Source organism: Schistosoma haematobium, chromosome 3, assembly GCF_000699445.3.
Source record: "Schistosoma haematobium chromosome 3, whole genome shotgun sequence".
Taxonomy (NCBI): Eukaryota; Metazoa; Platyhelminthes; class Trematoda; order Strigeidida; family Schistosomatidae; genus Schistosoma; species Schistosoma haematobium.
The window spans coordinates 30,007,037-30,130,902 of NC_067198.1; the positions used below are offsets into that span (position 1 = coordinate 30,007,037).

At 32.5% G+C, this 123,866-nt stretch overlaps 2 protein-coding genes across 2 annotated transcripts; one reads left to right on the forward strand and one right to left on the reverse strand.

Moving 5' to 3' along the window:
• Window positions 1-52,149: 52,149 nt before the first annotated feature.
• On the forward strand, window positions 52,150-90,360 carry MS3_00005481 (uncharacterized protein). Its single transcript, XM_051213552.1, has 8 exons — window positions 52,150-52,413; window positions 66,481-66,863; window positions 68,056-68,185; window positions 69,762-69,845; window positions 71,648-71,971; window positions 75,855-78,208; window positions 88,007-88,509; window positions 89,779-90,360. Exons 1-8 carry the CDS (start codon window positions 52,290-52,292, stop codon window positions 89,981-89,983), a joined length of 4,107 nt encoding a protein of 1,368 aa, XP_051069542.1. The 5' UTR covers window positions 52,150-52,289; the 3' UTR covers window positions 89,984-90,360.
• A 2,221-nt stretch (window positions 90,361-92,581) lies between these two features.
• Window positions 92,582-121,087, reverse strand: CNOT10 (CCR4-NOT transcription complex subunit 10). The gene is made up of 12 exons (XM_051213553.1): window positions 120,963-121,087; window positions 120,365-120,495; window positions 117,901-118,090; window positions 116,264-116,804; window positions 114,730-115,190; window positions 109,240-109,527; window positions 107,500-107,681; window positions 106,265-106,373; window positions 104,775-104,960; window positions 101,249-101,541; window positions 96,973-97,231; window positions 92,582-95,305 (listed from the first exon to the last, which is right to left on the reverse strand). The coding sequence occupies exons 3-12, from the start codon at window positions 118,027-118,029 to the stop codon at window positions 94,550-94,552; spliced, it is 3,204 nt and encodes a 1,067-aa protein (XP_051069543.1). The 5' UTR covers window positions 118,030-118,090; window positions 120,365-120,495; window positions 120,963-121,087; the 3' UTR covers window positions 92,582-94,549.
• Window positions 121,088-123,866: the final 2,779 nt, after the last annotated feature.

Genomic DNA, 123,866 nt, shown 5'->3' on the forward strand with positions numbered 1-123,866 from the left:
GAGTTCTGGGTAGTTTTAGAAAAAAATTAATCATTGAATTTTAATCATATTTTTTTTGTAAATTTTTATGAATTCAAAGCAGCTATAATGACATTAAATCTGTTGAATATATAAATATATATCTTATATATAAGGTTCATTAGTACCTTCTTAACTGTACTTAACAATTTACAGATTATCTTTACATTTTTAAAAGTTTCCTTTAGAGTTACAATTTTCTATGTCGGTATATTGTAATTTATTCAATATTTTTAAAAGTTTCACAAGTTTAATTGAAGATTATTTATTAAATAAATTAGATTGAAAAAGTTTGTTTTTTCTTTTTTAATTCAATTACATTGGTTATCATTTTTTAAAATCAATTTGTGAAATACTACTATTATTTTATTATAATTTAAAAGTAGAATTTTAATGTTTATTGTCTTTATTATTAGATAAATGAAAAAGGTTTTGAAATGATTTTGATTATCTTAATTAAAAGTGTCATAGCAACATTGTTGAATTTAAATAATGTACTTGTAAATAACTTTGAAAATTTCTGCTTGTAACATTTAAAGTTGACAAAATGAAGAAAATTTTACTTATTTGTTTTATACTAGCACCAGTTCATTGAGAGATGTTTTCATAGACAATATATATATATATATATATATATATATATATATATATATATATATATAGACGGCCTGCTTGAGCATCTGGGCTACCTGTTCCTGCCATCTAGATATTTCAACAAGTTACAGATTTTTGTTTGTTTTAATATATCATTATGTCTATTAATCGCATAACCTATCCTGATGCATTTCTGAAAAGTGTACAACCTTTCGTTGTCAAAGTTACAAAAAGCCCAATAAGAGATAATGTGGTCGTTGGCAATATGCAGAGAAAAGAATATACATTATTCAGATGTTCATTTACTGGACTGCTAACATCTAACTGGCGATCACTCAATATTTATCGTCAGGATCGACCAAGAAGTAAGAAACGGAAACTTGTTGAAATACTTTGTGCTGAGAATTCTATATTGTACCAAAAATATAATAGTGAATAAAGCTTATATATATATATATATATATATATATATATATATATATATACTTTAAATTGAAGATAAGCTGACATATTCCTGTAATATCTTTTTGTTATCATCCATATGGCCTCATTAAGAATGGGTACTGATTTTTTTAAATGATGAAGGACGACTACCATAAATTTGAGCTGTTCACTGCTATCTCAAGCCTAGTTTTTTAACAATGAAATCCAAATGAAATATATAACTTTAAAAACAGATATATTATCCCTATCGGATGGGACAAGTTTAATAGGGTTAATTAATTTGTTGGATGCTTTATTAAAGTAAACTTATGTTCCATATTATTTCACTGAAAATATGACAAAAGTGTCTCATTTTTAGAGGCAGACAATAATTCAGAGTGAAAAATCAATTTATTTTATACATAAATGATGAAAAGATTTATAAGTTTAACTATTGCTCAAATCTTAATATGAATTAGTACTTTTCTTGTAAGATTCTTAGTTTCATATACCGTACATAAAGATTTTTTATTTATTGAATCATGTAGCATAGGCTGTCAAACTGTTATTTTAATGAAATTGAAATTATATCCTTTGTTATTTGATGTTTATTTATTCTTAAGAGATACTGCGTCAAACAACTCCCTATTATTTTCTATTTGTTTATAAATAAATTTTGAAAATTTTTTAATATATTACTATGTAATCTGTTAATATTAACTGAGTTTATAACTTGGAATGTACCTGAGGGCAATAATTACGTTTTGCAAAAGATTTACTTACAAAATCAAATACTGTGCAAATAACATATTATATAACTAGTAACGTACTTTAATTTATATAATGTCATACAACGATACCTCATCCCCAGAGAAACATATTCTCGGGTTAAATTCTTTGAATTTTGCAATTAATTTAGATTTTGACGAATCTATGTTTAATTTGACTCTCGCAACTTTCTTAACGTTATTTGATTTGTCGTCTCAGTCTACGATGCCTGCATTCTTTTGTGAAGGTTTTCACTTGGGCTGTTTATGCTACTCACAAGTAGTACAAGTGGCACAAAGAGAATAAATCCAGATGTAGGTCACTTTATGTTTAACAACAATTCATGCTTACTTAATGTCCCTAAATAGTTTGAGAACAAGAAACATTGCAAGATAAAATGAGTTTACTTTACGTCTCATACATAAGCTTCAACTTAAGATTATATATCCTCGACAAAATCACTTTATTTGACCTGTTAACTATGTAGTAGTGTTCGTTAATAATAATCATGCTAGAGTCATGTCTATCACTTGTATTATTGAGATTTATGGCCATTTTTATTTCCTAAAACATGCTTTGGGACGGGGTATTAGTGAAGTATAATGCTAAAAAGCGGGTGATCTTTGATACGACGTAATAATTTAATGCCTCGGTGATTAGGTATATTACTTTTACAACCTATTCGATTTATAGTCGCACAAAAAATAATGTATCCTTTATACTTCGTATATGTCTTACTAAAGGGTGCAATCAATAAAAAAGACAATTTTCAACCGCGAGTATTGAGTTGGAAAGTAATAGTCTTCAACGATCTAGAAAGTTACATCTTTAAAATTGTAAAATTAACTGTCATTTGATAAGTCTGCAATGTTCTATGAAAAGGTTGACAGGCAAGTGTCAACCACCTCGTCTTGTCTACGATTTTTAAACTCACCAAGCTTCAAGTTGTTAACATTATGAATATCATCAACACCTATAGGTAACGCGAGTCAGCAAATGAACATTTATATTCTGTGAAAAAAATGAGATGTATTGGTTAATGGCTCGTTACTAGATTTTAGATGGATTTCACACATTTTTACGAAAAGCCGTATACAGAGGAGTCTACAAAGTCAGTAGTTTGGTGGTAACTCATTGACGCCATTGGACGGTGGTCGTACTGCATCAGCATCTGACTAAATGTGGAAATATGTAGTGCTCAATATCTAGTCATTGACTAGTCGGTATCGTTGCCTCAGAAAAACTTGAGAGCTTCTCGTTCGGCTATTAATGTGTGTATCTAATAAGTCTTGATATAGAAAAGACATATTTAATGGTTCTTTGTGGAAATTATTCTCAAGTTGTATATCTATTTGATGACTTACCATCTTAGGTTACTAACTTGGGTTCAGTCTACGAGACTCATCTTAAACTGCTACTATATAAATGAAAAGTAGTCTACTTTCATTCTCGTCAAATTGGAAAAATTAAATTTGAAAGACAAGATCAAACAAAACTTCTATTCTTAGTTTTGAGGCATCTCGGAGAATGATTTTTTTCAAGTTATTAAACCATTTTTGTTCATTTTTGAAATATCACTCAAATCCGATCAAATTCAACAAGTTCTAATCTAAATTGTAATGGTTGAAATAATCACGTAACCACGTGGATGCGCACTGCTGAGTCCCACAATAGAACGAAACGGCCGTCCAGTGCTTCCAGGTTTTCCATGGTGGTCTAGCTTCAACTGACTCATGATCTTAACCATTGAAGTCACGTATTCAACAGATTACCAAGAAATAATTTTATTTTGAAACTAACTGACAAATTGCCTTGAATCTAATTCCTGTTTACAATTTTGTTTATTATCATATTATATGAATAAAATTTAACACATTGTTTAATGTAGTTGTTAAAGACATTAAGAGTTAGGTATTCTGATTAGTGAGAACTGTGATTACCAGGATAACTTATCAATACGAATAGATTATAATGAACTGGGCAATAGTTCTGCATTTTGATGTTTTAATAGTGATTGAAATATGTTAGTAAAATTGGTTAAACACCGATCTATATTCTAAATAGGCTTACTGTATATATATATATATATATATATATATATATATATATATATATATACATATATATATATATATATATATATATAGTAGTACATTAAATCCTAGCTGTATCAAGTTGACAAATAGTTAATAGTAAGGAAAATGTATAGTTACTGTGGAATGAAGAAAATATCATTATATAATATTCAACTATCATGTTGTAAAATGCATCTTCAAATGTAACTGCTTACAATAAACCTATGTATAATCTAGATCGGTGTTTAAACGATATATATAAACAAGGAATGTATTATCCATTAGCAGTTTAAAATTCTTTATATCTACTCTTGATACGTGAGGTGACCAAATAAGGAATAGTAAAATTAAATCAGATAAATTCTTAACGAACTACTAAAAATAGAAAATTAATGAATAGGCCAAGAGCTACTACGTGCATCATATATATACATATCTCTTTATCCATCTTTACAATGATTTAATTCGATGCGTGTGATAATTCATTTTTCTCAGGAATTTAATAGAGTTAATGAACGAAGTATGAAAAAAAACTTTTCATTATTATTTACCTATGTTCATTATTAACAGATTTAAGAATTATGCGAAAATTATTCGACTGTAATTTTTCTTTAATAAGTCAAGAACATCTGATTTATTGGTAAAAGTTATTAAGTAGTGTATGTTTGTTTCATTCTGTTTTAAGAATATTCAACAAATATATTCTATCTACTGCTTAGGATACAGGGTTCGAGTCATTATGTGGATATCAACACTAGAATATAGGTATATTCAAATGACAAGTTCCAAGTAAGGCAAAACGAGTGTCTTTGATTCCACTATTGACCACGGTCTATCGATTCTAGATATCTACTACTCGTTTTTTGTTTGCATTTAAAAAGCTTTTTTATCTTACAAACAATCAGTCGAATTCGACTGAATGCAATCAACTCACAATATATAACTCAAATGATTGGCAACTTATCTTCAAATGCTTTAAGTACTGTGTTTCTTTCCTGATAAGATGTTTATATCTAGTCCTGTTAGGCTAATATTCTAGTAAACTTAATAGCCTTTTCAGTATATTTAATTCGTTTTAACTTTCACCATTCTTATTATTGCTGATAAATTTTATATTTACTAATCATCAGCCTTTTATAATTATTTATAATGAATTGGCTCATCGGTATATTCACTGAACTTCGAATCATCAGGTAAATGGCTCGAATCTCAATGAATTCACTTCATTTTGGTTATTCATTGTGTATAGCTGAAAATCAACCATATAATTCTGTAGTTACTCATTGATTTGAGCTGATACATTATCAATAGTTAATTATTTTTAATTTACGTAGGAGTAAATTAGTTTTGATTGCTGTCATTCGTTATTCATAAATAGATTAGGAAACAACTTTTTTTCTGTTTTTCTATTGTACAATGAACCGTTGTTCTTGGTAGCTTATGCTATACAATTTGTCATCTAATTAATGTAATAACTGGCATCGCGAAACAATGCTTTGATCACAACCCCGTGTAATCATGCCAAAATGTATTGAACGATTAAATAGATTCAAGATTTTATTGAGATCCATATATTCTTCACAAATAATGGAAGTGTCATCCATGTATCTTTTATATAAATGGAATTTCTGAATTATTGGTTGATGTACCGTATTTTCCAGATTGGCCATGTAATAATCAGGTAAGAGGGGGCCCAGTAATGAACCCATTGCAGAAACATCAGTTTGTCTACAGAAATTATTATTTAGTTTGAATCACACATTGAAAGTACATCATAGAAGTAGTTCTTTTAGATAATGTTTTGGGATATTTTATTTTCAATAGTCACATAAAAATACATGCAGTTTCTGTGAGTGGAATGCTTGTAAAGAGGGAAGTGACATTCAATTAGATCATTGTTCTACCATTTACGCTGGTATTTCTAATTGAATAGACAGTGAATTAAGAGAGTTGTATCCATTGATGGGATATCTGACAGATTTTAGAGTTTCAGATAACCACTTAGTAATCAAATGATACAGAGAATTATTCATATTAAGTACAGGATGTATGGGGACATTCTTCTCATGAACTTTTTAGCGTCTATTTAGTTTCAATATAAATAAACACGATGGTCTAACATGTTCATAGAAGTCACAGTTAACAACAGACTCATCTTTCATCTTCCTCAAGATTTTAGTTAACATCTGTCCCGTTTTCTCAGTTGCATCTTCTTGTGTGGATTCTTAAGAAGATTTGGCAGCACCCGATAATACCGAGGATAGTTTGATAACATATCCATGATTATCAATAAGGATAATACCCACACCCTTATCCGGGTAATACGTTAAATTATTACTTCTCAGAAGATCAAATAATTATGATTTATTTTCTTTTGTAATTAATTGTCTAGTTGTAGGTATTATGTTTACATATTTATTACAACAGTCTACAGGAAATATCTTGAATTGCTCATAATCCTTATTAGATGCGGCGGTAAGATCACTTGTCCAACGGATGAGGCTTTGAATTAATTAATATTAGTTGATGTGTTACGAAGTTTAGGATCAACTGATAATGCTTGTAGCTGAGTAGTCGATACTGTCAAAATAGAGTTATTGAATACATATTCCCCTGGTGTTTCCGGGAAAGAAGCAGGGATCTCCTTCAGTTTTAAACTTTCCATTGGTTTCACTTTCGAGTCTGTGCTATTTCTAGCCACTATTTCTTGTTTTAGTTTCATCGATATCATTCAACGTAAGACGGTTGAAAGAACAATAGTTTGGATGGATGTAGTTTCGGTGTAATTTTTTGAAAAATGGCATTGGATATTCACGTCCATCTATACAGCTTTTCAGAAAATTGATTCTGGCATTCGCTATAGCAAACTTGATAGAAAAACGAAAAAACCCATTTAGTTCCTTTATTATCACAGGATCCTTTCAAGTCTTCAAATAATTTTCTTCGCTGAATGCTCTGTATTTTTATTCAGTAACACAATGAGCTGCTTTAATTATTTGAAGACTTGTATAGAAAAATTTTGGTGTTCAATCGTTTGCGTCATAGTATTTGTTGTTTTTGGATGAACCTTGTGGTTTCGAATTAATAATGTAATATCAAATCCCAGAAAATTATTCAGGGCCTTATTAATTTCTCTCATGCTGAAAAGTGTTATCGACTAAATTATCTTGTATTCTTTCGAATAAGATTTATCACATCACTGGGATAAGCCTGTCTTTGGTTAACATGAAGTGGTTCAGTATATTTTAACAAATTCTACAAATTTCACCAAATAAACTCTTCGATTGATTTTCGTTCTAACGTCGAAAATTTTTTTATTTAATACTTTGAACCGAGAAAATTTGATTAGAATAAGCGGAATGCATAATAAGTTGGTTGTAACAACAGATTACAATCGGTATAACATAAATCGAAGAACTCCAAATAGAAATTGGATCGTTAGCGTTCAGTTGACTAAATGCAGTCATATAGCTATATACTTTCATTTATCATAAATGTATAAAACTTACTCCTGTTACTCCAAATGGAGCATAGGCCGCCGACCAGCATTCTCCAACCCACTCTGTCCTGGGCCTTCTTTTCTAGTTCCATCCAATTCTTGTTCATTTTTCTCATGTCTATCTCCATTTCTCGACGTAATGTGTTCTTTGGTCTTCCTCTTCTCCTTTGGCCTTGAGGATTCCACGTGGGGGCTTGTCTTGTGACGCAGTTGGATGCTTTCCTCAATGTGTGTCCTATCCACTTCCAGCGCTTCTTCCTGATTTCTTCCTCCACTGGGATCTGGTTTGTTCTTTCCCACAGTTGGTTGTTGCTAATAGTGTCCGGCCAACGGATCTGAAATATTTTGCGTAGATAACTGTCAATAAACACTTGTATCTTCTGGATGATGGCTTTCGTAGTTCTCCAAATTTCCGCCCCATATAGTAGAACTGTTTTGACATTTGTATTGAAAATTCTGACCTTGGTGAACTCCACCTGGAGTCCCTCCGGGGACTACCGCCGTTCCCAAGCCCGGATAAACGAGGAGGGTTGGGCATGAGGTTAGCGACCACATCCCGTAGAAAACTAACTCGCTAAACAAACGCTAACCAGATGTGTAAAACTTAGTTTATCTCATTAGAAAAGTATCCAACTGTCAGACGTTTCACTTATTTATTTCATTTGTTCATTCCATATTCTCAAGAAAATGACAATATTATTACTGTTAGTTAATTAATCTACTTTTTCTTTCTTTATAGTTAATTAGGTAATAGGAAAATGAATAAGAATCTAATTTTCTTAAGCGTATAAAAATAACATTTTATTCTATGAATATTGAAGAAATTAATCGTTATCTTAGAAAATCAACTTTCCTGATTTTGATGGAGATTTGTTCTCAGAGAACAAAACTCCATCGAAATTATCTACTTGAGTTACAAATCTTCTCCTCCATCTCATAATTAACTCTTTTTTAAATCTCCTTCATTCACTATCACACATCTAAACAAAACAGAAAAAATATAAATAAACAAGTAAATCTCTAATCTAAAGAATATTTAAAAGAAACAGGGTATACATTATATATCAGCTTTATTTTTTTTATTTTTATTATCATTATTTAATAAACAATTAAATAATTATAAGAAATAAATAACCAAATAAGGATATAATAATAATCATAATAGTAATGTTAAAAACATATACAAACTTACGTAAGTTTTATTAAGTAAACTGATCTCAGACTATTCGTTATCTGATACAACGTTTTTTTCCAATATTTCTTTGCCAAATTATAGATACAAGATAAAACTGATTACATTATTAGTTTACCTAACTCTCTATTCATGCATATGTGAACATATATATATGTATATATTATTTCCTGTAATATGTTATTACACTGGTTATTCTATTGTTATATACTGATGTCTTTTTGAAAGAAAACACAGCCAGATGAATAGATAGATATCAGAAAGTAGATGAATGAATAATTGAAATGATGGACATGAAGAGATTGAGATAAATCTATATGTTTTTAATACACTGAAGAAAATTTTATCTGATATTATCGAATTTTGCGGTTAATGTTGTTTTTCTAAGGTTTGTATTTTTCGAGTTAGTCTGTAGTTTTGGTTGACGCACTAAGTTATTTTCAGTTTTCTTATATTAATCATTATAATATCAGTCTATTTTGATTCATTAATTTTATTATGGAACAATAGTTATCTACGGTATTGAAAAAAACCTTAGACAAACCTTTTATTAGAAGGGGTCTTGTGGAGATTTCAGTTGTTGAGGTCATGAGTCACTTGAAGCTAGACCACTATGGAAAACCTGGAAGCACTAGATGACCGTTTCGTCCTAGTATGGGACCCCTCAGCAGTGCGCATCCACAATCCCGCACCCCGCGAGATTCGAACCCAGGATCTATCAGTCTCGCTGATTATAATCATCATATGCTCACTAGTGACTGTCCCCAAGAGTTATTTTCTGGAGTTCTAGTGAGAGGCCGTGACTAGTGGAGTTCAATTAGGTCTGTTGTGAGATATCAGCTTACTGAAAACAATGGTGTACGGTGGCGCAATTCCGTGGATTGGTTGAAGTTAGAAATTAACACCGTTGGGTGCCGACCAGCTCAGTGGTTTAGAGGTTAAGCGTTAGCACGCAAGACTGATAGGTCCTATGTTCGAATCTCGCGGAGAGAGGGATCGTGGATGCGCACTGCTGAGGAGTTCCATACTAGGACGAAACAGCCGTCTAGTGCTTTCAGATTTTCCATGATGGTCTAGCTTCAATTGGCTCATGAGTTCAACTATTGAAATGTTTTTTTAAATTATTGTTCAAGGTATCTCCCAGATAAAACAAAATATATTTATTGTATTTAGCTTGATGCTAATAAAATGACTTCAGATTCTAACAATTTTAGGAAGATGTTTGAACAATCGGCTTAGTTGACAATTCTATTCTACTTTAGATATTTGTTATTTCACAAATTTAAAAAGATCTCTCATATACTTTAGGATCGAAAACTTTCTGTTTTACATTCTCATCCTGTTGCTCCAACAAGGCTTGTTAATTAGTCACAATCGGAGAAAAGTCTGGTATAGATATGTGTTGGACCAAGTTTCCATATCATATTTGCACTACGAGGTAAAACCGACAAAATGAATGGCAAATAAGTAAGAATAACTTGGTAGAAATGATACTGAGCACTAAGCATTGGGAATATACTTCAAAAACATAGAAATAGTAGGCATGTATGGAGGAATGCTGGAGTTCCACATATGGGGTAAGATAAAGAGTGAATGAACACGTAATTATGACCAACTATGCGACGCGTCACTTAGCATTTCTAACCACTGATCGTAGTTACTTCACAGCCCTAGTCAGTCTGTATCGACGAACATGACTCAAAACAACAGCCAATGAATTCATAGAATAATGCTGCTTTTGATTTCGCCACCGCTAGCTTTCTTTTAACTTTTGCACCAGTAAACACTACTAGTCTAGTTAAGGGGTTGTTAGGGATGCTCAACGGATGTCTAAACTATCCGAACAGGTACAAATATGGATTGTTAAACACAAATAAATCACGATCTCAAAACAGAACGATTTCTACACTTTATATGGTTTTCCAGAGAGAATTTTTTCTGTTCAACTGAAATATTTTATAATTACTCTTCGTAACATTTTATCATCTTCAAGAGATGAGACGGTTTTGATTATTAACTATTATGTTATTGGATGGGGAGATTTTTCAACGGAATCAACTAATCAATAATTTTCGTAATATTTTGTTGAAAAAATTATCTTCAGTCTTTTTCAGTATGGGGTTGTGATGGCTCAGTGTTCTAGAAGTTAAGCGTTCGCGTGCAAGACTGAAGGCCCTGGGTTCGAATCTCGCAAGCAGGATCGTGGATGCGCACTGCCGAGGAGTCACACAACAGGACGAAACGGCCGTCCAGTGCTTCCAGGTTTTCAATGGTGGTCTAAAATGAATCGGTTCATGATCTGATTCAGTCTTTTTTTATATAGAAATTATTAAGGATGTGGTGTTTGAATGAACTAATGATTCCATTGTACTTGTTGAATGCTTGATTTCGAATTCTAAATACAGTAAATTCGTTTGTGGTTATCTAGTACTTCTTGATACGATTACGTTATTTCTGGGATTCCTAGTTCATACTATAATTCAAATATTCCTTATTATCACATTGGCGTCGAGATGGAGCCTGTGATGGAATTGTTGGATATACATTCAGATTTTGATGCTTTTGAGGATTACTTTGAAAGGTTCGAAATTTGGGCTATGACCAAGGAAGATGATTAGGATGTTAATATTGTGGCACATTTCCTCATATTCATCGGAAAAGAAGCATATGGCTTATTAAAAACTCTGGCTTTACAGGAAAAGCCCATTACGCTTTCTTATACAACTCTGAAGGATCTACTGCTAGACTATGTTAAGTATACAAACTTCGAATGTGGTGAAGGGAGATTTCGTGAAATGATTCACTAGGATATAAAAAATTTCACTACATTACGTCATCCCAACTCAGTGCATACTAAAGGTTATGCAGATAATTCATTGAGGAGTTGCGATACAGTTCACGAAGATGGGCGCAAGTTTGGTCAATGTTTGTCCTGTGGCAGGTTCCACTCTTTTAATCCATGTAAATTTCGTAATTGTAAGTACTTTAAATGTGATGATATTGGACATATTCAGTCAGTTTGTAATGCTACTGTTCATCTTGCTGCAACGAATATTAAGTCTTGTAATTCTGATTCTATTAAGTCCAGTGTGGCTAATGATCATTTGTCCTGATCGATGATTTCAAAAGACAGTGTAGAGTCATATAGCAGTTCAGAGTTAAGTGAAACTCAGAATCTTTGTGAGACAACAGATTCTAATCAATCAACTAATCAGATTGCTCATGTTATTGTACCAGATATGGTTTTTTCTAATGATTCACATATTTCTGACGAAATTCCTTGAAAATCTGAGGAAAGTATGTTGAGTGAACCTAATCATGATCGAAAACCCGACTTAGTTTTGATAGATGCTGATTTTTCTAATGATCCTTTACTCTGCAATGACATTCATAGTAAATTTGAGGAAACTATTTCAGAAGAATCAAATCTTGACGTTCTATCAAATATTATTTGTCCTCATAATGCATTTGTTTCTTGTGGGAAACTTGTTCAATGCGAAGCACAAGTACTAAATGAGCTCGAGTTTGATTACAATTGAGATGATTTCATATCAACTGCTGTTCATCCTTATCAAAAATCTACTTCCAATGTATGCTCTAATCAATGTGAGAAATATGTTTTAAATGAAGCCACATCATTCATAAATTGGGGATATAAATCTCCAACATTATTTCGTGGGAGAGGATATTGTTGGGAAATCTGTGCTTAAAATTCTAGTTAGTGGTTTCAGTACACAACCGGCATGCTGATTACACAATCCGAGGAGGCAGATAATATCGAGTTTTTGTCCAATACAATGTCGTACAGACACAGGATTAACCTAAGAAGAAGACGTACAATCGATTATAGACACTTATACTCCAATTTAAGCTGTGACGGATGTGGTGTTTGAATGAACTAATGATTCCATTGTACTTGTTGAATGATTGATTTCGAATTCCAAATACAGTACATTCGTTTATGGTTATCTAGTACTTCTTGATACGATTACGTTATTTCTGGGATTCCTAGTTCATACTATAATTCAAATACTTCTGATTATCACAAAGGAATATGTATTTTCAGTGGAGGTTAAACATTTTAATGATAGTTCGAATTAAAAAGTATATCATATGCGTTGATTTACTGTATAGTTTGTCTTTTATTTCGTACAGTAATTTTTCACTTAATAAAGACATTCACAAATTTTGGGATCTTGTTAATTATTTACCTTTATGTATACTTATTAAGATTAAGGAGTTTTTCAATTTTATTAGCTAAAGGACAACTGAAGAGTTTTTCGAAAACATATACTATGATATACATATATCTAATAACGATAACACGCTTAAACTTTGGGAAGTACAAATTATTATTCAGTAAGATTGTTTGACATGATCTATAAACCGATTCAGTCACTAACTCTTAATACACTTAATTTTTTGAAAAGAACAGATTGACTATATAAGAAATTGTACTTGTCAAGTTCTAAATAAATTATACGTACAACTAATGTGTATTTATAGGTATCATTAGTAAATTGAACAGTGAACATGTGGGTGAAGACATCAGTTAGATGAATAATGAACTTATTCGTGACAACCTACCCACCCTAATCCAGCATATTAAACCTTTATTTGGAGATCGTGTAACTTAATAATCTTATAGACATTAGTGCTTTTCTAGAAACATACTGATAAACTCCCTTATTTTTTTGTTGAATTGACAGTTAGTAACAACATTGAACTCACTGATACTAAAAGTAATAGTAATTATTAATAAACCTATCGATAATTATCTTTATTGTTAGTATGATAACTCATGTAGATAGTTTATCAATCATCAATTTATTGTATAAGCTCTATGTTTAGATGTGTAATGAATAAGTCCTCTTCATATTAAAGTAATCGTTTAATAATCTATATCATTATAAGTACTGTGGTGTTTTATTTATTTAGCAAAAAGATAGGTACCTAACATCTGTAACAATGTTTTAATCATTTTTCAGAAATTATCCTTATCTTACAACTTGGCTAGTCAATGTATTTATCAAAAGAGATACTTATTAACTTAACAATAAATTAGTGACATTTTATATCTTATCAGTGTAATCGATAATGAAATACAGAGGTATAAATACTGAATAGTTGTTTCTTAATAGATATTCATATAGCCTATTTTAGTAGTGATAATGAACAATATTTATTAGAGTAAACTTGTTAAAACGATTATCAAAATTTTCATATTTAGATAATACTTGAACACTGCTGTAGTCTAATTTACTAATATTATTGTTAATGTATACTTAAGATTTTGAAAACATGCTATTGATAGAGTAGTCAAATGAATGACCTGTGATTATATTTTATTAGATTTTTTACTAATATGAGAAATTTGTATAGATTGTACAGTTTGTAGATAGTTTACATTGCCCAATTAAAATGCATTAAGAAGTTTAATCCTAGTATAATGCTTCTTAAAGATATACAATCACGAATCTACCAGAGGTTGAATCTAGAACATTCAGATCTTGAGTAGAGAATATTGCTTTAAGAGCACTAGGTTGACATTCATTAGTACTTACATATTCTTTTTTACTATTTGTGATGGCAGAACGTTTGATAAGACAATATAGTAAAATAAATAATTTAATCTATTGACTTTACGTTAATGATTTCGTTTCGTTTTGACATCAAGCTGATAATAAGTCATTAGAAAGAATGCACATTGTGCTTTTTGAAATTCATTCATTTTATAAACTATTTACTTGCTTAGTGCGTATGCTAAGATTTGATTCTGTCTTTGGCACTTTGAGTGTACGTTGTGATATATCTAAAATTTCTTCTCCAACAATTTTCTCTAAAAGTTAGCTTGAATTGCATTCAAGAGTCATAGAATAATGATATGATATATGTTTGTTAATACAAAGTATTAACTAGTAGATTCTATCTAATTCAAATTTCATTCACTTTGATTATTTAGGCTAAATGCCAGAAAATGTTATTTCGAATTAATAGTTTCAGCAAAATTAAATACTGAAAATTCATTCACACAAAATATTTAAAATAAATATTATGGGTACTTTCGCATATAGTGTTGTATATTTTAACTATATGGTGTTTTCGACACGGACGTAATGATTGTTTAACAGGGTCATGTTCCTTGAGCTAAAAACACACCGGTTGATAATGGAAAAGAGTAGAAATAGAAAATAAAGGTAAAAAGCTTACATAATCTCTTCATCATTCCCTTATAAACTACCTGATTAAGTCTCTAATTAGTTTAACTTTCCAGTTTCACATTTTTTTAACAGCATTTTGTTTGTAGTCTATAAAGTGATCATATCATTTATCACACGTTTGTTTGACTTTATTCGGTTTTTGCAAACCTTACTTCACCTTACGTTTTCAGACTGAAAATTTATAGTAATTAGATTTTACAAATTACCAGCAAATTAGTAATTAATTCCATCAGATGGAGTTTGTTTCAAATTTGAAATGTCACTGGAAGCTTACACTAAAATACATTAATGAAAAATTGTAGTTTTAGTCATCGCAAACAGTCACACATATTATAAGGAAAGATAAATAGTGGCTAGCAGTGGAATGCAGGACGCGTGTTTCGTTCTACTTGGGACTCGTCAGCTTGATGTACCTGCATCTCAGAGTTCATATTCACTCCGGGACTCGAACCCAATGGAAAGATTCAAGTAAACAGCACCAAGTGAATTTAAACTTCACCCCATCGCATAAGCAAGTGGCTATCAGGGCTCAGTAGGTAACACGATGGTGTTTTAAGCGAACGGTAGTGCGTTTGAGTCCCAGAGTGAACAACTCTGAGATTCAGTTACATCTAGTTGACGAGTTTCAAAGGGAACGAAACTCGAGTCCTGGATTCCAGTGCTAGCCACTATCCATCTTCGCCTATAACGCTTGTGACTTAAGCCCATATCGAAGCAATACTCGCAGTATGCACATATGACAATAAGTGACTAATAAATTGTAGCCCCAAACAAAAATTGTAAAATTCAATTGAATCACACTTATTGTCTAGACACCTTAAATAAATTATTTTTAACGATAAATGAGGTTATTCATTTTTTTGTTTGCTTTACAGCCAAACATGTTACTTTAAAACGATCATGCATTGTGAAACTTAATATATGTAAATACAGAAAGAATACAAAATTGAAACATAAAACTGAAAATCCAAATTGTCTACAGTAAGTAATTGAACATTGAAAAAAATGAGTAAATTTAAGATCAGTACAACTTTGCAAAGTAAACACAAAAATCATATAATTTTAAATTCGGATGTAAAATTAAAAATCACTTTTTTAAGTTATATTTCAGTGTTTATGTATAAATATTTTCGAACGAAATCAGTTCAGATTCATGTATATTAATTCTCATAGATAGTTGAATTTCTATGATAAAATTAAACGATATTAGGCTTTACCTTATAGTTCAGGAAAGTATGCTTAATTTCAAGAAAACTGAGTAGAAAATTAACAATCGTTAATCATCAGATTGTATACTTAAACCTTTTTCAGAATTTGACTTTGTGTTAACTTTAATAGTTGAGATCATGAGTCAATTGAAGCTAGACCACCATAGAAAATCTGGAAGCACTGGACGGCCGTTTCGTCGTAGTATGAGACCTCTTGGCGGTGTGCTTTCATGATCTCGTCTCGCGTGATTCGAAACCAGAACCTATCAGTCCTGCGTGCGAACGCTTAACCTCTAAACCACTGAGCTGGTCGACATCCAACAGTGGTAATGTCTAACTTCAACTAATCCACGAAATTGTCCAACACATCCACCGTTGTTTTCAGTGAGTTCGAAAAAAGTTATTTTCATGCGATAATCATTACAAAACAAAACTGATATATTTTAAATTTAATTCCCTTAGAGTGATATATTCAAAACGATACAGCAATAAACACTTTTTCTCATTGATTTTATTTAGATTACACGGTAGATCTATAAAATTGGTTTGTTAAGACAACTTAACAAAATACTTATTCATTTCATAAAATAACATGTGTTGAGGAAGTAATACTTAAAGTGTTAATTCACTCTTTATTAATCTTTTAACTGTTTTAAACAAGAGGCTTTGTGGAGATTTTAGTAATTTTGTAGTTGAATTAATGAGTTAATTGAAGCTAGACCACCATGGAAAACCTGGAAACAGTAGATGGCCGTTTCGTCCTAGTATGGGACTCCTCAGCAGTGCGCATCCATTTACAATTTCTTACTGACAATAGCACTTGATTGTTAAGACAGTTGAATGACATGAACTTGTCTCCACAAAACCCGCTTCTGATAACAATCATCATCTGCTCACTAGTGACTGGCTTCAAAAGTTATTTCCTGGAATTCTAGTGAGAAGCAGTGACCAGCGGAGCTCAACCGGGTCTGTTGTAAGATAGTAACTCACGGAAGACAATGGTGTACGGTGGCCTAATTTCGTGAATTGGTTGAAGTTAGACATTAGCACCGTTGGATGCCGACCAGCTCAGTGGTTTAGAGCTTAAACATTTGCGCGCCGGACCGATATTTCCCGTGTTCGAATCTCGCAAGGGGGGGCGGGATCGTGGATGCGCACTGCTGGGAGGTCTCACACTACGACGAAACGGCCGTCCAGTGATTCTAGGTTTTCCATGATGGTCTAGCCTCAATTGACTCGTGAATTCAGCTATAAAATATACAATATTTTATAAACATAAATGTCATTACCTTCACACTTCCAACAATTACACGCAAAGTGTAAATATTTTCTGTGTATCCAGTACATTATTTAGTAAATAAGAAATTAAATTCGGAATGTCAATAAGTTGAATAGGTGAATAAAGTCAAGGAACCTCACTTCTGAATGAACTTATTTTCGTTCAGTTGAGTTCACAAATCCTGAATTTAACATTAGTTGATCTAACCAGTTGTAACAGTTGAAGTTCACACTTATACATCAAAGTTTATTAGAAATAGTTCATCACTTATGTATCATTTTAGTTTAAATATAAAAACAGAATGACAGCAACATCAGGATTATATAGTTGATTGTTCAGACGTTTTTGTTTATCTTTTTATTAAACTATTGTTTATTAAATTGTCACAAGTAGGCTAAATAATATAACTACTAATTTTTCAAGCTGGGTCAAACGAAAGATAAAATTTATTTTAGTCAGTCTTATGAATAAGACTGGGTCAATATACTTCAAAATAGCCCATTAATAAATGTTTAGAGAATATATTGCTAATTTATACCGTATTGTAATGATTTTATTCATGATTGAGTTTCTACGTTCTTTGGCAACATCGTATAATAAAAGTTGTGATCACTATTCAATTTACCGTTCTGCTCTTTTCAATGTTTAGACTAATTGATAAATTTCTTATCATACTAGTAACTGGAATTTTAGTAGACATGACCCCAGCTTTAAGGCTAGCTAATACCATAAAAAACACTGTTAAACCTAGTGTTGTGTCAGATCAATTGGCTGATTATCTTTGAATCTTTTAATTCATTGATGATAGATTATATCTTTGACTAGATCCTCACTTTTTATCCATTTCATTGCGAATGGATGAAGAATTCTGTTACTTATGCATTAATAGCAAATTGTTTACACGTATATTCTGAAACATTACCCATTTATTTAATAAAATGATTTTATTCTGATTTATACAAATTAACCGTAGTGAAGGAAGAATTTCTCATTTCTAGATAAGAATATCACTAATATAATTAAACTTGATTGATTACATGTTCACTTCAATCACATTTACTAAAATTGAGTTTTCAATTTAAGTGTAATTGCTTGTCATTTATAGTTTGAATCAATTAAATGATGTAGCCTAGCTTTAAGGAGTTTTGTTTACAATATCATTGATAATTTAATGGTGTCGAATTTCAACTACCTTTATATTATCATTCATAAGACGTTTAAATTTGTATTATTTAACCCTTAATTGATTTTCACCTTGTTTTTCTTTAATTATTGACATTAATCTTTTTTCGTATAACATTCATGACAGTGAGTCCGGTAACAGTCACACTATCAGCATAACTTGTAGAATGTTATTTTATGATCAATCGATATATTTTAATATCTCAGTCATCAGAACACCTAAATCTCTATTATTCAGTAGATGATTAAATCAATATTTTATCCAGAAAGATAATAAGTACTATTTGATTTAAGTATTCAATACAAACAGCTTCGAAAAAAAACCATAATTATTTTGACTGAGGAGCAAATCTCTAATATTATTTTCAAATTTTTTTCTATTACATAACATAAACAACATAGGGGCCTGATGCAAGTATGGATTAGCCTAAATTACTACATAATACATCCTCGTAGTCAGAAAGAAAATTAATAAAATGTAAAGTTGAAATAGTAATATTAATAGCAGTGGAAAATAATACATAAGATATATAATAAGAAAAGGACGAAGTAATAGTAGGACTCATAATTTAGTGGACAATAATAAATGAGTACATCTGATCTACCAAACACTATTTCCATACATATCTATTGTCTTAAATTTCCAACAATAGATTTTGCATATTACCAGTTAATACAGGTTAACTGAACTGTCTGTCAATTAGTCAATTTTCTTTTTGATAGACTTTTATACTTTTCCATAACTTATTCCTATCAGTATAGGGGTTGTGATGGTTATTAAGTTTTTGATTGAGATCATGAACCGATTGGGTTCGAATCCTGCGAACGGGATCGGGGATGTTCATTGCTGAGGAGTCCCGTAGTAGAACGAAACGGCCATTCAGTGCTTCCAGGTTTTCAATGATGGTCTAACATCAATCGGTTCATGATCTCAATCAAAAACTTATTCCTATATTGTGCAGTACAACGAATAAAAAGAGTTCAAGATGAGCATTCGTAACACATTTTCCAAAACAAAGAATTATTCACTTATTTTCATTAATATAACTTGATAATATTAACCTGTATAATTAATTAGGGTCCTTTATATATTATCTATGAAAACTGATAATAATTACCTATTTTTTTAACTTAATCTTTTTTTGGCTCATCAACTGAACTTCCATGTTTGTAGTTGAGTAAAAGTATGCAATTAATTTTCTATTCGATTGATCTCATCAGTTTTTATGCATCTAAATTTATTGTTCTGATCAATGTAATATTGATAACAGTGATAATGATGACATTATTTGTTTATTCATTTTATTTATTTACTTATTCAATAAACTTTTTTAAACGTATACTTAACAGATATACTACTCTTTTCTTTTATTATAAGTAATCAGTATTGTATTATCCTTTCATGCTTTAGATATATGAATGATTTACTTTTCTCTTCTTCTTTTTATTTTATTAATTTCAGTTTTATCATTAGATAAATCTGTTTCACAGTATATTTGACACCGAAATCAAGCGCAAATTATTATTTTTAATTAGACTGTAACTTTCATATCAACTTGTATTAGTGTCAATGTGTATGTATGTATGTATGTATGTATGTATGTATGTATGTATGTATGTATGTATGCATGTATGTATGTATGTATGTATGTATGTATGTATGTGTGTGCATATCCAACTCTTACGATCATTCTCATTTTTCTGAAAGTGTAAAATAACACTCAGTCGATAATATCTGTCTATTCGTGGTACACAATGTGTGTATATGTTTGTACATTCATTTCTCATTACCGTTCTGATTACAATGATTATTAATTTGATTAATGTTGGTCATGAATATCATCATGATCGTCATTTCTGGTAAATATACACATCTAACAAACATAGTATTATCAAATTATTTTCTAGGCTAAAAGTTTAATGCCGGCTGTCTATCTATGATAAATCTTTCCACAATGTCTGATTGTGATTATGTAAAATGGTAATGATAATTTAGAAATGATCGTTAATATGTAGTTCTCTGTTGTTGTTTTTTGCAATTTGCACATAATTCTTTATTATCTCACTTCCACCTCTCCTATTTTACACATTATGAGCTATCATAGTATTAGTAGTAGTAATAACAGTAATATTGCATGGGCATAAACAAGTACAACAATATATAGATCAGAAACACAAATAAAGTATTTTCTGCCCTAAATAATATTTTGTCTACAATCCCCATAATCCTAATCATATGTATCACTATTTGTTAAACTCTCTGACTGGCTGACTGACTGACTAGTTGATAATACTAGAAAAAAAATCATAACGAAAAACACTTAACAGGATAGATACTAAAAAATTTGTTTGTTGTTTGTACATCACAAGTAGTATCTATCGTTTATTTATCAGGTTATAGATTTTGACGCCATCAGTTAACTTATCAGATTGATACAATCTAAACTTACTATCTGGCCATAAACTTTATCATTCATTCACTAGCTCACTCATACTGTTTAGTTCACCAAATATATTTTTTGTTCTCCGTATAATTTGAGGCGGTAATGACTGTTGTTGCTTTCTTTTTAAAAAAAAACAATTTCTCTAACCTCTACCTTTTATCTTGATTAAATAGTTTTCGTCAGTTTTATTTCATACTTCTTTCGAAGGATAAAATGTGTAGATGTGTGTATATTTGTTGGTTAATGGGAATGATGATTATGATAGGACTGTGAACGCATACTATGTATATATGTATATGTATATAGCCACATATAATCATGATTAGGGATTCTTTGCAAATATACACAAATGTAATTCGTGTAAGTGAGTAATGCTACTACTTTTACTTATCAGAACATCATTTGTATTAATGTTAAACATTACAGAAATAAATGAATAAATAAAATTACTTCTATTCTAATTCAATCTATGAAATACTGTTAAACTTTGATCGAATGCTGATGCTAAATTACTGATAAGCTGAAATACACTGATATATATATATATATATATATATATATATATATATCACAGTCATTGTAGCTGGTTATATATCTCTTTCAGTTTGTGTCTGTATGTGTGTATTTATTTAGCATCTTTTAAAAACCGGATAATCTAATAGTGCTTAGCTTAAGTTATTACAATTTTAGATATGTTCAACAACAGTCGACAGAAAGAACAAAAAAATAGACGATAATAACGATGGGTGGAAATTTTTCGATTTATTCTCACCTTTAAAAATAACTAAACATTTTGTTAAGCAATAGATGATTATCATCACTGCTGCTCTGTGACAATACAGTCACAGTGATCACAGAATAGAAACAATCACCTAAAAGATTTTAATTTCATCGAATATATGTAGTTGATAAAAAGCTCTGAATTGAATTTCCGAATGGGTATTTAATGGTCAGTAAGATAGGTTGGGGATTTTAATCTTCATCAATTGCTATTAGTCACGTTATCAATAAATTCTTAAAAACGTTGGGTATATGCATATAAAATGTTATCAGTAACTGGTTACTGCATCGCAGTCAATGGTGTTATATTTGTCTTTAGTGTTGGCTGGATTCTGTTGATTAAGGTTCTAGTTTGGTTTGTCAGTAACTTTCCTATAGATTCCATTAATCCAATTTAACGAAGTGATTATCAGTATGGGGTTGTGGAGATTATTACGTTTTTGACTGAAATCATGAATCGATTGATGTTAGACCACCAATGAAAACCTGGAAGCACTGAACGGTCTTTTAGTTCTATTATGGGACTTCTCAGCAGTGCGCATCCACGATCCCACAGACGGGATTCGAACCCAGGACCTTCGGTCTCTCACATGAACTGGGGACTATTACCAGTAAGACTGATACAATTGTTAAATGAGTGCTAATCAGTTTAAAAGTCATTTAGAGCGTTTTTCTTTTGATTTATTTTAACTACTAAATGCAAAAATATGCATCAAGATGTTCATTTAGCTTTCCTGTTGACTACAGTGTGGCTTGATCTATGAAAATGAATTATCACCAGGGAAAAGATGTAATGTGAAATTGATTATTACCCTGTGAAATTAATGGCGGTAACATGTTTGACGGAAATACTAGGTGGCGAGGATATCAATTCCTCAAATTAGCTTAATCTCCCTTAAGATTACAGACTTACCTTCTTGATGAGTGTTGAAATGTACGAAACGTAAGTACACAGTATCTCGGCTATTATTTCAAACTATCTAATAAATGAGAGGATAATGAATGACAGGATTTGGAAAATGAAATAAATCACTTGTACTTCTAGGCTTCTTATTAACTGCAAACAGTTCAAATTACAGTGCTTTACTGAATTTCAATTAATTTTAGCATACAACACTAACACTTATTGAAACATTCGAAAATAAATTTATATTTTCCCGACGTAACCTCCAGTTGTATTTACGGATATGCATATGAGTGTTTATACAAAAGACTTGGAAAGTGGTTTGCACTTTGTTTTCTGATCATATTTCTAAAAACAAATGTCTACAAAACAGTAAAGTTTTCACTTAATAAGTAGTAAACATAATGTAGACCTCTCTAAAGCATTTAAAATAATTGAAAAAAAATAACTAATGGTAATTTCCTGAAGCCTTAAAGATGTAACTAAGACGAAACATTTTCAACCTGATCTATGTATATCGTACAAAAGCATCATAAATCTTCCTCTACCATTGCATTTTGTAATTTAAAGCTGTTTCTAGTCAATAAGTAGTTATGAAATAGAAAAAAATCATTTTATTCTGCATTTCTTGTTCTTATTCTGTTCAAGTTGATGAAGAAATACATAACCATTATGATTACTTTTTAAATTCATATCCGTTAGTTGTTTGGATCTTCATATTGATGTTTATGACTACAACTGATCAGTCTATTTTTGGTATATCTACATCTTAAGCGCATTGATAACGAGTCCCAAATACGACGATACCTATATCCTGAATTCCATTGCAAGCTATCATCCATCTTTGCATCACTATTATTTCACCAATTGAAATCATGAGTCAACTGAAGCTAGAGCACCATGGAAAACCTTGAAGCACTGGACAGCCGTTTCGTCCAAGTATGGGACACTTCAGCAGTGCGCCTGGCGCGAGACTGATAGGTTCTGGGTTCGAATCTCGCGGGGTGAAGGATCGTGGATGTCCACTACTGAGGAGTTCCATGCTAGGACGAAACGGCTGTCCAGTGCTTCCAGATTTTCCATGGTGGTCTAGCTTCGATTGACCCATGATTTCAATCAGTGAAATTTCTAAAATCTCCACAAAACCCTTTCTGATTACTATTATTGTTTAGGATTACAATCAGAATGAGAATCAAATCGTTTTTTTTCAAAAAAAGTTAAAATTTACTTTACATTGATCTTTTGATAACTAATTCATAGATCGTATATATATAAAAACGAACTAACCCAAAAATTGAATACACGTAAACGCTTTTAAACAATTAAAGAAAATAGTTATTTTACACATGCAATACATACAATATAACCTGTGATTATTTTATCAAATCCTGTTTACTTGTTTACAATACAAATTGTTAATATATATATATATATATATATATATATATATATATTAGGGAGTGGATGATTAGTATGAAGAATATACAAACTTTTTCGAAAACTTAACGTATCACGCTAGAATGTAGATAAACTAAATTAAATTAAGCTAAATATAATGACAACATTAAACAACCTGTTTGTTATATGTGATCATGACGGATATGATTATTCATTGTGATTATATATATATCTTTTATTAAAAATAATAATAATGATAAAAGGAAATTACATAAATAAAAGCGAGATAATTTATGTAATAGTTATTATCTAATCAAAATCGAAGCATCTTCAACACTAATCTCATTTAGTACCATGTAATAAAAACTATTGAAAAAAAAACGATGTGTTCATTTTAATTTATTAAATCGATTGTAAGTAGATGATATTTTTTTTGTATAATTTAAAGATAAGTTTGTGTTATATCCCGGTGAGAATAATAGATAGTAACTGTTGGAATCTGTTTCTGGACAAATACTATACATATATTTTTGTTGTATAATTGTTAAGTAGCTAAACTATGTATATTCATGACACATCGACTATTATTATACAATTTATCTTTCTTGAGTTCTGCTCAGTCTATTATATACAGTTTCCAACATCCGCAGCCACTTTTGGCTAGATCTTGTACAAATGTTATTTTCTATTTTATGGTCCGATGTGGTCTGTTTGGTTTGTATACAAACCCAGTATGCTAGAAATACATGATTTATATCGCAGAGACTGAGATTGATGTTCTGGACTCAATAGGCAGTGATAATCAGGATGAAGGAACGATAAATACTGTAGACTGCTCGTTCGGGTTTTATGTGTCAATGGACCGGTCGATGAATCACTATTCTCTAATTGGCAGTATCATTACGTTATAGACTGATAGGCGCACAAGACCATAAGTTATAACAGTTTGATCAAGAATAAGTAGAAATCAATTGAAGATTCATTGATAATCAAGAAGCATTGAATAAGTGTTTAGTCGAAATTTAGAACATTCTGTATTTTAATAAAACTTTTAATTAAGGTCAAAGATCATGATAAGAGCTTTGTATATATTAATTTATTAATAAAACTATTTGATAAAATAATAACTTATTGCTTACTAGTGAATAATTTCTAGATAGATTTCTGGAAGTTCATTTTTTACTTTATTGGGTTTTGATGACTCGACGCTCGATGTCAATTTACAATGAAAATCCTCAATTGAGCATTTAAATCAGTAAACGATCTCTTTTTCTTGAAATTATGATTAGGTTTTAAAACTTCAATTAAAAATTGACACAGCATTGACCACAGAACTATCAGATCTCGTCGCAACCACTATATCATCCACTCACTAAGTCAAAATCTTCCAATTTCAATGAATTCTTGGTATATTGTGACTACATTGGTTGGTAAATACATCACTTCTGCTTTTGAACAACTTCATAGATTACAGCTTCTTACTAGCGAATTAACAAAAGCATTGCAAAAATATTCCTTAGTGAAAGTGTTGACAATATTTAGTTAGTTCGTTAGTCGAGATTTTTTTCAAATTCATATGACCTTTGTATTTTTGATTGTTATTGAACTCCACACTTTGGACATAATATTCATTCACGACTTTCTGTTTTCGTTTTATTGTTCAGTTGATATGAACCTATAATGAAGTATTTTAGAGTTTGAACAAATAACTACCTCGCCAAATGGTTATTAGATATTCAGTAATATCTTTTAATGTTTATATATATACGATAGGTGTTGATAACTTGTATTATCATAATTTAATAAATCAGTTAAACCTGTACTTTTGTATTATCTAAACTAATTTATTCATTTTGAACTGGTTTAGAATAAAGCAAAAAAAAGAAATATAACTGTATTTGAACGAGAGCACAAGTGGGGACAATCGAATGTATCTGAACACAAAATTACAAAACCTCATAGTAAAATCTGAGAACCATACAGTAAATACTTCATTTGCAAAATATCATTTAATCGTCTAAGAACTCATTGTTACTTCGTTTTCATACCAATAATTCTCTGTTCTCGTTCACTTTTATTCGATCTTCTTCACCTTCTGCTGCCAAGTATTTCACTTTCAATTGGTGATACATACTACTTATATCTATCAATATCAGTAGGACACACCACATAACTATTGGAAATTCTCTTCGAATGTTTTCTGTTTAACTTTATAGTTTGAACACTTTCTTTCTTTTTTTTAAAAAAAATTAACAATAATTGTCTTTTTTTTAAAACAAAAATGTGTTTTACACTTTTCTAGGGGTTCATATTTTGTCCACTATTTTTTTCATTATGATGATAATCATGGTGATTGTTGGTTGGATTCATTTTTTAACACTATCACTTTATACTCATCAATGGAAAGTAAAGAACAGAGAAAAGATAACAAGGAAGAAAAAAAGTTCTATTTGCTTGAAAAATGATAATGATAATAATAATAGCAATAAATAAGAAAGAATGGATAATAATAATAATCTGTTTACTTTATCTTATCAACATTTCGTCCCATTTCTCTTTTCGTTTTTTGTTTATCAAGTTCAATCAAGCAGTGAATGTTGTGGATACACATTTCTCTTTATTTGTGTTTTCTTTTTTACTCTCTCTCTCTCTCTCTCTCTCTCGGAATTTATGAGTTTATGTGCATGTAATGAATGTTGTGATGTACATTAATTTGTGTGTATATGTGTAGTATGAATGTATGTATGTATGCGTGTGTGTGTTTACATTCAGTGCACACATTATAACATATTTTAAAATTATCTTTTCATCGGCTTTAAAGAAGCATGTAAAAAAATAAGCGAAAGTAATAATGAAGAAACTGGATTTTCCTTTTGCTTCGATGAGAAATTTTCACATCCAATTTTTCTCTTGTAATTTCTCGTTGTTGTTTTTTCTTTTCTCAATGCTACTCCTTATTTAACATTAGTTAATATTTTCTAATATACTATTTGTATTAGCGTTTATAATGAATGGAAATATGATTGCAGTAATGAGAAAGTATTTCAACTAGTCGAATACTCTTATTTATTAGAGCTGGATGTGTTTTTTTTATCAACTCTATTCTTTTATTTCATTACGTAACATTACGGATAAGTCCTAGTGTTAAAACAAATTATCTATTGACTAAATGAATTTTAAAATATAATTATCATACAAAAAAATAATACCAAGTGTTAACATTTCAACCGAATTACAGACTTAGCAAATAGATTATTTGAAATTGACCAGGTAATAGATTTGTTCTTGATGATAAGGATGACAATGGATATCAAAATGAAACATGAGTTGAGGCAATAATACAATTTATAGACTGTGAATAAAATAGCCCCCCAAAACCCTGGTACGGCAGAGAGTGGAGAGAGTCCGCTCTCCCTCTCGAAATTCTCTCACATCGCCACGCGTATATAGCCTCTGCTAGGGAAGTCCTACTCAGTACCTTCTCGTGGCAGGGCGTTGTTTATGAAATTGAGAGGACGAAAAGTGAATGTCCGGTGCTTTAACCGGGTTGGTGGACATGGAGAGTCCACCTAGGGCAGTTGGAAAACCCTGATTCCAAACCAATGGTGCACATGTACTCCAGTATCCTGCGAGAACAAATAGAGTATGAACTAATCGTTGGTCACCATGGGACTGCATCTCCTCACGATGCTCCACTGCCTTGTGGATCAGACCTTCAGGTCGAAGGCTCCGGGTGTGGCTCCTTAAGAAAACCACCTACTTCTGTTTGGGCACTCGGGCAGTATCACAGCCCTCACACATGTCGAATGAGATTTGTGTGGCGCATATGTATTTGGTGCCTCCTTGTACCAATATCTATGTGTTAAAATAAATAAATAAAACTGAATACTAAATTTACTGGATTAAACAGAAGCTTGAACTGGTATATTGAACAAGATATTGTCTGTATAATTAAAATATTTTAAAGTCTAATGAATGATCTGTTAAACTCATATTGTACAGTCATTTATTTTTTTTAAAGTGATATTTATATTAATATTTTAATTTTGCCAGCCATTTTGTCTCATAAAATGACTCACATTATTGGCTATTTGTTATGTCTTTTTGAATTAATTCATTTATGACTTAGCTTAGATTATTTCAGTTCTCTTTATTAATTATTATTTGACCAAATTATTTGCATCAATGCAAGTAATTAGTCATATACTGATGTAATGTTTTACAACTTTTATTCCCTATAATAGAAGGTAGGTTAAGTGGATAACAAACAAAGTTGATTGCTCTCTTTTCTTTGGTCATTCATTCATCTATGAGAAAACCTCACTTCGTTTCTAAAGTTCTGATTTAATATAAATGTTGGAGAATTTGTTTAATTTATCAGTCTTCGTTCTTATTTGCACTCCTTTTAAATTATATTTATTTACTACCAGTTATCAAGTCTACATGATCATCGTTTAAAAAAATGCTTTGATTGGTTCCTTTTTTTGACTTTACCTGTACACTAAAAACATTATATTAGTGTAAATAGTGGAGTGAATTTATTAAAAATAAATTTATATATATCTATGGTTTTATTTAACAAACCATAGAGACTATTGGAGAACAGCTGAATCTAGATCTTTCTTTTGTATTCTCAGTATTTTCTTCTTTCGGTATTCATTTAATCTATACTTTGTCAGTGAGAGCATATATGTATATATATATAGCTGAAACTAGTTTCTCGTTCAGATTTTCTTAGGTGACAATTCCACTTATTTGAATCTTTAATATAAATAATATTTATTTTTTACTTCATCCTAATTATAACGTCAATATATAAAAAATTTCTAGACCAGTTGAATGTATTAGTAATTATCAAAGTTATAGTAATATTGTACGTTAAATATGAAGTAAGTATAGAATAATACAGACTAATAACAATTTAAACTATAGAATAAAATATTTATACCTGTGTATTTTTCTACTTATAAGTAGTTGGATGTATTAGATAAAATTATATACATTACACTGTTTTATCTGTCAACTTAATGGACTAAAATTGATGAGATTTGTATAATTCATGGATAAAAAGGAATTGACATGAAAGGAAGTGAAATAGAGGAGAAAAACAACAACAAAGAAGCATTACAAATTTATAAAATGTTGAGAAACCTGTAGTCAACTTTGTTTTTTTTAATATTTGGCCATTTATCAGAAAAAGATAAAATCAAGTCGAGAAGAAAAAGAAAGAAAAATATTTTTCCATTCTAATTTCTCTTCCTTTTTTTCAGTATTAGTAGTGAATGAGACGAAGATTTATCTAGGAAATCTTTACTTAATAATGATTAAAGTAATATATTATTACCGACATGGGCCTTTATACATACACTGGACACATAATTGTGTTCAACGATTTAAGAATAGTTATGTTTGTGTGTGTATGTGTGTTTATCTGTATGCCTGTTAAAGATGGCTACTAGCTTAGAACTAGAAGTGTAGTATTCGTTTATCTTCTTTTTTTGATAATCATAGACTTCTAATAGTAACACCGATAACGAGATAAATGTAGAATTAGTAGTAGACGAAAATTAAGGCACTTTTTGTGTGTGCTTTTTTTTACTTGAAAGCATTAATTCTTATGAGAAGGGAAAAAATTACAGCCGACCATTATTACACAATTCTGTTTTGAAAGTAACTATTTATTTTTTTAACAGTCTTCTTTTGTAAGAATTTTGAATTTATAATGTAGAAAATGGAATTTACTTTAACATCAGTTAAATATATGTAAGATAAGCATCAGTGTTTAATTAATCATTATTATTGTTGCCCAGCCTACCGTAAATAAAATGCTTAATTTCTATTAGTTAAGTATTACCTTAATATTTATTTTTTTTCAAAAAAATAGTCATCAAATCGGTAGCCATGGTAAATACTCACTTTAAATTTTTAATAATTAACAGTGTATTATAGTATATAATTTAAGGGTGATAAACGATTTTCTTCTTCGAGGTTCCATACTAGTAGTTGGTTAACTTGATTGAGGAAGCTCCTTTACCTTATTAGACAATAATATTTCACTAAGGAAAACTATATATAATTTCATAAAATTCTACTGGGACTACTAAAAATGACCATAGATCAAGGTAATGACAAAGTTTCGAGTTTAAGTTGAATTGAAATTATTCCAAGGAAATTAAGAGAATTATTTGTTCATTGAATAATGTATTGATAACTAAGAAAATAAACGGAAATCAGTACGATACTAAGTATGATACTGAGTTATAGCTCTATATATGCTTTTATATCCTTGTTGTCAACTTACTGTCTGATTTCAGATCAAATTGATTATTGTGTTTTTTTCGCTTTATTTGTAGATTGATGACTATTACTGTTGAGAGAAATATATATCAAGTTATTTCAACATTAGTTTAATTAATCATTGACTTATTATCATACGATGTACTAAATTTAGGTTTAAGTAATATTGTATTAGAATTAAATATACAATTTGAAGTGTATTTCACAGTAAATTAAATTTTAATGGATAATGACATATATATATATATATATATATATTATTTTTAGATGGTTAAGATTTGTAGCTCAGATAGATGATTTTGATGGAGTTTTATTCTATGAGCTGAATAGTTTGGTTGTGGAGCTTTCATTGTTCTTCTGGACGACATCATCAGCACAAACTTTAGGTAAAAGTGAAGTGTCTACAGGAAAAGCTGTGAACCATATGTGGAAAAATTTGAACACTTCACTTCTACCTGAAGTTTGTGCTGATGTTGTCTTTCAGAAGAATGATGAAAGCTCCACGACCAAATCATTCAGCTCAGAGAACAAATTTCCATAAATATCTGATTTTTATCATTATATTATTAATTTTGTGATTCATATTTAGTTATCATCTATTTCACAAGTTGAAATCATGAGTCAATTGAAGCTTGACCACCATGGAAAACCTGGAAGCACTGGACGGTCGTTTCATCCTGGTATGGGACTCCTCAGCAGTGCACATCCACGATCCCTCCCCCTGCGAGACTCGAACACAGGACCTATCAGTCTTGCGTGCGAACGCTTAACCTCTAAACCAACTGTGTTGATTTCTGACTTCAACCAATCCACGAAATTGCGACAGCGTACACCATTGTTTTCAGTAAGCTAATATCTCACAACAGACCTAATTGAACTCCACTAGTCACGGCCTCTCACTAGAACTCCAGGAAATAACTCTTGGGGACAGTCACTAGTGAGCATATGATGATTATAATCAGCGAGACTGATAGATCGTGGGTTCGAATCTCGCGGGGTGCGGGATTGTGGATGCGCACTGCTGAGGAGTCCCATACTGGAACGAAACGGTCATCTAGTGCTTCCATATTTTGCATAGTGGCATAGCTTCAATTGACTCATGATTTCAACAATTGAAATTACTAAAATCTCCACATACCCCTTCTGATAATATTGTTGATTGTTGAAATGTATTTGTTGCATCAATACTGATAAGCTTGTTGTTGACAAATTTTTGAAATACGAAGGAAAGAACTGTTTAGTACTAGCCATTCTACTCTCTGATTATGTCATATGTAAGATGTCTGAATGCTTGAGAAAAATCAAGTATACCGCACACTAACCTATTTTAACATACTTTGAAGCTCTTAATGATTGAGATGTAAAGTAATGTGTATGAGAGAACTAAAGAGAATTGCTAATATGTATCTATATAACATTAGTTTTGTGTGGTATAACGACCAAATGATTTTGGTGTTGAAGTCTTTAGGGACAAAGGCGAGTTAAGTGATAAGGTTATGAATTTCTACCAACTAAATGTTGTGTTGAGCATACCGTTAGATAGAAGAAACTTGTGCTCAGATTGTTAAATAGAATTAACAGCTAACGCCGTCAGTTCTGTATCTCAAGGCAATTTTTTACAAGATGTCGATAGGTGCAGATTCTACATAACATTACTTATAATTGAAAATAACAGCCCGGATTTGTAGGCGTTTAGTACTTGCCTAAATAGAGGTTAACATGTTGATCTATGCCCAGTTGATAACTAGTATTAAGCTCATATACTTAACTATTCATTCATTAATAAATTAATCAACTTATATGCTAGTTTCTAATGAAATGTAATTTAACATTACAATCTTTAGGCATAAAGTGATTTAGATATGATAAATCTTAATGTATAGATTTTATGAGTAATTTAATAAAATTACAACTTGGTTTTGTATAATTTTACAAAAAACAATTAGGACTATCATAGTTGAATTTTTGTTAAACAGCGTACATTTCTAAATCAAGTGACTAAATACAATATGTTGGGTAATTTTGTAGTGTATGCTAGTTATACTGACAGATATAAGTAGTATGTAGAAGTAGATCTTAAGTTGACTGCCTAGTAGCAGAAGATCGAATCGAAAAGAACAGACTAGGAATCTGAAAGCAATCGAAATAACGACAGAATAAGAGGAAAAAAAGAGTATGGAAAGGTCAAAGTAAAGAAAATGTGCAAATAGTGTATTCACTGTATGTTTTTCATATTTTATGAAAGCACTCTAATTTTGTATTAAATAATAAATTGGTCTTTCTACCAAGTCTTCGTTCACTACGTTTTAAAGACCTTTAATTCATAAGTTTGCTGACTAATGACATATGAATATCAAATGTTTTGTATTCTTGCGACTTTTTATCCAATTTAACGTTAATGTGAATAGCTTGTTCTATTATCTACATTCTTTTTTTTCTAGAATACAAAACAATGTATAACATGAAGGATTCCTGTTGATCAAAGTGAAGAAGCATTTTAAGATTTATAGCTATTAAATTTATTTACCATACTGTACATGTAAAGTTGATTATTTTTAGGACCTATGTGTAATTTATATAAGCTATAAACCTTAAGGTGAGTTTCATTGAAATAGATTAATAATGGTAAACAACACTTTGAAGACTTCTTGCAGTCAATAAATTTACTTATTTGTTACTCAAAGCAAATGTTTGATAACCTATACTAATGTAACAAAATAGAAAACATAATCTAAACTACATCAAATTTCCAGAAGATTATCTTATTTAATCAAGGTCGTATATTCACCACTAATGAACTCCGAATTAGATTTCCTTGATTTTTAGTTGGAAATGATAACCTGTAAAATTACCCAGTTCAAGAGTAAAACAGCTTGTCGTTTATAATTTTAGGAGAAAATCTTTCTATATCAAAAGCATTTGCTAAACTCTGAAACTAATCGATTAATATTTTGGATATTTATATTTACAACAGCTATAGTTCTTAAAAATGTTAGACTACTGATATTCGAACTTCATCTTCGTATAACTAAGTACGAATGTACAAAAAACTTAATCATGATATTATAAAAGCCGTTGCGTTAGAAACTGATTTGATTGTTCAGTTACTGAGTTTTAATCCAAGCTTTTTAGATTTTAAGCTACTTTTCATCAGCGAAGGATATCAACTACAGAATCACTGAAAAACGAATTGTGCTTGCCAGCTGTTTCGTTTTAGTTTAGGACTTACCAAAAATATACATCTGTAACCACACAGGAGTGCTCACTCAACAACTTGGGGTTTATCAACGATTGCGATCCTTCCAAACTATGGATTCAACGATAAAGTATTCTCATTTTCAGCTTCAATGAGTTTGCAGTATTGTGTGATCAAAAAGTAATACGATCGGTGATGCCTGTTTCATCATGCCCTACAGTGTTAAACTGAAGCAATCACTATTTTTCAATAAGACATCAAGAATTATCCTCTCAGTTAATCTTTGGTACCCGTATGGTTATTATCAAGACTGCAAACTTGTAGAGATTGTTTTCTTAAATGCACATTGATAGGAAGTTTTAGACTAGGATTTGGGTTTCTGTGTAAGTGCTTGCAGTGATGAAATCGATTTGCACAAAGTAAAAGCCAGAGAAACTTATGCTAATCTGGGCTATCTTTTTCACCCTCGTTATGTTATTCTGGCTATAAGGGGTCGGATCTACACCACGTCAGTGGCCTCTCTGAGTTGAGAATTTTGTACTAATCGATGTATTTGGTCGTCATTGTCTCCGAAAGTTTGCTGATATCTAGTGGCAACATGTTAGTAATGCAGAGGTTCAAGAATGTGTGTTCGAGTATAGTGACAATAGTTCAACTGGTGTCAACATTTTGAATCACCGACTTCAGTGACTTGGACATATACTTCGAATTTCGTCTCACCGAATTTCACGTCATGAATTATTTTTTGACACTGGGATAGGTTTGAAAAAGCAAATGGGTGGTTAGTGTACGACATGATGTCGTGGTATGACAGAACGCTGTAAACGACTGGCTTCTATTGGTCTTTCACAACTCGCTGGTTGGGTTTTTAGAGATAGTGCAACACAGTGGCTTGAAACATCATCAGAGAGCGCTCAGACTGTAAGCCAGCGACGACTCCGCTGCGACTTTTTTTACTTTCTTCAAATGGGTGGAAGGAACTCCTTTAACCGAGAGTTCTTTCTGGTTGCATTCTTTCCTAACTGAACTGCTTCTCTCATCATTACTATTATAATTACTGTTTCTTTTTCATGCACTGGTTTATGTTCATCTTTGTTCTTTTTTTTATTGTGTGGAACATATATAATTTGGTGCCTCTTTGTACCAATTTCTTGTTAAATTTAAATAATAAATAGGACTAGGACAAAGTTACTGTTAAGTACTCTCTTATATTCAGCAACTATTTATGGGATTTCAGCCTTTGCTGAAAATCAACTTTGAACCAGTAAGTAGCTTTTTGCTAGACAATTTTTGTTAATTTTAAAGCAAGTTTTGAATGATCTTCACTATGAAGAATAAAATTTTCTTAAACCTAATAAAATATAATGATTAGCATGCTCCAACTTACAATCCAGTATGCATTCGTCTTTATTGCGAACTCTTTGTCCTATGTAAACTACAAATTTATTTTACAAGACTACACTTCTAGAAAACAGTGAAATCAAGTTATTTGGCAAAAGCAATAGAAGGGACATCTGTAACAATGACCACCTAATATTATTTCTAAGATAAGATAGTAAAAATGTTTTAGTGTATCAACACTATTATGTATATTGAACAAATAATTTATATCAGTTTAGGGGTTGTGGAGATTGTTAATTTTTTGATTGACATCATGAACTGATTGATCTTAGACCACCATTGAAAACCTGGAAGCACTGGACGGCCGTTCTGTCCTATTGTAGGACTCCTCAGCAGTGCTCATCTACGATCCTGCTCGCAGGATTCGAACCCAGGACCTTCAGTCTCGCACGCGAACGCTTAACCTACTGGACCACTGAGCTGGTCGGCATCCAATGGTGTTAATGTCTAACCTCATCCAATCCACAAAGTTGCTCGACCATCTTCCATTGTACCGAGGTAGACATCTGTTTCTACCCGACACGGATTAGCTCCACTGGTGCTTTCAAGTTTTCAATGGTGGTCTAACATCAATCAGTTCATGATCTCAATCAAAAAATGAATAATAGTTAAAGAGGAAGATTCTTTCATCAAATCAAATTATAATTATTTATACTATTCTAATTCTACTGAGTTCATCTACGCCGTAACTTATGTATTTATCCGATAATCATCAATTTTGAGAAATCTATAAAACGTAAAAGTAATAAATTACTTCGTTGTTGTTGTTTGTTTGTTTTTATTATTGGTCAAATAATATCTACCATCTAAGATCTGTATGTAAATCGCGCAAATTTTAATTAAAGTATAGTCTAAATACATCATTCACTACTTCAAAAAAGAAAATTATTCCATTTTCATAATGCTATAAGAGACAATTACGTTTACATTTCGTCATTCGAATAATAATAAATTATTCCTTTGAAATCTCTATTAAATATAATCTGTAAATTTTTTTTTCCAAGTTTTTTTACTCACAGACGTTCTCAGATACACTTTTAATAATAACTACGTAAATGTAAAGAAAGATACGTAATTGATTTTACTTTCCTAATTTCTATTTCTTGATTAATGTTCTTTTTTGTTGTTGAAAAGAATTACCTTGATTATCAAAAATTCAATGTTCACTAGTTGCGCGTAGGCAGTTGTGTATATGTTCAATTTAAACAACAACAAAAATAATAATAAGATATTTTCTTATCATATGTCTAGTTAATTTTGTGATATGAATACTTGATAATAAGCATCATAAATTTATATATAAAAGAAAGAGATATGGTATGACACATAATTTTATTTTGTGTTCTTATGGTTAGTCTTCATATATTATATTGTATTGTTTTTTATTATTACCAGTATTAACATTACCATTAGTGAAATTCTCACACGTGTTTGACAGTTGACTTGTTTTGCCTGTCAAATTCTTTTCATCTTTATTCTTCTCGTAGCTACTGACTCTTTCTTCCTCTCTCTCTCTCTCTCTGTCGATATCCGCCATTTGATATTTCGATTTTGGCGCCCCGATTTGATTAAATCTTTAAATTTTTGAACTGGCGCCACATTTGAAATGGCTTTATTTTACATTTATATAAAAGAGAATGATAAAAATTCTCTTAAAAATTTGAATACTATGGTTTGTATTGTTGTTATAATTTTTAGTATTCTGTATGATATGATAACTACTTTTAATACGACTATTATTATTCTTTATGGTTTCCATCTATGAAATTAATCAAATTGACAATAGATAAAAATTTATTTAAAGAAAGGGGGAATGAAGCAATGAGTTAATTTATCTTTTTTTTGTTCTAAAAATTCACATACATAGATTACTTAGCCTGGGAAAATTAGTTAATGATAAGTAGAATAGAATTTTCATCTTTCAGTTAAACCGCTTTTTTTTTAATTATTTGAAATTTTTATTTCAGCTTGAATAGTACAGTGTAATGCACGAAAATATACTTTAATTTTACACTGTCTCTTGAATTTCCTTTTACTTCTCTTTTCTTGGTCCATAAGTAGTTCTAGTAATGAAGATCTTTTCATTGTGATATGAATGATTTCTATTGAAATAATTCTTATAAAAGGCAATATTACAGAGTGTAGAATAATAATAATGGAAAGAATTTTCTTAAAACATTAGTGTTGTTAACAAAGAAGACAAAAAAATCATCAGTTGAATAGATGATTGAAGAAGCTACGGTAGCAATGAAAGCAACAGTACGAGTTACTATTAAGGTGTGTCACTGAATATAAGTAGTAGTAGTAGGGTGATTGACAAATTTTTTGAGGAGTATATTATTTAAACTGATATTTCTAAGAATTGTGTAAAAATTTGCGTGTCACAAAAAGCAGATGAAAGATTCTTAAGAATCTCTTATATGTAAATAAACATTCAGTAAAATATTACAATTACTTGTTGTTCTATCTAGTTTTACATGCAGTTCTACTAAATTTTTTTATATTATTCAGGTATTAATGTCAATCTACTTGAAAATAAATAAAGTAATATGTCTGTCATTTTTCAATGAAAATCTAAGACTTTGTATGTTATCAAAATAATAGCATTTTTTAAAGAAAACAATTCAGTTACTTCAAAGATATGAATATCTTCAGTTTGTAAACGTAGAAGTTAGATGAAGATGACGGGTAAAAAAAAAATTACAATTGAATTCATGAGTCAATTGAAGCTAGACCACCATAGAAAACCTGGAAGCGCTGGATAACCGTTTCGTGGATCGGTTGAAGTTAGACATTGACACCGGTGGATGCTGACCAGCTCAGTGGATTAGAGGTTAAGCGTTGACACGCAAGGCTGACAAGTCCTGAGTTCGAATCTCGTGAGGCGGGATCGTGGATGCACACTGCTGAAGAGTTTCATACTAAGACGAAACGGCCATCCAGTGCTTCCAGATTCTTTTAGTGGTCTAGCTTCAATTGATTCGTGAATTCGACTATAAAATTACTAAAATCTCCACTAAGCCCCTTCTGATAAAAAATAAATTATCTCTTTATTAGAAATTTAAAGTAATGACTACATTTGATGTAATGATATATTAAACTAACTTTTGATCCTGATTAATTCTTTGCATTTTAACTGTCCTGACTGTCATCTCTGATAAACTTTAGTTGCCAATGTCGATTTTAAAAAAACTACAGTATTCAGTAGAAATTAGTCTTAATCCATTATTACGATTTCTGAACTCTATTTTTCTTTAATGAGAAACTGATGGTAATATTATTATCTTGTGTGAAACATTAACTGCACTTAAGTGTATTTTTGCATGGATTAGCGGTTAGCTGATAATAATTGAAAATCAAAAAGCTATGGTTGTTTTTTTCACCGAAATTCGTAGTATATAAGCTGGTCGTAAATGAGTCTGGTTATTTTATGTGATAAGATCAAGTTCCAGAAGTCACATATTCAACAAGTAGGACGTTTAGTCAATCTTTAGAATCTACTGCAAAATTACTTCAGTAAATAATATTTACGTATAAACTGTTGAATGGTCAAGGATTACTGCAATGTGTTGTCTACCTTGTAATGTTTAGCTGGGGATCCTATTGATAGACGTTATTCATTTCTGTTTAAAAAGAACTTCAGTATTTTCGTTTGAGTTTTCCAATACTTATTATCATAAAAATTTGTAGTCTTTTTAAAATAACATGTAAGTGCATTCACAATTATTCGTTGAAATCATGGATTAGTTTAAGTTAGAACACTATTGAAAACCTGGAAGCACTGGATAGCCGTTTCTTCCTACGGGACACCTTAGCAGTGCATATCCATAATCATTTCAAACAAACCTGAACAGATCGTTTAATTGCAATAATTTTACATTTGCAAAATAGGTGGTCCGAAAATTTGAGTAGGCTGCTGGCTAAACTTACTAATTAAATTGTTTATATACTTCACTAACTGCTCTCCTAGAGCTATGTAGGTCAATTATTTTTTATAAAATATGTTCGGATTTTTTGCATAGGATCTCATAATAAGGTTTGGTAAAAGATAACCAAGAACTATAAATCTTTCTTGTTTACAACATGAAGTTGATAGTATCTATATCAAATGAAATTTCCTAAGATAATATTATTAGATCATGCTTAATCTTCGGAAGGTTTTACGCTTAAATATCCTTTGTAATGTGGAAGTTTTAGTTATAGACAATCTAAATAATGTCAATTTATCTATTCATTAACTCTTAATGGGATCACTTTCGCATTCCTATAGCCATAGTTTCTGTCATACGTTTTATCTTGATTTTTACCTATTACTTCATCATATTCGAGTATTTTCAGCTTAAGTCCATTAAAATTAATACTATTATAAATGTGGTTTTATTACATTGAATGAATTGTGCCCTCACCAACAATTAACTTCATGCGCCTACTTGAAAAATCACACCAAAATAGACCACTCTGTAGCTGTGACTTTGGCCTTAAGTATTTTATACTCTATATACCTTCTAGCCAGTGCGATGGTTCATATGTTGGTTTATTTGACATGTACTCCATGAATTCTGCTCACAAGATATAAACTATAAGATATATACTAACATCTGAACTCGTTACCATTTTGGTTACCACATATAACTACAACTATTGGATATTAGACATTTACGAAGCAAATAATCTTGCCTGAATTATTTAGTTTTCTATGGAACTATTGTAGTATTTTTCGTAAATTCCTAAAACATAATCATTATATTATTCGCACTCTTAAAATCAATATTTCCAGTGATTTTTCTAATAACATCATAGAAATAAACATTGAGTGTCATACCTTAAATATGCAATAACCATAAACATAAAGTTCTAAACTTCAAATAAAAATCTGAGAAACTGCATATTCATTTGAATATATAGAAAGTCTTATATAGATTGACTGTTTCAGAACAGAAGAAATGAAACTGATGTGTTAAAGCTATATGTACTATCAACTATTTATATAAATCGGTAGCTCAAGCACTAAGAGCTGTAATTTGAATTAAACTATCTTAAGATTAGCTTGAGTATGTAAACTGTCACTGTTATGGATTATGTGTACTAAACTAGTTATTATCAGCTTCTTGAAAGGTTTCCTGAATCAAAGCATCTTAATTACTAGAAGTAACAATATTTCATAGTTCATTTGTACAGTTAATTTTAGGTGAATTTAACTTTGTTTATATGTAGAGGTTTGTATATTCCTCCCGTTGATCTTAAGAACTAGAGTAAATCAGTTTCTACCAACATAAGTACACTCTAAGATGCCACAATATCCCCAGTAAATTATAAATCTATGCAAGCAACATATTAGTGGTTATACAGTTTCCATAACCGAGCTGATAACGCCTGAAAGTTTTAAAGTACAAATAGTGGGTTCAATTCTCATCGTGATCATCATTACTTGAATGTAGGCATATCCGGCCAATCAAACTTAAATATAATAAAATGTACATCTCATTATTCCATTGCTAATCTTAATTCAGATGTATTCTAAAAAACCTTAACTATAAGTTTAAAGATTTAAATTATTTCCCATTATTATTATTATTATTATTATTATCTGCTTTACTCAATATTATATTTTTGGTACAATATAGAATTCTCAGCGCAAAGTATTTCAACGAGTTTCCGTTTCTTTCTTCTTGGTCGGTCCTGACGATAAATATTGAGTGATCGCCAGTTAGATGTTAGCACTTCAGTGAATGAACATCTGAATAATGTGCATTCTTTTCTCTGTATATTGCCAGCAACCACATTGGCTCTTATTGAGTTTTTTGTAACTTTGGCAACGAAAGGTTGTACACTTTTCAGAAACGCAGCAGGATAGGTTATGCGATTCATAAACATAATGATGTATTAAAACAAACAAAAATCTGTAACTTGTTGAAATATCTAGATGGCAGGAACAGGTAGCCCAGATGCTCAAGCAGGCCGCATTCATCTTGAACTCCAAAAAACAGAGAAAAAGTCATAGTGAGATGCTGGAAAAGATTTGTAGCTCAGGTGGATGATTTTGATTTCTCCGTATGAGTATGGAGAAATTCGAACACTTCACTTCTATCTGAAGTTTGTAATGATGTCGTTCAGAAGACCGATGAAAGCTCCACGACCAAACCATCCAGCTCAGAGAACAAAACCCAATCAAAAAAGTCATAATTACTAAAAAAATTATATTTGCTTTAAATTAGTGTGAATAAACAGATCTTAAAGAAGTTTCTACTATAGAAATAAATTAGGTTCGTTTGAAAGAAATAAATGCCTTGTAATTCAATTCACAACTCTATTTAACAATTTTTAACCATTTTAGTAATATAGTTTTTCTAGGATTTTAGGTTTATATTTAACATTTTATGGTGAGATTGAACTTACTAAGGTTATTCATCAAACTACACGAAATTTCATCAGTCAGCTGATCACTCATATGATAATTTTAAAGCAACAATTAAACTCAAGATAACCTAATCACAAAACAAAAAAAGAGTTTTGACAGAAGAAAAATCACTTGTATAGACAACCGATTCCATATTTTAGACTGACGGAAGAGAAAACATCATCTCATTTCAACAATTATACACTTATAGTATGATTTCACTTAGTAATTATTAATTAATTCATATACTTTGTTTCTGATATTTATACTGTGGAGCCTAGATTATTTCTTTTTTTCTATCTCATATTTGTTTTCTATCTACTGTATGTTCTACTTTATGTGAATAGTTTTATACAAAATTTTATTTTATTTATTTATTTAAACACACATTAATATTGGTACAAGGAGGCACCAAATACATATGCGCCACACAAATCTCATTTGATATGTGTGAGGGCTGTGATACTGCCTAGGTGCCCAAATTGAAACAGGTGGTTTTCATAGGGGGCCACACACGGAGCCTTCGACCTGAAGGTCTAATCCACAAGGCAGTGGGGCAATGTCATGAGATGCGGTCCCATGGTAGTCGGTGACCAGCAATAGGTTCATACACCACTTGTTCCTTCAGTATACTGAAGCCTATGTACACCATTGGTTTGGAATCAGGATTTTCCAACTCCCCTAGGTAGACTTTCCGTGTCTATACAAAATTAGATTAATAATACTATCTAAATGATCAAAAGACTTCATAATGTTATGTATATGAACTAAAAGATAATAACAATATTCAACAGATCCTAAAAGAGTACTTTGTAAATACCTAATCCTTAACTTTGAGTAATGAAGAATGTGTCATTCAAATAAAAATCTATTAATACCTAGTTGATGGATATGTAGATTTAACATGATTATAAGAAAAATAGAGCATAATATTATACCATAGATATTGTCAACTAGTTAGTACTGTTATAATATCAGATGATCATTTATTGTCTAATTTAATGAAGCAAATCGATGAAAATGAATAACGTAGTTACAATACTTATACATTGATTTTATCCTTCAGATAATATTCAGTTTATCAGTATTATATTATTTCCTGATTATTATTTTATTACTATTATTATTATTTTCATTAAACATAAGTAACTACAGATGATTTAGACTGATATACATCATTTCAGAATAGTTTTTTTGTTGTTGTTGCTTTTGGATTCATTGATAATCAAGATTATACAATGTATATACTACTTATTTTAAAGAAAGAAATAATAAAAAAAATATGACAGACAATAATCATAACTAAGTCATACATTTCTGTTAATCAATCCCATTTATTTGATAATGTTATTTAGATATTTAGATGATAATTAAATGTCAGAAATTTTCACTTATGGAAAGAATTATATATGTATATTTTCTTTTCTTTTCTTTTCTTTTCTTTTTTTAGGATGATTAAAGTATGAATAATTCAGATCAAGACATAATATAAGAAATGTAGAAACTAGGCATAATTGTTGAATTGAATTATTAGAGAAGGAGAATTACGTGTACATTTTGTGTTTGTTAATATGCAAAAATGAAGTTCATTTGTTCTCATGTTTATTATGTACTCCTTGGATTAATTTTAATTTGGTTATTTATTCTCTGAAGAAGTGATTTATACTAAATCACGAAACGTTAGAAAATCTACTTTTTTTTACTCAATGGGATATTACAAATATATTATTTATTTATGTACTTTTAACTTTAGTGGCCCTATATCTGACTCCGGTTATATTGTATGAATGATTGCAGTCGATATATACAATCTTAACTATTCTTGTATAAAATTATCAACTAAACTCGAATAAGAGAATCAAATAAGTTAAATACGAGAATGAATTTTTCTGTACAAATATTTTTTACACTCACTGATCTGGACAGATAATCAGAGGGACGAAGAGAAGAAAATAAAGCGAAAAGAGATGGTGCACAATGGAGAAAGCGTGTGAGCCAACTCCATTTAATCAATATTTATAGCCAGATAAAAATAAGTTACAGACATCTAATGAATAGGATACAAAGTGTACACACATACGCTCACATAAAAACAGTCAAGGTTGGTAAATGAATAATTAAGAAGGTCAGAACGTCACTCAAAAAGAATGGATAAATTGGCCTGTCCAGAAGCTAGAATAAGGTATATGGGCATAACTTAGCAACTAGCACTACATAAAAATTCTTAGAATTATTCATATTTTTTAAAAAGTAAATTCATGATTACAATAAAATCATGATATGAAGATAAATCTGCATTTAAAAAAAGGATTATTGAAGTAGTTACATTAGATTTTATGTTATTTTACTCTCCTATAATCATTTCAAGTAACTAAACTCATATTTTGATCCGATATTTTGATTATGTAGTAAATTGGGGAAATACAGTTATTTACTTAATTAACTTGACAGAATGTAGTTAATTTCATTAATGTTGTCCACTACAAAAAGCTGATTACTATCAATTATAGTAACAGAAAACTAGCTGGTTTTTCAACAAGACGATCTCAAAACACCATAGTTATGGATTAAAACTTATAATGACTTATGAAGTTAAACGGTGGTTAGGAAGCTGAATATTTTGAAAGTGATTTTCCTTAAAAATTATTGTCAACCAGAGAACCATGGACCACTGAATGACTGTCGAGTTATAATAGGAGATCTTACGAAAATCTAAAGTAACTATCTAATCCATGAGAAACCATCTTAATAAATTAGAAACAAGTCATTTTATCATTGTCTGCTAATCCAAAAACTGATGGACCTAAAAGTTTTAAACTTTCAGATAACGTAAAAACAAATAATCACTAAAATACGATCAGTGCGCTTACATATAACCCAGTTTTAACATGTCTAACTGCATAACTGAAGTACATACACAGAGGAAGATGGAATGCATGTTACTGTGAAGATATTAAACTCGCAAAATTGTACCATCTATTTTGTTTCATGGCTCGTTTAAGATCTCGATGGAAATATATTGTCAGAAGAATTCATATGAAGTAATGGGTATATTCGAAAACACGCTGTGGTACCAAATTACTTAATATTTTTAGATTCGATGCACCTGAATAATCTTGTTAAAGCACATATTTTTCGCATTAAATTCAATATTATCAACTCTTTATGAACTTGAATACAGATTTTCTCATTGACATGAAAGAATTGATAAATCGTGGAAAAGACGTTTTGTGTACCAGGTGTGGATAATTATTGTTTGGGTGATGTGAGGCTTTCTTTGTTTATATGATTTAAAGAAACAAAGAGCTGAATTTTTGTTTTACTATAATAGCACCCTTACATCAATTACTATAAAAGGTGTGAATAATGACTAACATCAATCTTGTTGATTGAACAATTATTAACCTACTTTTCACCTAACTACAAACATTTTATGACCATTGTCGAGATAGTTTCGGTGTCAAACCATGACGTGGGGTGTTAATAAAGTCAAAAGTGAGTTGATGACTAGTAACATTGGGTAAGGATCTGACTATATCACAAATTAATACAGTTAATGCAGAATTAGATTCTCACAGAGTGGTGTACCAGTATTGTGGTAGTCATAAGATCTGGAGATTTTTAAATCTATCTACGTTATAGTCACGAGTGTGTAGTGTTGATGAGTGTTAAACTAGTATGAAGCACTTGATTAGATCAATCTCGATTGCTAATGGCTCTTCAGTTGACATCAATAAATGACTAAAACCACCTTCAGGTTTTCATGGTCCACTCAATTTAATCGATATTTCGGTACTCATAGTTATATATATATATTCTGTACCGAATGAACAGCGCACTTCATGGAATGTTTTGATGACCATTTAGCTACAGTTTCCCTCATATTCCACCTCGTATTTTTATTGTTCTGGCTACCTTGGTAGTGTAACAAAAACCAATTGATTCAGGAATCTTTTAATAGATAGTGTACTTGACTTTTATATAATTTGCAACAAAAGTTCAAATCACTAGTCCTATGCTGTAGTATTGTAATATAGGTTGATAAGGACTTCGAGTTTTTTGGGATGGTGAGCTTCCAATGTGAACATATCAGCGCATAACTCATTTCAAACACTGCTTCTATATTCATTTGATCGGTACATGGAAAGCTATATAAGATAGATTACGCCATGGACTAAATGGACAGCTGTTTTGTCTTGTTTGAGACTTCTTCCTGATTTTCATCTATTCTTCAGATGGTGATCTTCTACTCGTTGGTGACTAGACGTATGGCTAGTTACCACTGTTTTAGCAGGGAAATCGTGACTGACGGTGTTCATCTATGTTTTTAGTAAAACAATTACTACGGATATCATTGAATGTTACTCTTTTCGTATCGCTTATTTGGTTCAAATTAAAAATATGGAACATTGAATTTTGAATAAGTGGTATAAAATTAAAGAGCTTACAGCAAGCACTGAAGACTACATGTTCAGTTAAGTGAAGAATTATGCAGCCATATTACAGAGAATTCGTTAAACCAAAACGAAACTATCATCTAATCCTTACCAGTTTTTAGTTCACTTACCAACGAATGTCACTCTTAGATGAAAAGTAGTCTTAACTGATAATACTTATCAAGCTTACTAACAAAACAAGATAGGGTTTTCTTATTTATTCAAACATTAATAGCTGTTTTCAGTCGTTAAAATCATAGGATATTAGAATGAATTGAATGTAAATTATGTTTATCAGTGTGTCTTTCTTATTCACATAATAAAAATTGTACTAAATGAAATGAATTAGAAATAACTCAAACGCTAAAAACACAAAATGTTATACTTATAAATGGTTATTCATCACTCTTTACTACACACTAACTTTAATGTCATATTTTTGTAAAATAAACTATTTTTGATTATTGACACTATCAATATAAGACAAAATATCAAAGTTATAAAACTTTATTAAACAGATATTAGATCAAATTTTCGCAAAACTTACATTTTTACTAAGAAATTGAGGTGGACTTCAGTGTATGTTAGTATTAATTAGTTTTCAATAAGAACTAATAGCAACTGGTGAACTACTAGAAACCAAGAAACACTCACAATTGGTTGATCACTAGGTGGTGATCAATGTCATGCGTGTCAAGTCCTTATTTAGTGCAGATCGAATGCTATCGACCATGTTGCAATGTGGCCACCAGTCTAGGTGACTTGACACTGCGTGCACTATATACTGAGATAAGATGGTGGTTGGAGGTAGTCGACAGGAAACCCTGGACCCGGGTTTCGTGCTACTTGGCACTCGTCAGCAAGGTGTACCTGTAATCTTGAGGAAACTAATGCTCCCTGACGGATTCGATCTCGTGTCACCCAGCTTCACAGTCAGAGACGTTACCACTGAGCTATCCAAGAGCACCAGTTCCCTCAAGATTACAGGTACACCTTGCTGACGAGTGCCAAGTAGCACGAAACCCGGGTTCAGGGTTTCCTGTCGATTACCTCCAACCTCCATCTAACCAGGATACACTAGACAATTCATTTACCAAATCGATGATAAAAATTATTTTTAAATTTTCAAAATCTCTACTTAAACAAATAAAGTAGCGTTCAATAATCATATTTGAACTAACAACTCCGAAATCAGTCACATAGATGGGGCTAATATCCATTTATGACAAAGGATGGTGGTTATCCTACATTGTAAATGGACTGAATTTGCATATATAGAAAATTGAATATTGACATAGTTACTGAACAATATTTTATTTACTGAGAGACCTAAATATCCTAAGTTCGTTTTCATGTGCGAATAGTTCTATGTTAGCCAATTTTCTTTGTAATTTTTAAAACTTGTTAAAAGTAAGTACTGAAACGCAGCAACGGATGTAACAATTCATTCTCAATTTTAGAAGTAAATATATATTATTAACATGACTGTAATATTCATCATCATTTATCAATGTTTAGAAGTATTATTTATTTTCAGTACGGTTAAAACTAAAATATACATTGAAAGGCTTCAGTTAGCAATTTTATCTTAAGAATACTAAAAAGTCAGTTATTCAGTGACTTTGAATATTAATATACGTAACTGATATTTGATACTTCCTCCTTGACTATGCTTGCTATTTAAATAATTGAATGTTACCATTAATTAGATCTCTATGATGATCTCAGCGATATAAGACCTTTCAGATTAGAACCTTTATAATAACTTAATGTTTTGTTGAGTTATTGGAAATGTTATACCTCATTTAGTTTTTTTATAATTCAGAATGAAAGGTATATTGTTTAATGGTGAACAGAGACTTTTTAGTCGAATGGTATTCTTAGGGGATCAAATGATCTACTTCAGATATGTGATAATAATCATGTGTAAACTAGTGACTAGTTTTAAAATAATTCCTAAATTTCTATTGAGAGTTTTTAATTGGTGGAGCTTATTCATGTTATGATTTAGACATGGGAACTTGTCAGTGATCAAACTATATTGTGAAATCAATGAAATTGAAAAATATAGACTATCAGATTTCTCAGCAATAGTTTAGTAATATTATGCTGACAGTGGAATTAGAAGTTTCTTGGTTCGAGTTTGTCTAAAATCCTTTTTTTCCTCAGCTTTAAAATAAGAAAAAAATAATTGTCTGGTGATTTCCAGGATTTTTAAGGGTTCTCTAGCCATGATTAGAACTATTATAAATTGATGATTACTCGTTTTTTTCTAAAATTCAATCCTTCATAAAACTTGGGAACGAATACGTTGAAAAGAATTGTCATTGGCAGATTACTTTAGACTTCCAGTCACGCATCAAATAAGACGAACTTATCTATAGAAGGAGAAAGAAGGCTGGTTTGTACTCACCATACTTGAAAACTGTCTGAAATTTTAATTACTATTCAAAAAAGAATTAACATAACCTTATTCCTCTGTTCGGCTTCACAACTTGTTATGATTTAAGTAAGTGATAACGTGTTTATCTTATCAGTTGATCTGTGCAATAATGAACTGAATACACATATTAGTTGACCTTTATATTTTGACCTCTAATACACGCAGATTGTTTTAACTGATAAACACGTTGATTTATTAAACAGTAACCATTGTCATATGAAACGTCTAGGGGGAATATAACAAATACTAGGATGAATTGAACAGTTCGTTGTATATGTTTCGAACCGTGGGTCATTGGTTCGTTCTAATTTACTTATACGATTTAAAGAAGGGTTACTGAATTGATTTCAACCTCATTTCAGTGCAAAGCGGAGTATACAAAGGACAATTTACACACTGAAATATTTTAAACCCAAGATAAAGTTGACAACTTCGTATAAAAACTGTTATCTCCATCATTAAAATTATATATGTTATAAACTACATTGAAGAATAGATATGATAAATTAATGCATATAATAATGATTTTAAAGTACACATATAAAACACTTTAAACTAATGGAGTGAACATCAACTCTGGGATGCAAGTATATCCAGGTGACGAGTGCCAAATAGGACGAAACGCGCGTCCTGAATTCCACTGCTAGCCATTATTCATCTTTGCTTATAAAGCTTGTGACTTAAGGCTATATCAAAGCAATCTGCACAGGATGCACATGCACCAACAAGAGACTGACCGATTGCGGTCCTAAACACAAATAAGGAGATACAAGCAAACAACACCAACTGAATTTAAGTAGCAAACATAATGTACTTTACTGTACTCCATTTGAAAGTCGACAAACGTAATCTTGAATCATAAAGGCAGAGAATTTTAATTGGGTAAATGAAAAAATCAAATGACCAGAGAGAATGTCAATAATGTTTTTCAGTAGAAAGTTATTCTACATTTGAATTCAGTGAAGTTATTTGTTATGTTTTATATTCTAGATAGATAGATGGATGGATAGATAGATAGATAGATAGATAGATAGATAGATAGATAGATAGATAGATAGATAGATAGATAGATAGATAGATAGATAGATAGATAGATAGATAGATAGATAGATAGATAGATAGATAGATAGATAGATAGATAGATAGATAGATAGATAGATAGATAGATAGATAGATAGATAGATAGATAGATAGATAGATAGATAGATAGATAGATAACATGCGCGTTCATCAAAATAATCTGTAGTTTTTATCATTTATGTTGCATTAATACAGGAAAGATAGTTAGTTAGCATTTATTAATGTGATTGTATTTGCTGATAACTGCGACGATGAATATAGATAAGATCTATATATCTATCTATCTATCTAACTGTTTGCTTATTTATTGTTTAACATTATTTTTTTATACGTTTTTTCCATCTACTTTCAATGTTTGATTTAATTTCAAAATACTTTTTTACCTATTGATTTTAATTTACTTTCAATGAATAGTTAGATAATGTTTACTGTTGCTTTGATGGCTAACAATATTATTGAATTGAATAAATACTTAGGAGGTAAATTCTTGTTGTTTGATTTTTCCTGTATTCAATATTGTAACTTTAGTAAGCTTATTTTAGCCCACTCGTCCATTTAAATGATTTAATTTTGAGCCTAAATGATATACTATGAAACTGTAGTAATTTCATTAATCATTTCTGAAGCATATAGTTGCATTCAGTGAATAGTTTCTAGAAATTAATGCTACTTATTCATGTTATCGATATAAAGAAGTTGTCATAATTCATTTATCTTCGGTGATATCATATTCTCTTACTTTAATCGTTCAATCATGAAATTTTCGTTGTCTTTATAACTCATTTTATACATTTAAACGATAAATGTGACTGGATAATTAAATATGAAAATTTCTAGAAATGAATGAAAGCTCTTTGAAGTCATATACGTTATGGATCATAGAAAAGAAATGCTTTGATAAGGAATAAACTTTCACTAAGATCGCTTGAATATTTTTGAATCCCACTATCGCAAGTTATTTTGTGACTTTTTAAATTTTGTTTCCTTCTTCATTGCATAAAAAGAATAATTTAATATCACTGAATTTTCATTACGATTATGTAACCATACACAATTTCTTCTGTGTTGACGATATACAGAAAATGAAACAACATCAAATAAGGGATAGGTTTAACACTAGTTGATCAGTCTCTTATTGGCATATGTGCATACTGTGTGTATTGCTTCGATATTATCTTAAGTCACAAGCTTTATAAGCAAAGATGGATAGTGGCTAGTAGTAAAATCCAAGACGCACGTTTCATCCTGTTTGGCACTCGTCACCTGGATATACCTGCATCTCAGATTTTATATTCATCCCTGTACTCCAACCCAGGACCATTCGCTTCGAACGCTATGCTGTGATTCACTTAGCTACTGAGTTTATCATTGTTTAGAATGCTTGTGAACTAAGGCAATGTCAAGGCTATGCTAACAGTATGCACATATGCCAATAAGAGACTAATCAATTGCAATCCTAAACATCAATGGAAAGATTCAAAAAAACAACACCTAGTGTATTTAAACTTCACCCCATTGCACAAGCAAGTAGTTATTAGGAATCAGTAGCTAAGTGGATAATGCAATGGCGTTTGAAGCGAACGGTACTGGGTTGGAGTACCGCGGTGGACATCGAATCTAAGATGCAGGTACATCCAGCTGACGAGTCCCAAATAGGACGGAACGTGAGTCCTGGATTCCACAGCTAGCCACTATCCATCTTTGCTTAAAAAAAACCTAGCCTAAATCTAACATTTGATCCATTATTTAATCAAAATGAATAGATTGATGTAGTTGTCGTTAACGGACACTTCTTTTGTGAAATAGGATTGAATATTCGAAACTAATGATTGAAAGTCAAGTGATTCAAGCATCAAATTTTATTTAGTGTTGAAATTCACAGATAAGTAAAGTAAATTGTTAAGAGTCAATAATTAGTGTATTTTTTCGATATAGTACACTGGTTTTTAGATTAATTAAATTGTAAATGAATTAGACCAATTCAAAAAAGTATCTTCATTACAATCATCATGAATTTTATTACACTAAATGGCAAGAAGTAAAACTTATATTATAAATACAGTATATAAACTTAAAACAGTACTTTGTTTTACTTGGTAGATGTTTACCAAAACCTATAGTACTTAAAAATGAAAGTTAAACATTCTGTCTGGATTTAGTATTTGTTATTACAGGTGATCTATTATGATATATACATCCCTACATTTTTGATTAGATAAAAAGATGGTTTTTTAAATAGATCGTAGGTTTTCAATCAGTCTATTCACTAATTCACTTAAGTGTTGAGTAAGCTCTAAGTATTTTATTCTTCAAAATATATTGCAGTGCTTGAATAGTCAGTTTAATGAATGAAATTGACTTTTTTTCAAATTAGTTAATTTGTTTCTCATGCAACCATGACCTTTGTCCTTTAAATGTCATAAACAAAATAACCATTATCGTTGAATTATTAACTGGAAAATGAAAAAATTGTATTTTGGTGGAGTTTCGTTCTCTGAGCTGGATGGTAGATAGACTTCTATCTGAAGTTTGTGCTGATGTCGTTCAGAAGAACGATGAAAGCTTCACGACCAAACCATCCAGCTCAGAGAACAAAACTCTACCAAAATCATCCACCTGAGCTACAAATCTTCTCCACCATCTCGAAAAGTTTGTATAAGTTTTCTCCATCTTATTATCTTTTCAAAGGAATTTATCTGCGAATACAACTTATCAACTACTCTTGAGTTGGGTACACATATCGAATCTCAGCTTTATCTGACACATAAAATTAGTTGTAGTATCGAAATTCAGTTGTAAGTAATTGGTTAACAATTTAACAGCACAATTTCACATTATTCGAAACCCAATGATTCTTATTTACATATTCTAATAACAGATGAAATTTTTACTTAATTCATTTATCTATAGTATGATTGGCTCAAAATACTATCCGTTGATTGGCTGAAAGGAACAACTAATTGTTCATTGGTTTTCAGGATTAACTTATTTTAGGAAACAATTTATTATTAAAATCACACTTGATGAGTACATTTCAGTTGTCTGTGCATACGTATGACTACTACAAGCCCTATTGGACTTACAAATAACGAATTGACTGTTAAATTAGTAAATAGTGATTATATTGTCAGCGAACCAATTACTGTGGATACGTCATCTATGGATGTGGATTCAAATGGTAAGTCAATTTTTAAATATCTACTTTCCGATATAAACATTCTTTTCCTTTACACTTATGGATACAACTGAAAATGACAAATAATTTCAGATAAATTGGACATTTCGTGAACTGGTAATGATAAATTTAGTGAAATATGTGTAATATCCCTAGTAGAACATTGAAATTCTAACGTTTTATGATTGTATAAACCACTTCTTCACGATGGATATGCCTTTGGGTTATCAAACACATATAGTAATCAGTCTAAATAACTTCTTGGTAATGAATGTATTGGATTTCTGACAAATAAATATAGTTGGAATCATGAGTCAATTGAAGCTAGACCACCATGGAAAACCTGGAAGCACTAGACGGTCGTTACGTCCTAGTATGGGACTCAGCCTCTGGAAATAAATATAGGCTTTGTTAACTTAGTTCATTATCTTCTTAAAATATATTGATAACTATCAAACAATTTCATCAATTTTAGGTTTATTTGGTTGATACCTGTCAGTACACAACACAGCTTTCAGAGTTACACATAGAATCCCACTGAACATAGTTTTTGTATACAGAAAATTTTTTGACCAGACCTCTAAATTTAACCTGACCTTCTAAATAAATACTCTTAAGTTTGTTAAAAACCATTTTTCACTTATGTTCAATCTTAATTTATAATCTACATATCTTAGTAGTTAAGTTACTTCGTCTCTTTTCATCCGTTTACTTAATTACATACTATTAATTTCATAAATAGTATTAAACATTTTTATCCCAATGATTAATCCAAAACTCAGTCCTTACTCCTGTTTTTACATGACGAGTTTTTACGACTAACCATTTATACAATCTTGTCTTTAACTGTCCATCAGTCGGGTAACTAACTGATTAGTGTCTTTAGGGAAAATATTAAGAAATCCGTTAAGTTGGATCTCCACTTTATTTCTTATTTACATTTTTCTAAATTGTAAGAACTATATGTTAGTGGAGATCCATGATGATGAACTAATTGGAAAGACATACTTCTTCGCTCAATTTGTGTTCTAATGTCATAATAGAAACACTTGGTATGCTATGACTTATTATCCTTAACAAAGTTTCACGTGTCTGCAACCACTATGCTATATATAGAGTCTCGGTTTCCGGTTTTAATTTGACAGCTCGTTTACGAAGTATGAATCTATATACGTAACTTCAAACTACACTGGTTTAATGAATCTCAAAGATAACACCCAGGTGTTCAGACTGAAGTAGGCGGAGTCCACTCATGAAACATTCAGTTTCCATTGAACATTGAATAATATATTGGGTTTATTCAAGTCCAGCTTATTACAATACACAATATTGAAATAATATGTTCAATTTTATCGATATTGCGTAAATAATACTAACTTAGTGAGAGGTTAAATATTTAAGTCGATAACAATATCTACATACGGAGTTTTGTAGCATAATATAGGACATTCATTTTGTGATGGCTAAAGACATTGTTGATTGCATAAAGTCCAGTAACTAAAGTGTTTCCAATTATCACTTTACTAGACCAAAATGTTAAACTACGTTATAAAAACATGTGTATCTTTCATCTACTGAGCAGTAATATATATATATATTTCAGGCTCAGTTTCTAACTTGAAATAATCATAAAGTGTTCACTCAATTGAAGATTTAATAAAAACGCAACAAAAAATAAGATGGACAGTGCCAAATTTCTATGACATTATTTTTCTAAACTCAATTAACTACATAAATGTAAGACCACTGGGTAAAACTAATTATAAATCATACAGCCGATACGTTTGTATAATTGAAGTGAATAGTTGTTAATTTATGCATATCTGGTTATTAATTTTTTTACCGGTGAAATATATATATATATATTAATAGTTCAACCAAAAGAAAGCTTATTTTAATGATCATATAGTTAGGTTCAAATCTTGTTAAAGTACATTAAATGATCAAGTTTCATATTTCTCACTTTCAGTTGCATCAAGTCATATTCTTTAACAATCCAAATCCACTATACTTCAATTACATAACAAATGTTGTCAATATATATATAGTGTATGTGTATATGTATATATATATACATTGCTTTTATCATAAAAATGACGAACGATCATATCTTAGCGTATTCATTTTGGATATGATTACTGATAAACCTTATATGATTTCTCGATGTAGCATTAAATGTAGTGTTACTACTGGTCATTATTATTATTATCGATATATATATTTATGTGTTCCCGTCTACTATTCCGTTTATCTTAATAGTTTATCTTATCTGATCGATACATTGCCATTCAAAAAAGTTGATTAACGCCATAGATAGTAATAATCATAACACTAATAATAATAATACAATAATTTGTTGTGATTTTTGTTCCACATGTCTACGTATACAAACATTACTTACCTTATTACAGATTCGGAATTGAAATGAATTGTTTATTTTGTTTACAACCAGTAGTTCACTAATTTAGTCCCCCCCCAAAGTTTTCATTTTATCTAATACTTCAATATAAACATATGCATGTTATCAAAATACACAGTTATATATATTTATACACATACACACAGGTCAGTCAAACAGGTAAGATATATCTATCAGTATTTTTGAGGTCTATGTAACCTAGGAAACCTGATTCAATTCACTATCTTATCTAATGGGAAATTTTAGTTTCAGAAAAAGAACATTTGAATAGTTATTTTAAAAAAATCATTTTGAGGTCAATTTACCACCTTTATTCGTATAATGAATAAAATAAATACAAAGCGTTTATCAGATTATTTTAGTTCATTATATAGGTTTATTACAGTGTGTTGATATTATCCATCCGTTCAGTCTTTTTAGAGAGAAAAAAACACTGTATGAGGTAACAAACGATTCAAGAGTTATCTTTCTCTACATATATGGGTGCATATTTCATTACTTCTTTATGTGATTATTAACGATAAAAATCATTAATCTGAATAACAATTCCCTTTACCTGTTTAAGCATAACTAGGTTACAATGCAGTCAGTTATACGAATCTCAGTCGCAACTGATTAACTGATCATACAGTCATTCCTGTATTACTCTGCAGACAAACGATTGATAATTACTATTATAACCATCATTGACTTCATCAGTAACAGAAGCACTGAACGTAACGCATAAATTAATGTTATTTGTTCATTGTATCACATTCCTTTATTAATGATCGCAAATACGAACATAAGCAATAGTAAAAATATACAAAATAACGTTTCATTTATTAAAATTTTTTTTTGTAAACAGAAAAAGTGACTAAACTTAGACGCCCAAGTTAGCAGTTAGATGAAGAGTTATGCATATATTTGTATCATCAATTCAAATCAGTCCATATGGTTGGAGACATACTTGTTGAAGTGTTTTTTTCCATCTATTCTTATCAGTTTATTTATTTATCATAGTAATACAGAAACTGAATAAAAATAATTCGTATATCTGTATAACTATTGAATAATGATAATAATTAGTAGTAAATTTTAATATGATCTTTATGAAAAAGAGTTTTACTGTGGTGGAGAAGATTTGTAGCTCAGGTAGATGATTTTGATGGAGTTTTGTTCTCTGAGCTGGATGGTTTGTTCGTGGAGCTTTCGTTGTTTTTCTGAACGACATCATCAGCACAAACTTCAGGTAGAAGTGAAGTGTTCTGTATTTAGACAGTAGAATAAAACAGATATACACGTTTTCAGTACTCTAAATAATAGGTCCTGGGTTCAAACCCCACTTGCGGGATCGTGAGTGCGCACTGCCGAGGAGTCCCATACTAAGACGAAACGGCCGTCCAGTGCTTCCAGATTTTCCATGGTGGTCTAGCTTTAATTGATTCATGATCTCAACTATTAAAATTACTACAATATCCACAAAACCCATTCTGATAGTAATTATATGTTCAAAACAGACTCTTAATCAATTTGTTGACCTTGGAAGTGTGAATTTTACTTCACTTAATTAAATGTAAATCGGTAGTGATTTAAAAAGGAGTTGTTGTTTGGTTTAAATATCTTAACAAAAAAGAGTCAATGATTTGTATTGACTGGGTTAATACTAGTTGATGGATTGGTTTATTTTTATATAAACAAGCTATTTTTGTTGAAAAGTATATTTACAATGTTATATTGTAAAAATTATCATACTTTGTTTTGTTAGTCACAAGTTATAGATTAAAATATATACTGTTTCATAACTAGGATTACACTATCAGTCGTAAATGGGATAAATTGTGAAGATCCTAACATTTGACTGGTAAGACTATAATTTTATAGACGAACCAATCAGATTTAGGATAATAGGCCTTAAATTTTGGCGCGAAATTCACTCACCCATTTGGCAAAATAACATCTTAGCATTTTAGCTAATGTTAGTTCGTGATGAAAAAACTGTAAATCTAATTCCTAACCCTAACCATCAGCTGTGAATCATAATCCTTATTCTTCAAACTACTTTAAAACCCTCATTTAGCCCTAGTAAGTAGGTAAACACTCCCAAGGTTACTTTGACATCATTCAAAGGTCATCCTTAAATTATAATCTCACTAGTCTATAATTTATTTTATTAATAATTACCAATTGTTTGTATAGATAGTTCTTAACAATAACTCGTGAAATCATGACTTTGACAAAGTATTCTGAATAAGATAGTTCTTTTAGATTACACTAGACATAATGTTTTCTATAACTATGGTTTCATTTAAAAAGATTTATATATTGCTTGGTTATTAATGTGATAGACTGGTGATGAGAAGTCAGTATGTTAAATATATCATCTAGTCACTATTTATTATCTTCGCTCATTATGATACATATGTTTTAAACGATAACCAGGGTTACAGCAATTCATTTTTTCTGTTATCAATATCAGAGGAATTTCAGTGATCAATTAGTACAAATTTGGTGACAATAAATATTCATCAATTTTATGTACTCTTTCATAGCATGAAATGAGTTACAAAACTTTAACAGAGATTAATTATTAAATTTTGATTTCAAAAACTCAACTATTACGAAATGTACTGTCACTGTCATTATTGAATATTATCAATCTAAACAAATCAATAAGATATACGGATGTCTGTAGAACACCACCCAAATACTAATGTTTAACCAATACCAATTTTGCAAAGGAAAGGGAAACATGATTTTCACACTGATACTAATATTTTATTCAAATTTTTTAATAAACAGGAATTCTATTTAATTTTATACATTCATTTATCGAACAGAACATCGGTAATTGAAATTGTATTATCATATCAACTCATCTATCTGAAATTGTCCTCCAGCTTATCGGTTCATCAGTTAATTTTCACCCTCATTCAAAAATTTTGCTTTTCTCTATTTTTCTATTCAGTAATATTAATGATTTTCATTTTCCTAATTAATTTAACACAATTTATTGTCGTATGATATCATCGATTTTATTTGTTCAGGGTAACATTATCTATTTTTCTTGATAGAATTATGCTGTATACAATTACTTAAAAATTTTGAATTGCAATGAAAGCAAATTACATACTCAGATGTGAAACAACATGAGATTATAAAGTGATTTATTCATAAAGGTATATCCAAGACGCGCGTTTCGTCCTATTCGGGACCCGTCAACTTGATGTACCTGCATCTCAGAGTTGATTTTCACTCAGGGACTCGAACTCATTACCGTTCGCTTCAAACGCCATTGCATTATCCACTTAGCTACTGAGTCCAGATAGCTACTAAATTATGCAAGGAGGATGTTTGTTGTTTAGTAAATGATCCATATACATGAACTTTAATGAAGAACGAACATGCTGGCTTGAATCAGTTTCTAGACTATATTCTTTAAAAATAGTTTGTGGCTTATTTCTGTTGTTTTGAGTAATTTACTGTGTACATTTCGGACGATTTTACTTATGAACGGTGAGATTTTCTGCACTGACGTTTCCGCATTATTCGTAGACCTGTTCGTTGTGAAAACCTTAGTGTTATATGATTATTCCTTGACATTTAAACATTCTCAAAATACTGTTTCAGTTATGTGGAGAGCATCAGATATATAGTTACTTTTGTTATGATCTCATCTGCTAGAATTTAAATGGTTCTTACAAATGATATATTATTAATAACCAACTGGAAACTGTGATTCATAATTTATACATCGAAATGGTCTTATTGTCTAATTACTGAAACGGAAATACCTCACAATATGTTACTTTCTTACCCTTGAATAATCGTTTTTATTCTTGTAAGACACTTTTACAATATAAAATAATAATCTTATTACATGTAAGTTAGCTATTCCCCTTTCAAATTATTCGTAACATAGACACTGAATGATAATTTCGTTTGAATAGTTATATAATTTAAGGAAAATACATGGTGATTATAAGAATTATTTGTGTCTAGTGACTCAAGATATACAAAGCATCACGTCAAAGGAAGTATATATATAGTTGAGGGGGGATTGTTTAGGGTGAACTGAGTGCTTTAGTTATTTTAGATCGTTTTACAAGATTATAAACAGCTCAGGGGAAACCATGAGATAAAATGAAGTCGTATTACTCCTCCTCAATTGTCATTGTAACTTTATCTAAATCCAGAAAGAGAAGTAATTGCATAAAAAACTAAATTTCATCCTGCCTACCAATTTAATCACCGAATTATTCCGCACTAGATCCAACCTAATGCCTCCTTCTGAGATCGCAGGCATTGTGGGGCTAAAACCATACGGACTAACTTGGGCGGTCGACTGAGACTGAACTAATTCACCATTTGGTCGTAATCTGGATTCTTCTGGGCTCTCTTTCAGGCACTTAATGAAAGTGATATTAAACTTTGAGCACATTGTCGAAGCAATTTTATCACTGACTGATGTTAACTAAAGGACTGCTGATTATTAAAAAGTACTAGATGGTAGATGTTTATCTTTTTTAAAGTACGTCAGTGTTAAATGTGCACCATTTTCCTGTATCGTAGATACCATTCTACCTTCAACTTACAAGTTGAAAGTTTAATGGTTCAATTTTTCTAATGAAATCAAAAACAATTCATTTACAAATATGCAAATAGTAATTCTAAATCTATTTAATAAACTATGAATAACTTATCCATTGAGATTATTAACAAATCTTAATTGAATAGTAATAATTTTTGAGATGGTGGAGAAGATTTGTAGCTCATGTGGATGATTTCATTAATAAAAACTCCACGACTAAACCATCCAGCTCAGACTAAAAAACTCCATCAAAATACTGATAAGTTCTTTTAATAAAAGTTATTATTATTATTATTTAATTATAATTAATTAAAACTATGTTGCATTGTGTATACATAAACCCATAAATTATAAAACTATCATAATTTAAAACCTTAGTACATAACTAACGTGACAGAATTAAATGTAACTCAATTTGATTTTATACTGATAATTCACCAAAAAAGATTGATTTCATTGTAATTTTACTGATAGATTATATGTATGTGATAGTATAAACATTTAGAATTAAAAGTTTCCTACAGTTCTAATGAGGATAAAGTTAGTTAATCACTAAGAGTTCCATAGATATTCTTCTATATTATATATACATACATATCTATCTATATCTTAAAACATTGTTTCATATTATCTATATGTTTATCTATATTTATCTATCTATTTATTTATTTATTTATTAAAAGTGGTTTTTATTCTTATTTATGCCTAAATATAATCATCATTTTAACTTGACGTCATTTATTCAGTTTAATCTTATCATTTTGTATGACATTTTAGTTTGTATTGTTTATCAAATTTAAGTAGTGTATAGATAAGAAAGCTATAACAATTTGATTGTGTCTTATTATTTTTTTTTTATGTATCCATTAGTGATATTCTTTAATCAAAAATTAGTTTGTTATCTGATGATAAGACAGTAAGTTTAAAAATCGATTTAGATAGATTCATCATTATCATTTAAAGAATTAGTTACATAGATACTTGAGTTTTCTTTGAAAAGAAGTCATAAGTTTGAATTGATGATGATTCCGAAGTTAAGATAAAATGATCTCCATGTGTTATAAGTGAAGATGGATAGTGGCTAGCAGTGGAATCTAGAACGTGCGTTTCGTCCTATTTGGGAAGATATACGTAAACAACACCAAATGAATATGATCTTCACGTAGTCCGTATCTTTTTATACATATATACTTATCAGAATAAACTGTTACTATCATAGATAGATGGCAACAGAAAATATTAGGCATATACAATATTATTCGAGAGGTGAGAATAGATTCGTGGAATAAAAAGCGAGGTAATTTTGGAACTTAAGATCTAAGGAAAGACAAAGAATGAATGAATTTACGCCATCGCAAATGGTTTTGAACCATGTCACTTAACATTTCCAAACACTGGCTATCACAATCGTACGGAACTCATATAAGCAGCATGGATCTACCTACATAGTAGCTCAGACCAACAATAAATGATTGGATAGACTGATACCACGTTTTGGTTTGGGCGCCCCTAAATGTCTTTCAGTCTATTGTTAGACTAACTAACATTGAGCGTCACGGTAAAGAGTAGTTTGACGTATGTTTTGTGTTGTGGGAGTAGGTTGGAAGAAAGCTAGAGGCGGTCAGACCAAAAGATGGCACAAATCCATGAAGTCACTGACAAGTGGACTGAAGCATGTTGGTAGGTGTAGACTAACTGGTTGGGATCCGCGAGACGATAGCACCCGATGGTTCTACGTTGTTACTGACTGACTACTAAAACCTATCAATCGGTTTGTTATTTGAACTCATGTTATTCTTACTTTTCAATTTGAGTATAAAATTTACCGTATGTTATAAAAGTGACATATTTCTATGTAGAAATTCTAATTTCTATATTTATTCTGTGTATGAAAATGATCGTTCAAAAAGTTAGATCCACGATAAAGGTCAATAACTGTGTGATTAATATAGGAGAATGAAAAAGCCATGGTCACTTATTTGCTCATTATTGCTTATTCATACTATCTATCTATTCAAACTAGTCCTATAAATCAATAAAATTATTATTATATCATGACAATGTTTTAAAAGGGTATTTAATTTCTACCTAATTATTTTACCGTTTCCATTAATTTACTAGATTAATTTGCTTTTTATACTTTTCGGTCTAGTTTTCTTTGAGATTTTCAGTCATTATTCTTTACATACATAACAATACTGTAACTTACTTTGATACTACTACATGTAGTTTTATTAATATCATTTGAACTTTTTCTGAATCTTTTATTTCATCTACTTAGTGGATTTTCATATACGTGAAAGTGCTATTGGAGTTGAGAAGATTTACAACCCAGTCCTAAGATTTTACTAGATTCGAATGCTTTGAGATGAATGCTTAAATTGTAGATCCATTTCAAAAGATGGAATAGTACCATTATGTTGGAATTTTGCTTAGTTATTGTAGGAATTAAGTTATACTGTGTATAACGATTTACTGTGGTTTATTTTAAGTATTGATATAAGAAGTACCAAATCGAACTATTTGCAAGTTAAGATTGTAAGAATAAATAGATATGTTCTTATAGTGTGTAATTCTGTTAAGTCATCAGATGTAGTTTAAATCTTACTATTTAGCTTTTATTAATCTTCAAACTATTCACTTCCAATCTTAATTGATTTATCATAGTCATAATTATGATAGTGTAATGGTACAGTGAAATTTATCATTACAAGATTAATTAGCATAAATATTTACTTCTGAAGTGACATACATATTTGTATTGTAGTCGTAACTAGTCTAGTTCTATGTTAAGTTCTTTCATAACGTTACCGTTATTTTTAGACTTAAGCTTGAAAGGAGTTTTAAAAAGATCAAGTAATTTGCCTAATCTTAATTTCTGTGGATTTTCTGAACAGAAATGATTACAAACTTTCCTTTCAATCCTTAATAGTTTTAGTTTTTACTACGAGACTTTATATTTTTATGAACTATCAAATATCAATTCATTACAGTTTATCAAATTGATCTTGATCATTTTGATTTACATAGATTTTCTTTGAATTTCTCAAAAGATGTATAAAACCATAAAACCTTTACTAGTGTTAGTAGATAACTCATAGTCATAATTGTCAATATAGGTGTGTGCAAATATGTGGATTCTCAAAAGTTTATATATATATATATATATATATATATATATATATATATATATATATATATATATATGAGAGTTGAAAGCAGTTTAGACTATATAGTTGGCCCATTATATAAAATCATGTATACGCTTATGAAATTTGCGGTAACCAAGGAAGAAAAATTCGGACAGTCTTTAACAGTATGTTGCCACCCAGCAAGACAAGTAAACCTAGAAACGAGTATCGGATGGTCACTCGCAGCTTCTAGGTAGGCGAAAGGGTACTTGTCAAGTATCAAGGCAATATAGAGCGGGAACCAGGTGTTACAGAGTGTAGGATTGGAAATGTACTGTACTTAGTTCGAAGAAATGTCGGGGTGTGTATATGACAAATCAAATTCAAAGGGATGGTAGAACATTGATCACACAAAGCTGACTCCCGTTTCAAATGCTCGTGGATTCATCTTAAAAAAGCCCAAAGGGGAGAAAAAATGTAGAAGACATAAAAAACGTAAGGACAAAGCGGCATAACCTTCAAGAATGATGGACAGCAAGAGGAATGCAGTAACCAAGTTTCAGGTTGACCCAAGGAAAACGTTTTACACAAAAGACTTTAAAGAGGGGAGGTGTGTGAACGGCCCACGGGTTAACTTGGGGAAGCTCTAGGAAGCTCAGAAAGAGCCGAAGATACTTCGTTAATTATCTTTGGAAGGACATTCTAGAATATCTACGTGTAGCTTCCCTATTGGACAAATGCTAAAAACCACTGTACGCGGATCGGATGACTATAATGATGATTTCGTTTTTACGAAAAATTAAATACCTGAAAGTTTTGTACCATATTTGACACTGTTTTGGAACAGTATTCCTTCTCACTCATCTTCTCTCTTCTCCTTTGCGACTTGGAGGGTTCTAGCGTACGAGTGCTCAAGTTGTAAGCGGTAATATCAAAGAATCTAAGTTCTAGATATAACAGAATTGAAGGTTGTATGAATATTTTATCCTTTGTATTCCTTGTTACTGTCAAACTTGAGATTTGTTTTTTATGCAAGTGTGAAATAACTCTAAACTCAATAAAAATTTTTGTTCGTCATCTGGTTGAAACATAGAATTGTTAGTAGGTTGATTAGTGATTTGTAGTTTCATCACGTTACGAAATTTTTGTGTAACAAACTTAAACTGCTAGTCTGAAACTCATTAAAACTACAGGTGACACCATTATTAGCGACCCTGAGTGATTCTAAAAGTGACCTTAAAAGTTTTCAACAATTTATCAGTTTCAAGACGGGTTTGGGAATTGGGATTAGTGGTTGGAATGAGAAATTAAGGTGAAAGTTTTCATCATGAAACAATATGAGCTACAGTACAAGAATCCTTTGTAGCAACATGAAAGAATGAAGTTCGCACAAAAACTCAAAAGACCCTATCCTAAATTTGATTGGTTCGTCCATATAATACCATCAAACTAAAAATTAACCACCGTAGGGATTTGCTGGGATTTCAATTCCACAACGTAATGATCACAGTTAAACAACTAATGACAACCAGGAAGCACTATACAGCTGTTTCGTCCAAGTATGGAATAGCGTGAGGTATTTATCCATTTAGCACATCCGAAGATGGTTGTGCGATATTACTAATTGGTTGGAATACATAAACCGTTGAGTGTTGTAGGTATCATTACCAAGGTCTGACTTGATAATTTCAAATAAATTGAGTACTGGGTAGATTGTTATAAATAAACCTGGGTCAATTTTCACTTGGTTATTTATCCTCTGAAAACGTGTCCTACACTGAATCACAAAACGTCAGAAAGTCGAATTTTTCTACTCAGTGAGTGTTGGCTTAATGGTCTAAATGTTAAGTCTTCACGTGAGACCGAGGGTCTTAGGTTCGATCCGTGGTGGCGATGTCGTGGATGTGCACTGCTGAGAAGTTCCAAAATAGGATAGAGCAGCTATTCAGTATCCACGGTTTTCAGTGGTTGTTTAACCCAGAATATCCCGTAATGTTAATTAATGGCTTATACCAATTAGCACCCATATTTTTTAGTTTTTTAGTCTGTACCCCAATGGTAAAAATATTCGATGTTGAAGTAATAGGTTGGTTCCCTTTTTTGGCTTAGACAATGGTCCAATATCCTAGTACAAAAGATATGTCCAAAAGCCAAATGTGATGATCTATACTGAGTCACCAAGTAGCAAGGACATTTTGTCATCGTGATATAAGATTATCCCAGCTATCCTTTTTAATGCTTATAAAAATGATATACGAGACTTCGTTAGTGATTTGCATGAAATCGTAATTTATTAATCAAACTAACTTCAGTCCTGAATGTTTATTAGTGACTCTACAATAAATTATCTAAGCATTTCAACTGCAATTTGAACATATCAGACCATAATACTTAACAACACCCATTCAGATCATGCAGTTAATATAATTTCCCCGGAGAATTCCAGTTATAACAAACTGAGAAATGTCAACTAGCATAGAATATCGTTTGAAGGATTCCAACTGATTTCTATCAGCTACCCCAATAGTTTACTACCACTAGTATATAAAACATAAACGTGAACATTTTATTTTTAAAAATTTTTATATCCCAATAAATAAATACAATGGTTCTCGTATCATTACTATCAGTAAAATAATTTCGGGTATATTTGATAGAAATGAAAAAAAACTCCCCTGGCTTTTATCAAAATCTTGATAATTGATTAACCCTAATTGTTTTCCTTTTTTTTCAACATTTTGATCATTCACTCTTATTTGTTTGATGTGTTTGCCTGTATATTTATACATATGAAAAGAGATTTATAAATCGGTAACGATTTGACCTTTATAGATTGACCTAAAGATAAAAATTGGAAAAAAAGAAACTAATTCATGTTTTAAATGAATTTTAATTTTGCAATATCCCATTAATTAATAACATCAACTAAAGTTTTGGATTAGGATACATGAGACAGTGAAAAGAAAAAAACACAACAAAAATTGACTAGCTAACAAACGATGGACAATATGAAATAGATCATTTTAAAAGATAATCATTTGGCGTTAACCTTAAAACAAAATGAATTTTTTAAAAAAAAAATGTTCCGTATAATTTTATCTTACGTTAAGAGACTAATAGTTAAGCACTTGTGCACGGAACTAATGGGTCCTGGATTCGAATCTCGAGAGGCGGGATTGTAGAGGCGAACTGCTGAGAAGTCCCACAATAGGACGAAACGGCTGTCTAGTGCTTCTAGAATTTCCATGGTGGTCTAGCTTCAATTGACTCATGATCTCAACTATTAAAATTTAATTTAAATTGTAAAAATAATTATCATTAGAATTGTTAAGTTACATTTATTCTGTAGTTTCTGGAAGTGAATATTAGTGGTTAAAATATTTTATTTTCAATTGTAGTGTTTCGTGATTAATGTATACATTAATTCCGTTTATTTTACTAGTCAGTTATTATCTTTAACCATTAAACATTAGATATATCTTTAAAATGAGCGAGACACACTGGTATTCGGTAATCCAATTACTATAGGTGTATAATGATAACTATTTCTAATTAAAGATCAATTAATACTTTAATAGTATTGAGTTTTTGAAGATATTTTTGATAAATTATGCAACTCAGTCTATAGTACTTTGATCCTATTCTTATACCATGTTTACAAATAACTTTAAAGGAAATATATAGTTAGAAAGGTAATGGGACAGTGTGTCATTTCACACATAATATTTACGTCACATCCTCTTGTATTTACTGAGTTATTACTGGTAATCATATATAAAAAAAACCCATAGATATTTTATTAATCGCCTAACTGTTATTTGATTACATTAAATTAGTAGATTAAAGATGTGCAAAGATAATGGTGATGGTGATAATGATATATTTACAGCTTCTAACATTAAGTATTTTGTCAAGGAATAATTGTTTTGTTTTTTTTAATTTCATTACAGGAACAACTCCATGGGATACAGGATCTATTTTAAATAATGATGAAATAACAATGAAAAGAAATGATTTAGAATTAGTCACATCACATCAAATTGATTCTACTAATCTGACTCCAGTTAGTAATTCTACTAATAATAACAATAATAATAATAGTAATAACATTTCAAATACTACTTGCAAAATGAATACATTATCTTATATACCGCCAGGATTAATATCTGTTATGAATGAATCTAAGTGTTTGACAGTATGTGCTATTGGACATTTTTCAGTCGGTCATACATGGGGACCTTATCTTATTCACATTGGTTCAGAACTTCGACAAAAGCTTATAGCTTTCTCAACAGAAGTTGATCCTGATTTTTTAGTTACATTAACTGTAAAGGTAAATCGAATACTTATCTATATTTATCTTTTTTCAAATTCATTTGTGAAACTTACCACTAAGGGTAAATATACTGATTAGTAACTGAATGAACATTTAATGATTTCCTGTCAGTCTATTTATCTGACTTAGACGTCTTGAGAATAAACAGTCCATGTCACTGTATGATCATGTGTAAACAGAGTTATTAATGAATTTACTATACAATTGATCATATAGTTATATTTTCATCAGTAAAAACAACCTGGATAATTTATACTGACAACATGTAAAGGTGCAGTTTAGTTGGTTATTTTATTTAGATTTGGTATGAATAACCGATGATATGTAAAAATTGTAAGTTACGTAATTTCCAAAATATACTGATCAATACTGGTAACAACTATGGTGTAGAACAAAAACAGTATTTTCATAAAATATACTTTCCTAATGAGCTGTATTCATTAATGCTTTTGTAAATTTTTAAGACTAAAATAGTATGCCGCAAATGCTGACAAAAATACGTTACAGATTAATAACTTACATGGTGATTAAAAGATGACGTGAAATTTTATTTGTAGTCCGTGTTATCTTCTCTGAGCAACTATGTAGCATCATTTTGTGATAATGTACCGAAATTTTTACCACTTCGGAAATTATTTACACGTATCCTAGTATTGTACATCATCTGGTTTGATTCGTAATGACCAAGTAACGTCTTATAAGTTATTCGATCAATGTGCTAACTTTACAGAGAAAAAAAGTATGATCATTGATTATTTTATTCCTTTCTCTTCGATTTTCAGACTATGAATTCTTAATGAGTTGATACCGATAATGTGTGAGTAGCGTTTAATATTGGACTGGGCAAGCAAATTTAAGGTTTCATTGAGTCATCAATAATAATAATGGTAAGGGGTGGGTTCAAACCTTCATTACACAAATAAACTATAATTTCGCTTAATAAACCGAACAAAATTTGATGCATCTACTTTCATATACTGTAAAATATCACGATTGTGCCTAAAAAGATTTATATTCGCTAATATAATCTATTGAAATGCAGATAATTTTACACCTTTCTATTCAAAGAAAGCATAATATATATGTGTTTACTACATTTTAAACTGTAGTTTAAATGTTTCTGTCAGGTCACGTATTTTTAATTATACGAATATGACTTAATTCTCAATGTTTTGATTTTAATTTTCAGAGCAAAGATTCTAGTCATGAAAATGCGAATAGTTTAATTGTTGGAGAAGAGCATACATGGATAAGAGTTATACACGAGACCGGTCTTCATTCTGATAAGAATGAACATAATTTGGATATTTTAGTTGATCGTAAGTATGAGAAGTAAAACTCTGTACAGTATATTTAAACCAATTAGTCCTTTTTCAGTTGTAGGTTGAAAATAGTCGTCACACCAATTTATTACTAACCAAATAATCTGAACATATAATTCAACATAGGGCTTCAACATTGGTTACTACTGCTTAAACATCAATATTAATCTCCTCAATACATGATTCATTTAGTTCTCATTCATCCCACCTTATTATGTCTTACTAATAATTTTTTACACAATATAGTCCTTCCACTAAACATCTGACCGAATTGTAATTGCACTATTATCTCACTCACCCTATCTGACCCATATTTATTCTGATCATGGATCTTAAATTTTCACATGACATATAAGCTGATTCATGTTGACATTCTATATGAGTCATATCAACATTAACAATTTTATTCTATTTTGTTTGACAATCCTAAATTCATATGCTTTAAACGATGCACTTTGCCCTTAACCTGACCATTTTTCGAATCATTAATTTGGATATATAATTGTAGAACTTGAAAAGAATTTATCGAAAAGAATATTCTTCGTTCAAATACTAGTCTTTTAAAGTGATTGCATCACTTGCCAGTGAGTTTATCAAATCACATTAATGTGTGGTAATGTACAGAGAAGGATTAATCGAATAATGAAGTTGGGGGTTCATAATAAATAGCGTTGTTATGTACCGAAATAAACCCAGAGAGCAATCAATAATTACCCTCGATACTGAGACATGTCAATTAAACAGATCATAGTATTGATCTACAGAAAAGCTTAATAATCGATTTTAGTCACTTTCATTTTCTAATAGATATGTACAGGTATATATGGCCAAACTAATATTAACACTTAACCTAAAAACGATCCTCAGATGGAATGTAAAAAGGATAAAATTTTTACTGCCTAACTCTTACCCTTATTGTAAATGATCTTTATCATCTGGATTAGCATCCTTTTTAATTAATCTCAAGTTCGTTTTCTGAAAGCAGTATGATTCATAATTCCTCTAAAATTAGTATTATTTTATTAGCATTTCATTCACAGTATATTATTCGATCATGAATTCTGAATTTTCGACAGCATGTTTATACTTTTCATCATTATCACTAGATTTTACTAATGCAAATCATGTTGTATTGTTTGATCAGTTATTGTTTATATCTTTATCAAACTTCCTCTGTCATGTTTACTCCCTTGTTTGATAACATTTGTACATATGAATCATTTAATCACAGCTTATCATCTGTTTTTAAACAAAAAAAAACATCAGTGAATTTTGAAGAAAAACAAGGCATAAAATTCAATGAATGTATACTTGTCATGATCTGATTCGTCTGTACGCGCTATGTCATTATTTCAAAAAGAATTGATAATCCCGGCGACGACATTGATGATAATGACGATAAGATTATGCATAATTTTAATACTGACAGCTCGTGAATAAGAATGATTATGACAATGATAAATTAATCTGATAATGAATTGCACTTCATACTCAGTTCTTACGTCGTTTACATTTTATTGGACAATTTCTTTTTTAATGTTCTTATTTTTTCTTGTTCGTTTTTCACTGACAGCTATTTTGAAAACAATCACATTACAAACTAGATCAGATATTAATCCACAAGACTTCCTGATAGGTGTGGTACGTATTGTATCAGGTAAGCTTATCTAGGTAGTTAATGACTGCATATTTTATCATACCCTTCAATAATACTATTATTATCATTATTGTTATTGAGAAAACAATATCTTACTTACAAATCAATGCTATACTAGATTGATTAAATTACAAATATATACACATGCAAATCATACTGGTGATAATATATTTTTTCGACTGTTATGTTGTAGAATAGTAGTCTTATTAACTTGAAACTATGAACAGTATAAGCTGATGAATGGCAGATATAGATATATAGTGATGAGTTTTCAGTAATGCGATAATAAAGACTTATACAGTTTAAGTGAGATTACTATCTCCTAACTGAGAAGTATAATATCTCTAGAAAACGAACGACAGATTTAATAGATAAATCATTGATTGTGTCATTTTTAAGTTTTTTTCTCTCCCTCTCGTAAAGATAAGACTTATCTAACTTTCCAAATAAAAAAATATAAAAACCCTATAAATTGATTTTTTTTTCAATGTAGATAAGCCCTGAAGGAGATGGTTAGTAGGTAATGGTATTGACTTTTTAATTCAGTGTGAGATAACTTACTACATATATAATTATATAATCATTTAGTGACTAGTTATCGAGTGTTATTCGTGTTGTCCAAGTGGCCTATTATTACATAATGACTATGTATATATCGTCATATGTTGTGTTTATTCACACCAGTTCGGTATTGCGTAACAAGATCACTGTAACCATTCTAAACATAGTTCCATGTTTATAAACACTAAGCTCATTAATAACCAAATGTGAAAATAAAATAAGGATTCTGTGGACATTTTTAGGACACTAGTATAACAATAATGTACAAACTATTAATAGATCAATGGATTGGAGATTTCCTATATCTAAAAAAATTTGTAATACAAGTGCAGTAAATTGTTTTACAGTGTATGTTAAAGTACTTGATTCCGAGTTACCTATTAGAAGATCTGAAAAGTGCTCATGTAATTTAGTTTAAACAGCTGTATATTATCAATTTGTCTCACGTGAAAAAGCGTAACCTGAAACTATAATTGATAAGTAAATTAAATATTCTACTTCACCCAGTACTTACAAATTAAATTACTTGAAATGCTACAGGGAATATATTTATCCTCAAGGTTGTCGATTTAATTTCAACAACATTTTGTAGCAAACTATTATGTAAGAGGAAATTCTAAATGTCGTTTAGAAAACTCATTTTCCTGTAACTATGAATACCAATTATCCTTCTGTGCTATTAATCATCAGACAGATAACTGTTCGTTGGTTCTGTCAGTTACAACCAAATAGAGTCTACCAGATGATTACTCTGGTCAATACTTCTCTTCATGTCAGCTTGGTAAGTATGTTTTAGTTCTATGAAAAAGTAAGCAGGTAGGTATAATGTTAATCTGATTGAAAGTGTCCGAAAACCATCCGTCCACATTTAAACACCGCATCGATTTGATGTACAGAGTCCCGATTTTTCACATTTTAATTACCAACTGGTTGTTTAAAAGAATCTAGATTTTAATATTTACTCTGGACCGGGGTTTCCTGTCGACTACCTCCAACCACCATCTAATCTCACATTAGTGCACACAGTGTCGAGTCACCTGGACTAGTGGCCACATTGCATCATGGTCGATAGCATTCGATCTACACTAATAAGGACTTGACACACATTACATTGGTCACCACCCAGTGATCAATCAATTATGACTTTCTGTCAATATTCTATACCACTAAATGGATTTGACCTTACTGAAGTCAAAACATTTGCAAATTCGTGAAACTTTTTTTTCATTTTTCTCAATTAGATAGTCAGAAAGCAGAACAAATAACAATGTCAAGTGGTCATAATTCAACGTTGTATAACAACACAAAGTCGTCAACATCAACTTCTGTCTTAACATCGTCTTCAAACAATTTACCTTCTACTGGACCTAGGCGCGATAAGAAGTGTACACACTGTGGAATATCATTTTCCAATCTGGATACTTTGAACGCACATATGGCACATTACTGCTCTCGAAGACCAGGATTAGTTTCATCGACTTCAGCTGGTGTTCAGCCATCAGTGTCTGTATCTGTCACACACTCTGACACTTCGACAAATAAAAGTACAAATAATAAGTTCAACAGTAAGTAATTGTTTTACAAAATTATAATTTAGAAAAGTCTATGTCATCTCTCACACAACCTTAGTATTACAAAGATAATATATGAGAAGTTACTGATTAGTTAGGTGAAATCATACTACACTGACTATTATCTTTCAACTTTTTAAATAATGATGTCATTTATATTTCCAGTTCAATTTCTAGATAAGTATTACATTTTCTCTGATCGTGTAAAGCTACTGGTTAGCACTTGAAAAAACCCATCAAATAAAGCCTTACTATTTGGTCACATGGTTAGTAATTGACGTTACGGTATTCATTTATATTCTAAGGACGTAAGCTACACTTTCATATTATAACCTCTAATCGTATATACAGTTGATAAAAAAGGGGACAAATAAGGCCGTTAGAGTACAATAGGAACATGATGTATGTAAACTTTATGGTCAACCAAGTTTATAAAGATAAACCTTGAAAAATAAATGTTATTTATCTTTGACTATTTGATCACGCGGGTGGGTTCGTGGATGCACACCGCTGAGGAGTGCCACAATAGGACGAAACTGCTGTCCAGTGCTTCTAGGTTTTCAATGGTGGTCTAACATCAATCGGTTCATGATCTCAATCAAAAACTTAACAATCTCCACAACCGCTAAACTGATAATTTATTAAATATAAAATATCATAAGATATTTAAGTTATGTAATCGCATTTATGATATAAAAACTAACACTTGTAAATAAATCTCTAATGAAAAGGATTTTAATAATCCTGCTTTGTAGTAACAGTTTTTTGACAGTGCCTGATACTGAATGTTCAACTAATCAAAAATTATAGTACATAGTTATAACTTCACATAAGCTTATTTGGATATCAAAGTGAAATGTAAGTTATTATTCATTCCCCAAGGATTGTACTGTTTGTAAATAATTGAAAATTGTTACATTAGCTTCAACACTAAGAATTTAAATTCTCCATTTATCCACTTTCCCCATACACTAGTTGCTTGAATCTATTTGTATAAGGCATAGACACATGATGCATTAAGGTTACTTAGTCCATATGTATACAAATGTATACATAATATGTTAACAGACAGAAAGCTTATCAACTTCATCTAGATAGATCTATTTAACGTCTTGCTTTGTATAACAAAGGATATTTCATTTAAAAATAATATAGCATCAGTAATGATAAACATATTCATAATAATAATGAGAGGCGTTTGCTATGACTTATGTGTATGTAAATAACAATACTTTAATACTAACATGTACAAACTACACTGACTTAGTACAATGTTCAGATCTCATTATTTTTTTATTGCTGACACCACCCTGTTTCATTTTCCTCTGTCTTTCTATCTCAGTTTCTCTCTCCTGCCAACCCAAAAATAATTTCTGTTGTGTTAATTCTCAATCCCGTGTAGACTCGCCTTCATTCTCTCTATTCGGTTGCTTATCTTTATGTTTATCTTCTTATGGCCTCATTTTTTTTCACTTATCAGTTCCACTTATCTCTTGTTCTTCTGTCTTATCTTATCTTTTATTCACGTTTCTCAGATTGTTTGTTTAGATAAATCACTATCAGATAGCGATTTTTTACCATGAAGATGAATGTGCGTGTGTGGAAGTGTTTTATATGTATCTATATGTATGTATGCACAACAGAACATGCACATAGTTAAATACATATACAATCAGAGGCCGATGGCAGGAGATAAAACGAAAGCTAACAAGACCAGGCTAGTGAGAGACCTAATTGACGAGTGATCATAAGAGATAGATAGATAAATAGATAGATGGATTAGTTATCATGCTAGTTTACTACACAAAATAAAGTTTTGTAAAAATTTAAGGGGCTCAATAAATGAGTGAAAAAGATAAACTATTAGGCTTTTGGCGTAGTTTTAGATTAAAACGAACAACCATAACTGTTTACATCAGTAAATACAGGCAAATAGAATAGCATTTTCAGACACTAATTTGGTCTGTTATTCTTTAGTTGATGATTTCTAATGATAAAACTTTGTTTAAAAAACCTCTTAATCATGTTAGAAGTGATTTTAATTTCAGTAAAAAAGAGAAAGTTTCTCTTATGAAAACTGAACACATTGATTCATTAAACTATCATACCATAAATTTTAAGAAAAAGTTTTAGCTTGTAAAAGTATAATCTAAGACGATGCATATCAATTGTCTGTACATACTTCTTGGTGTTCATGTTCAATCGAAACTTGATAATTCTACCGATCACCCCGATACTGAAGGCTTACTAAATAAAACACCTTGTGATAACAGTTGAATAATAATTATCCTACTTCTCCTTAACTAAGAAGGACTGACTTTCTTAACACCATACTGAGACTTACACTGTAAACTAAGTACGTATGCAGTTTAAGTCGATGAACAATAGCACTAAACTAAAAAAACAGGTAGTATCGGTTAGTTTGTAACACCTCAGTTGTAATACCCACTCATAAATCTACATGGAACTTAACACAATAAGTTGAAACCTCATGACTGATACGTTATTTTCCGACTCTTTAATCGCTAGAAAATGGTACTAATATTCACCATAAGTTAAGTTGCGGGATCATCGTCTAGTACCATTAGCTTTATACATCCCATTTCAGATACAACATTATTTATATTTCCTTATTGGTATCTCAAGAGTTTACGTTTGTATAAAAGAACCTGAGTATAAAATGCTGTTATTTATAACGAGTATAGATTATGACAGTTTTGCTGTTTTCCACAATATTTTCGCAGATATTTTTTTTTGATTTTCAAAGACAGTTTCTCCGCTTTCAGATTTGAGAATAGTTTGTAGAATAAGAATTTAGTTTTTCTGATCTCCCTCCGTTAAAGTTAGTTGAATAGATTTATTCTAAGTTCTGACAAGTCATGTTCAGTTAATCCTCTGATCTCTATGAATGTTATCATTGATCAGTTTATTTTAAAATGAATGAGATGAACTGACTTGGAAAGTCCCAGTCCTTCATCCAAAAACTTTTTTTATAAAAATTAGAATATATAACTTTAGGAATAGCTCAAAAACGGTACTAAATCGATACCCTTCATTTAAGACCTGTGTTTGTGGTTATGAGATAATTGTAGTAATAAATACCACAATCAGTGTCGTTTATCTGGAAATTGATGCTTTAGTAAATAGTCTGTTTAGTTATCAGAAGAAAAAAGTCAGGTTAAAGCATACATATAGTTTCAATGGTTAAAATCATGAGTCAGTTGAAGCTAGACCACCATGGGAAACCTGGGAGCACTGGACGGCCGTTTCGTCCTATTGTGGGACTCCCCAGCAGTGCGCATCCACGACCTCGCCCCCCGCGAGATTCGAACCCAGGACCTACTGGTTTCGCGCCCGAGCACTTAACCACTAGACCACTGAGCCGACATCCAACGGTGTTAATGTCTAACTTCAACTAATCCACGAAATTGAGCGACACATTCACCATTGTCTTCAGGGAGTTACTACCTCACAACAGACCTGGTTGAACTCCACTGGTCACTACTTCTCACTAGAACTCCAGGATATACCTCGTGAAGCCAGTCACTGCTGAGGAGTCCCACAATAGGACGAAACGGCCGTCCAGTGCTTCCAGGTTTTCCATGGTGGTCTAGCTTCAACTGACTCATGATCTTAACCATTGAAATTACTACAATCTCCACAAAAACCCATCTGATACATATAGTTATTAAGAATCTAGATAAAATGCTCTTAGCACACAGCTACTTGGGTTATGTGACCAGCTACCATGGTTACTAGTAACATTGAATTGAGAGTGGGTAAACTGTTAGTTGTGCAACTTTAGTAATTAAGACGCTATATGTGTTCGACGTTATGTCATAACTTTAGTGACCGTATGCTTGTAACTTATTTTTAGATCAACGACAAAATTCATCTCAATCTTTTGGAACTAATGCACTAGGTTCCAATTTCTCTGTTAACTCAAGTACCTCAGTGTCCGCTGTCAAATATAGCACGATGGCAGAAAATAACTCCGAATCGAATCCAGTAAATATGCGTGATGAAAATTTACTTGATCCAATTCAAATGGGTAATTTAATTAATCCTACATTTTTAAATTTATTTGGAGTCGGTGATACTACATATCTTTCTCAAATGCTTCAAAATCCATTGGCTTACTTTATGCTTCCGATGATATCACGTCTTATTCCACCAATAAGTCTCGATACTCAAGGAAATGAATCGAATTTGAATATTCCCTTATGCAATCAATCTGTTAACCATATCTTATCTCCGACAGCTATGAAACAACCGCCATCAACGTCCGACAAAATGAAAAGCAATCACTCATCTGAGTTTACAACAAAAATGGATTCATCTGACACTCACATAAGCCCTACTCAACTTAATACTTCAGGCATTCAAAATAATAATGCTCATAATTTAGAGCACCAGGCACCAAGAGTTCTTTTTTGTCCAAACTGTCAACAGTTATATGCATCCCAGTATCTTTCTACATTTCCTCCTAATTCAAACAAATTAGAACCTTTTATGATAAATCCCAGTGAAACGTCTTTGAATCAAAATATTGAAAGCGTAGGCAATATGTTAAGTAGCAACGATATGGTGTGGACTTTATCACAACTTTCGGCTGTGGCTCATCGATTTGGACTAATACTTGCTGCACCGTTAGTAACGGCAAATGGTTTGCAGTACATTCCTGTTAATTTAAACTCTAAACTTCCAGAAAGACATAATTCAGAAAAATATCAAAACAATCAGAGTGTTAATGGTTTTAAAAATACTAATAATACTACTACTAATAATAGCAATTTCCAAACACTGAATAATAAAAGACAGTGCACTACACCAATTTCATCATGTGAATTTATTAATGATTCATTGAATTCTTCAAATAATAGTAACAATTCCTCAGTGACATTATCACCTTCAAGTTATTTAACTAATCCTACAAATTTCTTTGGTAATAAACAACCTGAAGCATCATTGCCTCGATTAAATACTTCAAATATATTGGATTTATCAGCGAATCCGTCTAATCCTCAACTATTAAATTCCTTTAAATTGTACAATACAATAAATGAATTCAGAGATAGCCAGCAACAACAAAATTACTGTCAATCGCAATTATTTTCACAGAAGAAAAAAGAACATTTTGATATTATGAAAGATTCTAGCTCTTGTTCTAATGGAACTCTTAATCAGCCTAATAATTCATTACTAAAAGTCCCATGTCATACAGAAGATACTCGTAATGATTTTGGATCTTTATTAGATAACCAAACACCCATTGAGAATAATAATAATAATAATAATAATATGGACAAAAATTTACTTCACACATTTTCTCAAATGTTATCACAAGCAAATGGATTATCAACTAATTCACAAACAATACCATTTCCATTTAACGTCAACCAACTTTTATTTATGCTGTATGCTTCGTTAGCAACTAATTCAATGAATATTCAGTCATCGTTTAATCTAAGTGCATTGATGACCGAACCCGTGTCAAGTAATGTCACTAATGTTATTCCACCTGACACAATATCACATTCAGTTAATCCACCGACTTCAAATAATGCCCCGAATTCTGTTGTTAAAACAATTACAGATAACTGCGATAACGGTACTAACAATCCTACTTTTACTAATAGTAATCATAGTAACATGTATAAAAAATTTTCTTCTTTACCGTCTATACCATTTTCTCCAATGTGTATCCATCCTTTAATTTCTTCATCATCTGACCAATTAATAAATACATCAAGTAACAATACATTACAAAACACATTCCCCATCCCGGCAACATCGATCACCACTGTTCCTACCGGTGTAATCAACAACATACCAATAAATTCGAGTCAAAATTTCACCTGCACGTCTTCATCTGTGAGTAAATTAGAACCAAATTCAACTGGTGTTAACAATACCAGTGTTAATGATAGTAGTAATAATAACAATTCATCAGTTTTAAATTTACTTCCAGCTCTTAAATTGTTAGGATCAATATTTCCTCAATTTTCAACGATAGAACAGAACCATCAACAGCAACGTCAACAACACGAACCTCAAATACAACAGATAAATCTTGATTCATGCTCTAGTTCAAAACAGAGTAAGTTATCAACACGAGGAATAAATTCAGAACAACTTATTAGTCCAGCTACATCACCACAACCAACGGTTTTAAGACCTTATTTATGCAAATTTTGCCGAACTCGTTTTCAGGCATTTAGTACTTTCCAGGTAACTATTGTAATTTGTTAATATATTATTAATTTATAAATATTGACATAATTAATCATTAGATATCTTAGAACAACTAGTTCTCACTTTAGTGATTTTATCAATCTCTAGCTTTTTTGTGGTCTACGTGTATGGAAAAACAACTAGTCTATGAATTCTTTATCTTAAGATCTATTAATATTCATACTTCTTGTAAAGCCATTTGTTATTCATTTTACCATGTAACTGCGAGATAGTTATCTCGGGTCTGTTTGTAATGAGGAGGAAAACGTCAATCATTTGGTTATGGCCAATAAAAAGAATAAACTGTCTACCTGCAAACATTATATGCTTTATCTGGCACAAGACCTTGATTCTATCATATACCTGTTATCAGGCACAACGGTACCTATCTACTAGTCTGTAATTGTCATATCTATATAGTGCTTATATTTGTCACTCAAGCCTCTTTAAAGATAATCTAACTAGTAAAAGTAATGTAAATAAACTTAAAAGTAAATTTTTTATGACAAATTTATCTACGAATATTTTCCCCAAGCTTTTGTAACGTGAAATAAAAATGTATCGACATGAGTATGGTTTCACAAACTATTTTGTTAGTAGCATTTAGCTATAGACTTCTCTCCAGCAAAACAACTAAAATTCACTAACGGGCAACGTAGAATTTGGGATGCATATGTATGTGTCAAACAAAGTTGCCACAATTCATGGCAGAACATCGAGAAGCGGATTTATTAGAATGGAAGGAAGAAGAAAGAAAACTTCATCTGTCACAGTAGAAAAGCTAAGTATAAGAAACATAGCTTGAGATAAGCGAATAAGATCAAAGAATGATAAGTCTGGAATAACACGACTTTAAATAAAGATAAGGAAGGGATGCAATCTCCGATCGATCTTGAACCATTTTACTTAACGTCTCCGATCATAAACTAAGATCGATCCATGTATTACAACCTGCAGGACAACAGCAACTGACGTTATTAAGTTTATTTTATTTATTTATTTGACCACATAAATATTGGTACAAGAGAGCGCCAACATATATGCGCCACACAAAACAATGAGAGTTTAAAGAGAAGCAAAAAGAAAAAAGGTAAGGAGCGTAAAAGAGAACAAGGACGAAGAGATTGGTGTAAGGTAGTGTAGTAATAATAATAATGGTAATAATGGGGGAACGGAAAGGTACAATCAGAAGAAGGAGGATACAACCACTTTTTATGAAGTAAAAGAAGGTTACAGCACGATCGCCACTGGCTTCTATTCTGAGCCATATCTGATAACGTCTCTAGCCACTGTGTAGCACCATCTCTCGGACCCCAACCAGGAAGTCGTGAAGGACCAACAGAAGCCAGTCCTTTGCAGCTTTCTTTCATGCCACGACACCATGTCATGCACTGACCACCTCTCCGCTTCTTCCAACCAGTCCCAGAGTCGGCAAATAATGCACGACGTGGAATTCTCTGGGACGACATTCGGAGAACATGTCCAAGCCACCGAAGTCGGTGTTTCAAGATGGTGACACTGATTGCCTTATCATCTCTGTGCCCAAACACACGGTGCCGAACCTCTACATTACTGACATGGTGTTGCCACTGGATGTCAGCAATCCTTCGGAGACAACGATGATCGAACACAGAGTCGTCTAACGTCCTCAACTCGGAGAGGCCAGGTTTCACAAGCGTAGAGCAAAACTGCTCTCACCGACGCGTTGTAGATCTCACCCTTTACAGCCAGACTAACATCAAGAAGGCACCAAAGGAGGCCCAGATTGGCATAAGCCGCTCTGGCTTTCACTATACGTGCATTGATCTCATCACTCACACCCCACCAGCACTTATGCAGCTACCCAGATACACGGACTTCTCGACTACTTCTATCTGCTCACCATCCAGGGTGAGTACATGATTGGAATCCTGCCAGTCTTGTAGAAGTACTTTGCACTTCGAGGGTGCAAAGCACATACCTTACCTACGGACACTGATTGCCAACTGATTAAGAGGGAGGACGCCAGGTGGCACATCGGCGATGACTGTGCCGAAAGTTAGTGCTAGCCAGAAACAGGTTGTGGTCTGTGCACAGTTGCAGTAGACGGTCCCCGTTATCTGTCGTGCGACCAACAAGTCCCCATCGGCCACTTAAACGACTCTCTTCTGTGCCTAGACGCCCGACCTGAGCATTCAAGTCTCTGGCTAGTACTACAATATCTGTCGAACGCACTTTCTGGAGAAGAACAGATTATTGGTGATAGAATTCATCCTTGATTGCATCCGGGCTGCAATCTGTCGGAGCATAGGCGGAGATGACGAAAATACATCGTTTCTCACGCCGATTTTTTCTCACTTTGATGGAACTTTCTAATCTAACAGCACATAACCGACTATTAATGGGGATCAAATGGACTAGTGCTGCCTCAGCTCTAGCGCTTAGTGCGACACTAACGCCAGCAAGACCAGACAAAGATGCCACAGGGTCCCCGGATAAACGCATGTAAAACAAGCTTTTCGAAGCGACAGATGGAGAGAGAATATGTAGTACTTCACCAGAGTCTTGAAAACGGGTCTCAGATAGGCAGCTAGCCCTATCTGTTATCCGACCTGCATAAGTGTGCGAATGTTGAAGGCAGCTAGTTTGAATGGTGCACGTTGTTTCAGAAAAACTGCTTCAGTACTCATATTCGGTGGTACACACACAACTTTCAGTCGGACAATGACTCGAGAACGTTTAGACACAGTCGAATTTCCACCATAGACGAGCTGCTGTATAAGTCGAAAAAATAAGTATAAACAGAGTGGAAATAAAAGAGGGTGAATAATGATGAAGTAAATAATAATAATAATAATAATAATATGATAATAGTAATAGTAATAATGATAATAATGTGAATCATTTGATTGTTAGTTGTAGCAAGAAAAGTAGTTTCCATAATTATAGACAGTTCATCATTTGTGTGTGGGCTGTGATACTGCCCGGGTGCCCAGACCAAGGCAGGTGGTTGGTTATCTTAGGGGGGCCACACCCCGAGTCTTTGACCTAAAGGTCTAACCCACAAGGCAGTGGAGCATCGTGAGGAGATGCAGCCCCATGGTAGCCGGTGACCGAAAATTGGTTCATACGCCATTTGTTCCCTCAGGATACTGGAGCCCATGTGCACCATTGTTTTGGTTTGGGACCCGGTTAAAGCGCCGGACATTCGCTTTTCGTTTTCTCATTTTCGTAAACAACAGTAATGCCACGAGAAGGCAGTGAGTAGGACTTCCCTGGCAGAGGCTGTGTGGGCGTGGCCATGTGAGAGTATTTCGAGAGGGAGGACGAACCCACCCCGCTCTCGGCTATATCAGGGCATTTGGGGTTAGTTTAATAGCCAGTTCGTCAACATTCCGTATTTCAGCTGTTGCTAACTTTTTCAAGCCTGCTGCTATTCCAGCCAACATATGGTATTATGCTGAACTGTGGTTGGTTAGTGCCTAGGACCTGATCAGTTAAGTTAATATTTCTATCTAAAACTCTATGCTTAACCCCAATATTTCAAATTTGTTGGTTCATCAAAGCATAAACAATGCTTTGAAAATATTTATAACTAACTTTAGCCCATATGTGCCATGCACCATCATAAACCATGTTCTCCAGCCATGAAGTAATAAAGATAGGTTTGTTGTACAGTATACTGATTATACAATTGACAGACGGATGTCTCATGTGTACAAAATGTAGAACAATTTGGTAAAACTCAGTGGAAGTTTTTTTTAACTGCTCTGATATTTCATCATCTAGCAGAACTCTAGGCTTAATTAAATTTTGTCAAGTTTTGTAGTTAAATGTCTGATAATTAAACACTAAGCCATAATATCAGAATTAATATTCACATCTAGATGTAATGCAGTGAATTGCTGCAATGAAACATTATTTCTAAGTTTATTTGTTCTAGATTTCGAATAAGCTGATTGCGTAATTCAAAATATATATCGAAAGAAAAAGGAACTATTCACTTTAATATCCTTGAACATAAAATCTAATAAGTTAAAAGTACTTACGAAAAAATTAAGAAACAGATAGTACATGTCTTTCAAGATGTTTAAGGGAAACTTTAAATCTACTAATTTCATAATCGTTTATGTAATACTTTAGATACTATTATAACAAATTAACTTATTTTTATTCTAATCATATTAGGCTGTTACATTGATTACCACTGTGTTTACGTTGTGTCATCTGTTAACTCTTAATTTAACAGCTTTGATATCTACAAATAATATAAACTAAAAATAAACATATGTATTTTGGCTAGTTGTATTCTAAGATATATCTTGGTAGTATTTTATCTTATAGGTTGAATGGTTTGTTATTGTGGCTCTTCCGTTTAATAAGTGAATATTTCAATAGTTGAAATCATGAGTCAATTGAAGCTAGATCACCATGGAAAACCTGGAAGCACTGGACGGCCGTTTCGTCCTATTATGGGACCCCTCAGCAGTGCGCATCCACAATCCCGCTTCCCGCGACATTCGGACCCAGGACCTATCAGTCTCGCGCGTGAGTGCTTAACCATTAGACCACTGAGCTGGTCGGCACCCAACGGTGTTAATGTCTAACTTCAACCAATCCACGAAGTTGCACCACCGCACACCATTGTCTTCAGTGAGTTGAGTGGTGTGGCAACTCGAACTGATGTACGTACGTACGAAGTTCTACGTTGTTACTCACTGACTGACTGAGTGAGTTGATATCTCACAACAGACCTGGTTGAACTCCATTGGTAACGGCTTTTCACTAGAACTCCAGGGAATACCTCTTAAAGTCAGTCACCATACTAGGACGAAACGGCCGCCCAGTGCTTCCAGGTATTCCATGGTGGTCTAGCTTCAAATGACTCATGATTTCAACTATTGAAATTTCTAAAAATCTCCACAAAACCCCTTCTGATAAGTGAATATTTGTTATTTTTTGATGAGCTTCTAATAACTCATTTTTAAAGTTAATTTTATGCATGTTGTCTAAAAAATGATCGAAGCTTCATGAATCAATCATATAACCCCAAAAACTTAACAACACTGAAGTCATCCGTTTTATTTTATTAATTTTTCATTATTACACATTTAAAGATCTATTTTTAATAAATTTCTTAAATGGCTGTTTTCAATCAACGAAGCTTTAACCTTTTAAGGAAGTGATTTTTTTTTCTAAAACCATAATATATTAAAATTTTTAGTACTGTGAATGAAACTTATTGAAATGTACTGCAGATCAGTGATAAAATGAGAGAATATGTAAGTAAAAGATCATCTATGTTGTCGATAACACCACATGGAATATAGAAATGAATTCGATATTACGTTTGATGTATTCTGTTTATAAGTGAAAGTGAAATAATCCCTCATACAATTACATTGTGCTATTCCGTGTGTGAGATTTTAGTCTTCAGTTATTGTGAATATTTAGATAGTATCATACTTAGCGGCTAATTAGTATGCGAAATTTCTTAGTTCTTGAACTTTGAATGAAAATTGATTATTTACACTAGTGACTAATACATTTACTTCCTAATGCATATATGTAATTTTAACATTCTTGTTTATTTTATGAGTTGAATCCACTTAATTATCTATTTTATAAGAATTAATTTATTAATGCAATAGCCGATTTCTACTTTAGTGTGCATGTTATAAAAATTTTAACCTCGGTCCAGTACACTGTACATTTGTAAAGATAACAGAAGAAAAGAAATAAGAAAGGAACATGTAATATCTATAACCATAAAGCATTTTCCCATTCAAAAATGGCTTCATAAGTTTAGACAACAAAAAGTAAATATATTTGGTTTAGATGATAAATTTCAGCGGGCATTCGTTTTATTTGTTATCCTATTAATATCAATAGTTGATATCATGAGTCCATCGAAGCTAGACCACTATGGAAAATCTGGAAGCACTGGACGGCCATTTCGTCCTATTATGGAACTCCTTAGCAGTGTGCAACCACGATCTCACCCCGTGAAATTCGAACCCAGGACCTATCAGTCTCGTGCGCGAGCGCCTAACCACTAGATCACTGAGCTGGTCGGCATCCAATGGTGTTAATGTCAAACTTCAACTAATCCACGAAATTGAGCGATACATCCACCATTGTCATCAGTGAGTTACTATCTCACAACAGATCCGGTTGAACTCCACTGATCAATGCTTCTCATTAGAACTCCAGGATATACACCTTGAAGCTAGTCACTAATGAGCATATGTTGAATAATATCAGAAAAGATTTTGTGGATATTATAGTAATTTCAATAGTTGAGAAACTGATAGGTCATGTGTTCAAATCCTGCTAGGCGGGGTCATGGATGCGCACTGCTGAAGAGTCCCACAATAGGACGAAACGGTCGTCCAATGCTTCCAGATTTTCTATGGTGGTCTAGCTTCAATTGACTCATGATCTCAACTATTGGAATAACTACAATCTCCACAAAACCCATTCTGATATTCTATTAATAATTTATCACTCTCCTTGAATTCATCATCATTTCTATCTAAAACATATAAATATAAACAAATGGAAATATTTACTGATTATTTGATATCCTATTATTTTTTATAACATGTGTTTTCTATCTTATTATTGTTTTCATTCATATTGAATCAATTCCATCTTATTAATCCTTTAGGAAATTTTCATCATTATTCATATTCATATTCATATTATTATCTATTCTCTAACTAGAATTACTATTTATTAACATTGTAATTATTATATAAGATTACAATTTGTTTACTGTGTTTATGTCAGTTATACATTTTATGAAGTTAGTGTTAAACTGGAATTACTGATTAAATTGACATACCAATTACTTGTTATATTTATTTACTGTCTATAATAATATTGAATTAATCTTAGATATTTTATTATTCTAGTAATTATAACTTTCGATTTGTTTGAAATAACACATATGGAACTAAGAACATAAGTAAATATTTACTTGTTTAGATTTTATTTCCTCGTTATACATATATATGTATACAGCATTAAACAATACGATTATGTTATGAACTAACAAAGAGAGGAGGTAAATCATATAATGAGACAAAAAAAACATTACTAAAGGCGACCATTCAAACAAGGATATTTGTGAAGTAGATTCTATTCTTTTTATAACTATATATTATTGTTTCTTGAAAGAGGAGAACTACAGTAGGATTACTAATGATTTCTGATTTTAAGCATATTTAGTAATTTGTTATATTAGTGCGTTGAATCATATGTACAATTTCGTTGAGGTAGTTGTGATTTATTAGACGATAATAACTTAGAATAACTATCTGTATTAATCATATTATTCACTTTTATAATTGTTATGTGTTTTGTGAGGGCTTCAGTAGTGATCAGTAGTTCATATATTAGACAGAATCTTCCAGTACGATTTTCAATATGAATGGGCAACATAAACTAACAAGAACCACAATATTATACTTTTAAAAGTCATATAAACATAAGGATTAACTTGAATGTTTATTATAAATTACTTTTTGTACTGTTCTATCTATTTTTTGTTGTTGTTCATATTAATTTAACGTGAATCCAAGGATAAATTTAAAATATTCTATTTTATTCTTGTCAGGGTTTCGGTTTAGCTACTTCATATAAGTAGATGCTGGTCAATACATATTCATTACTATGGTCGTATACTCTATTTTATTAAGAAGTAACCTTACCTCAATAATCAATTATAACTAAGGAGAACTAAGAAGTCGTCCTATTTTGTCTATCAACGTCTTGACAATAAAAAATATACGAGTATACAAAAACTAGAAGCTAGGATCTTTAAGTATTTCAACGAGCATAATATCTTTAAATCACTTAGAATTTACTAATCCTTATTTTTTAACTACAATCAGTCTGTAGTATGATATCATTATTTCTCATTATTATCGACAGATTACTTGTATTCTAACTTGAAAGAAAACTCATTTCTAAAATTCAACTTTCAAATAAAGACAAAACAACTAGCTCTCAATATTTTCATTTGTTCCCTAGTGATCATCCATCTCTGTTTTACATAATGTCTAGATCAAATGTATAATGGGTTGTGATCAATTTTTAATGGTTTAGTTTCATTCATTTATTATATCTGAACCGACTTCGGTGTTTATTTTATAATATCTTCTTTCAAGAGAAGTCCCAAGGAAAAGCTCTTAAAATTGAAGATCTTTCCATCATTGATTTGAAGTGTTAATGATGTAGTGAACGATAACTGAGGTGAAGAAAGCCAATTTATTCTTTAGTGCATAATTACACTATGCATTCATAAAATCTAAAAATCATACATTAAATATAATTGCATATCTTCCTCCAGTTTTATCCCTTACATATTTCATAATTCTTCCAATTCTTTTGTAATTCAATTGTTTTCTGGTTCCCATCTTATTCTTTTCAATTCAATCTTATATTGACAGTCATTCTATTAACGGTTGTTGCTACATACTACTTATATCTGTCAGTATAATTAGCAAACATTTCAATTGTAGCTCTATCTCACCAAACTGCACTGAAATGATTTTAATATCTTCTAAAAAACGATTTGATTATAAATGTAGTGAATTAGTTTCACTATCATTGTAACAATTTACATTTGCCTAAAACTAACAAATTAGTCAAGTTTTTTTAGTATGATTTATTAGTTCCGTATATAAACTAATAATCTTGAAAAACATTAAACCTAGAGTATTAAAAGTTATATTATTTTTAAACCAGTCGTTGAAATGACAAAACAAAACTCATCTTTTGTTTCATAATCGTTGAATGAATAATAGCTTAATATTGGCTCCATGAACTATGACAGACAATCAATGGAATCACATTTTAATCTTATACATTGATCATTGTATAATATATGGTAAATTAATTTGATCTATATTAAACTATATTTGAAATAATTTAGTTGGTTATTGCAAGATAAATTATTTTCAACTTGAATTACTTGATTTCTATGAGATCTGCTTAAACCTTCTTAATTTTGAAACTTTACTCTTTAACATGGATCAATTATAATTACTCTGGTAATTGATTGTTAGTCCACTTTCTATGTTTTACAATTAGTTAATGAATAGTGGAAAATGTATATGTATTCTAAACAAAATTTATCAAAGCATAATTATTTATAATAAAGTTACTTACTGGCTATTGTACAATGGAAATAAAGTAATATTAATATGCATGAATTATTTATTAATACAGTATTAAATAGACATTGATACCATTTAAACCATGCACAAATACATGTATACAGCTTCTATTCACCTTATGGATCTATCATATTGTAGTTTCTAACAAAAATATGATTGTAACAATTATGTCTTAAACTAATGATGTTATTATAACTGAATTATAGTCGAGATAAAGAAACATACGGATAAACACTAAGAAATAGTTGTTGTTCTTTAAAAAAAATGCACGTGAATCAAATTCCACTTTTAAAAATATAACATCAATCTACTAAGACAGATTTAAAATTAGAGACCTAGTGCAAGTTGATAGTAATCCATGATAAGTATTTTGGAAGAATTGCTTGCTTATGACAGAACCATTATGTGAGTAATGTTGAGGTTAGGTTTAGGTAATGAATCGGTTGATGAGACTGTGAATCTTCAGTAGAATATATCAACAGCCGTATAATTAGACGCATAATGATGGCTAGAGTAGGTTGGAAAAGAAATAAAAGCGGTCAAACGACAGTAAAATATTAGTATGTGAAATAGATAAAACAATATTTATAACTGGTTTACTTATCCTGAGTTTTCGCGATTTTTTCTTCAGGCCCATCAACAATTCTATTGTCAAGGTCGAAAAGAAGTTATGAAACAGTTACACACATCCACTACAAATTCAGTTACATCACATATACCTACCTCCTCTGGTAATCATACTGTTTTAAACTGCACTACAACTACCGGTTCACCAGCTAGTAAACGTCGCTGTACTACAACTGACAGTCTTTCATCTACTGGTCACAGCCTAAATCATACTGGAAATTCTTCAACCAATCAGACAAATTCGTCTACATCTAGTAGTGGTGATGAAGCCGAAAGCGTTAAAAGTAATAGGTTATCACCATCAGGTTCGAAATTGTCACCAAATCGTAATTTACAAAACAGTCAAGAAGTTAATACAGATTGTGAAACAGATCAATCAAATTCAACTCATTGGGAACCTTGTGGAGCATCTGAACTACGTTGTTCTGCATGTGGTTACGTTGGTCAAACCCCACGTGGCATGAAAATGCACAGAAAACTTCATGAATGCAACGGTACCACCTCAAAGTAAGTTTTCTTATAGATTAATTTATAGCTAGACAGTTACACTGAAATAAAACAGCTGTACCCTGAATGTAATTATGGTCATTATGAGAAATTAAGTTTTGGTGCATTAGATTTACGTCGACATCATATGGGCTTAAATGCGTGCTAGCGTCAATGAAATCTGCCAAAGGCATCAAATTCTCCTGGATAATCTAGGTTTTTAAATAACTAATCTTTAATCCTGCTTGTGAATAGCAGTAAACTCACAGTCATAAATAACAGTAAGAAGGATACTAAGATCGCAATATATTTCGTAACATAAAATCCATATCTTTAATTATGAACAGCCATAATTATGTTAAATAACATATGCAATAAATCCTTAAGTAGGTCCCAAAAATCAAGAATTATCGAATATTTCACTCTTGTGATTTATAAAGTTCCATACCGTTAATAGCTAATTGTTGGAGTTTAATATTTGCGTAACTGCTGAGTCACTAGCAGCCCCTACTAATAATCTAAATACCTTATGTATAGGTTATAGTACCATTTCAAATGGGAAATGAATAGTACGAGTTAGATTTCAAAAAGGGTTAAGATGTGTTCAATGATGGTCATTATTATTTACTTATTTGAACACATAAATATTGGTACAAAGGGGCACCAGATACATATGCGCCACACAAATCAAATGAGATTTGTGTGGGTTGTGATACCACCCGGGTGCCAAAACCGAAGTAAATGGTTTTCTTATGGGATCACACACGGAGCCTTCGACCTAAAGGTCTAATCCACAAGGCAGTAGAGCAACATCAGAAGATGCAGTTCTATGATAGCCGATGATCAATAATTGGTTTATAAGCCATTTGTTTCCTCTGGAGCTCATGTACACCATTGGTTTGGAATCAGGGTTTTCCAACTTCCTTAGATGGAATCTCCGTGTCATCCAACCCAGTTGAAGCGTCGAACATTCGCTTTTCATCCTCTTAATTTCGTAAACAACATTAATGCTGCGAGAAGGCAGTGAGTAAGACTTCCCTGTCAGTAGTTGTATACGCGTGGTTATGTGTAAGCATTTCGAGAGAGAGAGAGGACTCTCCTCACTCACGGTTGTACCAGGGCATTTGGGAGCTGATTATTCATTTATATTATACAGTGGTATTTATTGTAATGCCGACACTTAATAGTAGTCATTGTATTTTTTTTATTAAACAAAACTAACTATTTACAAGTTTATACTGTATCATTAGCAAGTGTTTACTTAACAATACACTTTTTTTCTAATTGTAGGAATCCTAAATCTACTTGTGAAATAAAGACAGAAAATGATATTCTCACTAAAAATTTCGATATAAATCTACATGTTACTAATGATCATAATTCACCTATGATAAATAATATAAAAAAATTGCACAAAGTAACTAATGACAATAATAATAATAATCATAATAGTAATGCATTTTTGGATGATTTTGTTAAAAAAGAACAATTATGATTAAAATCACCATGATATGAATAGTAGTTGTATTCTCATCATTAGAATATTACAATATGATAATGAGAAAGAACAAATACAATGTATTACATTCTGATGACAAATTACACTGTATTTGTTACTGTTCCAATGGAATGGTATATAATAAACAATAATTCATTCATGTATTATTGATTTTACTTTATTACTTATCTTTTGTTTTCCTTTTTTTTTGAAATTTTTTTTACTTGTTGACTTTCTATCTTCCTGATGAGCATAATTCATCACCACTACTAGTATTTCAACTGTATTTTATTCTTTCGATTGTATATGATGAATGTTGGAAGTGATTTCAACTTCCTTTAGAATATAACAATTTTTTTTAAATTAGAAAAATGATATATTTACTATTAAAATTAAATTTGTCTACTTTTGAGTTAACTACTTGCAAGTAGACTCATTTTTATTTCAGATATTTTATTTGAACTTGAAATTGATGTCAACGTGGTTCAAAGAGCTGTGCACTCATTAATATGAAATTTTAATAGAAAACCTAGTTACTTTGATGAAACGAAGGGTTCATTACCTCTATGAGTCAGTTATTAAGATCTATTCTATTGATCCGAACCAACAAACAGTTAATCTTAGAATTATATGAGAAAATATTGAAAATTTAACTCTATACGAAATAGTATGATTGTCTGATTCTATTTTTTGCATGATATATGCAGAAAATGAAGTTAGAACAAATACAAATCAATAGAAGATGGAATGGTGACCACCAAATAAATTGGACTTAGTGGTATAAAGTGACAGCCATGATATATGAAGGTTTTTAATTTCGATACGTGGCTTGGTCATAGGTCTTCAGTATCGAGACTCCATATTGATGAAGTAAAAGCTACTCAGTACTTGTTGGTGTAGCTAAATGTCTGTTATATAACTACAGATATTTTCATGTTTAATGAAGTAAATTTATGTAAACGAGGTTTAAGACTAAAATTTAAGATTATATTTAAGCTCAGGTTAAGTGTTAATCGACAAACACCTAAAGGTTCATAAATACGAGTAGCAAAGACGGTCAACACCAGTTCAACGAGACATATATTTTCGCCTGATAGATATAAGTACTAGTGGATAATGCATTAAATTGTAAATTTTGGTAGAGTATTGGAGTGGACAGAACCCAAAACTTCAAATAATCCTGGTTAGTGTCTTGATTGATGAGGTAAATATGAGATGAAATATTTTCACGTTTCCGAAGTGTACCATAACTGGGTTTACTACAGACTCTTCAATATGATTATAAAAAGCTATGATCTTGATAACAATTGGATCTTCAAGTTATGTTTGAGACGATGATAAAGCAATATTGTAGTAATTTCAATTTTTGAGATGAGTTAACTGAAGCTAGACCATCATGGAAAACCTGAACCGCTGTCCAGATAAATGGAAACTTTATATAGAAAGGTAATCTACATTTTTACTACTTCAAATATGTGAAAATATTTTTGATAAACTCAGTTACTTGCATAAAGATAATGAGTGAAATAGGGAGTTAGAACACTGAATGTGAATTTGAAGTAACAATATTCGGTAAATACCAACAATATAACACACCAAGCTTCCAGAGATAATAAAGACAGTTCTAAAAAGATTAGTCCATTTACGTTGAATGAAAACTTTAAAGTACGTAATCACCAGGAGACAAAGTTATTACGCAAAATTCTAAATAGTGCAAGTAAATATGTCTGGAAATGCATCAATATACTGTAATTTAGTGGAATGATTACAGTATGCGAATGAACGATAATTAGCTCTAAGTAAATCTTATGACTTTCCCAAGAATTTCGATAGAACAATTAGAAGATGAAGCTGATCTGAAAAATGTGATGTATTTGCGTCATACATTTCGAATAGTCTGGTCACACATACTTGTCAGGGCATTTTTATATGAAAATTAAAAAATGGTCAATTAAATGAAAGTTCAAGTAAAAAAGGTAACAAATGCGAAACATTTTACATCGTATGGAAAGAATTTGTCGCATTATCCCAGGCCATAAAATGACTCAATGATTACCAAGGTAAATTCAAGGTTACGACAAATTGTTTTTGTACACATAAAGGGGGTTTAAATTTACGAATAGCTAAGGCTTCAATAAACCTAAGAATTCGTCCTTGATAATTTCGGCGAGACTCTAATTAAGGGACGAGCCAATCAGAAGAGTTTGAGCAATTTCAAGGTCACGGAGCCAAGTTCAACACGCGATGCTAACATACGATCGGTTCACAGCGGATTTTAGAGAGGAGGTGATTAATGAGAGGTTACAACAGATGGGACGGCGAGACTCTAATTTAGGGACAAGCCAGTCAGAAGAGTTTGAGCAATTTCAATCATTAGCCAATCAGAAGACAATATAAAGTAAAAATATATTATAAGAAAGTAATGTATTACGGTGGATATTCTTTTTTTACATGATTTAAAAACATGTTAAGGTTTGATAAAGGTTCAGAGGTTCTGAATTCATAATGCATATGGTATAGAAACTCGTCCATAGGGTTAGGGTTTAGGGCTGTAGCCTCTCGATAAACACCTCTTCCCTAAAATCCGTTGTAAACTGATCGTATGTTAGCACCCTAACCCTATGGACGAGTTTCTATACCATATGCATTATGAATTCAGAACCTCTGAACCTTTATCAAACCTTAACAAGTTTTTAAATCATGTAAAAGAAGAATATCCACTGTAATTCATTACTTTCTTATAATATATTTTCACTCTATACTGTCTTCTGATTGGCTAATGATGGTCAGGGTCATTTGAGATTCGTTCAAAGGTCGTCCTTAAATTAGAGTCTCACCACAAACATTTTTCACATTAATTCTGTCTTCTAATTGCTCTATCGAAACTAATAAAAGGGACTAATTGCTTTACGTTTCCTAAGAATGCCTCACTGAAAACCATTTCTCGAGTTTTTGAAAATGAGTCGAAACTGGGACGAAATTGACAGCATTTCTCAGATATTAATTAATCCGTACCAAAAATATGAGAACAGTATACTGTTAACAATTCACCTGTTAGTGCGTGGTCGAAAGCTAAATATAAATCTTGAGATAATGGTTATTTCATGAAGTGTTGAGATATAACAACCGTAAAGTCACTTATTCGAAAGACTAAATACCGACTTCTGGAATGCAGGACCTTTTATTAAATCCTTTTAACTGAGGTGTTTCACTGCCAATAATTTACATAACAATCAACATAATGACTCAACCTCTGTCGACTAACGCATACAACAAGCTTTACTCTACACAGTAGCGTCAGAACAATCGGTTTGTATCTTCGACTTTTACAAAGTCAGTGTAACATTAGTGATCAATTTGTTCTCAACAACCGGGAAATCTTATTTAACTACGGGAGATAAGATGATGATAAATAAATTACACAAAACGCAGAGTCTAGTATAAATATCCACTAGCCCAAATTAAGACATTTAATGATCACCTCAGGATGAAATAAACAACATAACGGAGTCGAAATGTTAGTGTCTATGACTATGAAAAGTATTAAACAGAGATATGGTCCGTAACAATCTCCAGGAATTATGGAACTGGTTTTTCGAAAATCTTGTATACCGTATAAAGGTTTCTTCAATAACTATAACGTTTTACATAATTATGAGGATCCCATGAAAAAATGGCGGATATAATCTAATGTTGGACACCTAAGGTGAATATTCTAACCAGCAATCGTGTAATATTTCCAATCTAACTTCCTAACATGGACAATATATAGTAGTCTATATGAGCTATAATATATTAGTGACAGGGGAGGTTGATTATGAATACAGTGGTCTTGAGTGCTGTTAGAGGTATGAGGGCAGTTATCACTTCCCGGTTGCCCACACCATGGAAGGGTTCTTCTGGAAACACCTGAAAAGGGAATTGGATTAGAGGTGGTCTTAGTGACCTGAGAGCGCGACCGCAGTGCCCAACGGACAACTGCTTCAGGTCGGTCACGTCGGACAACGTCCTAAGGCCGATCAAACACGGCTCTTCTGTGAATAGTTCTTGATGTGTTAGCTCTGTACTTTGAAGATTCTACTGAGGACAGAATCAATATTTCTTTATGATCCCTTTTCGTTGTGGAAAGGTAGTATCGCTCTGAATGCTGGTTGTCTGAGGAAAACACCTTACTGTCACCAGATCTCTGTAAAGCCAGTAGTACGACATCATCCTCTGCCGTTAAGTGCTGTTTTTAGTGCTACCACTTTCCCACAGACCTGGCTTACATGCTGAGACAAGTGTTCCAGCCAATATAGCTCAACTGGGTCATCATGATGGGCGATCCAGAACATCACACCAAACTAGTAGTCACAATAAGGAGGTTCTTTATAATTACTGTTTATTACAGCTAACCGATATTTTGTTTAAACATAAAGTTACTCCTGAGTTTGTACATTTAACAAGTTTTCTAGATTGATGAAAACCGACCAAATTAATCCATTAATAAGGATTATAAAACGCTTGAGTATTTATTAAAATTAAAAAACAAGAGAAGAAATAATACTGAACATCAGATACAATTTATAAAGGTGGCCAATCATTTTCATTATTAGCTGTAATTATACCAGTTGTCGGTGGTGTCGATGAATCCCAACAGTTAGCATATTCATAATTAGTAAGTGCAGTTTGTGTTTGTAACAATGGTGAATAATAAATTGTTTGATTTTGCTGAGCTTGAGATTGACGAAATTGTTGACAAGGTGTCCATAAATTAATTGGTTGATTATTATTATTAGTGGAGTTATTATTATTATTATTATTATTGAACTGTTGTGATAGTTGAATGGATGATGGTGGATGCATTTGTGAAATTCCAGCAGTAGAATTTGATTGGTATTGTTGACCTTTAATCAATTGTTGTAAATCAACTAAAGTTAAAGGAACACTTTTATGATTTAGTGACGGAACAACATTATCTTGTGGTATCGATGGGACAGAAGTTAATTCATCATGATTACAAACAGGAATTGAATTGAATCTACTAGCCATTGCAAAGTGACCGAAATTCTCACGTATTAATTCAGCGGCATGTTTTTGATCATTTAAACGTATAGCTAAATAGATACGTAGTAAAATAACTGTAGTCGGTAATAATTTACAATTATTGGTTATAGTTGCCTCTTCTGATAATTCATTAATATGCCATTTTCGACCATCTACTTCATTCGCTGATACAAATAAACCTGGTAATGATAGATCTAAGTATTGCTTTGACAAAGAATATTGTTTTTGAATAGCTAATGTGACTGCTAAATTGTAAGCCAATAATGATGAAGACTAAATTTAAAAATAAAAATAGAATTTTTCTTTAGAAAATTTATGTATAAAATAAAACAAATATATTAAAACAGAGAATATATTGTATGTATACTAAAATACGGCAGCAAAATCCGACCTTAGACTTCCTCGTGGCGCAGCTGGATAGTGGGGGCAACCCTGCTAGCTAACTTACGCGGTCACAGAGATCGGACCGACCACCCACTCTGTTGTATCTAGCCAATCCTGAATTCTATAATTGGACTCACTTTACCGTTCGGGCTACTCGATGTGTATGCTTATGTGTGAGAATTGCAGAAGTTCTCGGATCTATGTAGTTCAAGCATATAGGTATATGAAAAGGGTACACATGCGGTGTCGTACAAAAGAAACGTTGAGCTGCAAAAATGTTTTTCCTATGTCAAATAAAATCAGCGGCTTATTTATCAGGTCGAAGACACAATATAAAGAGGTGGTAGCAACTACTAGGGTGAGGCGACCAACAAGCTCCCCTGAGAGTGCTTATACTTATATGTGTCAGGAAATACTGGGGCGGTAGCAATAGTGTGAATGATATGTATATAATGTGTACGAGTCAGTCTGGTGTAGCAAATACGTTTTCTTTGGGAGTGGTGAACATCTACCCTCCCAGGTGGGTGAATATACTTATTTGTATGCTATGGGACGCATGAATTAAAACCCGTGTGTTACTGGTGTGCATATAATGTATATTTGCTCACAGGACATGTATACCTGAATGTATGCCAAGTGATACGCGGATGAAAGTTCGTGTTTTAACTAGTATGCAAGTATACCATACATACCCAGGGCAAGTAAATTCGCAAACTTCTTTAATTGTTCTTTTGGTGCAATAGCATTATGTATGCAAAGACCTGTGGGGCCACCGTCCCTACTCAATCACATTTACGCGGTTTGTGAGACTCGAAAAAACGGAATCCGTCCCAGAAGGACCACTAGGTCTCCCCAGTGGGCTTCATCAGCCGTTCTGGCTGGAACACCACACATACTAAAATACACTTTTACGAAAAGTATACATAATTGAGTAATCTAGTTCCAAGGTATTTTATATATTAAATTTCAATATTTAACATTGAATATAACGTACTACTACTAAGTCAATTTACAGGGTTTAAATGCCATATCAAAATTCACATAATCAAAAGATCTTTATTGGGATTGAAAAGCAGGTACACATCTTAAATTAATGGTCTACTATTGAGTGAATTAAACTATTTATTTAAATGTAGTTAGTAAAAAGGAAGCTGTTGTCTGTTACATTAGTGTAAAATAAAAGATCTTATGATGTAATTCAGCAACCTATAGGTTCGTAAATTAAACAATGAGTCATACCAACCGTTGAATGAACATTAGAAGATGAATTCTGACCCTATGACAGACTTAGCTTTAAGGTGAGTGTATAAACTGACGGACAGAAGTCTTATAAATCTATCAATACAGTTTAAAGGTATCTTAAGATTATAAACTACAACTATTTAAGATTATATCAAAAGTATCAATTATATGTGAATTATTATGTAGTACGCGAGTAAGGTTTCGCCGATATATGAAATTGAGTCAAATTGTTGAGTAACAACAACACCCTACTGAACTTATAACTATAAATAATAATGAATAGTTAGAAGTTAAAAAAAAACTAACAAACTAACCTGAACAACATTAGAAGGAAAGTCCACAGGTCGAATAATTGATTGTTTTGAACATCTATTCACAAGAAACGACAGGTTAGTCTCATCGCAAATATCCGAGTTGTTATTCACTGAATCATTATTTGTAGAAAAGTCATGGATATAATCAGTGTTAGGAAAAAGAAATGGCATTGCAAAACAAACACCGTTTAAAGAACGTATAATGGAATCTAATTGATTATTTGTGGATATTTGTAATAAAGCAGTGGCTTCATCTACTCTGCAAAAATTGAAATAAACGGGATTTAAATTACACAACATTAATAAAACATTTTTATAAAAAATATTTTCTGCATATTATAGAGGTACTCTAAATACACTCGTGTGGAAGATACAGACCAAGGATTTTTGTCTGTCAATACACATCAGAATAATATTATCACTTATACACAAATGTATCGTTCAAAGTTGCTCATGAAAATATTATTGACGTATTCATCAAATAGCTGAGAAATTTCCGTAGAACCATATTATGTGGATAAACGTTTGATCATTTCACGATAAAATAGATCCTATAAGACTGATAGTGTTGACTGAAATACTTTAATTTACTCTACAAACTAAATAGTAGAACATTATGTTGTATTCAATCTCAAAAAGTGCAGTGAATAATTTTACGATTTGGTTTTATTTATCTAACATACATTTCAGGCTGTTAATAATTACAATCATTTGCATTGTGCCAACAGCAAACCAAAGCAACTAGGCATAATGGAACATTTTCGAACTTGACAAATCTCTCAGATAAAGAGTGACAACAAATCAGATCTAGGTTAAGAAAAAGTCTAAGAAACGACCGTGAGCAGTGGTGGGCAATGGAAGCAAAAGAGATGGAAAAGGCGGCGACTATAGGGAACACAAGACAGCTTTACAGACTAATAAAAGAAACTGGAATTAATAAGTCAAGTGTGAGATTATATCGGAAAAAGACGATACTCTCATCTGCTCCCAGTCCAGACGTTTAGAACGATGGGCGGAACATTTCAGAGAACAGTTCAACTGGCCTTCAGCTACTCTATAACTACCCTCCATTCCCAGACAGTGTGAATGGAACATTGAAGTAGGTCCCCCAACTCTTGCTGAAGTTCAAAAGGCTAGAGTTAATCTGAAGCGAGGAAGGACGGCTGGTCCAGATGGACTGGCTCCAGAGGTCTTTAAGGATGGTGGTCCAATTTTAGCGATTAGGTTGACTAATATTTTAGCTAAGATCTGGGAGTTAGACGTTATCCCATCTAACTGGTCACAATCACTTATCGTCCCAATATATAAGAAAGGGTCAAAATCATCCTGTGACAACCACAGAGGGATTAGTTTAACTAATATAATATCTAAAATACTGGCTTCGATAATTATCAGACGCCTAACTAAGACTCGTGAACTGCAAACACGAGAGACTCAAGCTGGCTTCAGACCTGGTCGTGGCTGCATCCACCACATATTCACCATTCGTCAGGTTCTAGAACATAGGCATACTTATCGACGTCCGACAATGGTGGTCTTTCTCGACTTAAAAGCAGCATTTGACTCGGTAGACCGCGAGATTCTGTGGCGGTGTCTGTCATTGAAAGGCGTACCCCAGAAGTACATAAACCTTGTGAAGGCTCTTTACTCGAACACTACTAGTCGAGTCAGAGCTTATGGCGAACTGTCATCTACTTTTGCAACCTCAAGTGGTGTCCGTCAAGGCTGTCTACTTTCTCCATTTTTGTTTAACTTCATCATAGATCTACTGATGGAAATAACTTTCTCGTCGACTGAGTTCTCGGGTATTGATCTCCATCCAGGAGGTCCACTAATCGACTTAGAATACGCAGATGACATAGTCCTGTTTGGTGAAGACGCTGACAAAATGCAGAGTCTTTTGGTAGCACTGAGCAACAATGCCAGAATATTTGGAATGCGCTTCTCTCCCTCGAAATGCAAGTTGTTGCTTCAGGACTGGTCTGCGTCAACACCTGAACTAAGGATAGGGAGTGAAGTAGTCGAACGCGTTGACAACTTCACTTATCTTGGAAGTCTGATCAGCCCTAATGGGTTGGTATCGGACGAAATCTCAGCACGGATTCGAAAAGCTCGTTTGGCTTTTGCCAACTTACGTCACTTTTGGCGAAGGCGGGATATCCGTCTATCAATAAAAGAACGAGTATACTGAGCGGCAGTCCGTTCTGTTTTAATCTACGGCAGCGAAACATGGCCTATAAGAGTAGATGACACTCGTAAGCTACTAGTATTTGACCACAGATGCCTTAGAAATATTGCTCGCATCTGCTGGGATCACCGGGTAAGTAATAGTGAGGTTAGACGCAGGGTATTAGGAAATGATGGTAAATCAGTTGATGAGGTTATGAATCTTCATCGACTGAGATGGTTGGGCCACGTGTTACGTATGCCTGAACACCGATTACCACGACGTGCAATGCTATCCGGTATTGGGGATGGTTGGAAGAAAGTTAGGGGCGGCCAAACCAAAACGTGGCATCAGTGCTTGAAGTCATTAACTTCTAGTCTGAGTCATGTTGGTAGATGCAGACTACTTGGTTGGGGTCCGCGTGACTTTCGTAACCAATGGTTGGAGACTCTTGGTGACATGGCTCAGAATCGATCACAATGGCGTTGGTGTATACACTCCCTGTTTTCCCTTAAACTAAGAGATTAAAATCACTTCATATCTTTCTTTCTACGAACCAATTCTTTCTTCTTGTACTATATCTCTATATGCAATCGTTCTCTTATATATTACCACCTTTGACCTAACCACTGCTATGAATCCGGTGTTCATCTTGTTGTGCTGATGCGGTATGGCAACCTGGACCGATGCACATATGTGCCTGGTCCTACGTTGTAGCTGACTGACTGACTGATAGGTAAGAATGGTTTACAACTAATTATATTGTTTTGGGGGGGGGAGATTAGATGATGCAGTTTTTTATAGTTTAAGGAAATAAGAAGTTTAAATTATTAAAGATTAAAGTTTACTACATACTTTGTGAAGTAGATAATGGTAAAATGGATGAGAAAGAGTAGAAACAGTTGTAAACGAATAAAATATATAGTTAAAAGTAGAGAAAATTAAGTAAAGGAATACATCAGTATGAAGTTATGAAGATTTTTGAATTGGCATTTTCTTTTGATAAATATTACAGTGTTCAATTTGTTTCCACTGTCATTAAAAAAAAGCTTTGTTTACATCTGTTTAGTGTTTTAATAAACTCTTGTCCTATTTTTAAAACAATATCATAAACGCTTTCACGTATAACATATGCACACAAAATCAGTACTCTTTGATCGATCTAATGGTTTTTCTATCTGACTAAGATATCTTTCACTTCCGCATCAGCTAAAGCTAAAAAGGAGATGAGGAAATCGTTTTCATTAATTATTCAAATTCATCGGTACTCGTCTTATTTATTTAACTATTTCACCAATGCTGACGTGCTATATTACTTCTATCCATGTGTAAAGTCAAACTTTTATTTATAATATATGAAGTCGTACTAGTAGCCCAGTCAGTCATAGGCAAAGTAGGACCTGGCACATATATACATCGGCCTAAACTGTTAGACTATATCAGTATAGCGATAAAATTACTAAGATGAATGTCAACATAATACAAGTAGTAGTAATAGAAAACATTAGGCATATAGAAGATTCAGGAAGTATGAATTCATGGAATAAAATAATTTTGAAACTCATGATTTAACGGAAGACAAAGAGTGAATGGATCTAAAGCGTCACAAAGGATTCCAAACCATGTCACCCGTCTTTAGTAATTGGTGACGATAATTGCGCGAACCTTAACAAAATAGTCTGACCTACTTACACGGATTAAACGAACAATACATGATTTCACAGACTGATGCCATGTACTGGTTCGACTTCCCCTAGCTTTCTAATAACCTATCTATACACCAGCTAAAATTACACGTCGAAGGGGGTGGTTGGACATGGGTAATGCAGGTTTTTGACACCTCAATCTATGAATATTTACAGTCTCACCCATTCCCTACATTTGTTTATTATTCTAAGTCTAAGCTCAACGTTTCTTAATCACTGGTCCCCGAATTGATAGGTTGGCAGTTTGCCAACAAAAACCGTACGCAAAAAGCATGATATCGTCGTAAACTTAATGTCATTTTAACTATAAGTATCTAAAGATATAAGTTGAAGAATGAACGGAATATACAATATCACTTGTCAACAAACAATAATACACAAAATAATTTGAATAAAAACATACTTATCCAGATAAGTCAAAGCTTCAGCACAATACAAACGGCATAAATAACTGTGAATTTTTGGAGCAATCATAGCAAGACTAGGCAGATATTTTTTACGTTTAACCGGTCCTACCGGAGTAGAACTAGTTTCATTTTGTGGTATTGAATCCATTATGAAACTGGCAGAATGTATTACGTCTACAAATTCGTTTAAACACAAAGCCACATACGATATGTTCACATGTAAAGCTGACAAGAAGTGTAATAATCCGATACCAAACAATGGTGTTGGTGATGGATAAGTGGAGATAAACTAAGAAAACAAAATTCAATAAGTTAGGTGTATTGAAATTTAATAAAGTACTGTGAAATTTAGTATAAACACAATTTAGCAACTATTTAAAAAAAGTGTGCTTTATGATGTATCAATCGTATGAAAGTTAACTATAGGAGCACAACTAAAGAAGTTGGTCATTTACTCATTGATCAACAACGTAGGATACAGCACAAATAAAGACAGGTCAAAGTTATCATATTAGTAACCACAACATGTACCATGTCCACTTTGTAGACTTATCATAAAAAAGTGCTAAAGTTATATATTAGAAGAGCTAAATTCTAATTGTACAATAAGTGGATGATATGATCATAGTTAAAGAACCCTTGTAGAAGGACTGAAATACAAACATCCGCTTGTTTTATTGAACACATACCAAAAACCAAGTCAAATACGACAAACAATGCATCACTAGTTCAAAGTGACATAATCACATCTCTTCTTTATCTTGAACTAAATTACAAGTGTAGTATCATCACTCCGTCATTCTCCGTTCACCAATCTCATTCGTACACCCACACTACAGTTTTTTTAATTTTCGAACGCGATCGACACCATTGTACAAATGGTACTTTAGGTCTTGTGAATTTCGTTTATTGTTGCACTTTAGTGGCCGAAGATCGGACTCCAGTTAAATTGTATGACGATTGTCGTCGAAAAATACATGTCGCCAACCCCCGTATATTCTTATCGAGTTAACTTGCGTTAGACAAAAAACGGAATGAAATAAGTGAGATACGAAAATGAAGCATGAATGAGTATATTTTGTACAATCGTTTTCCCAACTTCCTCTTTAGTTGGAAAGTGGTTTGTTCTCTCCCACAGTAGGTTGTTGCTGATGGTATTCGACCAACGGACATTGGGTATCTTGTATAGACAATTGTTTACAAATACTTCTACTATTTTGATGATGGTTGTGGTAGTTCTCCAAGTTTCAGCTCCGTACAATAGAACTGTCTTGACGTTCGTATTGAACATTCTGACTTTGATATTCGTTGACATTTGTTTCGAGTTCCATATATTCTTCAACTTTAGGAATGTGGCCCATGCTTTGTCAATCCTTGCCTTTACGTTTGTATCTAATACTCCTTGTACATCGATGATGCTGCTGACCAGCTATGTGAAAGTTTCCGCATCTTCTGGAGCTTCTCAACAAAGCGTGATTAAGTGGGTGTTCTCCGTGTTGTATTTGAGACTGCTGCTGCAGAACTGACTGTCTTGACCTGCATTTGCTGGTGTGTATAAGACAGAATGGCCAGGTCATTTGTGAGGTCTAAATCGTTTAGTTGATTCCGAGCTGTCCATTGTATTCCATGCTTCCCCTCTAATGTGGGGGTTTTCATAATCGAGTCAACTACCAGAAGAAAGAGAAAGGGGGAGAATAAGTAGCCTTGTCTGACTCCGGTCGTACGAATTCCGTATGATATTGACGATCTTCTCAGGTATACCATAGTATCGAAGAAGGTTTCATAAGATTCTTCTATTCAAGCTGTCAAACACATCCTCATGGTCAAGGAAGTTGATGTATAGTGATGAGTTCCACTCAGTTGATTGTTCAACGATGATCCGTAGTGCTGTAATTCGGTCTGTGCACGACCGATCCTTACGGGATCCAGTCTGCTGATCTCGAAGATGGACGTCTACTGAATCTTTCATCCGGTTGAGCAAACCTAGGTTGAAAACCTTTCCTGATACTGACAATAGTGTGATGCCTCTGTAGTCCTCTCAAATTTGTTCACATCTACTTTCTTTGGTATCTTGATGGGGTGTCCTTCTTTCCAGTATTTCTGTCGGCACTTGTTCTTCCTCTCAAATCTTCCTAAGAAGAATGTGGAGTATGTTTGCAGTTATTGTTATGTCTGACTTGAGTGCTTCGGCGGGCATATCGTCAGATCCTGGTGCTTTCCCACTGTTAATTTGTCTGATGGCCATCGTGATTTCTTACGTCGTTGGTTAACTGACATCTATAGGAAGGTCTGTGTGTGCTGCTTCGGTGTTCGGTTGATTAAATGGAGCTGGGTTCAGTGGAGGCATGTCCATTCAAGAGTCCCTCAAAGTGTTCCACACACCTCTTCCTCTGTTCTTGAATCTCAGTGATTGTATTGCCTTCGTTTCTTTCACCTAGTTCACATCGTCCCATGATATCTTCATATCCACTGTTGTTCATTCCGACTTTGGCGGTTAGGTCACCCACCTGGGTGGTCAAGTCCTTTTATGAGCACTTCGCCATGATCGATTGCAGCCACTCGCAAAACGGATCTTCATCGTCATCGTTGCTATCACTGGTGGGTGCATAACACTGGATAATATTCGTTGTGATACTCTCATTCTTTGTTTCGAAAGATGCCTTGGTGATCCTGTATCCATGAGGTTCCCACCCAATAAGTGCATTCCGAGCTTCTTTGAACAGTATTAGAGTAACTCCTCGAGTGTGTGGAGCATTTTCTTCTTCGTTACTAGAGTACAGCAGCATCTCTCTCGTACCTAACCTTTTCTGTCCAGCTTGGGTCCAATGGGTTCCACTGATTTCAATCACGTTAAAGTTGTATGTCTTTATTTCTGCAGCTATCTGATTGGTCCTCCCAGTCTCCAAAGTTTTCCGGACATTCTATGTACCTAAATTAATTGTTGCTCTGGTTGTTAGAAGGGACATCAGCCTCATGACTTCCGAAGAATCTCGGCTTTCAACAAGAGGCGTCATAATTCTTTCTTCAACTCCCAGGGCAGATTTTAAATTTGTTTAATCTGGTTAGCGGTATCTAGCGTGGTTATTTTTTACAGGATGGGGTTGCCGACCCCATGCCCAACCCTCCTCCTTTACACGGGCTTGGGACTGGCAGTAACCCGAAAAGAGCTACAGGCGGAGTTCGTGTTGATCAAGCGTTACTCAATATTTATATTCAAAAGAAAATAAGTTACAGACACTTAATGATAGGGTGAGCAATTAACATACATATGATCATATAAAAACAGTCAGGGTTAATAAGCGAACGATGAACAAGGTGAAAATGTGACTTGGGAAGAATGAATAAACTGGTCTGTCCAGAAGCTAGAATAACCTACATGGATTTGACACAGTATCAGCCACTACAGTACTATTGGTATGATATACAAATTGTTAGACCATACATTTTCAATAGACTAATTAATTAATTGTTTTATTAATTTATGGGATTGAAGTTGGTAATAAATGATAATTGCTTACTAACCTGTTTATTCGACCATTTAACAAGAGATGAAACACATGATGAATTAATTCTATCATTATTTGAAGACTTATTTGTAATAAGCTTATCAGGTGTTGGAATTAATAGGCTTGCATTACGTAATGCCAGAAATGCGAATTCCATACTCGGAGACGATAATAATGTATCATCCACTTTTGACTTGGTGACCTAAAAAGTGGGAACAAAAATCATATAAAGTAAGCACACATACATGAATACTTCATACTAAATAATAAATTATAACATTACACTTTTTCTGGACAAAAAGTCTCTGAGCAATAAAAGCCATCGCCAATATAAATGAAACTAAACAATCCAACTCGTTAATCATATACAAGTTCTCACAGTGAATAACTTTTGATCATAATTATATTATGTAAGAACTAAGGACATGATCAAGTCTCCTACACCAAAATACGTCGATTGGTTTTTTAAACTGTAAATTAATACATAAAACAACCGAGTGTGGGTAAACCACTGTGTTAAAGTGAGCAAATTTAGCGCAACTTAACGAACAACACAAATCCACTTTTCTTAAACAAACAAACGTGTGATACATAAAGAAGCTGAAAGCGAATTAACACTAAAAGTTGAAGAATGATAAACTTCTAACAAATTATGTAATCATTTTCAAACAAATTTACCATCAGACCAATGATTGCTTACAAAAGAAACAAAGGTGATTGATAAGTTTATGCCAAAGATGTGTTACGCCTATTCAGCCACTGACAACTGCAACACATGCATTGATAGCTGGAAGGCTAGGAACAGCGTCACATCAGTCACCGAAGTCACTTACTGTAGATCTGGGACGTGTAGGCAGATTTAAATTTCTTGTTTAGAGATTTCAAGTTATAAAAGGCATAACTAGTGGCAGTGATGCAATTAAATTTATCGTATATTTTCTTTCCAACTTTAAGTTATAATATTATCGTATAATTTTTATCTCTTCGATTCCATTCATTATTTTCGAATTAAATTTCTTATGTTTAATTGTTTACTATTATTGATAAAATTATTTCGACTTTCTTAGTTTCTGTTTAGTTGGTTTGCTTCTGTGTTAATATGAAATTCGGCCCACTGAATTGATGGAAATTCACACGAGATATACTACGATGTTTATGATCTATTGACTAACTGAACTAGCTAGTTTGTTTTACTTTGAGAATAACCAGTGGAATGTATTAATTAATCATTTTAAACAAAAATTGAAAATTACTATGATTAAAATCTGCCAAGGAAAACATTATTATGTACACACTGTAATGCCTGATGAAAATAATTGAGATTTTTTAGTTTCAGTAAACTAATAAAATACATCATAACTATCGTCACAGTTACCATTATAGGCGGAAATTCAGTTAATTTTAACGAGGAATATCTGGGTATTTTTTCATAAAATTTCCGAAGTTATCAAGTATTCACTTTGAGGTTAATGTACATAAAAGAAAGATAAGTATTGCTGAACTGACCTGTGGATTCACAGAAGCAAGTGATAATTTACGAAACGAACCAGAACCAAAGGTTGCAACAATACATCGTTTTCTTGATTCCATATTCCAAAGTGATAAATTATGTGGACTAAATTTTCGAAGGAAATACGAAAACTTTGCGAAATAAATCATTTAAACAAAGAAATTACAGTAAAATACTACAGAATGAGGAGTATACATGAATGAAACTTTAGTTTATCCAGTTATCTGTAACTGAGAAAGTTAGTTAGACACAGTTAATAAAGCTGTAGTTTTTCAGATTAAAAGCAAGTCACAGAAAATAGAAACCACAATAAAAAAGTGGAAATAAAGCAACTGAAACAATGAAAAATCAATTATTTAATTACATAATGAAGATTAAATGCAACTATACTATAGGTCAGTATTAATAATTGGCGCTGTCAGTAGGGACGTCATGATTGACAAAATTTTTGAACGATTTAAGTCACAAATCAATGGTTTCAACATATCTTAAGCTTCATATATTTCAGACTTTCTTCAACTTGTTTTTACTTTAACTGGCACGGTTAAACGTGAATGTAAATAACCAGTGATGTGTATTGTTAAGGTGTTTTTATTTACATCCTAGTATGAGCAAGCACTTAGAAAAGAATTAACTCTGTAAAATAATACACAAACTCCATGTTCATTGTTCATTGCTTAAGCTGGTAGACATTTTTTTCAATTCGGACTGTAAGCTTTACTTTAAAAGAATATTAATAACGGCACTCATGCATCTGCTAAGTCTTGTACATAATCTTATTTTTTGGCGGAAAGACTCTAGGCTACAAGAGGATCCATTGAAATAGAGGTCATTTGTCGATAATTAAAAACCGGAGTAGTTACTTTTGATAATCTCAACACTAAACTCATACATTTGTACAGGAAATCGTATAACAATTTAACTCACTAATGTGATCCACTAAATATAACAAGCTGAACCGTGCGAAATAGCTAAGTCCAATTTGTTAGAAACAATTATAAGCTACAATAAAAATACATCGAGTTTTATTCTGTTCAGTTGGAAAATCCTGTGTCAAACTAAGCAACGTTTCAAGTTACACATCAAACATAATACGACTTCAAAATAAGCAAAAAAGGTTATAAGCATAAACGATCTAGTATACAGATCTGAACATGAACGGAAGCAATTCCAAAGAAGTAAAATGTGTCACATATACCCAACAATTATAACAATAATGTAACATACCTACCAATGCAACTTTATACAACATTCGGCAAGACGAAACCATAGACGAGGATTTCTCGGATAAATACGAACAAGTTGTGATAGTGTAGAAAATGCTTCTGAAGGTCTGTTAGTGAATAACAAGTGTATCCCATAATTATAAATTAATTCGTAATGTTCAAGTAAACTGGAGACATGTAATGGAATCTGAAGTAATGAATTTTAGAAATAAAACATTAAAGTATGCTTTGATTACTGAACGTATTAATTCACATTTTTAACCTTTATCAAAATCAAACTGAACACTTTATTCATTGTCTGACAAATTTCAATGATATAGCCACAATATCTGAGGATTGTCATTGGATGCGTATATAAACTCGTACAGAAACAATTAAATTTAATCCACTAGTAATAAACTGTCGGGGATGCTAGATCCCCAGAAATCACTTGGTAAGTCTCATTTTTGTAATTTTATTTCGGAAATTTCAATTTCTCGTTTGAGCGCCAAAAGGACCCATTCTTACATTCGGATTGTATTTCCCACCTAGAAGGACCTGAATTGTCATTTGGCTCGTTGCCCCTTTTAATATACTATTTTGTGACGTTTTTCAAGAACCTTTTTATGCTATGTATATACACTTGAGTCGTGTGCTTGCTCGTTCGTGTTTCTGGCTGCTTGTTGAATGTACCTTTCTCTCATCTGAACCTGGTCTTCTCCCCCTAGTTAGTAGGGCTGGGGTGCATTGAAATAGTCTAGCTTTTCTTGTAGTTGTGTTGCTGATCCTTCGTTCCGTTCACCGACTTTAGGTGATCTCGTAATCTCTTCAAACATAGCATAAACACAGAATAGCTTTTATAAATTTCATTTCTGCCGACATTTTTTCACAAATCTCAAAACCAACATGGCTTCTACTTCACTAGATGTAGTTAATCTTCGCAAACATGCAGATGGAGTTGAAAAAGTGTAAATATACTCCATCGCTTAGTTTAACCACAAGGATAACGAATTTAAAATAAAAAAGTAGTGCAGTGACTTCACGAATCGAAATAAAAACATTAGTGTTTAGAATCACCAATCTGTTATTTTTTTAAAAATAAAAAAAAGTTTCGTTCCTTCAATTTATCAATAGTTACTCAAAACCCTTAAGATCCAAAAGTCGCTATAGTTTACGGTTAATAGTAAGAAATTGAATAAGTTTATGTTTCAAGTGACTTCCAAAATAATTCAAAAAATATATAAATACATATTTCCCAGTATGTCGTATTTCAAAAATAATTGCAAACCAGTGGGATCCATTTGATAGTGACAAAGAATCATAGACTATATAAAAATATGGTCATAATACAAGTTACTTTGCATCATTGTTTCCAGAATGCAATAAAAGACTGACTCAGTGGTTTACTCAATAGACTTTCAACCCAATTGAGTTACAGGTCCAAACTCTTAACCTGGTTAGTATCATCACTACCAACCGAACAATCAGAGTGGTTTAAAGCTGGGTAAAGGAAGCTGTACTTGGCTACAGAGCAGAATCACAGAGTTTTTACTACAGTTATGATTTGAAAGTGTGTTAAATGGAGGGGTCACAAAAACAGGAACACATCAAACATTTATATAAGTGGTTAAAAGGTTGAGATTAACTTTTTGATTACGATCAATTAATTGATTAAAGAATGATCTTCACCTGGTTACTAATTCATTATGCTCCAGTGATTGACTTGTTTTTTTTTCACTAACAAACAAAGTGATAAATGCTCTTACCTGGTTAAACAATTCAGAATATTCAATAAAAGAGGAGCAACCATTTTGATGATTGAGTAAATAAGACACATTTTTTTCTTCTGAATGTACAGCAGTTTTGATTGTTTTGTCGATTTGTTTTAAAGCATGACGAAGTTGTACCAAACCAGAGGTACATCGACCAGTGCGATGATGAATCAAGGAAAGATTATTCTTTAAAATAACAGACTCCCAATCATGCATAGCAGTTGAATTATAAGAAGGTGATGGCATGGAAATAAGCAATTTGACGGCATCACTATACTGACCCTGTGAAACGGATAAATATGCGTAAAAACAGTCATCACAAGTGATGAACAGTTTATTTATTTATTAGCACACGGTAAGAACTTAATAATAAACGGTAATAAATGGAAAAAAGATCTCAGTAAATATAAGCGTAAATATATACACCTCTTGATCTATTAGAGAGAAAATTAAATAAAACATGGTATTACATTTGAAGTTTTTAACTACAGATTTGAGCAACATAAAGAGGACATGCTCAGTTTGAAAAGTGAAATCGGTGTTTGAAGACTTTAGGTCGCATAGTAGAAATTGGTTTCATTAAAGAATATAAATCAGCTTTACATCATCTTTTAAAATCTTGACACTGAAATGCCATGGATCTTTTTTAAAAATTTCGTTCGGCTTCTTTTAGTTGGTTATCACTACTAGTGTAATTTGTATACTGCATTCAATTATTTTCTTGATGTTCCAGATGTGTATTAATTGAAATTAATTGGCATCTTGAACCAATGTATACCTGCGCTAGTTACAAAATATTACTCAGCAGTGTGTTGGTTCAATTTACCAAATCTCACAACAAAAGAACTAAACGAAGAGATTAACAAAGCAAAATACGAAAGGATGAAAATAGTGATATGAGTTACCATGGAGAAACGAATATTCTAGAACGAAGAGTACGGGACGATAATTAGTTAGAGATTTAGATGAATAAAAGAAACTGTACCACGGAATACGATTCCGAAACATATCACCTAAAGTTTATCTGTGTATGTAACTTGATAACTACGCGAAAATTTCAGAACACTAGCTTTTAATCACGTATACATAAAGGTTAACGATACTAGATGAAATCCTAAATTGAAGTCATTCAGTGATGAAGAGTTCAGTGTATAAACAACGAATTTACACACTTTTCAATTGGAAACACTTCGTTTATTTAATACGTTTACACGTATTTCCGGTATAATGTGAGTTTGATACCAAGTGTATACATTTATATACTTGAGGCATGGTTTTATATGAGAGCAAATGATACATTCACAGTTAACCATGCATAGGTGTATTATAAGGGATATTAGTATCTGTTGAATTAAATACATTGAGAACTACTGGTTAATTAGTCATAAGTAATGTAGTACCGGGAATATATGTGCATCTGTCCAAGTCGCCATAACATAACACAGCGGAATTAAATTATCAAGACAAATGCTAAAGTAGCAGAAGTAGTAACATCATCAATGGCAACAGAAAATAGGCATGCACAATGTTATTCAAGAGGTGAGAATATATTCGTGGAATAAAAAGCGAGGTAATTTTGGAACTTAAGATCTAAAGAAAGACAAAGAATGAATGACTCTACGTCATCACAAATGATTTTAAACCATGTCACTTAACATTTCCAAACACTGGCTATCACAATCTTACAGAACTCGTATAAGCAGCATGGATCTACCTACATAGTAGCTCAGACCAACAATAAATGATTGGATAGACTGATACCACGTTTTGGTTTGGGCGCTCCTAACTTTCTTTCAGTCTATTGTTAAACTAGTTAACATTGAGCGTCATGGTAAAGAGTAGTTTGACGTATGTTTTGTGTTGTGGGAGTAGGTTGGAAGAAAGCTAGAGGCGGTCAGACCAAAAGATGGCACAAATCCATGAAGTCACTGACAAGTGGACTGAAGCATGTTGGTAGGTGTAGACTAACTGGTTGGGATCCGCGAGACGATAGCAACCGATGGTTAAAGACCTTGAATGACATGGCTCGAAATCGTTTGCAATGATGCAGGTGCATCCACTCTTTGTGTTCTCTCAAATTCTAATCTTCTGAATTATTCATGTCCCTTTTTTCTCTTTCCAAATTTATTTCAGTGGATTATACTCCTTGAATAACATCTTCAAACCCTTAATGTTTCCGATTACTGCTTATACTTTTACTACCTCTACCACTGTGGGATTTGAATTGACAATTGTATCTCTGTGCTAATGTGTTATGGCAACTCGAACTGATGTACGTACGTACAAAGTTCTACGTTGTTACTGACTGACTGATGTTTTAACCATCTATCTCATTCGATGACGATTCATAGTCTCATCAAGTAATTTGGACTTTTACTTGTTAGCTTGGGTCTAACCTCAACATTATTCATTCAACGGTCTCAACATAAATAAGCAATCCTTTGAAGGAATTTATCATTAAACACTGGAAACCTACAAATATCTTTTTTGCCTAGAGGTTACATTTCACAACTATAAAGTAAGATAGATTATTATTTTATTTTATTTAAACACAAATGTTGGTACAAAGAGGCACCAAATAGATATGCGCCACATAAATCATTCGATTTGTGTGAGGGCTGTGATACTGTCCGGGTGCCCAGACCGAAGCAGGTGGTTCTCTTAGGGGGTCACACCCGGAGCCTTTGACCTTAAGGTCTGACCCACAAGGCAGTGTAGCAACGTCAGGGGATGCAGTCACATGGTAGCCGGTGACCAACGATTAGTTCGTACGCCATTTGTTCCTGCAGAATACTGGAGCCCATGTGCACCATTAGTTTGGAATCCGATTAAAGCGCCGGACATTCGCTTTTTGTCCTCTCGATTTCGTAAACAACACCCCCGCCACGAGAAGGCAGTGAGTAGGACTTCCCTGGCAGAGGCTGTATACACATGGACATGTGAGAGCATTTCAAGAGGGAGGGCGGGCCCACCCCACTCTAGGCCATACCAAGGCGTTTGGGGGCAAAGGAGTTTAACATGTGCACGAGTCATTGGGTGTTACGAAACCCAAAGACGAAGTGAAGGTAAAGGTTCGGCTTATCCGGACTGAGGTGAGATCATGTTGTCTTGCTCATACTTTCCAAGTTGCGAGCAGCGGGAGCATCGCCGGCCCGTCCCATGACGTAGACATGTGACCTCATGTTGTGTGCACCGTCGGGGCGGAGCAAGAGCGTACACGTTGAGACCCGAAAGATGGTGAACTATGCTTGTGAGGGTTGAAGCCAGAGGAAACTCTGGTGGACGACCGTAGCGATTCTGACGTGCAAATTGATCGTATAACGTGAGTATAGGGGCGAAAGACTAATCGAACTATCTAGTAGCTGGTCCCCTCCGAAGTTTCCCTCAGGATAGCTGGCATTCTGAGAAATACACGGTTTTATCCGGTAAAGCGAATGATTAGAGGCATTGGGGAGAAATCATCCTCAACCTATTCTCAAGCTTTAAATGGGTGAGAAGCTTAACTCGCTTAATTGGAGTTTTGCATTGAATGTGAGTGCCAAGTGGGCCATTTTTGGTAAGCCGAACTGGCGCTGTGGGATGAACCAAACGTTCGGTTAAGGTGCCTTACACGACGCTCATGAGATACCACAAAAGGTGTTGGTTGGTCTAGACAGCAGGACGGTGACCATGGACGTCGGAGGCCGCTAAGGAGTGTGTAACAACTCACCTGCCGAATCAACCAGCCCTGAAAATGGATGGCGCTCGAGCGTTGGACCTATACCAGACCGTTGCTGTAAGCTGGGCCTATGCTATGTGAGGGCAAAGTAAGATAGAACGAATTGCTGAATACAATATTCATCGTTTGGTTGGGATAGTTACATCTCTTACTACTGATATCCTTAACACTAAACATTCATGAAACGACTGAAGGGAATAAATTTACTATCAAATAACATTTTATGATATCTAATGTCCAACAAAATTATAAGTGTTAAACATCAGGTATAAATGAGTTAATATACTAAGTTTTAGGTATACTTATTACATAAAGCAATAAAAACGATTGTTTTTTCTGTTTGACAGACCTATAGACCTATAGATAAATATGCCAAACGACGATGAATAGGTTGAAATTTAGAAGGAGAAATTTTATCAAGCTTGTCACTGCACTTAAAAAAATGGTAAATATCAATGAAGCCAATTTCAAAAAGATATTTGTGTACACTTTCCTGAGTTAGCCGTGAAAAATAAATCTTTTTAGACTTGTAAAAACAAATTAAAAGAAATCAGTCGTGCATATTGTGAAAACGATGCGTATCATCAGTGGACAGGATATTAATAATAATGATAACTGCAGTTATTTATATGTAGGAGAAAATGATTAGAAAGACTAATAATACAGACTATCAAATTTATCAGTCATCATAAAATAGGCAAACAGAAACTGTTGAGCAATGTAACAAATAGTGATTTTATTAAGAACAAAGCCAAATAAATTCAAGCAATTTAACTGTAACAAGTGAAATTATTTCACAATTAATACTAACTATATTTATATACCCAATGATATATCATAGAATAGATAATTAAATCAACTACTATTTAACATATCATTTAGGTGAACTATTATTCCGGCAAAAAGAAAGATTAATATTACTCAGAGCTAATATTGTCGAGTGTTAGTAAGGATTTAAAAATTATATATATATATATATATATATATATATATATATATATATATATAAGTTGCTACAACTGTCAGAGTGAAGAGTTCCAGTGAATTGAAAGCATGGTGTTGGCAGAACATACTTAAAGATGCAAATGGAAGATTGAAGGTGATGTATAATGTATTATATGAATACTTCGTAACTTGTAATAAACATATTCTTCCTGCCTATTGTCGTGTTTTACAATGCCAGATTAATTCTATAAATATCTCTTATCCAGTAGTTTGACGGTAACATAGGGACAAACATGAATATTCTAATTCGAAACGATGTTGAAAGGTTTCAGAGCTGGTGGGCCAATACATATTATCGTGGGTTCCTTGAAATTCGGTGATTCATTACCTAATATTTATAGGTGGCTCTATTTAATAGCCAAGTCAACAGCGTAGAACTTTGTACGTACGTACATCAGTTCGAGTTGCCATAACACATTAGCACAGAGATACAATTGTCAATTCAAATCCCACAGTGGTAGAGGTAGTAAAAGTATAAGCAGTAATCGGAAACATTAAGGGTTTGAAGATGTTATTCAAGGAGTATAATCCACTGAAATAAATTTGGAAAGAGAAAAAAGGGACATGAATAATTCAGAAGATTAGAATTTGAGAGAACACAAAGAGTGGATGCACCTGCATCATTGCAAACGATTTTGAGCCATGTCATTCAGTTTAATAGTAAAAGTGCTACAAAAAGATAATATGATTGTATTATATGCATTTGAATTATTAAACAGTAGTATTAGTACAGAAAAAAGTGAATATAAAATGTAACAAACCTTCAAAAAAGCTAGCTGAGCTTGAAGGAAATACACAGAATTTCCAGTAGACCACACAATATTAGAACAATGATCAGTGTCACTTTGAGAATCCGAATATGTGGGATTTTCTTTTTTTTTCTCTTCCAGACAATTTTCACCCACATCGTCAGGCGTAATTTTGACTTCGGTGGAATTTTCTTCAAAATCAGTATTCTTTTGAAGAGAGTTGTTATTTGATATCGAATAACTTTCTGATATGAATATGTTTAATTCGGATTCAGCTTCATTTAAACGTCCTGTTAGCAAACATGCTCGAATGTAGTAAAGTTGTATTGGTTTTTGAATTCCAATTAACATAGACAATGCATTACTACTGAGATTATGTGAATGACAGCTGGTATTTTCAGATGGAGGATTCGATGACAGGCTTGCTGTTTCTGACATCACTGACGCTGTATTAAGACATAAAATCCAGTAGTCTATAAAGACGAAATTTGAAAACCGATATATCACAATATATGATTACTATATCTAGTCATATACAATACGTTTAAGTAACAAAAAGAGCATCAACTTGACACAGAACGAAATTCTTAATCTTTTTAGGAGTGCCGATAGCAATCCTGATTACACCATATATATGAATGGAAATCGTTGTTAACTCATTAGAAGAAACTAAGAGAACTGTGAAGTCTACATTGGACAATAAATATAATAAACTTCACCATTAAATTTGTTATCAATGTGTAACTTTTCCAGTCTTAGCTAAAGCATGAGGCAATACATGTACTCCCAAACTACTGATTGCCACTTAAGTGAATAAATCAAGCTTTATACAGACATTCTGGTTTAAACTATCCTATTACTGGGTAAAGCTAATATTCAGTATAAAACGAATGCTTATCGATATGGTAACAAGAAAAAATGATTACGTTACGCTAGTTTTAGCGCTATACTGGAGTAACACATTGACATGAGGAAAACTGGAGAAAAAGCAAACACGTAAAAATGGCAATGCCAACTGAAATAGGGAAAACGAAATGATAAGAGATAGAAACAGTATTGTGTATAGATCCCAGTACACAGAAAGCCAATTGGTGTAACTCAGTGACTAACTATGTGCTTTATATAACATTTATCTGTTCAAATAATAGTCTATCAAACAGAATTTGAACCAGTAACAAACTGATAAGTAAATTCACGCTTAGTATTATTAATTTCTCTATATATCAAAGCAAAAAGTTAAGTACCGTGACATAATTGCACTAAATTCCATCAAATACTTTTGAGAAGACAAGACAGACTCGAATGAATGGAGTTAGAAAATATATATATATATATGAACACAAAACTGTTGAAAATTAAAGGAAAAATAAGTGGATTGGCACCAAACAACAGTGCTGCATAAGGTCATAAAACAAGCCATAGAATTAAGGTGTAGAATTAGAGAAAGCCAACAGGTTATCTTCATGTCACACAGGATTGCTAAATAAAAAACGTCATAATAGTAAAAAAGATACAAATTTTTATATATATAAATTCTACCACTTACCACAAAGTTCAAAAACACGCTCCATCCGAAACAACCTTAAAGAAACTTCCAGCCAAAGAAGCACGATACGTCGACATAGGTCAGTATCGTTTGATGGTGTAAGGTCTATTGTTTGTATCAAAGTAGAAGATTGATCAATGCATGTCGGAGACTGAAAGTTTAATTGAGTCTCATTTAAGTGCAATGTCTTACTATATGCGGATTCCAAGTTTGATGGGATACCAAGGCAGTTAGCAAGAAGTTTTTCAGCCTGAGCATACTGATGTTGATAAAATAATACAACAGCGTAGTTGTACAGTAAGTTTATCATAACAGAAGATCTCGATATAAACTGAGGTGCAGTATTCGACAACAGATCTTTAGAAGTATGAGGTTCATCTGAACGACCTGAATTATGTCTACTTAAGACTGTTTTATTAATATAGTCATCAAGATTCATTCCTTCAACAGTTGCAATTCTTTTCAGATCAGAAATATATTGTTCACTCTGCGAATAACGTGAATTATATACAAACGATAATAGTGCCTTATTTATCTTTACCTGTGATGAAGAAAACAATAATGTATGATTATGTCCAAGTAAGATGTGTAAGATATGGAACTAATTAACATGATTGTAAACTAACTAAACTAAACATCTAATCGCCAGACGATATGATAGATAAAACGGGTGTACAGCACGAAACTAAAAAAACGAAATTCTTAAGAGCCTATTTATGAAACACCAAACATCTTGTATGATTAAATGTGGAAGTAGCTTACTCTGCTATTTTAATCATTATTAAAATACATACTATTTATCACATAGGTCTTATTTGCATATCCCAAACGGTTTGATAATACACGATATTTAACAGAAATAACTTAAGTTAGGATAAATGCAAATCAAAGAAATAGGAACTTAGATAGAATTCCAACTACAGAATGGAAATTCAGCATTTCCTTGCCCCCCCTACAAGGAAACACTTTAAAACAGCCTCCTATAGTTGGTCCACCTGACTAGTATCCCACATATCATTTCAAATAACAGTGGGATTGGGATTATCACGCTAACCACAATATTGGACACATTTGATATAAAACCAGAAACATCTTTCTTTCAATTTTATTTAGCCCATTAAATCGTTTTCGTTCTTGATCTCTTCTATTTTTTCGTTTATAATTACCGGAGATTTTGTTTACTTTAACCATTTTGGATTGTTTTATAGCCGCGTCTTTAGATCCTTTTATTAATGAACTAAGTCAACCAGTATGAAGTTGTTCGCCGTTTAACATTGTATTACCCCAACGCAGAAGATAAATCGAACCACTATTGCGTAACCCGGTTATAAAATTAAAAAATATATAATGATATATGACACTTTATCATAATGCTTTTAGGTTATATGACAGTATTTTCATTGAAAACAAGCAGATATATTACTTTTTAGTATACTGTTGTACTTTAGCTTATTATTCTGGTTGGAGTGAGTGTCTTCTTTTTTGTCCTTCATTGAGTCATTTTGATTACGGTCGCTTCTTTGTATTATTATTACTCTATCTTTTTAATATTTTGATATTTAACAAGGAATAACACTGTGAAAGTTCCGACTTCATTATTATTATTTGTTTTATGTTGAGAAAGGTGTTGAACTTACTTTTGTATCATTCAGCTTTCGGCTTTTCAGTTTCTCCATGATAGAAAGGCATTGTTCAAAATCTTTACGTCTGTAGCACGAAGCTGCCTCGGAAATCAATCGTTTGTCTTCTGCAACTTCTTCCGACATTAAGATTTAAATGTGTGATCAGAAGTCGAGATATTTCCAAAGTATGTTAATCAATGAGAAACTAGAATTGTTGAGGGTTAAAAAATGATCAGAATAAGCCTAAAAAGTGATTTCTGAATACAAAAAAGGCCAAAAAAATTGATGTTGTCTTGGACTAACCTATGGACATTACGATTACTCCGACACGACAGAGTTAAGTCGGAGAGTCAAGAAGTGTTTATAACTCCCATATGCCAAATCTTCCAAGTGGATGAAAAATGTCACAGTGTTAAATTTTAGTGAATATCTAGGGTTGGCTACTAAGCATATTGGAGTTGAAGTTAGTTGTTTCTATTTGCAACGAACTACTATTAAGATAATACATATTTATAGCCATACAACTATCTCCTGATATATGAAGCCCCTCAAGTTCAGCTAACTAACCCGAGAATATTAAAGCATTTATATTGGCACTTGATATTATCCTGGAAATTATTACTACAAGTTTAGCTAGAGTAGCCATCAACATTCTTAAGATTATTAACAAGGAGCTACCTTCACGCCTATCGAAATGTATCGCCGGTTTATGAGACGGTATTACTGCCTTGGTAACTTTTGTGGTACGGAAAATGTGTTCCGAAAGGTCATAGGCTACACGCTAGTGTGGCATTCATTAGCTTCAAGAAAATCGTTGGTAAGGTTTTATAAAGCGGGATGCAATGTAAGCTAAATAACAATCCAGTCTACTCCTAAGGATAAAAAAAATAGACAGCTGGAAGGGATAGAGAAATCACTGTTAAGCTTCAAACTACTTAAGAGGAAACTAGTGCTAAGTGAAGTACCTGATTAGTTTTCAGATCAATACGTTGGTTGTAGATACATGAATTCTTTAGTTTTCTTGCTACCAGGCCTTTAGTCATGTCGACGCTAAGACGCTTTTGACTTTGAATACAGTGTTCGTACGTCCTAAACTTGAGTAGTGCATATAAGCGGTTAGCCCCTGCTTAAAAAAAGACAGCGAGCTTCTGGAAAAGGTTCAGAGAACGGCAACTAAGCTAATTCCCGGAATAGCGAAGCTTCCGTATAAAGCTCGACTAGCCAAGCTGAACCCTTTCCCGTTGTCATATCGCAGAACTAGAGGCGACTTGATTACAGTTTTCAAATTGCTTAGTGCCAATTTCGCACCTGATATGCCCTCATTTTTCTTGTCTTCCAAAACAGAGAATTTACGAGGACACTCCAAAAAATTTCACAAGCCCAGAACAAATTACTTGTCAGCTGACTATCAACTTTCCCATAGAATCATCAACGAGTGGAATTCATTACCTCAGCACGTGGTCGAGGCTCCATTCGTCGACTCTTTCAAAAGAAAGTTGGATCAACTGAGACCACTATTGCCAGGACTAACACATGCCATCAAGCCTCCTGTCCTTCCCAAACTGAAACTGAAACAGTTTTGATGTATACAGGTGACAGTAAGGTATAGGGGTGACATGAAGTTAATATGGTACAAATAGACTGAAGAAGACCTAAATGCATTCATTGGATCGGCCAACACTTAGCAAACGTGGAAGTGCTACGAGGTGCGTAGTGATAAATGTCGGCTATCAAAGCATGAATAAATATGTTTTACATCATAAAACTACCTGTTATTTAGACTAATCGACATGCAGTAAACTGTCTGACATTGGGTGTGAAGCGCTAGAATGGAAGACGTTGAGGGTGTTCCACCAACTAGGTGGTCAAGCGTTTACAGTACTATATACAGTGTTTCATCACTTACAACAGGAGGATTTGATACAAGCAACTAACACTTGTCCAAAGAAAGATGTGAGCTACTTAAAATATTACAAAATTGATTTGTAAGCAGTTGTATAATGCTAAGATTGCTAAAATACATATAGATGTTGGTGAATATTCGATTGTCCCTTTCAGAATATTTAACAGTGATTTTAAACATGACATTTCCTTATTTTCTTGCCCTTCAGGTAATCAAATGTGCCAGAGTGTACGTAGATGAGTTCACATTGCCAGAAACTTATATTCCAGCTGACTATCGAGCAGCCAACAAGAACACCTGGCCCCAAGAATATGATAAGTCCCTATTTAAACCACTGAAATGATTATATGAACCAAATTAATACACCCTCGAGACTAACGCACGGTTTTTAACCCCCTGTTCTTATCATTTAAACATACCACATTGACTAGGTAGATCAGTTTGTAATTCATATACTACTTAGTAAAATGAGAATAAGAAGGCTTAAGTTGAAGGTCGATAAAAAAAGTTTGAATGAGAATAGTGAACGACTTCAGGACAGCATCAACACTTACAAACATATACTTTGACACTTACATCATGAAATTCACAATGATATTGGGAAAGAGTAAGACCAGATGCGTGTACTACTTCAGTAGTGGTTCACGTCTAGCATGAAGGCACTGTAGACACTAGAGAAGAATACAGGGAAATATGTGTAGGGGGAGCTAAAAAAGAGAGGAGAAAAAGACGAGCTAGTGACTTTACGAATAAACAAAATATACTTAGATTTGATATATAAATTATACGATAGAAGCAATCACTAACAACCAGTGGTAATGTGTGACTAAGACAGTTGGACAATCACAGCGAGGAGTGAGAGGACTACGTTTAAAACTTGTCATGTTTTTACTATTTAAATGTCTGTCATAAAACGGTAAGATAAAGAAATCGCCAGATGCACATAATTTAACGAAAGTACTAGTGATCGTTTGATAGGCTAGTAGTGTGATTCATTCCCAGCAAACAGACTGAGTGGCGAGACTATAATTTAAGGACGAACTAATCAGGTATAAGATAACAGGTCTCGGATTTTGGCGCGAAATTCACTCATCCATTTGGCTAAATAGAGTTTTGGCATTATAGCTGGTGCTAGTTCGTGATGAAAACCTTAAATCTGACTCATAACACTAACCATCAACTTTATATTATGATTCTAATTCCTCACACTGGTCTATATCCCTCATTTGGTCCGAGTTATTAAGTGGACACTCACACCCGCAGACAAAACAACCTTGACGAACTGAACAGTCCGCCATCAGATCTTCCTAAACTCAGTAATTTTCTCGTGGGCTTGTATTAACCACTTGATTTCTTTGTGTTCGCTTATTATTATTTAGGAATAGTTCGAAGTATATGACTATGTTCTGTGGGTGGTATTATGGCTACTCGACTACACTAATTCTAGACATTTAAGTGGTTCAAATGGTTCAGTTGGTTTTGGACGGAATAGAAGAAGCTTTCGCTTAACGAGCTTCCGTGACTAGTAGCAGTGGATCACCAATACCTCCAGGCAGGAACCTAGGTATATTAACGTCAATAGAGGAAAAAATCGGTAAATGATAGTACGATACGATCCTTATTCCTTAGGAATATGTCACGTTTTCTTTCAAAGGACTCCTGGTGAGCTGCTTGGACTAGCTCAGCCGGCATCATTTGACCACTCTTAAGGAGTGAAAGGTGGTTCTATAGTCTTTTCTGCTGTTGTTTCCCTAGTCTTTAGGTGATACACCTTAGTTTTGTGTTTGCACTACGCTTAAGTAGTTGTCTAGAAGTACTTAAGATGCTGTAAGCCATTAATAGGTCACCTCTGAGGTACCCGTACGCTAAAGAGTAAGGGTTCAGTGATTGTTCGCTTTCTCCATCAGGCTTGAATTCGAGTCCTCGAACTGATTTCGTGGCTCACCGCTGGATACGTTCCAGAATGTCTTTATCCTTTTAGAGTGAGGAAAGTGATACTATGTTTCCGTACTCTAAGTGGTGACGAATAAAACTGTTGAAAATCAGGTGGAATGTTCTTCCGCCAGACTGACTAAAAATTAACTTCAATGTTACCAGTGCAGGGTTTGTTCGAAAGGTATTTTTGTCACATTTAGTGTAAGACTTGAAATCGTAGGAGACGATGGAGAGAGGATTTTTATGGAGAGTGTAAGCAAATTGTGTCAAAGGAAGCAAAATGTTCAAGAAACATCTCGGCAAGTTAAATTTTAACCCACTGTCTGCTGCCCATTCCCGCGTTGTTTTAAGGTCCTTCTGAGGTTCAAATGAATCCATTGTACTTTTTGCGGTCCCCCATATCTGTGAGTCGTCTGCGAAGATTAGTGCTACTGGGTTGATGTCATCTTACAAATCCTTAATAAAGATTGAGAATAGAGATGAACCTAAGACAGTGTCCTGATGAAACTCCTGACGTAAAGACCTGCCAGCTCACGTGCACTTTATTTACCGTAGTATGAAGCATACTGGTCTTTAGTTAATTCCAGAGCCGGGATGAAGATGAATCAATGAAGCCTATCCTTGCAAACTTTACTTTTATGATCCCGCAAAACAAGACTGTGTTCTAGTTGTCACTTCTTATCTGTATATGGACGTGGGCATCCTTAACTGGAAGCTGACCATTTGTCGGTAAGTAATCTAAGTTTCGGGGTTTTCCGTCCCTGTACAATCTCATGGCACTGTTACCACGTCCATTCAGCCCTGAACGTCCAACGACTGTAACCAGCAGTTACGGAACCGCCTCGTAGGGGTTGAACTGTAGAATTATGGTCTACTTCGGTATCAGTACATTTATCCTTGCTTCTATAATAATAGACCTAACCTCAAAATTGTAGATATGTCATGGTGTGACTACTTAATCTCTAAGATTTTACGTAGAAGTCTCATCATCGTATGCAATGTCTTATCCTGTCAAGAAAAATCAGCAATATAGCGTCTAACACTTCAAAAGAACACATTCCGAACAGGGTAGAGGGTAACATATTTAATAGAAAAAGAAGAGATTACATGGAATGACCACACCTGCGCGGCTGAGCTACGCCATGCCAATCAATTGTTACCGCGTCCATCATTAGCAATCTCATCCAGGCGTTACGTGTTGAACTTCAATCTTTTCAGTAATTGTACGTGAAAGGCTAGTGCTGAGTGTTCTTCAATGCTATTTTTCTTACCGTCTCTCTTTAGCTTCGACCTGAATATATTCTACTATCTCTGTCAACCTGTAATTCAACATACATGCTGGTTATTAGATGGTTCTTACGGTCCACGGTTTGTCGCCTCACCGATGTCTTCTGGGATGTCAGTTAAATCCCTTCGGTGCTTACGTACTTACGCCTGGTATCCCTCATAGAGGATCATAGGTCATCTCACCAGCAGTCTCCATATCACTCTGTACTGAGCAATGCTTTCCATTTATTTCCAGTCGCTATTCGTCCTTTTGACGCCTGCTCCCAATTCCCGAACCAATGTGTTTTTCAGTTTTCCTCTTTCCATTCACTATTCCAAGTGGGGAATTACCTCGTGATGGGTTTCGATTATCCCCGCAATGTATGTCCTATCCACTACCAGTGTCTTCCCAATTACCTATTCAGTTGGAAAGAGGTTTGTTCTCTCCCACAGTAGGTTGTTGCTGATGGTATTCGACCAACGGACATTGGGTATCTTGTATAGACAATTGTTTACAAATACTTCTACTATTTTGATGATGATTGTGGTAGTTCTCCAAGTTTCAGCTCCGTACAATAGAACTGTCTTGACGTTCGTATTGAACATTCTGACTTTGATATTCGTTGACATTTGTTTCGAGTTCCATATATTCTTCAACTTTAGGAATGTGGCCCATGCTTTGTCAATCCTTGCCTTTACGTTTGTATCTAATACTCCTTGTACATCGATGATGCTGCTGACCAGCTATGTGAAAGTTTCCGCATCTTCTGGAGCTTCTCAACAAAGCGTGATTAAGTGGGTGTTCCCCGTGTTGTTTTGGAGGGTCTTGCGTTTTTCTTGTGTGTGTTGAGGTCTACTGATGCAGAGGCTGCTGCTG

Coding starts and splice junctions, on each gene's coding strand:
- CNOT10 (XM_051213553.1), bottom strand. CDS start 118,029: ATGTCGGAAGAAGTTGCAGAAGACAAACGATTGATTTCCGAGGCAGCT. Junction 115,191..116,263: donor GCGTGTTTTTGAACTTTGTG/GTAAGTGGTAGA, acceptor TCGTCTTTATAG/ACTACTGGATTTTATGTCTT. Junction 106,374..107,499: donor TGTTGTATAAAGTTGCATTG/GTAGGTATGTTA, acceptor TCGAAAATTTAG/TCCACATAATTTATCACTTT.
- MS3_00005481 (XM_051213552.1), top strand. CDS start 52,290: ATGACTACTACAAGCCCTATTGGACTTACAAATAACGAATTGACTGTT. Junction 66,864..68,055: donor TAGTTACATTAACTGTAAAG/GTAAATCGAATA, acceptor TTTAATTTTCAG/AGCAAAGATTCTAGTCATGA. Junction 71,972..75,854: donor TACAAATAATAAGTTCAACA/GTAAGTAATTGT, acceptor ACTTATTTTTAG/ATCAACGACAAAATTCATCT.